General features: G+C 39.7%; 1 protein-coding gene across 1 annotated transcript; it reads right to left on the bottom strand.

Moving 5' to 3' along the window:
* Positions 1-106,636: 106,636 nt before the first annotated feature.
* Positions 106,637-108,133, bottom strand: LOC149957474 (uncharacterized). Its single transcript, XM_090167051.1, has one exon. It carries the CDS (start codon positions 108,131-108,133, stop codon positions 106,637-106,639), a length of 1,497 nt encoding a protein of 498 aa, XP_090023177.1.
* Between the last annotated feature and the right edge of the window lie 36,046 nt (positions 108,134-144,179).

The following is a 144,179-nucleotide window of genomic DNA, read 5'->3' as shown; positions in this document are numbered from 1 at the left end:
TTTCCCATCATACAAATTCCAGTTAGAATCTGGTTTCGCGGATTCCTTTACTAGTTTTGTTATTTCATTGTTTAAACGAGATGGTGGCCAATAACAGGATTTTTCCGACTTGCACCATTCTATAGGAACTGCTTCTACCGTCCCTTCAGAAAAGTTAAATATCACGAACATCTAAAACAAACAAAACAGAAAGCAAAACACTAACTCGAATAGATGGGTTTTAATTGTTTCCCTGTTTTTGGCAGTGTTATATATAGTTTAGAATTTTCCTTTAAGCTGAATACAAAGTTTAAAAAAATATTAGTTATATCCCAACTGAAAATTATAATTATTAATATTAGCAAACTAAATTGAAATTTGTTTTTTTACATATAGCTTTATAAAAAAGGGTTTTTACTTAAAAAATTGAATAGCACCATAATTAACAAATAAGTATTACAATTAGCAAATGTTACCACCGATATTACTAAGAAATCAATATGAAGTGTCATACCTATGGCTATTATGCCACTAAAGAAAAACTAATACAAAACTAAACCCTTTCTATTGCGCTACTAGTACGTAAATTATGAATTTAAAAAGAACTAACAGTCGTGTAGAACCGGAATAACTGTGGCTAGAGAATCTTTCTGGTTTAAGTAAAAAAACCATTTACGCTCAAACATAGTTACAGGGTACGATTTCACTTTGCTGGAAATTCGGGCAACAAACATACCTAAAACAGATGAATTTAAAGGATACTTAAAAATATTGTCATAAAATTTGCATAAATTTCCCACTAACATTATTTCTTTTTCTTTTGTCTGGTAGATATGTTTTACTAAAATCACTTCACCATTCGTTAATTTCACACAATTGTTGGCTAAACGAGTGGTTATAGAATAATGGGAAGTCTCAACTTTCTTAAACGACTGGACACCATTTGGTACTTCTTAACTTTTGTTTGTAAATGGCTGTTTAAGAACTATGCCAGTATTTTTATGATGTTTAGGGTAAATTCTTTGACCTTCATTAAGGCGTTTACATAGTTGCTGTAGAGGCTTATTTGGAGAACGAAGTTTTTTTTTAAAAGTTGTAGATGATTTTCGAAAGGAAAAGCACTGAATGCATCTAAGGGGCCAAACCTTCGTACATCTGCAACTAGATGTGTTAGGGCGTGAACATTAAGACTGACAAATTTTTCCCCATAAAAATCGGGGCAAGATGAAACGTATAATTCTAACAGTTTCTCAGCGTAGTCAGCTAGGATTACGCTTAAGGTAGGGGAAGCTAAAATGTATATTGCACATTGCAACAATCTAAAATGGTCCAAAACATCTATCGCAACTATTCCCTTACATACGACAGGGGCAGTGTAGAGTAGAAATTGTCGATATTCAGTCGCTTTCCATCGATCTATGTGTTTAAGTGATCTAGGTTTTCTTGCAAACTCACTAGGGATATGTCGTGAGCAGTTTTTAAGCCTGGACGATAATTCTGTCATCTGATAGCCACTAAGACGGACAGTTAATTTTCCTTTTTTAACCCAAGCCCTTAAAAACCTCCTTGTTACGCCTAAACACACAAGGTGCATGTAGTCCAAGGGAAATTGAGCTACAATATCCATATCTAGATTTTCAAATGGAGACTTATCACCATGTAAATGATGCTCTTCATCATCTTGATTTCGGAACGTGGTGTTAGTACGAAGAGATACAACTTCATCTGAGCACTTTTCTAAAAAAAAACATATTATGGCCTGACATATAACCTGGAATCGTACATTTGTCACAAGAACGATACCCTGTATGGCCCTTTGTATTTTTTGCATAAGATTTGGCTGGGGTGTCCAAAATAAATGGTCCATCTAAACTACATTTAATAGTCCTTTCCCCATACGAAAATCCATTTTCACTGAGATCAGATAACTCGTTAATAAATGGACCTAGAAACTCAGCAGTAGACCCTGGCTTACTATCACCACAAAATACACCCACTGGGAAAAGATCACCAATAATTCCTGTCTTAAAACTGTACACTACGACCAAAATGGGCCAAAAGTTTTTGTTTGAGCCTTCAAATAATGGGATACCATCAATATTTGTTGCAAAGGAGATGTCATCTGGGTAATCAGAATATAAATCAAAAAAATTTGTTAATCCACTTTGAAGACCAATGTGCCAGTACTCCCCATTTGTAACTTGAGAAATTCCAGTAGTATGCCTCATAGTTTTCAAAAGAGTTCGTGAATCTCTTGGTAACTCGCTATGGCCATGTTTTCTAAAAATTTTAAGTAAGCTGTTTACTTTAACCGTATCAACATTGTGGTTAGTGACCCAATCTCTTAAATCTGTAAGTTCATCATCGGAACTTAAATTAGAAGTGTGACTCAAAAAACTAACAGAGCTATCAGATTCAGAAGACTCAGAGTTATTGAAAGCACTACGGATGTCATTATAACCAGGTACATCTGTATTAATATTGCGTTGTTCCACGCAACCATCACCCTCACCAAAATTAAAATCAGTTTGAGCTTGAACTTCAACAGCTTCAATATTGTCAAATTCGTGGCAAGCCGCAGAATTTTGGTTTACCCTATCTAACACACTTTTCATATAGTTAGCTCGTTTTCTTCTCATATGTCGTTTACTGAGATTAACTACTTTGTTCATAATGCAACACTATTGTATTACATTTAAAAACTAAGAAATGTTAGTATCGCTTGTTTAAACACTAATGAAAATGTACAATTAAGGGAAATCTAAAAATACCTCAAGTAAAAAAGCCACTTTTTGGTGTAATTGAAATCTACATAGATTATTTCGCTCCCTCTTACTCTTAAATATTTCAATTCCCCCCCCCTTCGTTTTCAACACAAGCGAATCCCGTCTCTCCCAACCGCCCGCCATAAATACTGAATTATCCGCCCCCACCACACGAAAGGGATATTTTTTCGATTTATCCTCTACTCTTTTCAGGCGCCCGCAGACTGGTAAGTTTTACAGTCGTTCCTTATTAAGTGAAGTCTAACACAATTAAACTTTAATACTTCTGATATAAAACACTGCCAACTATACTACTAATTCCAATTAGTACTTCGATATTATTGATACATTTTAAGTCACATTACTAATGCAGGCCAATTATTTTGAATTAACACTCAACATAAAAAAATTTCCTTTAAGCCATTAAATTCCTACACCCCTTCCCTCCCCTATCACCACCCAAACGAGTAAAATATTATATATAACTACCAACTTAGCCCCCCCCCCCCCCCCGGGCGACCGCGAAGTAGAAGCTCAAGCCCCTTCGCCTAAAACCGGTTCACGGAGGAACGAAATTCTCGGATCTGGGAACAAAACAAATACACGAGTACGTCACTAGTGTATTTGGCGTTGGCGCCAAATTTAAAATGCTTCCCCAAGGTGGCCTTTTGATTCACCCTGATTCGGAGGAACAAGTCGGGTGCATAAAAGCTGCCACCGCTTTTGGAGATTTTCAATTCACGGTCGAAGACACTTTGGCAGCACAGGATGTAGCCCTTCGGCGCATTATTCATGTTCCGACGGACCTGAGGGAGAAGAAAGGGGGGTTCAGAATGTAGCTCACAATACCACGTGATCAACAAAACTGGCGAGGTTGATTTCTGGTTTCACGATTTTGTAACCACCACCGAGAGCCGGGGTCATTATTTCAACTATTTACACTGGAATATTATTATTATTTTACTTATTTCTAACATTTTATTAGGTACTGTAAGCCACTGCTTGGAGTATACTTTCATAAAGCTTTATACCCAAAAATTTGCCTTTCGTTTGGAGAGAGAACGACTACGAAACCTTTTTTACAAACTTAGATGCAATAAAAGATGAACTAGTTAAATATATTATCGCTAAAGCTGAAACTTTAAAATATGAAAACTCCACAAGGGAGGAAAACCTAAAAGAGGTACATAATATTTTAAATATAATTACGACAATTACGGCTTTTTCGTGGGCTATTTTTAGCGAAATTATCATTTTACCCGGCCATAGGGAAGATTGGTCAGAGGGCCGTTAGGCCGTCTAGCCAGCAGGAGTAGGGCTGACGTCTTTAAAATGCCCGGGCCGGTTTTAGGTCCCAGTCCGAGCCTGCTTTTTACTATTTTAAATCTTAAAAACATTTTTATTTTTAGCTCCAAGCCAAAATTTTCAGGGGAATTGTATCCCACGTTCAACATGAATGTCACATTAGTGCCGGAACATAACCGCAAGAAAGTACCAAGGGGGAGATTTAAAACTACTCTTCATAATCATGGTTTTATTCTATTCGCTGTCGAATTCCGTAAAGACTGGGATTCAGAAAAGCTTCACGAAGAAGTAATAAAACTGTTTCCCAGAAAATTAAACCAAAAGTTGAAAATGTTATTGTAAAACATTTTTGACGGTAAATTTATCACATGATGAAATGGAAAAAGAGGTCTTGCTCGTGATTAATGGGTTGGGAATCTTTACTATAAATGACCAGTTTAAAAAGAGCCAACAGATATGCCTACAAACCGTCTTTAAGTACCCAGTGGCGTGAATAAAGGGTCCTATTCTCCCAATAATGAAATGATTTAATGATTTCAAGTATTGTATGTCAATAACCACATAAATCATAACGTGTCTAAGGACTGACAACGCTCCTGAAAATTGATCTTATTCTTTAGAACTATCAAAAAACGATGATCGAGAAATCGCCGCCGCCAGCATTTTTAACCTATTGAAAGTTGATAAGTTTTAAAAGTGCACACAATGGTAATTTTGGGTAAAATAATGACGAATTATAGAATCGGAAACTATATAAACAATTGATTTATTTCCGAAGCTATAGTTATTTTCAAATTTAAAACCTTAATGCTTTTACATTAGTTTCTATGACCATCAAATTAACCTGTCAGCAAAAGTGACATAATTACCAAAAGTGTGACAATCCCTGCACTGTCGTATGCTTTAGGTTAATGCTCGACTCGAGATCGACCACATAAAAGACTATTTATTGACGCCTTTCTGGATCTTTTTTAGTCTATGGTATTATCGTAGGTAGATGGCGATAGCGTCTCCACAGAACGACGAAAAATAAAAAATACACTAACTTTGACCAGTGCTACTTACAAGGAGAGTACCCGAGGTGTTTATTGCCGATTTCGTTCAAAGTCGGCCGTAATGTAGACCTATATGAGATATGAAATTTCCCAAAAGGAGACGTTGCACTACCCATTCGATTTGCCATGACAACCGAAAATGTTTTTGACCACTTACAACCAAAATAAGATTTTTTCCTTATTTTACCCAAAATTTGTTACAAATTTACCCTAAAAATGTTTCAATTTACCCAAACTTGATGAAACTTACCTAAATGTGGTCCAAATTACACATTTCGTGATTTTCAAATTTTTTCAAAATTTTCGTAGCTACGACCCTGTGAAACCGATAAAATCCCATCTTTTTTAAATGGAGATTTTATTGTTTTAAGTGATCAAAAACATTTTCGGTTGCCATAGCAAATCGAATGGGTAGTGCAACGTCTCCTTTTGGGAAATTTCATATCTCATATAGGTCTCCATTATGCCCGACTTTGAACAAAATCGGCAATAAACAGCTCGGTTACTCTCCTTGTTAGTTCCTCCGTTCCTCACTACGAGGCGTTATTTGTCGGTTTTAACTTCCTTCTCTCCAAAAGGCATACTTTCCCTTCTCTCCTCCCAACTTGTATTTCGCTCGTAACATTCAGTAATAATAGGTCCGATTGGCACACTTTAGGTAATTATGTCACTTTTGCTGTCAGTTATTTTCCCCAACAAAGCGAGTACGAGTGGGTGCGTTTCCTGTTCCGCAACTTCCAATTTCGCAATCGTCTAACGACCGACTATCACTAACCGAAACCATACTTATCAGAATTATGTTACTTGTCCTAGTTCACTTAGAACTAAGAAGGGGGGGGGGGGGTTGGAAGACGTTGCGTTTCAGCTCCGCTGGCTAACTATACCCGAGGGGCAGATCACTAACATGATTATTCAGGCACCCTCAAATGATTACATCGGGATTGAAAGAATTAAATCTCGATTTAAGTGATTAAAATGATTAAATCGTGATTAAATCGATTAAAAGTACTAAAGGGACTTTCAAGTGAGCTCTTTAGTCAATTTTAAATACGTCATACGGTCGCCACTCGTTATTGTTCCCCAAAACGCCGCTTCACTTTCCGCGTAGAGAGGTGGCGCTAGTAATCCGGGAAAATTTGAATTGAGTGATTGCAACATCGATTTACGATTACTGTGTTTATAATTTACTTCTTAAATAAAAATATTCTAGTAAAGCTATTCTATATACATGTATTTAGGCTACAATAACACGTGTTTAGACTCTGGCGTTTCTGGGAATTATAGTATTCGTCACCCGCCAGCGAGGAAGAGAACAAAGAAGAAGAAAATTCATTATTAGCGCTGGCCTCGAGTGAAAAGACACGATTTTGTTTTTTTTTTGATATACACAATGTGGTGTCAGCCCAAAGCCTTAGACACCAACACAAAACAAAGCATTTACGAAGAAAGAGAAGTAAAACACCGTAATAATTTTTAAAAACGCTGAAGTATACGCAAAAGCCCAGACAGCCATTTCATATACGCCGCACGAGAACAACCTTCGGGAAGAACTGAAAATCGAGACACGAGGGTCGAAAACGAAACTAAAACAAAACGGCGACGTAGCCGTACGGGAGAGACGGCAAGACGATCGCCCACGCAGGTGCCCTTTCGTCAGCGGTAGAGAAAAGCTGAAGCACGTGTTTTGATTTTGCCCCCTCCTCTTCGCGAGAATTTACATGTGCTTTTATTAATATTTTATTTTCAATTTAGTTTTTCTTCGAAATAGTCTTTGGTGATACAATTTTGCTTCTTGAAAGGTACGAACGCTGCTTAACTTTATTGTAATAATACAGAGTTACTCCCGGTTCTTCCTACTAATGAGCCTTGACCAAGTGTGCCTTGGTGTAACGTTTTTCGACGTTGGAATATATCTAACCACTCTGCATTGTTTTTTTCCGTTCGTTGAAAGTTAACTGTTATTTATTTATTTTTATAGCGAATGAAAGTAATAAAATGGGAGATAAATTCTCGGATAAATTTGATGTCCAAGTAAATGAAATTTGGGATACAGTCGAAACCGCATTATAGGTTACAATACCTCCATTCATCAAATATGCTATGAAAACCATGGGATTCGACAATAGAATTTCTTTAATGGATCTTAAAGAAAGCGACTTTAATGAAATGGAAGAATTTGCAAGGAAGGGCATGTATGAACTATTGAATGACGATGAAAAACGAAAACTATTTTTCGGATTTTTTTTTGAAAAATCCCTCAAAATTCAATTTTTTTTTCGGGCCATAGAAATCTTTAATTCAAAGTAAGATACTTTTTGAGAAAACCGAACACATTTAATAAAATAACCGAGAAATCTGCCACTACACATCGCCTACGATCCGACGAGACACCTAGTATCATGCCTAACAATACAAGTACAATTGCAGACGAACAAAATCGGCAAAGTCCCACTTTCGCGCTTTACCGTGAAATAAAGAGCATAACAGAAAGACGCCCAAATTTAAAAGAACTAATTGACAAAATATCATTTGATGACGTGTCTTATCGTTTGGAAACAGACTCAAAGCCAGCTGGTTCAGTTTACTGTCCAGGGTGCAAGAAACAAAAAAGCAATATTTTGATGGAAAGCCATGGGTTGTAACAAATTTTATAGCGCAATTAGAAACATTACATCTAAACAATCCTCAAAAAGAAGGACAACTCTCTGTGTCATCGTTTTTAAAGAGGTCCGCCAGTTCTAAAGAAGATTCCACCTCTGATCTACCTTGGGAAAAAATCAGTTCCGTAAACTCGTTGAGTAATAATTTTAGATTTATGCGGATTTAAGTTAATCACCCTCGCTTGTTTAGTTAAGATTAGTTTTTTTATGGGCTATACATGTATGGTTATTTAATTTGCTAACGCTTGGCCGTTCCACTTTAAAGTGAAACAAAAGTGGCGTTGGGAAAAGTAGATAACGTAACGCGATTTAGTTAACATGCAGCCTACTAAGGGCGCAGGTCTCTCGGCAGGTCTAAAATGCTGGAAATAGGGGCTACTGTGACGCATAGGTTGGCAAGACTTTCAGTCTCCAGTATCCGCTGGAAGGGCTGGTTTCTGGTCTCCAGCTCTCCGGCCTCCATTGGAAGATTTGGTCTCCGGTCTCCAGCTCTCCGGCCTCCATTGGAAGATTTGGTCTCCAGTCCTCCAGCTTCCGCTGACGTCTTCTCCTCGGTCTTCTCCCATTGCCACACGCCACTTTCGTTGCCCTTTAAGAGTCACCAATCTAAGCTAAGATTATTTTCCTTTTTAGTTCGGTTCCTATCGAACGGTATCTAAGGACGTTATCTTCTCGGTTATTTCTATTGATGATGAAGAGCCTTCTGAAAACAAAATAACAAGTCAAACCCCAACACTAACTGAGACGAAACCTACAGAGAATATGGATAAAGAATCGCGGGAAGTACAAGGGAGAGTACTAGAGGGCCAATCCTCTCCCAAAATGTAAACTAGGCCCTTGTTAAAGGGATAATGAAAAGCTACACTATCTCGTGGCATGCAGGGCTTGCCTCCACCCTCCTACGCATTGTAACCCGGCCACCTGAATTAAGGGCTTTAAAAGTCACATGATGACTTAGGCCTAAGGTGGTGCCTTGGGTATTAGCCTAGCTGATTATTATTATTATATTATATCTATTCCTACTCCTAAATTAAGTATAAAAATGATACTCACGGTTAAAAAAAAATTGAATTCTATTTTTAATACAAGTTTAACTTTTGCAAAAAAAGGGCCTTGGCCTTTCGTTCCGCTGAGCTCTGTATTTGCGCGAATTCCGAAATATAGCAACCGGCCAATCACAGAGCGTTTCCCCTTTTCAAAGCGCCGGCCAATGAGACGTCGCATTTGGGTCCGAGTCGAGAAGGTATACGGAAAGAAGCATCTCTCGCCAGCTAAGCCTTTTTCTAATATATTTGTCACTTTCTTGGTAATTTTAACTAAGCAGACGCTGATTTTTAGGATTGCTACAGCTTTCAAAAACCAAAAAATATGGAAGAGGAAAATTTAGGTGCCCAGCCATATATGTTCGAGCCGAGGTTAGCCCAAAATCGAAATAGGACTACGACTAGTGAGGGTGAAGAGGAAAATAACGAAGTAAATGTAGATGTGAATAATGAATGTATTGGAAATACAAACTGGTGAGATAAGTTATCTTTGTTTATAGCCTCCTGATTTACTCCTGTATCCAAATTAGGTGCCGATGCAACAACCGTAAGGAAATGCCCACAGCCACAGAAAGTTTGTTGTCAGGAGATTCGAAATATTAGAGAAAAGACAGTTGGGCATGAATGCATCTTGACGAATCGGTAGCTCGTGGTCAATTGTACAGACATAGATGTTCTAGAAAATTTGCCCAACCAAATTTGATGTAAATGATTACAACATTCATGAGTGAGTAATGTTCCTCGCAGAATGTACAGATTTGTAGCATACATAAATTATATTTATGTTGTGCATGGTAAAATGGGAAGAAACAGGAGGACACCAATACCAAGTTGTGTAGTTAATTAAATAAGAGACCTATTTCCAGAAGCATATGACAAATATACTGGAATTAAATATCCCAGATACTTAGATTTTTAATTTGTTTGCTTGTTACTAAAAAAAAATTATTTACTAAACATGCTTGGTTTCAAAGTTTTATTAAATGATATTGTTTAATTTTGGCAATTTTCACACGTTTCATTGAAATCTGCAACGTTTCTTAGCTACAATTTCACTCTTCTCTACTCCATCAGAGTATTTAGAAGCTAACGTAGTAGCTTTACAAGAAGGTGCCATTTAGTCAATGCCTTTTGTATTTGCCAAGGCATTTTCATATGACATTTGCAAAAGTGTTTGGACATATTCTGGAAAAAAAGAAATTATATTTAGTACAAAATATGGTTACAATTTGAACTTACCAAAGAAATCTTTTTTCACTCACCATAGGTGTTTTCTTCCAAAATAACTTTTGCAGTGGCTTCACCAGTTTTACCTTTAGGATAAGCCACGTAAAATTCTTCTTCGCCCTGCTGGTTGATTCTTCTTGCTTTTTGCCCATTTTCATTAAAATGGAGCGCTGATAAATATGTTCTGAGGATCGACAAAAAACTATTACATTAATATTGAAAATGTTCAACAAAAACCATCTTTATGAACTTACCTAGACATCATGGAATCCCAGTGGAAATGAATCCTCTTAGTGCAAAAGAATTTAAGACCGAATGAAACACCTCTAAATAATAAGTTTGGTACTTTTCCGAAAGTTGGACTACTGCAGCAAGAGTGTGTGGAGCGTTGATTATTGGCGCTTTTTTTCATACACAATGGACTCTGTTCCGTTATGTAAATATATTAATATAAGTACACACCTACTGAACTAAATGAGAAAAATATTAATTTTTAACCTCTGTGAATCCAAAAACGTTCTTCTTCAGTAGGAATGTCATCATGGGGACAATTTGGAAATTCTTTACTGTGCCCATGATGTATATTGCAGATATGGTTTGGGAGAGAGGTCCATTTTGCAATACGCCGTTCTTAGGTTTGAGATGAACGAGCAAGTTGCGGATCTTTAGGAGTATTATTACAGTTAAAAACTGCACATTTATATGCTTCTCCAGGCATCTTGTGAAATCTAAGCAAAGGGTTAAAAGTTAGAGAAAATTCTTTATATTGAATTCAATAATACATTTAAAAAAACTTACCAAAAAAGGCTGTTCTTATTCTTCAAATCACTAAATATAAAGTAATATTTAATACTATTAAAGTTTTGTAAACTCTCACTCAATTAAAGTCTGAGATTAATTCCCGAATGTCGAAATTCAATGATTAAATATAAGAAGTAGGGGACTCGGACTCAAATGCGACGTCTCATTGGCCGGCGCTTTGAAAAGGGGAAACGCTCTATGATTGGCCGGGTGCTATATTTCAGAATTCGCGCGAAATACAGAGCTCAGCGGACCGAAAGGCCAAGGCCCTTTTTTGCAAAAGTTAAAATTGTTTTAAAAATAGAACTCAATTTTTTTTTAACCGTGAGTATCATTTTTATACTTAATTTAGGAGTAGGAATAGATATAATATAAGTTACATAAGCTTTTAATTATACCTTTAATGGAAAAACTCCGGGAAAAGCAAAAGTTAGTGACATTTGCAGTTTTCATAGAAACCGCACTCGATTAAAAAGAGACAAAGATATAGATCGCTCGATTAGGCCATAACTCTGGGGTGGCAGAGTGGTTAGCACTTTCACCTCGCAGCAAGAGGAGCCGGGTTCGATCCCAGCTTGTGGCACTGGGTGAAAACTCGGAACAACTCCTTCCGCGTTGAGTTTGCAAGTTCTCTCCCCACTGGTTTAAGGGGTTTTCCCCCGAGTTCTTCGGTTTCCCCTTCCATAAAACTTGTTGACGTTAACGGTAATAGTTAGTGTAGGGAGCTGTTGGCTCGAACGCGTGGCATGCAGGGCTTGCCACCACCCTCCTACGCATTGTAACCCGGCCACCTGAATTAAAGGCTTCAAAAGTCGCTTGACGACTTAGGCCTAAGGTGGTGCCTTGGGTATTAGCCTAGCTGATTATTATTATTATGATTATTTATCAGTTCAGTTATGTTTTTTTTAATAATCATCATAGGAATTTTTATTATGTTACATATGGTGGTATATATAAGAGTTAGTTATAATAATAATCTCTTCAGCCCATTGGCTAATTTTCAAGAAGTTCTCTTTAAACCGCGCGAGATTATTTTTGGATTGTTAGCCCTCCCCTGGTCCCAATAACGCTATGGTTGTTTCACTTGTTCTTTATTGTTCCGATTGAACCGAAACCAAGCTAACAATTTCAAATGTACTAGAAAAAATTACAAATTTAAGCGACTATTTACGTAACAATAGAGTAGTATCAACTCGTAGCTTTGGCTCTGGCCGCCATTTTAGGCGCGTTTTTTTCTCTATAGGAAAAAGCATGGGTGACGTTGCGTGATGTAGCACTGACACTACTCTATATACAACTCTACAATGTGATTGAAAAATTGTAATGCATTTGCTTCCGCAGGTCGTCTACAAAGATGGAATTAATTCAATCTATATGGTTTTACTAAATAAAATCCTATAGGCCAGAGTGACCTTAATAAAAATTAAGTTAAATTAAATGTCGTCGCTGTCCGCGTGTGGGACCCTGTTGCCACGGCTGGACGCAACAGGTCAGTAAAAAAAAACTTGTTTTTCCTTTTGTGAAAAGTGCCAATGTACTTTTATCGAGTTTTTGTCAAGCTGTCAACAAAAGTATTGCACTCGCAAGTGCAATTGCTAACCAAATACTACAATTATGATATAAATTTAATTATGAATTTAAGAAATGCAACCTCTAATTTTAAAGAATTTACATTTAAATAAATAACAATGATAATTTCAAGTTTATACTCTTTTACTAAACCATATAATTTGGTGAATAATTAGTTAAGTCATCGCTCGTTCGTTGCCTGTGCAGAATTTTGAAAAAGAAGTGTAATTTCTTTGAAGCGTCAAGCGTGTAATTTAGGCCTAGAAATTATTCGTAGAAATTATACGAAGTCAAAGTTATGACTGACATATGCCAAACGGAGTACGGGGAGGCAACGTACTTCGATAAGGTTCCCTTGTGAAACTTCACAAGTCATTAGAAAGTATTCACCAAGTTCCAAGGAAAATGAAAATTAACTAATGTTAATTTATCGTCAATTGTTTCGCATTTAAACCATTAACACTTTTCTCAACCGGCCGAGCAGACGTGTATTACTTGCCCTTTTAATTAAATTATAAAATAAAATATATAAAAATTGAAATACGTTAACAAAACAATTAAATGCGATAATTTCTAATAGTAGAAATGTGACAAAATAACGTGTAGTGTATACCTATATATACCCCAGACGGTTTGGAAATGTGGATTAGGGTTTAGGCCAAACGGGCCAAACCCTAATCCACATCCCCAGCATTAGTCAAGGTCAGGGAACAAATCGCTTGGTATCTACCACTCAGGTGTTGTCCAGACATGGAGTCGTCGCGTTAATTTCGACCAAAGAAAGAGGGAGGAAGGAAAGTATTTTTTGCGTGTTTTGGCCGTGTATACACTACATATGCCCCGCGAATGGGTCCACTCTTTGAGGTCGGGGGGGCGCGGGTGCGTAGACAATCTGTCTTCTTCGGGGTTCCAACTCAACAAAACCTCTACCACACAGAAATCAAAACCGCGAAAACCCAGAAAATCGTTTTCATTGAATTGTAAATAGGAATTTTTTGAATTGCAAACGTCTAATAGTGCAATATTAAAGGCCTAGGTTCACCCCTCTTTGCCAAAAAGGGTTCAAACATCCTTTTTACTTCCCCCTCGAAACCCCACCATCGATAGCGACGGGTCAGCTGACTCAGCTCGCTCTCCCGACCTCTTCATGTGGAAGGATTAAGTCCGGCATTGTTAGCGCTGTCAAAATTGTCAGCAGTTACAATGCCCTTGAGAACCGCGAAGTCCGAATGACGAGGTGACCGTCGCTATTAATATGGGGATAGCGAAGGGAAAAGCAAAAAGATGTTTGAACCCTTTTTCGACACAGGGGGATGAAATTATCTGAAACTAGGCCTTTAACATATATTTGATTTATATAATTATGATAAATAAATTATATATTATTAATTATATATGAAATGAAATGAAAAGAAAAGAGTGTTTAATGTGTATTAAAACAATACATGGAGTATCAGCAAGTTAATACACGCTTGTTTCAAATAGAACACATAGAAGGATTATATAAAAGGGTATCGTTCAATATATTTAACAACATTCGAAAACAAAAACAATGAATATTCTGTTAAATTGAAGTAACATAAAAATGAAACAATAGTTATGAAAAATTTAAGTTTTTAAGGTCGGAAATTTTGCAGGAAAATATATCAATCCTGGAAGCATACTTATTAGCTGTTTTTTGAACGGGGTCTAATGAACAAATTTTAGTTTTAAACAAAATGTAATAATAGGTTAGGACAAGGAATTATATTATTAACTAATTTGTACAAAAATGCAAGTTCCACTTGCTTACGAGAATTGTGCAATGTGTTTAAGCCAAAATCTTAAATAATTGTATTTACGAGTGTTTTTAAAAAAGAAGAAATAAAGATTGTCGATAAATTTTCTTTGAATTGATTCAATTTTTAACAAAAGGCAGTCGCTACAACGGTTGTAGCGACTACCTTAGTAGTACAACCACGGTACCACCCCAAACTAAGGAACCAAACATCGCTCTTGAGCGCACAAGGGCCTGAAATAAATAATAAAACAAAATGACGAGAAGCTATTATATTTCTCGCGAGTTTGAGTATTACTCCCGACAAGCGTTTCCAGGAACCTAATGTTTTATGAATTTGACATTTTGACTCTGAAAATACAGGTCTTTGTCAAATATAACACCCAAGTCTTTGGTGCTATCATGTCGAGATAATATTATATATTATTAATTATATATATTAATTATTATTTATTTATTATTTATTATATATTATTAATTTATTATTTATTAGGGATATTTATTATTTATTTTTTATTTATTAGGCCTATTTATTATTTATTATTAATTTATTTGTTCGTATATACCGCCTAGTACCACCCACTTCTGTTTGTTATTCAAATGTACTATTACTACACAAGGTTCTGTAAGGGAAATTCGTATTAACATTTTAGAAAGTGTCATACTTATGGCTATGTTACTTATGATACCTCTGTAGCTAATCACTTTCTACAGCCAAGCGGGTTGTAAAATCTCAAGGATCTGGCTTAATCGAAGGATTTTTTCGTTTTAAAGAACTAGCCGCTTATTTAAAAGAAAGAGGCTTAGACCCAGTTGTATGGATAAGCGAGGACGCCACGAGAATCACTGGTAAAATTGAATATGACCCTAACACTAACCAGCTCGTTGGCTTCACCATGCCTTTGGACGAAACTCGAGGGACACCGGTGCGTTGCTGTTTTCCAGCTTGTACCGCTAGAGAAATTGAAAATCATTTTCTAAAGAATAATCCAGTGGGATCAGCCTACGCAATTTTAGCCCAACCACTAAGTGTAGCAACTGCTCCATATTGCGTTGCAATTTATGGAACTGACAACAGGTTTACGGCTCTAGACATTTTAAACCGGTGGCAGTATATGTTAATTGAAGCGAAGAATTATGGAATCACTATTCTTGGTGCGTCGTCCGATGGTGACTCTAAACTTCTAAAAGCTATGATTACCTCAAGCCGTCTTGTATTACCGTGCACTGAAAAATCAACTATTATTCCAAAAGAATGGAGAACATGGTTCTCGGCTGATTTTGAATCAGGGTTTGGTTTAATATTCGTCCAGGACACAACACATGTCGGAACAAAATTCAGAACCCGTTTACTCAATCCCAACGTTGATTTAGTTATGGGTCCCAAAATTGCGAGTAAAAGCCACCTAAAAATGCTGATTGAGAATTCTAACAAGACAAATCATTTATTGTGCGGGAGAGATATTGACGTAGCTGACAAAATGAACTTCGGCGCTGTTAGTAAAATAACTGATTTACGCGTATTAGATGAGCTGAAGTCAATTCCTGATTCCGAGGCAACAGTAAATTATCTGTCAATCGCGGGTAAAGCAATTAATTCTTTTCTAGACCCAAGTTTAAGTCCTATTGAACGCTTAAGTAACATGTGGTATTCTAAACTCTTTCTTCGCATATGGCGAACGTGGCTTTTAGAAAATGGTTACACCTTGGGAAAGAATTTTATCTCAACCAATCTTTACACTTGCGTAGAGATTAATTCTCACGCTCTTTTGTTTACCATTGTGAGCTTGCGAAATACTGACAGGTGTAAATTGTTCTTGCCGTGGCCTTACAGCAGCCAACCCTGTGAACAGCTTTTTCGCGCTCTTCGAACTATGACCACAACGTTTTCTACGGTGGTAAATTTCTCTATGAAAATGATTATTGAACGAATAAAAAAATTGCAAGTTCTACTCGACGTTTCCCACAGCTTAGGCTTACGAATTTCCACGTGAAAAATCAAAAAGATCACGAGTCCTTGGAATGTTTCCAACGGAGCTTCCTAACAGCGACGAAATTCTTAAAGCTAAACTTCATTCTAACGATAATGCTCTTGAGACGACTGCTAGACTTGGAATGAAGTTAAAAACAAGTGGACTCCTTAATTGTGCCCGTTTCAACTGCACGAAAAATCTGGCACTCGAAGTAGAAATTGCGACCGAATTGTTTAAATAAACAGACGCCTCGTCAGGGCTAGTAGATGAATCGACCGAAAAAAGAGCTACTGAAATAAATTCATATTTATCGCAGGATTTATCATTAGTAGCGTCACTGCCAGGTCAAATAAATGTAACCGACTACACCGAAAAAATAAGAACATTTTCAGACGATCTTAAACCAAGTCCATACGTACCAATAACAGATTCTGAAGGTTGAACTATTACTATAAAGAAAACGACATTATGTTGGCTTTTGTCTAACTCAGATTGCTCCCTTAGCAGTGACCGACTGAAAAGGGTAGCGGCAAAAGAACGGAAAACTGCTTTATTTAAAGCAACCAACCTTCCCCTCGATAAACCTAAAAGAAGAAAGGAAATATCAAACGAAGAGTGGTGTTTGTTTAAGGAAATAAATAATCTAGGACATTTGGTAGGAGTAGTGTTGAAATTTACCTACATGACTGGTAAAGGTAAAGAGAAAAACTATTCCAGAGAATACGCTCCAACAATGGCTCCAAAAAATGGCAAGAAAAGGATTGGTGTTCTTTTTTTCTTAAATAGAGCTAATACCCAAGGCACCACCCTCGACCACATAAGCAAAGTTGCTTGTGCGTGATCAAGTAACAGGTGGCCGGGTTACAATGCGTAGGAGGGTGGTGGCAAGCCCGTCATGCCACGCGAGCCAACAGCTCCCTACACTAACTATTACCGTTAACCTCAGCAAGTTTTTATGGGAAGGGGAAACCGAAGATCTCGGTGGAAACCCCTTTAACCAGTGGGGAGATAACTTAAAAACTCTACGCAGAAGGAGTGGTTCCGGAGTGGTATTCGTGGGATGCCAATGGAATTCTTTCTATCGTGTTTTCAGAGTCGCATGAGTATACTGATATAGATAATTACCTTTATACCATTTCCAAACCTACGATAAGCGAAGCAATCGAAGAAAAATGTGTGTTGAAACTCGATATTGATAGTTTAAATTTTATTAAATTGCAGATCGGTCGTGTTAATACCCGATCGGGAAGTTCCGAGTGAAGTACATGTCAAAGGTCTAGTTTCTTGAACACTGAAACGTCGGCCCCAGTTAAAGAAACTCGAGAAATACGGAATACGGTCAAAAGAGAAGGAAATAATTCCCGATATAATTCTTCAAGAAAGACAGACGAAACGTCCACCAAAGCAATAAGAAAATATTCCAAACCTCAATCCAAAGAGCTACTTGGAAAGACACCAAGTCTAATGGCAACCAACGGATCAGAGAAGAGACAAAAAACCGAGCCAAAAACGTCCAATAAAATACGAAAGGAGACGACCGTTTTCGCGACCTCCGGAAGTACCCCAAAGACTTCAAAACAGACTGCTATTACAAAGACGAGAATGACAACTCGGGCAAATAAAATATCGATTTTCCAATAAACGTTACAAACATTTTTAGCTACAAAATTTGTCATAAAGCTGTGATAAAATTGTATATTTACCGATATTTACCTGAAAAATTATTATTAAACCCTTAGAAAAACACTACTTGTCTTTGTATTTTACCAAATAGTTTAAGTTCATTAATATGAAGATTAGATCGATAATAAATTGATTAAATCGTGATTATTAGGCCACTCTAAAGCTTAGTGATCTGCCCCTCGCTTTTATCGCACATGAACGTTTCTAATTGAAACACGGAAAAATAAAATGTTACAATTTTCAAAGAAAATACACAACCATCACATTATCTAAGTTCCAAAGGTGGAGTCCATGCTGACCGGTGCACCCTTTTTCTTTTGGACCAGAAAAATAAAAGATGTTTCTATTGCCTGAAGTTACGAGTCAATCTCAGGGTTACTGCCCAAAAAATAAGAAACAAACTTAAAACTAGCTTTACACTATTTAAAACCAGAACTAGTAAGAGTCAGAGTAACGAGTTTCAATTGCTTGCCAAAGTAAGGAGATTAAGGAGGAAATGCGAAAGAATAATCATGAAGAAAGGATAAATATAAGATAATGAACAATTTTTTGCTGAACATATTAGAAAGCAATATAGGTGAAACAGGAAGCAATTTTACCCAATCTACTGATAAAGAAATTGGAGATTCTAGGAATAAAAGTAATCAACATTTTCGAGAACTATTTTTGAAAACGCAACTGAAGATGCTGAAAATGAAAAATACAAAAAATAGACGATGGCATCCATTAGTGAACCACTGGTGTCTATTTATGTATGAGAAATCACCTGCATTATATCATGTATTAGAGGAATCGGCAGTAGGGTGGAGTGAAAATGTATGGATAATTATTTTTTTGTTCTTTTTGTAATTACAAAGTGGTAAAAAACTGCCTATGGATGAGTAAATGAAGTATGTTAAATATCATTTAATATATTATAGCGGTTTGAGGTGCCCCTGCACAAAATAATTTTGATAAAAAGTATTATTTCGTCTATTTTTGACAGCCTCAATAAGATGTATAAAAACCTTAATAATCTATTCGAAACGTATTTTTCATGTTGTTTGAAACCGATATTTTTATGTAATAATAAAAAATTGATCAAAATTTAGGGTTTATGGTGCCCCAAAGCCTCTTAAATCAAAAAATAAATCAAGAATTTTGCAATAAAAATGCGATTCATGTTTATGAAATATTTATTAAAAACATGTTACAAAATAGGCAATTAAGTAGAAAATTCGCGTTTAGTATTATAAAAAGGCATCATCTGACGCGATGACAGTCTGGCCCTGACAAAACCGTCACGTTTTTTCTCTCCACATACAGCACCTGAATCTTCAGTTACGAGCTTGATGCAACGCTCCACAGCTTGAGTATGACAAGGAAAGAGCGCTATATTATTTTTCGTTCCAAGACCACTTTCTACCATTTCTATAAGGGTTTTAGTAGATAAACGTTTAGTTAAAGGTGGCTCAGTAACAGTAATCTGATTATCGTGCCAAACAATCATATCAGTATAATGGGGAGCATTGAAATTAAATGATGGAACTTTGAATTTTCGGATTCCTGTGACTTTCTCCGACCTCGCTTTCAGAATACTTTGGCAGACCAGTTGCCGTATCACTTTGTTGTCATCTGCAAGCATGGCTATAAGAAGATTTTATGGATGACCAAAATATCCATTTCTTTGTATAACTGGATCATTATCGTTTAAATAGCGACCACAATTAATCATAAACCACACATGCTATGCTCCATTTAAACACTAAGGATTGCATTTGCTTTTAAACCACGTTCGCCCATAAACTTTCATCACGAAATTGGCTAATATAAGTAGATTATCTTCCGAATTAGACTTAGTGACATATAATGGTAAGATCCTGTTCGCAGTCGTTAGCCACCTGGAATTGTCCAGTGAACTTGGTTCTCTATTTGCCAGGTCAGAAGGGAAAATACCAGTGCTAATGGCAGTCATTATCTCAAGTAGATATTTTTGATCGGCGCACATTTGACACTTATTAACGATTGGGTGCGTTCGGTTACAAAAGAAAAACAATTTCTACTATTTTTATAAAGTTTAGCATTGGGTTTTGCACTAAAGAATATTGACAAGTTTTGGATATTTTTTCAAAACTTTGTACTAACGGGGGTACCTTTAAACCTAGACTAAAAATATTTCCGCTTTTGCTTATTGTGCCTATCACGCAGCTTTTTGCGGGTATGCCATAGTGAAAATATTTAAAAAAAATTTACTCCACCCTAATCGGCAGTCTTGCGCTCTACTTTACATGCAACCAACATCGGTGAGAAAACAGGTTTTGATCCACAAGTATTTAAAGAATTGAAGGAAGACTTAAAAGATTCGTTAATGTGATCATCAGGACTACTTTTCCTAAGGGTTAGACGAAATAAAAATTGAAGAAGATTTGGTTTATAGGCAGGATACTGGTGAAATTGTTGGTTATGTGGATCCTTCGAACGCTAAAGAGAAACTTTCTGAATTAAACCAAGACGTGTACAAAGATAAAACAGTTGCGTCACATGTACTCCAATTTATGTTGAGAGGTGTAACTTCAAGTTTCAAGGAACCCTTCGCTTATTTTCCTACGAGTTCCTTAACAGCGCAATAGCTGAATAAGCAAATTGTTTTCCCCACCGACGAACTTGTTTTACTGTTGGGGTCGACGTCACAAAAACGTCATAGAAACGAGATATGCGTTTTAATTTTTCGAATTTGGCGTCTGCTTCAGGTAGGCAAAGTGTTGGGTGGGTTATGGACTCCATAAATGAAAATATTCCAAGGTATGTTTTAATAAATTCTATATTTTTGTCGTGTAGTTTTAAGGTTTTCTTTACGTAGGACAAGGCATAACGGAAATAATGGCACTATCAATTGGAAGCTACCGCAAGCAGTGGCGTAACGACAACGTTTGGGCCCCCCACAGGATATCAAAGGGGCCCTTTAAAAAAAACTTTTTTATTGGTTATCAAGCGTTAGTACAATTTTCGTAGCAAAAAGTTAATTCTTAAGACGAAAGGGCCCCCTATTTTGTGAAAATGTCATGGGCCCACCCGCGGGTCCTAGTTAAGCCACTGACCGCAAGGCAACTGGACCAAACAAATGCGCTTTTTCCCAAAAACATTTTGTGAGAAATCCATTCGACTACGTTTTACTAGACATAAGGCCACCAAACACTTCCAAAATGGTTATCGGATGTTCAGAGCAAATAAGGTTTCTAAAGTATTACTTAGTATTAGTGACCAACAACCTTGTCTATTATCAGTGTACATAAAATGCAAAGTACAAGCGTCTTTCAAGTTAACTAAAACGTATGACACGGATGTAAAAATTTGTCGGTCCACTGGCGTAATCAAGAAGGGAAATTGCAAGGAGGCGTCTGTATTCATGTTTCAGCTCTGCTTTGGTTTATGTTTGATTGCCTACGTAGAGACTTGAAATTTATACCAGATGAGTTGGCGTGCACAGAAAAAGCTAAAGGTTCTCTCGCAACAAAGTATTTTGAAAAATTAAATTTTATTCGGCACAAACCAGGGAAATCGAGCGAGGCATTGAAAGCAAAATCGGATAGATTAAAAAACTATTCAAGTGATTCAATTAAAACAATATACAATATTGCCATTTATTCTGTCTCTCTTTTTCTCACAAAGTTTGAATAAATCCTTCATGCGCTGATTTTGGTTACCTGTTTCTTCTTCAGAAATGTGATTAGGAGTATTATTCGCAAAATCATCTTCATCACCATCAAAATCCTCGACTTCCCATTCATCATTGTAATCAATGCAGAGGTTATGTGAAACACAACATGGTATAATTAACTTGGACATATGATTAACGCTGTGAAAATCTATTCGAGTTAATTGTCGAAATCTTTGTTTTAAAATGCCAAAAGTATTTTCAATTAAGACCCTGGAAGCACAAAAACGGTAATTGTACAATCTCTGTTTCTCAGTTAGAGGTCTAGAATCTGGGTAAGGTTTAATAATCCACTCTCTTAGGGGATAGGCCGCATCTCCAATTATGTGGTATTTGTTGTCACATATATTAGGAAGTTCTTTGTCAATGAATGAGAGTTTTAAAACTCTAGCATCATGTATTTTGCTAGGTATCCCAGTAAGGACGTCTAGGACACTTCTGTTGGAATCACAAATCCTTTGCGACGTCATGTCATGCCTGTTGGTGTAAATAGACTTAGGTTTGTGTACGGGCGTTCTAATACTTATGAATGATCCATCAATACAGCCTAGCACACCTGGAAACCCAGCAACCTGTAGGCCTATGCGACGCCTCTTTTTATGGTTTCGAGTCAAGTCTCGACTCATTTAGAATTGTACTCGAGTCTGTTTCGAGTCTTAATTTTAACATTTTGAGTACTCGGATTTTTTTTGTCATAATCCTCTTTAAAACTTTGTTCTATTTTATTTTTCCCTTCTCGGGTTGACGGAAATTTTAAGACGTTTGGGGCAATATAAACAAAAAAATTAAGCACTCGTTGCAAAACCCGAAAGAAAGAACTTTCTGCAATGCCAAATCGCGTACACAAGACTTGTTTCCAGTAAACCTTAAAAATATCAAAAATACTCCAAACGTTCGAAACGTATGAAAGGAAAGGCAATATATGGGTTTTAGCAGAAATGGCCTTTCGACCACCATGATTAAAATTATGAGGAAAGAATATTGATTTCTCGAAACGTGCAATAATTAATTCGTAGGTGGTCCTTTTCAAGCGATAATAAAAGCATAATCAGACAAGGCTTACGAAAGAGATAAGATTTAACAAGGTGTAAAAACATAATTGCTTCTTCATCCGAATATTCATTGACGACGTTGCCTATATAATCTACTACCTTTGGTCGTTTTGTTCTAGTTTTTAATAATAGTAAAATTTCATCATCCGAACTATCTGTAGAAGATTCTAGGAACATATAAGCAGCAGCGCGCATTTTGGAGCACTCCGGGAGTGCTCGGAGGTTCCCAATGGAAAACGCTATATCACATGGTTAAAATGCATGCTTTTTCTGATTGGGTATTCGTAACCACTTGTTCGAAAATACTAGAGAATTTTTGGCAATCAAATCTTAGTCTGTAATGAGAAAGTGTCATCTGAATCAGATTACACATTCCTTTTTTGCAGACAGATAGCAGCTTAGTGTGGTCTTTTGCAAAATCCCAAACATACATGAGCCTATTAATCTACTAGTGTGAAATTAATTGAAAGTTTATTTTATTAGTATGAAAGTTCTTCATATAATTATAGGAATGAATTGATATGAAATATTTGACCCCCCCCCGAAAATTTTTAAATAATTTGAAAAATGTTTTAGTATTAATAAATTCTCAAGATAAATTTATATGAATTATTACAATTTATAAAAAAATTAACATCCTGAATGATTGATTGCTTACGTAGAAAATGTTTAATTTGATGTGAGAGAAATCTCTTGATAACCATAAAACAATAATCGAAATGATATCTGCAATCTAATATGAAATAAACTTTCCAAATTTCAAAGAGCGAGAAAAGCTAAAAAATAGAAGGGCTACCGCCATCTATGTTTGAGTATATGAAAAAGATAGACCGAAAACGTGTTGTGCATCACTGACTGTGGCTGGCGGTTTTACTCGTTTTAATTATAGCTAATTTGGAGTAAGTGTTTAACGTTTAAACCATAAAAGTCGATAAAAGTGTTCTAATATTTAACCTTAATCACCCGAAATGGAAAATGTTTAAAGTAAGTAGTAGAATTGTTTTAGCGTAATTTATCGATGATTTTTTGTAAACCAAGTAAAATGTTAATTTAGAATCGAGCTATTTGAAATGCAGTAGATCTCGGGACGTATAAAATTTTATTGTTAGATTGTTGACAATTCTTTGATTAGCATGGATGCGAGTGGCGACGACAGTTTAATACAGGTTATTGCTGAGATCGAGAAATCGCCAGGGAAATCATTAACACCATCAGACTCGTCATCAGAGGACTTTATTTAAGGCTCAGCAATCGACTCGGCAATGGACTTCATGAGTTTCTTCTGTTCACACATCGAGGAGAAAATTGACACGTTTGTTCCTCCTGTAATTCGTCTGGTTCTCAGAAAAAATGGTTTTAAGGATCTCCTAGCCTTAAAGGATTTATGCGAGGAAGAGTTTGAAGCCTTAGAGCGAGACGCTAAAAGTAAATTAATGAGCCGTATAACAACCGACAAAGAAAATCAGTTGTTACTAGAGTATTGTGGAGGACATATTGAATATTTAGTTTGCTCCGAGGACATCGAAGGCAACGTCTTCGCATAAAATCTTACGTTGAGGAAAAAGTAGCAATAAAGTGATAAATACCTTCTCCCCCAACCTTCGATTGCTAGGAAAAAGAATGCGAACAATATTTTACAGGACAAATCTATAGACAAATAGATCCGACTAAAGAAGCCGAATATAATGTGCCGGAAACCTTCGCGAAAACCCTTATCTACAAGCTCCTAGTAGTTGCAAATCCTTACAATGTCAAGATTGCCAATGCTTCGTGTCCAGTTTGCCTGAAAGACTTTCCAGTCTACGGGAACAAAACCAGGTGGAACCCAGCAAATTTCAAACGGAATTTCAATGCAGGAGATCACGAACCCGTGTTCGACTTGGTTTCCGACGATAATATTTCAAAAGTACAGGCGGATTTGAACAAAGGCGACGGAAATCAAATACTACGCACATCAATGCAAGTTGAGCAGTCAGACGTTGTGCCGACTAATGTCATTGATACTGATACTGTAATTAAAACGCCGAAGAAAAACCAACGCACTTTATCAGAAGATTCAACGACCCTCAGCTTCTAGCAGGCCTTCAAATCATCAATATCCGAGTCAATACCAAAGGGGTCACCTACAAAATCGCCCAAGATTGTGAAGTTTCGGGGGAAAGGGTGGATGGAATCTAGGGGTCGTCTATTCCATCCGAACTAAAGACCCATGTACTAAGTGGAGAAACGAAAAATATCAAAGGCTGGGAAGAGCGCAAAGAACGTTTGAAAATGCAGCCATGAAAGAAAATCAGACAATTATGACGAATTTTTATTCAATTATAAATTAGGTGCAATGTTTAGCCCGAGAAAATGAGTCGCTTAAATCTGCTCTTAAAACCGACATGGATAACTATCGCGACGATTCTGATATTCAATCAAGCGAGCTATGTGAGGATGAAATGACGTTTTTAAAATTGTTAATATTGTCGACTAAAGAAAACCATGGTCACACACGACACGGCAAAAGATACGATGAGACGCTACGACTGGTATAACGGGCCAAATACGGTACGACCCAAAGTCAAATCAGCTTGTAGGATTTGTACTTCCCATGAATAAATCTACCGGACTTCCAATAACAATTCTTTTCTCGCAAAATTTGCCTTTCACGTTTCAAACACAAGTAGCCGCTAAATACGCTTATGTAATCATGTCTCAGCCACTGAAAGACCGTGCCACGCCCATTTGCCTTTGCTTATTTGGTTCGGAAAACAAATTTTCACCATAAGATGTTTATCGCAGGTGGAACTATACTGTCGATAAGCTTAAAGATACTGCTATTGAAATATTGGGGGATCTTCAGATGGCGATTCCAGACCCCTAAAAGCGATGAAGTTCATTTCAAAACTTTCAGATAACTTAACGGAGCCACATAACACGATAACTAAAGAAAGGCACAGTTTTTATTGGGCCGACTTTTCTTCGCTGTTCTGTGTTACCCAAGATTCAATACACATCGGTACTAAGCTTCGAAATAGACTTTTAAAAAGAGTCAGTTATTTTAGCCATGGGTAAATACGTTGCAAGTTTGACCCATCTATACATCTTAACGAATGTTGTTGGAAAAGACAAGCATCAAATCAATCAAAAAGACTTATCTTTAGCTGACAGAATGAATTTCCCCGCAGTAGAGAGATTAAGCTATTCACTGACCCCTTGTTTGGACATGGACAAGTCTATCACGGTTTTGGACAGCGTTTACCGTATTTGGTACGCCGTGTTTTTCATGAGAGCTTGGAGGGATTGGTTTGGTAAGAAACACAAATTACACGGTTTCCGACAATTTCATAAGTTCCAATGCCTACGATTCCATCAAACTAAATGCACACGCATTACTTTGGATAATACTGTTGCTTAGTCGACTATTTTTGCCGTAGCTTTTTAGCAGCCAGCCATGTGAGAACAATTTTAGAACAATGCGCTCCATGACTACGGTTGCGAATTTTAGCAGGTTGAACTTTATTAACAGAGAAAAACGAATCATGCTGATGATGAAGATTCGCTCTCAACTCACTGATAATATTAATTTTCCTAGAACGGAACACGTGGAAACTGATTCCGTTAATATTGAGCTTCCGGATGTAGACGAACTAACTATTTGCTAAAGTAAGGCACAAAATGATGTAATAACAGACGCCCAGCTCTTGGGTATCTCGCTTCGAGTAAACGATTTTCTGAACCTAGAAATACCCTCGAAAAACTAAGAATTAGACTCGGAATGCGAAGACGAAGAAAAAGTAGATTCAGATGTAGAAGATTTATCATTACCAAACCAATCGCGATCAGAAAACGACATAACTGAAGAAACATCGGAAGAAACCGAAGAATCTTAAGACCTCTTTCATCGTCCAACGGTGAACTAAACCTAAAATATAGTTCTAATCAATATGAATTGAACGAAACCAGTCCGTTTGTAGTCTTTAAAGATCGAACTGGAAAGAGATTAACTGCTCGTAAATCAACCATTTGCTGGATTCTTAGCAACTCAAATAGTCAATTAAGTAGCGATCGGTTGAGAAGGGTGATTGAAGATACGCGTAAGTAACCGCCAACAGCTCGGACATCCGTAACTAAAGAAAATGAGAGACATATCGAAATATTTATAGGTGATTGGTGCCTATTCCGAAGGAAGCCGCTAAAATCAGCGGGTCACAAAAATTGCCTTGTTGGACAAGTACTCCAATTTTCTTATCTGTCCGGCGCTAAGAAAGGGTATTCTCTAAGCTACGCTCTTACTATTCCACCTACTACAGGTGCTAGAGGAATAGTATTGGTGAACTGACGGATGTTCCAGTTGACGGTCATGGCTACTACGATATTAATTACTACAAGGGCACTTTACCTCAACCAGAGAACTGTGATAATAAGTTAATAATTAAATTGCTAGCGTGTTCCTAACAATAAATCAAAATGTTAAAAGAATGTATATTTTCATTACATTTTATCCGAATTTATCTGTAAAATCTATTTTAAGTTCAAAATTGACAGTTCGTAATGAAATTAACGTTTAATCAAATTCTTTTCTTTTAAAGTCTTTCATAGTTTAATTTTTGGGAATTGAGACATAAAAGTTTAACGCTGGCGAAGACTGGCTTATAATATCCGAATGCCTTAAGTCGCATCGCGTATAATGCGTTTTACAGTGGATCCCAAACAACTTAAGATCATTTACGACGCACCTTGGAACTTAAAATTCCATTGTGTACTCATTGCGTAATCATCTGTACTCATTAATGATTACGTAATCGGGGTACAGGCAAATTTTTACTGTTTTGCCCCTCGTTTCGGGTTTCAAGACAACCTTTCAAGCATTACTGTTTCATTACAATAGGGCTTCTAACTATTATCTGAAAAAGGCAAACTGATTAATATCAGATATATTTCCGATAAACAACCTGATTTATCTGGCTACTTGTACCCATTTTTATCTGACCAGCGGCTATCGGTTTTTTTTTCGGTTTCGGTAACCGACAAGACCACAGATATAGTAAGAAGTTTTTTTTTCTCAGATAAGCGCGTAGATATCGGCCTTCATGTTGTCTACCTTTAGACATCTAGTGAAATGTTTCATATTGTATGGCAACAAAAAATTGGCTTAAATACACCAAGCCAATATAAAGATAAAACTAAAATAAAAGATACAATTTAAAAAGCAGATCAACCCGTGAAAATCATTTAGGTTTGTCAGACAAGCGCAAAGCGTATCCGCGTACTGCCATTGGAGTAACAAAATATGTTATCCGCTAAAGGTATCGGATAAAACAAAAATCCCGTTAATCTTGGAAAGCAACATAGACCAGATCACCGTTAGAAGCCCTACATTACAATAATCTGACCGAAGTGATTCAGTGTCGCAATTTTTTACATATATCTAAATTTAATTTTCCTGAATTTTTTATTTCTACCGCTTCTTTAAATTGTCTTTTAAAATGATGTGGTTCTTTCGTCATAATTTATCCGTTGTCAAAGTCAATCTAATGGACTTTTGTGTCCCAAACGTGTTTTTATATAGCATTATTATGGTTATGAAACAGTAATGCTTGAAAAGGGGTCTTGAAACCCGAAAGTTAGCAAAAAAACTTTAAAGAATATGGTTTTACACTCTTTAAACAACGAACAAATGTAGGTACTAATCCCAAATATTAAAGAACAAAAATATAATAAAATGTGATTAAGGGAAGAAAAATGACAGTTTAGAGTAAATCTCTAACCATAGAGAGTTGTCACTGAGGGGATAGGAAAAATTTGTCGACTGCTTTTACTGCAGTAACGTCAAACCTTCAAAAAGTATACCATAATGGCGGTCGTTTAACGAGTTTTGTAAACGTTGGCATGCAAAATGAGCAAGGCAAAATCGAAAAATGAAGTTTCTAGTAAGGAATATTTGGATTGTGTACCTCAAAAATTTAGAGAAAGGTACTTGGAAAAAGTTCAGTTTATAAATGGAATAGATACTTATTAGTTAAAAAAGAAAGATGTTAGTTTTTGGTGAATATTCTAACCAAGGGTTAGATATGTTATCCATGGTTCACTATCCCGACATTTACAACTACTGGCTGAGTAAGTGTTTGATTTTTATTATATTTTAGGTTTTGCACTCTCAACGACTGAGTGTAACGCGTCTGAAAATTTGGTTTATAGCTAGCACCGATGGTGTTATTCAATCAGCTCATTGCACTTGCATGGCTGGCTAAGATGAGTGCTGCACGTACGTTGCCGCTTTCCTGTTTTATGTTGAATCCGTTTTGAAGAAGTAGTAACTGTGGCGGCGAAAAAAGCGTACTGGAAAGTACCCACTACTAAGGAGGTTAAATATGATCCTCTGATCGAGCTGAAATTGACTTCGGCTAAAGCAAAACAGCGACTACTGGATTAATCACTTGACAATACCAGTATACAATCGAAAACAAATATCAAGAATATATTTGAAATTACACATTCGGATTACGAACATTTTAAAAGGCGAAATAACCGCCTTTTCGAGAAGGACAACAGAGCTGCGATATTCCGTTTACTATACCTGATCACTACCAAAACATCTCGACAAAATATACCCAGTTCATTTACCTAGCAGTAGGGTCTTCGAGCCGGTCCCAGGGAGTATACAGTGGAAGGCCTCCACCCGTCCCGCCCGCACCGCCCGCGAGTACAGTGGTGGTGAACAGCCAAAGGTAGGGTGAACTAGCAAAGTTATGTTTAACGAAAGAGTGACGTAATACTTAGGTGGTGAACGTACAAAGGCAGAGCGGTGTCGGCAGTGAACAGCCAAAGCTACAGTTGAGTGGTGAACGTGTAAAGGCAGCAGCCTTTTGTGTATTAATGGTTGACGCTCATCCCTTTACCCCCTCGTCGAAAAGAAGGGTTATAATCCTGACTGACAGACCCCGCTTCCGTTGGGTGGTGAACTTGTAACGCTATAGAGAGTGGTGCATAAGAAAACGTACAGACTGTACCCCGCTAAAATGAAAGGTTTATAGAAGGTAGCAGCCTTTCTCTGTATTAATGAATTCCTACCGAAAAGAAGGGTTTTAATCCTGATTGACAGTCCCCGCTTTTCGTTGGGTGGAGAACGAGTAAAGATAAGACATCAGAGGTGGTGAACGTGTAAAGCTATAGCGAGTCCCAAAGTGTCTGGAAGAAACCCATTATCCTAACTGGACACCTTAATTTGGAATACGTCACTTTCAGCCAATAGGGAAAAAGAGAGATGCTCCTCAAAAATTGCTCAATATTGTGTTTGGGGTAAACATAGAATTCACCGCCAAAAATCATCCACTGTTTGACGAAACCAATAAAAAGAGACTCGGAAAGTTTAAAGATGAAATGGACGGTACACCTATTGAAGAATTTTGCGGACTGAGACCCAAAATGTACTCTATATTGTCCGCCAAAAGTAAGAAAAAGACTTGCAAGGGTGTGTGTAAACGTGTTGTGCAAAAGCGCGTCCGTCACGCGGAATATCGCGAGTGTCTTCTGAACCGTAAGTTAACTATCGCGGAGATGAAGCGCATAGTGAGTAATAAGCATATTGTGACGACTTTGCTACAAAACAAATTGTGTTTAAACCCGTGCGATGATAAACGTTATATTTTAGACGATGGTATATCAACGCTCGCGCACGGACATTATAAAACGAATCAATAAAATATTTTTATGACAAATTTATTGAGTATTTCTTATACATAAATTCTACAATCATACGATCATTAACATTTTTGTTTTTTGAAAATCTTCGCAATACGTTAAACATTTTTATTCCCTGACACAAATTAATTGCAAAATATATACAGTAACCACCGCAAGCTTTACTAGAATTTCCTTGCAATTGAACAGAATTATACGTGACAGTTAAGCTGTTTTTCTCTATAAAATAGTTAAATTTAAACAAATCAGGGCTGTTCCCGAAATTCTCGAAGAATGTACAATTGAGTGACCTTGAGAGATATATCAAACACCAATGTTCTCCTACCCCATTGGACGTATCAGTGTTCACGATGTAAAGTGAAGGATACGTTTTCACATTCTTGGGAAGTTTGTCGGCAGCAAAGACTCCTCTGAACAAATATTTAGTATACGGGTCATTCTTAAGTATGATTTCAAGTTGTTGCGAGTCCATTATTAACTTTGATCATATAAAACTGCTCTGTTCTTGTCGATCTCGACCAAAGATTGATATTCGGAATAGTAAATCACGCTTACTGTTGACGGCAACGATTCTCCGAATATTAATTCGAGACGAACGCTCCCGTTCTTTACCAGGTTGAAACAGTCAGTTGAACTTCCGTTGAGATCGGGAGTTAGATCGAATACGAATAGTGCGTTTCCATTGGCGAATTCATCACGGTCGATAAAATTTCCTTCGTCTATATTCCATTGACCAGTTTGAAGAAAGAGATTAACGTATGATCGCATAAACAACTTATCTTTGAAATTTGGGTTTAACGGTTTTGCCGGGACACTACTACCATCAAGGTATAGGGCGATTTGAGTTAAAAGGTGACATTTTGTAGTCTCCCAAATACGCATTCTGGTCCACAAATCCGATCACCACCTTACTCGGTATTTGACCATTATATAAGTTGTCTTTGACGCATATTTTGTTGCCTTGGGAAATTGAAAATGAATTACATTCCGTACGGGTGATTGGATATTTCATTGTTGCCAGTTCCAAAGTTTTAGCGTGAGATAACATAATCTCTGGCGTCAATCTAACTTTTCTGACAAACATTGATGCGTGTGTGAAAATGACTTTGCATTTTTCACCGTCTGTGTGTAAACAAAACTCGTTTGAGCTTTTGATAAACTTGAAATTTAGATCTATCAGGTTAGGAATAAGTCGATTTTGTTGACAAATATCGGCTCGTACAACTCCTATCATGCCAATAACACCTTCTTGGGCAAATTTTGCACGTTTCTTAAATCCGTCGTTATTGGAAAATTCGTCAAATTTCCCAGCTTTGTCTTTATAGAATAGAGACGCGGTTAAGAAACTTTCCTTGGCTGGTCCACCATATGTCAAGAGCGTTTGAATCATACTCTTGTAAGTATACTGTTGAGGGCATGACGTAACTGATCTGTCACCCAATGATACGTGAACTTCACCAAAGAGACTATGTAAAAACAAATTTTCCGGACCAACTTTGTCCGCGGGAGTTGTGGTTTTAGATACAGCGTCGTAAATATCGGGTTTTGGTAGAGTTCCATCTGCTTTCACAATTTTCACTTGAACTTGGAAGTAAAGTATTTTTCAAATCAATGTAAGTCTCCGAGTTTCCAGCGATACTAAAGATAATTGCTTGGTTTTCATTTATGTTCGATGTTGGATTATATTCAACCCATTGACTTCCTATTATACCAGTTTGAGTATAAGGTACGTGAAATAAATCAAGTTCCGAGCTAATGCTGTTTTGTGAACTGGGGTGAGCTAGATACATTGTTCAATGATTACGAGAATATATCAGACTGAAGCAGAGAACGTCTTTTCTTCTTCCTGGTTCGAACTGAACTGATGATGGGAGACGTTTTACGTTTCCTTTTACGTCCATTTCCACTAAGTTTACTCACTGCTTCGGCGGCTCTTCTTAAGGTTTCTTTCCCCGCCTCTTTCCCCCGAGATTTTCACGCGTCTTCAATAGACACACCACTCGAGACGTCGGAAGCAATTTTTGCCCCGGTATTTAAAAATTTTCGACCAAGGAATGTGGCACTTTTTTTGAGTTAAGGCACGGCTACTCCACGGTATACCGAATTGATCCGTGTCCAATTTGATTTAAGTAATAGTTATTATAATCGTTTACAGAAACGTGATCCAGATTACGTGGAGACATGTTTCTCCTTTGACCCGCTAACCACAAATGAACAGAAGAAAGATTTTACACCTGATTTTATAGATAAGTCCATGCTCTTCGGGATCTAAAATGAAGAGTGACGTGAACTTTTCCTCGTTCGAAATGTACAGGCTGACCCATTTCACTCATAATATTAATTTCAATGGTTTGAAAATTGTTATGCGCAATAGGCATATAATGTGGTCGTGAAAACTCTTTCTCAACAGTGTCTCCGTCTTTTCCTTGAATACTTATAATATGTAATAATGGAACATCTGAATCTCCAACCGATCGACTTTGTATAATGTCCGAGTATATGAACAGAGAATGTAACCCAGCGTCCATATCACAGCTAAAAGGCGCCGTCATGGAAGTCACTATAGTTACGTCTTTGCCTGGAGTTCTCGTGAATCCTAATATGATGGCGATTTCATGTGGTATGTAAATTTGGTTCATTTCATATAGTTCAACAATTACAATTGTTGTAATATAACTTGACTCTAGAGCTAATATTTCGCCCGTCGTCATCAGTAGTCATGATTTCCAGTAAATCTTCAACTCCGTAATATCCTGGTGGTATTACTATATTAACGAAATCCATTACGTCGTTGAAATTTTCTATGTCAGTGTGTTTTCTCAGTGTCTTAGGTGTTTTAGTCTTTGATTCTTCTAAGGAATCCGGTAGAGAGATAGTTTTCCAAATTCGAACTACACATTCTTCATAGACGTTATTCCACGTTCTAGGATAACTGATTTCAGCAAGTCCAACTTCGTAAGCTCCCTCAAGTTTAATGGGTTCTGGTAAATACGTTCTAAACTTGCTTATAGTATTGTTTTTGAAATAGCGCATAGAAGAGTCGGACGGTAACGTGATATAGAAACTCATAATGTGACGATTTCTTGCACCCAAGAGTCAAAATCTGGACCGTTACCACGCCAACGTACTAGTAGTTCTTTAGTTCCGTCTGGTTTTGTTCTTTTCCTTAGAACTTTTTCGATTTTAAATAAGCAGTTTTCGAGGTCTTTCCCAATTTTCTGTATTTCCTCCTTGTAGAACACACCCGAAATGAGCTCAGTTTTCAAATCCTCCAGCTTATATACCGGAGGGTCTCTTGGTATGCACTGCACTACTTTGAATATTTCCTCGGTATAATTGGCTTTGTAACCCTTTTCGAACGTGGTTTTATTCTTACTCGTGCGAACCAAGTCACCTCTTTCAAAAGGGAACGAGACTGGGGGTAAAAAATTGACTTTCCCGTATAAGTTCTGCCACACTTGTTTCGAATTTTCATTCTTCACTTCAACGGGTTTGCATTTAATAGATTTGTGGTAGTTATTATTGTAAGCTTCCAATAAATCTGGTAAAACGTCGATATATTTGTGCGTATCTTTCTCCGTAAAATATCGGTACATTCGAGACTTCAATGTTCGATTGAATCGTTCTATAATACTAGATTTTACTTCGGAATGCGTTGCGAAAAACTTGATTCCTCTACGTTTTAATTCACTTTGAACTTCTTTGCATAGAAACTCGTTACCATGATCAGTCTGTACAACCTTCGGCTGTCGACCTGATTCTAAAATAGATTTGAATGACTTTACCATAGTTGATCCTTTCTTATCCTTGGTAGCCACAGCGAATGCGTATTTGCTAAATACATCGATACAACATAAGATATATCGGTATCCACTATTGTGATTTTTTATGTCTGCCAGATCTAGTTGCCATTGTTCGTCTATTCCATACACTATCGTCTTGTTTCTTCTGAATTTATGTTTTATCGGCTTGTGTAACGTGTACGTATCTTGTCGTTTTAAAAATTATCTCACATCGTTTATGGTCACTTTAATTCCCTTTGCCCGGGTAGCACGATAAAGACCGCGAATGCCTCCGTAACTACCGGCGTCCTTAACGTTGAAGTATATTTCTTCTAACTTATCCATTCATCGTACAGTTCATTTTCCGTTCGTGATACCAGTACGCGAAATCAAATAGTTCAAAAACGATAATAATAACAAAAACGCCGTAATAACTTTGGGTGATTTTAAGTATGATATCGATAAAGAGGTTATCAACCCAGACGGAGTAGGATCGATGCCACCTTCCATGTTGAGGTATAATTCGTGAATGAAAGAACTGAAACCTGATATATTATTATATTCGTTATTTCAAATTTATCCAACTCAATAATCCATTGCCATACATTGATTCGGGACTTGGAGGTAAATAATCTGAATCATCGTACACCTTCTCTGGTAGATCGTTAGAAATAATAGGTACATTTTCAATAGGGGATTCAAAGGGGAATTTATTTTTTACAAGTGATTTGGGTTCATTTTCCTTGGCCAACAATTCATAAAATTTATCCAATCCAACAATTTCATGTTTCGGTTTGGTTTTGTATCCTTTAACTGATTCGTGTAAAATGTCCATGATATTAGATCTAACTATAGGGCGATCTTTATAAATAAGTTCACCACTGGTAGACCAATCAATTTTACTGTTTCGTTCAATCCACTTGTACAAAGCAATGACGGGTTTTAGATGTGAATCTGATATCGCGATAGCTATTTCCGAATACCAGTCTTTCTTTCTTTTCGGTTCTTCAACGAGTTTCGCTTTCTTAGTTCTTTTGTTACGTTGTAATAAATGGTTGTACAACTCTACTTTTTGTGACTGATTAAGTTTCTGATTATTTAAAACAGTTTTCGTATCCAAGTTTTCATCAAGTTTCCGTTGCGAATTGAGTCGTCGATAAACGTCTTCGGGAACTAAGATCATCTTTCTAGCCATTTTTGATAGCTCTACTTATAGCCGCGCCTGCCGCACTGCTCACAATTGAAAGAAGTGGTGCTAAGAGTAACGGTAAAAATCCTCCCTTCTGTATTAGAATCTTTTTCCGTTTTGCGATTGTAGTGGGTTTAGATATCTTCCGCAAAATATGACAATGTCGCTTCAATCTCTTCTTATGATCATCTGGCAGTTTTACATTACCACGCAGAACATTCCACAATAGCTTTAATCGCGTCGTTATTGGCATATTTGATGGCGGCATTTCTTTGACAAGAATTACACTTAGACAGATATTTTAAAAACTCCTTATGATTATGAATTATCTTCATTTTGGGATAAAAACGGCAGCCTCTTCTCCTGGTATAAGTCCAGTTCGTAGTCTGTGATCATCTGACGTAGTTGGTTTCAAATCCACCCATAAATATCCAAAGTCTCTAGCGATTGCTTGATGAAAGGCGTCGATGACGTATTTACTGTTAGTTGGAGAAATCTGTCTAGCTAAATGAAATATCGCCGATTTGTCACGTGGTGTCTTGAAAATTATCAGATAGTGCGCGTTTAAATTTAACGTTCTAATTTCCTTCCCAGGATAATACAAATTTTGCATGAGTACAAAAACCGACGTGTTTTTATGATGAGAAACTCTTATAAACAAATTCGTGACATCCTTGTTATTTGATATTTCACAAAGTAAATCATCAAGAATAACAAAATTCTTGACATTTGGGTCTAAAATTTTAACGTCTAATAACCCTTCGTGAAATTCAACGGTGGGTGTATCATCTAATACCGAATTAAACAGTTTGGGCTGATATTCCGTATAGCACCATATAATTCTCTCTGGTGGCGGAGAAATACACGTATCTTTATATTTGATTAGACTAGCCACGAAAAAGGATTTTCCTAACTGAGTAGCACCTGCGATGAGCCCGTTAAAAGGATGTTGCAACCTGAAATCCATTTTAAAGAATGACACATTTTCCCTAAATCAAAGTTTTTATTCATAAAAGTTGTTTAGCGTTACAGACTAGCTCTGCCTTTGTACGTTCACCACCTAAGTATTACGTCACTCTTTCGTTAAACATTACTTTGCTAGTTCACCCTACCTTTGGCTGTTCACCACCACTGGACGTGCGGGCGGGACGGCGGGACGGGCGGGGCGGGTGGAGGCCTTCCACTGTATACTCCCTGGGACCGGCTCGAAGACCCTACTCCTAGCTTGTTCGCGTAGAGAAAGAAACGAGAACAAGCAAAAAATTCACTCTGGCAAAGGGTTCGCTCTAGGAGGATAATTGCTTCGAATTTCAAACGAGTTTTTCAACCTAACCCAGCAATTCCATCAGTGTCTTTAATTGAGGCAATATGTTATCCCGCAAGTCGCTGCTTTTTAAGAGAAGTCACAAAATGATGAATTCAAAATGAAAATTTTGCTCGAAACGTATTATATTTTAATTTTTAAGAAGATAAACACCGAAATCTCAATTGTGAGAAATCGGGTATATGGTTTCACGAAAAATATCCCTTTCTAGGGGCATCACCAGATGGGATTATTAACCATTTAATTTAAAAGATAAATCTGTCAAAGAAAACATTAAAACTACAGGCTACGAAAAATGCACGAATACTGTTATCAGATGCAGGCCCAGATATTTGTGTGTGGTCAAGAGTGGATTACCACATTGAACGAATTTTACCGGATGCACCATTTTGGGAAATGGCAGATTCTAAAGCTGAAATTTTTTATATGTGCTCAATATTACCAGAGTAGTTGGGCCATTTCTTCACTAAAAAAGATTAGTGCAGGAGTCAACAACCCAAGTAAGGAATGTGTTACCTGCTTTAATCAGCCCTATAAAGTTATTTTCCCAAATGAATACATATGTAATCATAAATAATTAATTTCTTAACTATGGTATAAATTCTATACTACAATTATTAAGTGAAACTGACGGATACTTTATGGTTTAAAACATTTTTATTATAGTGTTAAAATTTATAAAAATGCTAGCTTTTCGATCGAAACCCCTCTTCAGGCGTCAGGTTTTCAATTATTATAATAAAAATGTTTTAAACCATGAAGTATCCCTCGTGTTTCACTTTATAATTGTAGTATAATAACCCATGTAGTAAACCCCTACTCTAGTGACGTATGCAAATTCCTCTATTCGAATGAATAACACATGTAGTAAATCAAATTTGTCACCTACTCTAGTCAGCAATTTTATGTCATCTACCTCATTAAATATCCCATGTGCTAATTCGAATTTCGTTACTCTTGTCAGCCCTATAAAATCACGTAGCGTATCCCGTTCAGGTTCCCCCTTAACCAATCCTTGCAATAAAATTCTTAGCCCGTGTAAAGACAATTTAGTGAAAAAAAACTAACCAAGTTGACGAAGAATGGTGTTATTGTAGGGGTAAAGATGTTGGTACTGAAATGATTGTTTGCGACAATGAAAACTGTAAAATAATTTGGTTAGTGTATTATGTTACTATGTTTTTCATTGATTCAAAGATAGTGTTTATGGGTAGCATAGCATGATTTGTGAAGAGCTTTTTAATCGTTTACTTTTATCTCAATCATGTATCAAGAGTTTTCCAACTCTGTTGAGCTTTCAAATCAAAACCCAAACACCCGTGTAATTTATATTCATCAAGCTAACGTGTAATTTATATTCAGCAATGCAATCTGTAATTTATAGCGACAAATGCAACGTGTAATTTATAGCGACAAATGCAACGTGTAATTTTTAGCCACAAGACAATATAAATAGAACGGGTACAGTACACAGACATTGTAAATGAAAATAGCCACTAAGGCAATTAATATGAGTATATATTACAAAACTAAAAAAAATTCTAACGCACTTACAAGGAGACTACCCGAGGTGGTTATCACCGATTTTGTTGAAACTCAGGGGTTAGGTAGACCTTATGGTAGTATGAAAATTGCCGAAGGGAAAAGTTGCAATGGGCTTTAGTTTTCCCATGGCAACCGAAAATGATATTGATCTCTTAAAACAAAAAAATCTCGGGATTTTCTCGGTTTCACAGGGTACTCTTACTTACTTAAAAAATTTGAAAAAATTTAATTTTTAAAAATTACCCAAAAAGATATTTTGGGTAAAATTTATCAATTTTGGTAAAATTTTAACATAATTTGGGTAACCGATAAAATCCCATGTTTTTTTAAACGTAGGGATCAAAAACATTTTCGGTTGCAATAGGAAAACTAAAGCCCATTGCAACTTTACCCTTTGGGAATTTTCATATTATCATAAGGTCTACCTAACCCACGAGTTTCAACAAAATCGGTGATAACCACCTCGGGTAGTTTCCTTGTTAATGTAAGTAAGCACATTTATAATCAGTACTTGAATGGTGGGTCTCCAGCCCTGTTCTGGCTGTACTCATTGGTGTAGCGTGCATTTCTTCCACCTGGGGCTAACCCTAAATTTGCCTACCCCCACCCTATTTTCGCAACTAAGCAAAAATAAGGCAAAAATTATGATACTCTGTTGATTGCAAAATGATTCAAGTCGTTAAAAAATTTAAATTTTATTCTGCGTGTTTTTTGCAACGCGAACTCTTTAATGCAATGGTGAATATTAATTTGTACCTCTTGTTCGATTGCCAAGATACGTGGACATTGTAGATCTTAAATATTTTTTTTATCAGAAACCCGGGAACCAAAATGACGGAGGATACGATGTCAGACTTCAAGTAAGGTAGCCAAAGTCCTAACTGAAACCCAGCAAGCTCGTCTGGATAAATTAAACCTGCTTAAAGCTTCGGGCACAAGGAAAATCCTTGAACTCGATACGCTCCTAAAAAAAACAAATACGCCGATGGACGATCTGGAAGACCAATTAAGTAATCTACTCCAGAAAGAAGAAGAACTAATCGACCTCGACGGGAAGGTGCAAAATCTCATCGATGATCCCAACGAATTGATGACAGACAAAGGCGAAGCAATCACCGCGAGGGAAAGCATCACCCTCTACTAATCAAAAACAACGCGGGCCATCCGGAAAGCGAACGGACCAACCGGCTGAATCTACGGTGGATCGACCGTCGTCATGGGAGCCCCAAACCAGTCATCCGTCGCGGGAACTCTGGCATTAAACTTCAGCCGATTCCAGTGAGCGTTTTCAACGGGGATCACACAATCATATCAACAAATTAATGTGTAAACAACCTGTATTAGAATCAAATAATGTAAAAGCGCTAAGTCGTCTTTTGGACACGTGCGAAATAAGTTTAAGATCTTTAAAAACGCTAGGTGTAAATACGGCTGCTATGTCTGTCCAGCATTGTTGAGGTGTCTCCCACAAGATATTCGAACCGAATATTTCATTAAAAATAAGCCGGGTACCAGTAAACACTGGGACGCGGAAGAATTAATAGCATTTTTTAGAGACCAAGTTGAGCGCTGATTTATTGGGTGGAAAGCAGGGAGTAACAAAAAAATTACAACATTAACTCGCACGGCAAACAAAATAATAAATCTAAATGGAAAATTAGAAACGAAAATAGGCAAAACGGGGGCTCTGCTTCCGCGTTGTCAATACAAGCGCAAAAACAATCGCAGTTGCCAAATACGTATGTCGCATATTTTGTGACGAAAGGGGTCATAATAAGAAAATTTAAAAGACCCAGCGGATGACAAAACCGTAGCTACATTTTTTAACGACGTTAAATTAAATGGGGAACGTTATGTTGCCAAATTTCCTTTTAAGGTTAGCCGATAAATTTTACCAGACAATTTCCAAATAGCGGAGAAGAGATTTAAAGGGCTAATTAAAAAATTTGTCAAGGATCCCCAATATTTCTCTCAGTATAAAAAGGTAATCGAAGAACAAATCGAAACAGTGTGACTGAAATAGTTCCCTCGACAATACGTACCACACCAGGGGTTCGAGAAAACGCGGCAACAACTAAACTACGCGTGGTGGTCGACGCGTCCAGCCACTCAACGGGTAAACCTTCCCTTAACGAATGCCTCCGCACAAGGCCCAAATCTGAATCCCGACCTACTACTCCTCATAAAATTTCGCAAACATAACGTGGTCATGGTAAGCGATATTGAAAAGGCTTTCCTCCAGGTAGATTTAGATGAGGGGGTTGGGACTGTATCCGTTTTTTGTGGGTTAAAGAGGAAAACGGGTTAATTAATGAAAACGAATACATTATTTTGAGATCGACTCGTGTTCCATTTGGCGTTAGCTCATCCCCTTACTTACTGGGCTGCACTATAAAATATCACCTGCAACACCAGCAGGGGGGAGACCAGAGGGTCATTGAAAAACTGAACAATGAACTCTATGTCGATGATTTTTTGTCGGGGAGCGAGAACGTACAAGAGAAATACGATATTTCGATAGAATCTGCTCGCGTCTTAAGGGGTGCAGGTATGAAGTTAAGAAAATGGGTAACGAATGTACCTCAGGTTAGAGAACTCTGGAATAACCATTCTCATCCGGGGGAACTCGACTTCTTCGAAAACGTAAAAGAAGAAAAAGAAACCAAAATACTAGAATTAAACTGGGATCCAAATTCAGACACTTTTAATTTTGATCTTGGTAAATTAACCGCTGCCCTTAACGGTTTAAAACGCACTAAAAGACAAGTATTAAGTTTCGTATCCCCAATTTTCGATTCGATAGGCCTATTAGCCCCTTTCACCATCCGCGCAAAAACCCTTTTTCGGGAGTTGTGGAGGTTGGAAAAATTGGGATGGGACTCGGAATTACCAGAAGATTTGGGAAACCTTTTCGAAACGTGGTGCGCGGAATTAAAATAAACAGACACTATTTTAGCGACGTAGACAAAGAGATGGAAGAATTAGAATTGCACACCTCCTGTAACGCTAGCGCAAAAGCCTACGTGACCGCTATGCCACGAGAACCAACAAAATTGTGGTTAGTTTAATAACCGCGAAGTCGCGAGTAGCTCCTCTTAAGGAAAAGGGACTCACTCTTCCCAGGCTCGAATTGATGGGATGTTGTTTAGGGGCTAAATTGACGAATTATGTTAAAGGGACGTTCGGAGAAAAGTTAACGGGTATTTACCTCTGGACGGATTCCACAATAGTGTTGGCATGGGTAACCGACGCTCCGAAAACATGGAGACCCTTCGTATCAAATCGAGCTACTGAAGTCCAAACATTAACAGCCGGAAATAAGTGGTCCCACTGCCCTGGGGTCGATAACCCGGGAGTAAAAGCGTCAAATCTGGCAAATAATAAGTTATGGTTTAATGGGCCTGATTGGTTTGGATAAACAAAAGACCACTGGCTTAACATAATGCCAGAACCTGATCTAGATTTAGTAGCTGACGAAACTCGTTATGTCTGTTAGCGTTGTTAAAAATGTAGGAATTCACAAATTCATAAATTTAAATCGAAGCAATTCCCTAGATAAACTGTTACGCGTAGCATCCTACGTTGTACGATTTGTAAAAGCGGCTAGGAAGTTAGGCAAAACTATCGGCAACATAACTGCCGACGAAATGAAAATCGCGGAATTAAAATTCGTAAAAGATATTCAGGGGGAAGAATACCGCCCCGAATTAAAATCTCTCGAAAGGTGTGGCAAAGTACGGCCGGTAGACAGCTTGCCAGAACAAATGTAAAAAGTTTAAAGTCAAAGAACGTATCAGCGAAAACCCTGTTTTCTCCATTGTAGTATTAGATTTTTTCGGACCTCTATTTATGAAAACTGACAACAATTCAAAAATCATATGTTTTATTAGCTACTTGCGCCGTTTCTCGGGCAGTTCATTTGGAACTAGTTGCATCACTCAGCGCTCAACAAATGCTATTAGCCTTTAGACGTATGATATCACGAAGGGGTGTACCTAGTATAGTCTATTTAGACAATGCCTTAACGTTTAAGAAAGCTGAAAGGGAATTAAAACTAATCTGGGAGAAACTCAATGATGCGGAAATTAAACAATTTTTTGTAAATCGTGGTATAAAATGGAGTTACATCATAGAGCGATCTGCCTGGATAGGTGGATGGTGGGAACGATTGGTGCGCTCAGTTAACACCTCACAAAAGAAATCCTCGGTAAATCATCCCTAAGCTATATAGAGATGAAAACCATTCTCTCTGAAACCGAGGCGATTATCAATTCGCGTCCAATTTCGTATAATTACAATGACCCCAACGAACCCACGCCCGTGCACTCTGTCCAGCGGATCTAATAATTGGCCGAAGACTAACTTCGTTGCCGCCACTAGAATTTAAAGAAAATGTTCCGATAGGTAGGGATCAAATTAAAATTAGAGAAAAGCATCGCGAACAAATTATGCAAAGAATTTGGCGAAAATGGCGGCATAATTACTTGATGGAGCTGAGATTTTAACGAATATTTTTCAATACGTTACCCCTCTTTTAGATTTTGTTAGGGAAACAATTATTTTACGTCCCTTGGTATCCCCATATGGTCGCGTTGAATAGTTTGTAGGAATGGGAAGTAGTTAGCGAAAGGCCAAAAGAGGGATCCAACGTGTTTCCATTGTTACTACTCTGCTAAAAGGAATCTCTATAGATACCCGAAATTGCCCTCCTGTCAACCCAGGCACTGATTTATAGTTTTACGATCATCTTTAGAATCGACGGTGAATAGCGTATAGTGTGCATGCCACGTGTATTTATTATTGAACTCGAACCTTTGCCAGATTGTCTCAACCAAAGCTTACAATTATAGTAGTGCGCCTCGATATTATTGTTTGGTGTAATTGTCACCGAATGTGTGCGCGTCTTGTGATCTCAAGAAATTGATACATATGTGAAACACATGGGCGCTTGAAATAAAGCCCTACGTTGAAATTTGGTGATTGGTCAAATCATATATAGTGTCCCTCCACGTGACAGCCCGTCAAAGTAATTCGATTGGGTAACGAAAAAACCAGGATGGACCCAAAAAGTCACGTGGCCTATACAAAAAAACTAGGAGACAAGAAGTAAAAAAGGAGAGAAGAGGAACCGAAAGTAAAAGATGATCTTAAAACACCGCTCTGGATGACCTTAAGAAAAGGAACATAGTTTTCGCGCCGGTCGCAATCTATGAATGTCTCCAGCCCATTGAGCAGTTATCGCCGGACCATGGTTTTCCTCTGCCCATCACCACCACGACACCTCGTAGACTATAGTAGTAGCCTCATCGTATCTCCAACGTCTCAAGCCTTCAACTCGTCTCTTCAACTCTACGATCTCTCTCTTCGCATCTTCATTTATTTTCAAGTCTCGAGACCAACGATAATCAAGAATAGTGATGAGTACTTTTTCTATGGCGCAATTAGTAGTAGTCTGGCATTGGTCGAGTGCATGTTGCATGTAGTTATTTTGGGGGTCATGTAAATTAATATAGTAGTATTTTATTTGTTAGCGGTATTGTTTGGTTTTTATTTAGTAGTTCGATTCGATATGTTTGTCTAATAGTAAATTTAGTAGTTGATCATTAAATCAGAATCTGGGTATGGTAAAAACTTGTCCTTACTAACCATTTTAATCTAGTAGCATAGGTCAACGCTAGGCACCTATAGGCCTATATATTAGTAGTAGAAAAGCGTTACAATATCATCTCATCATGCCGACCCGAATAAATAAGGTCTTCTTTATTTAAAATGTATTACAATGTAGTAATTGTTTATGACGATAAAATTCCACGTCATATGTGGAAGTTAGGAATTGTTAAAGACGTAATTAAAGGTCGAAACAACAAAATTCGTGCATGCAATGTAAAAAACGCCAAAGGTACAACATTTAGCGAATTTAGAAATTGTCGATTAAGCATTACTTTCTGGTGATAATTAAATTATCACCGGGGGGAGTGTTAAAAATCTGTATAATATTTTATTAATTTAAGTAGTTAATGTTAATCTTAATTTCGTAAATGTTATTTTATGTATAGTAATAAGATAAAATAACTAATTTTGTATAAGTTTAAAGGAAAACATAGAATGTAAAATAGAACTAAAAGCTTTCTAAACTAATCTTTGTAAAATATTAGTATTCAAACTTGAAAATAACCGTTGGAAATAATCCTTTGTAAAACTCATCAAAGAATATATTCATTGTATACGTGTTACTGCATGTCACATGTAACAACAAATCAAGGGATAAGGTCGTTCGCGGCCTAGCCCGCATTTCTTAATGTATTGTAACTTGTTCACTTGGTCTATTTCCCCAACTTTCCATCGCATCGAAGGAGCCCCTGCACTGAGTCATTCAGTCGGTGATATTTAAGAAAAAATAGTTCTCCAGAACCCGTAAAAATATAGAAATCGACAAACCAAAACCCGATTTTCTACAGTCTGTAAGGCACTTATTATCTGAGCACACTGATATACGTCAAGTCCCTCCGTTTGCATATAATTTTGGACATCATTAACTTCACCAACACCGGTTGCCAGAGTCTCCAAAACAAAGAAAGGAAAATGTTTGCATCGCGACTAACAAAGTTCCCGCGTCCGTTCGTGTGTTCAAGCTTTCGTCTATTTCGGTTAGCTTTTCCAGCGTTGTCAAAATTTCTTTTAATGCTTTCGTGTTCAAACTCTTGCCTGTAGCGGCAATCAAAACCTCCCATCGGTGTTTTGAAATAAAAAAGAAAGCATAGCAACGTTCCAAGTTACCGAAGAAAGTCACTGAATTCACCTCCACCGAAGCTGCATACAAGCAAACTAGGTTTAGTGAGTGATTTGAGCAGGCCACAAATTCAGCATTAGGATTGATTTCTTTTATCCGTTGCTGCATACCTGTGTGTCTTCTGGCCATTGTGGCAGCGTTGTCGTAAGCTGGCCCTCTACAATTCATAATGTCAAGCCCATCAGCATTGAGCTAACTTAGTATCATCTCACTAATACCTTTGGCTGTTTTGTTTGGGTTTCTATGAAATCTATAAAAGATTCCTCTACTCGTACTTCCCAATCCTCAATCATCACGTATCGTAATACTTGGCTAGTTTGTTCTTTGTGGGAAATATCCGGGGCACTGACGAATATCATGCAATAATACTTGGCCTTTTGAACCTGACCTATAATTTTTTGACGAACATTATTTCCTAAAATGTCAATAAACTCGTTTTGAATTTCTGGTGACATAAGTAAGCGAAATTTTTTAGCCCATTTTAATTCTTACTCAATGTTCTCTGAGAACAGGATCGTACTTTGCCAGTAGATACACCAGTTCTAAAAAGTTGCCTTTGTTAGCACTGGTGTTATCTTCCCTACGGCCACGTAACGCTAAATTTTGTTTGCCAGGAATCTTATTATATCGAACATTCTGGTTAGAATTTCCTGCCATTTCTCTTGCTACTACTTCTTGCTCTTTTTTATCCATGTTATAGTTTGTCCCTTTTCTAGTCTTGTTTCTAGCTCCTTCCATTTACACAAATTTTCGTTGTGTAAACAACAACAGAAACAAAACAGTGATGCTTTAAAAGGAGAATACGCCATCCAAGTGCGTGAAACTTTTTCGCCATTTGTCAATGTACGCCAAAACCATTCTCGCGTTAGCCGCCTTCTTGACCATACTTTTGGTGTGATAGAGTCAGTGTCTGACTCTTACTTTGACTGAGCCATCCGTGGTACTGTGGGCTCTTCAGCGAAGTCGGTAGTAATGGGCTGAATAACTTCGGGGCCACGCTGTATTAAAAGCAATCGCATGTTTGAATCTATATTTGCAAGCCATTTACCAATATCGTCTCCGATAAATTCCGATCCATACGAGGGGTCGGACATTTGGCCAAATCCCGTACAAAATTTTTAAAAAAATCCACAAATCCAAAATCCAAGAATTTTGCTCTCATAGACTTTGTATGACAAATCCACAATAAAAAATCCAAAATCCCGTACACAAAACAGGCAAATGTCCGACTCCTCGGATCTATAGTTGATGGGGTTTGTTCTGGTGTAGTGCAAACGGTGTAGTAATCCGAAGCTCGTTAATCTGACAAATTCCAAGTATCAATTACAGGTCGTAACTCAATGTCGGGTACTTAATTTACGCCAGATGGCCCTGACGTAAATTCAGGCGTATCCGAAGAAAGTTTCATATACTTTAGTATGGCCCCTTCATTTTTTCTGAGTATTTCCTCCTTAGCTTTTTTCTTATTTCGATACGATGCTCCTCTTTCTTGTACCCTTTTCATATTTAAGTATACTCTAACAATAGTACAAAACCAAATCACGAAAGAAATTATAAAAATAGGTATAATATCGCGAATGATCCGAATGCATTGGGCGCGCGAAATTAAATTAAGTACTTACAGATGGTTAGGTACATAAAATATAATAAATATTTACGCAAACTTATACTTTTCATATTATGAAGTCATAAATCTTTGAGCATTGAAACTGTAACAGTAAACTGAGAAAATTTTAAATTGTAAAGGATTACGTGTAAAATTACAGCATTTAAATTGCTGAAAGTCATTATAGAAACTAAACTAGTAAAACAAGTCATAAATAAAAGAGATTTGCAGTCAATTTAATCAAGAATGTTATTAAAGTTAACAGAAAATTTGGTTGCAGCTATATCCTCTATTTTCACAATAATCGATTATATTCTCTACTTATGCAAGGAGAGCCATGTGTCTTGTCCTTTAGCTTAGAAAAGAGAAGTCATGAATTTTCTTTTATTAAAGAGACTTTCAAGAGATCATCTGGTCAATTTTAAATACGAAATTCAGTTGCCGTTCATTGTGAAGCCAAAGTAACGACTGAGTAACTTATTTCAATTCGACTAGGTCTTTCTTGAAAGTCCCTTTAAAGCTAACATCGAAGCTCCCCAACATGTGTGAATAACAAAGGGGAATTGAATAATGGATTCATAATTATTGATTGCCAGGCTAGCTCGCTCCTTGAATGTCTGTACATCCTGCTCATTACATACTATGTTATGGATTTGAGCTACCATGAAGTCTTAACTCAAGTTCTTGGTTTTTTACAAGAGTTGCTACTGATTGATCGGTCGGAAAACCACAAGTTTCCCCGAAAAATGACATACTTTAAGTTTATTGAAGATTTTTCTCTACAAGAACTTGAATCCTAACATGTGTATAGGCGTTTTGAAGAAGTAAATGGTGTGTTATATCGTAAGCCTTGGGGAGTGCTGCCGAGGAAAGTGTATCTACCTCTGCGCTTCCGGAAAGAAGCTCTCCTGTTATTACATGATCATCCAACATCCGCACATCGGGGACGAGATAAGACGTTAGCCAAGGTACGCAATCGATACTTCTGGCCAAATCTCCGACAAGACGTTCAGCAATACTTTCGTGGCTGTCTTGATAATCAGCAGTATAAAAGCAAAAACCGCAGAACTCCAGGATTTTTGATGTACATGAGGACATCGGGGCCCTGGGACATGGTAGGGGTTGATATATTGGGATCCATACCCAACAGGTTCAGTGATAGTCGTCTTCTTGGACTTTTTCACCAAATTCGTGGAGTTAGTGGAGCGATTCACCGCTTCAAACTAAAGTTGATACTACGTTGGGGATGTCCGCATAGTGTTTTAAGTGACCAAGGACGTCAGTTTGTCTCTACATTATGGGCTGGAACATGCGAACTTCTAAAAGTTAAGATGAAAACTACTAGTGGATATCATCCTCAGAGTAATATAGTAGAACGACTGATCGGAGAAATGATATCAATGTATGTCGGAAACGAGCATCGTCGATGGGACCAATCATTGGAATTTCTCCAGTTTGCCATCAAGTCTACGCCGCAGGATACCACGGGACATTCACCATTTTACTTAAACATGGCACGTGAACCGCGACTGCCCTGGAACTCCTTCGACGAGGACATCGTTCTACCGAAATTCGCCGACACTGATCGCTAATTTTAACAGCTACATGATGACCTTGAGATAACGAAGATCTTTATGCTTCGCGCTCAAAAGCACCAGAAAAAGTATTCTGATCAACGCCGGGAAGATATGGTAATTCCGGTAGGTACGCTATTGTGGCTGGAAACTAATCACCTTTCTTAGGGCACGACGTACCACGCCGCGAAATTATGTCCGAAATGGGAAGGGCCATACAGCGTCATCCGACAAGTCACGCCGCTGGTATACGAACTGGAAGATGCCCTAACAAAACGCAACCGCGTATTGAAACATATCAGTCAATTGAAATTGTATTGGACAAATTTCAATGTATTTATACCTGAGGAATCCGAAGTTGCCGTTGATGAATCAAGACGTTCTTGCTCATCTCAGCTCGAAAAGGATCCGGAATCTCCAAACGAAGAAGGGGCAGCCGATGAGCGGGAAGTTGCTGCGGAACCTCCTCCACGGATTGAAACTGAAGAAGCTACTACTCTAACCGAACGGGAAGAAGACCACGAGATCCATGTCAGAGAAGATCAGCTCTCTTCGACTTCGGACGGTGAATCTGACTCAGAGTCGAAGGCACCTCTGCCCGAAGGCCCGGAGACCACTTCGGTAATAGTGGATAATCCGAAGGGCGTTGAGAGATGGTTGAAGCCCCTGACTCTGGGTTGGATTCGGGAACTGTGTTACCGAAAAACTGTAACTGAGGGAGGTCTCTCATTGGATATTTACTATTATCCTCCGTTGCACCCAAATCGACGACTTCGTTCTAAAAACGAAGTCGATAGATACTTAATCAGATTTTTCATTTACTCGCGAAGTTGTATCAAAGATAATCAAACCCTCTTTGGGGACGGATACGATTAGCCGGAACAAAAAACTGATTATGCTTAAATTAAGTTTTTTTGTCTAGGAATTGTCAGCCACACACGAAATTGTGATTTATTGCCACAAATCTGCAGAAGACCGGCACATGATCGTCCCTGCTCTCTTTGATCTAAGTTTCCCATTCAAAATCATAACAAACACCTTGGCTACGGAGCTGGGTTATACTCAATATACAGCGACTATAGATGAAGACTCGGAAACATTTAACCGAAGAGCGCCAAGATTCCCGAAAAACCTCATTCTTAGAAGAATGGCCAAGTTAAAAATCGAAGTCTCATATAAGACCGTAATCCTCGAAAATGTCATAATAATAAAGGACCAAAGGTGCCTATTTGTATTCGGAGCATGGACGCTCCGAGCAGCACAGCTGCAATATTGTCCTCGTACCGTCTGCCTAGATGGATCCGGCGGCTTACGTCACTATGCTAAACTCGGGGGCCCTCAGCCCACATGCTCCTCATCTATTCCTATGGATTTCCTCTCATGGAGGATCAGCTGTGGTAAAGCATAATGAACTCTCCGAGTTCGACGCCGACGAGCAGTCGAATATTCAGGAAGCAGGAGTAATCACTCCGCCCGTTTCGCCAGACACTTTAATGGTCTCGATAGACCCCCAGCAGATGGACGACCTATACCAGTTCGCGGAACAGAATGATCAATCAATGGAAGATTCATCAAAGGATAAAAAGCTTACGGACAATACCCCGCTTCCTGCCTCGGACCAGCCGCCGAAAAAAGCAAGACGCACTGTGGCCGAACAATTACGCGAATCGGCACACCACAAACTCTTCCAAAACGGTCATTTCAGAACCACTACACCTCACCACAAGTAGTGAATCACCATCAAGCTACAGCGCATTCTTTCAGCACGTATGCGGGGCGTTCAATTGTCATGGTATCAGCGGCAGTAAAACCCTGCCACGTTCCAAGCCACGCACCCCCATACCTTCTTCATCAAACCTTCCACAATCCTTCGAAGACAGCATGACGTGTTATCACTGCCGTCGAAAGGGGCATCGCGTGCGCCATTGCTCCGAAGCACCCAAGAAACGACCGGCTCCATAAAATCTAGTACGCGACCTCATTCTGTCTCCCACCACTCCTAAGATAGGACCGGTATGTTAATTTTTGTGCCCTACTTTTTCCTTTCATAACCGGGGCCCCCCCTTTTTTTCGCGGGGGAGGATGCAACGGTTCGCACGCCCTCCGATAGAGGTCGCTACGTTCCGTGCAGAGTTCAACTACCAGCGGTAGTATGACGTCAGATCAGTGGCACCGATCGCTTTTTTTTTCAATGGGGGCCGAAGTTCACTAATAAACTTGAAATGAGGTTGCTGGCAACCCCATTCTTGCTACTGATGCTTAAAAGTAAACGGCCTTTAACATCGGCGGTTTTACCTATGGGGGGCAAGCGCCCAGTGATATTTCCCAATGTGGGCTTCGGCGTTACTGCGTCAGATGGGGCTATTTATAGAGTGTTGTTCCGAAAGGATTAAAGATTGTCCGAAATCGAGTGAAAGAAAGATGACATTCGCCTACAGTCAGTTTGAGATAGACGGACTGGATTATGTTGTGAGTTGTTAATAAAATTATTCTTTGGTTATTAATAATAAAAGTCAATATTATAAGCAATCCATTTTTTCGTTATTTCGTAAGATAAGCCTAACCAGGAACAGAGTTCGATAGATAATTAATATGTAACCGTTGGTCTCGATTTGCTCGTATTATTATTGAAATAAGAACAGAGCCCGGTTACAGTTGTATTGAAATAGAGCTCTGCGTAACAGATAAATTACCTGACAAAATTTTGATTAATCGTAAATATTTCGATTAACTGTTTACTTGTGGATTTTATCCATGCAAAAAATGATTTATATTTTCGGATAATTGTAGGTTATGGATAAATTAAAATAAGTGGTTAATTTTTATCCAAACGCCGAACTCTGTCAGTAAGTCAGATTAAAAATGAGAACGCCTATTTTCCATCGTCACTAGTCCAGTTTCATAACCAAAAAGTATCCGCAGCCATGTAGCCTATAATCTGAAGTTCATTTACGCCTGGTTTATTTACCAAAATTTCATACTTTGAACACTAAAACCGTTATTAAGTTATTGATAAAATGTTATTTTAAATTCCTTAAATTTAATAGAAATTGTTCTGCATTTCCATAAGTCCTTTGGGAGAGTAAGGGACTAGGAATACTGTTGTCAAACTAGTCGAGCGTGTCACAACATAGGTTAGGCTTAGATGCACTATTCTTAAGTACAGAAGCTGGGCAAGCGTCGTTTAGAATGGTTGAAATTCTTGAATTATTTGAAATTAAACTTATTCCGACATTCTGTGAGCGCATTAAGGTTTCTTTTAACCTCTAGGAGGTAGAAATCCGCTCTTCTCACAGATAAAATTATAAATCTATTAAATTAAATAATAACAGAGAGAATGATAAGCATCCTGCCCAAAATACCGACGACAATGATAATCTACCGACGTCAATCTGCCAGAATTCTAAAAGTAGGAAAAGATAATATTTACGGTGCGGTGGAGTACCGGACGAAACCGAATAAACTATGGTCGTAACTACGGCGTAAAACATTAAAAAATGCTTTAAACTTTAATAACATTACGGAAAAATTATCTAAAAATACGGAGAAAAACAAATTACAAAAAACACTAAGACAGATAGTGATACCAGAGTCTTCATATTTTTCGACCGAGTTTTTCGAAGATCCAATTAATTAACTAAAATTTGACATAGGAAATGTGATTGAAATAATATTATTAATTCTGAAATTAACGTCAATGATACTACAATACGTGTTTAATCAAATATGAATAGGAAATGTGATTGAAATAATATTATTAATTCTGAAATTAACGTCAATATGATACTACAATATGTGTTTAATCAAATATGAAATTTGATTGAAATTAATATTATTTCAATATTATAAGCGTAATGATCAATTAATTTGGAGGGGGGGTGATTATAGCAGACCGAATATTACCGTTTACCAAATTTAAAGATAGGTAGATACATACTAAACATATTTAATCTATTGGCCGGAATTTATTATGATAGTCAGTCTAATTTTACAAATGTAAAAATGCAACTCCTATATAAAAGAAATGTTTAAGGCGGACCACGTTTGAAATTTTAATTTGGATTACTTAAATTATGGCGCGGTCAATCTTATTTAAATTAACGTCAATGATACTTCAATAAGTGTTCCATCCAGTGGCGTAGCCAGGGTAGGCTTAGGGGCACATGTCTCCCCCCGAAACGTATGGTCGTACGTACAAATTTTTTTTTTTACTTTTTTCAATGGCGTGCCCTCCCCCTCCCCTCCCCCCGAAACAAAATCCTGGCTACGCCTCTGGTTCCATCGATTGCTATAAAATTTAGAAATGTACCTCCTACAGCAGAAGGGATACAAAGGTTCAAACCAACGCTAAAATATCGGAATGACGGCGTTTAAGGCGGACCGCGTTCGACCGTTTAAATTGGATTAATTAAATTATGACGCGGTCAATCTTATTTAAATTAACGTCAATGATACTTCAATTAGTTTTCCATCGCTAAAATATAGGGTATAAAATTTTAATTTTAATTTAAATAATTGAGACGAAACAACCGAGTTTAATTTATTCAGAATAATATATATTAAATAGTTACAACAGCGAGTTAGACGTACTAAAACAATGCACAATTGAATTTAACCCTTTTTACAGAACAAGTTTATCATTTAAATATTATACGAAGCAAATTTTAATGAAAGAAATATCTACAGAGGTTATTTGTATTTTTCTCGCTTACGACATACTTGCCGCATCTTTAACGCTTATTTTATTTCAACACTCACCCTTGATGAAGATACCGTAGAATAGCTATATTTGACATCTGGTAGTGGACGACTCGTAGACTTCCTGTTGACGTGGTGACACTTGCCGCATGAAAAAGACTAATACCGTCCAATTTCCAATATCATATAATGACTCGCACACCCAGGAAATCAATGACTGCATTAGGAATCTTAGATGTCCTTATATCCACACCAATAATAAATTAATTAACAAGAAGCTAAAAACTTACCTTTCACAAAGCACTGAAAGCCCCTTGACTTAACGACAGCTCGTATATCAATAAATGACCGTAGACGGAATAGTTAGGGCTCTTTAGAAATAAAACAAACGAACCCAATTGATGAACTGCCTTAAACATCTTAATCAGTCGAGAAAACGTTTAAAATAAATTACGAAGTAATGACGACCGAGTTAAAAACCCAGACCACTATGTAAACAACTCGATATTTTCTTCATAAATGAACTAATACGCTAAACACACAATAGATTAAAAAAAAAGACTTAAAAAACGAAATAAATTACAAAAAACTAACGCTAAAACAAGATTTGACTTTTCATACGTAAAATATTTAGACTTTAACAAGTTCACCAAAATTAAAAAAAAGTTCAATAAACAATATATACAGATATTGTATTCATCCGTTTAGTAAAAAAACCGCCTTATCATAATGCTTTCTTTCCTGTAAAATTTATTCTAAGGAAGTCAATGGCTCGGCGGTGAACTATCCGCATTGTAACAATGCGACCCGAGTTCAACTCCTGATCACGATCAAATTTTACATTAAAATACTAAAATATTTAATTAAGATAAATATAATTTATAAATATTTAATTAAATATAAATTAAATATAAGATAAATATAATTTATAAATATTTAATTAAATATAAGATAAATATAATTTATAAATATATAATTTATAAATATTTAAAATGAAGGACATTTGCCAAAGCGGTTTTCGAAAAGCGTCGGTGGCTTAGTGGTTCGAGTAAATCTCTTGCACGCAGCAGACCCTGGTTCGATTCCCAACCGGCACCAATAAATCGCATATTGATACTAAGACGAATACCGTGAACAATTGGTGGAAACCCTGCCATTGGTCGTTGAGAGGTTGCATAACACTCAGCACTCGGTCCGTCCCAAAAATCAATAAGAAGTTGAAGAAAAACGCCGGTTCAAACACAACAGACTCAACAAACACAAACACCACAGACTCAACACCCACAACCATCATAACACAAACACAACAAACTCAACACCCACAACCGTCATAACACAAACTCAACATTACAATAACGAAATATCCAATCAAACTGAGTTATAACTGTCGCGACGGTGAGCGTTAAAGAAAAAACACCATTCAAACCAAACCCAACCGCAAATTAATCCGTTAACGCTCACCGTTGCACGGTGGTTTTGCCAACCCTTCGACAGTCCTAGCAACTGCGCACGCAGAGATTTCGAGAAACTGCGTACGCAATGATTAACCTTGCACACAGACACGGTGATTGTATAACCCCTCCTAGTGGACTTTGTCCCCTCGGAGAGGAAAAACAAGCCATAGTTATCTAAATATAAGGAGAAAAACATAAATTACAAATAAAACTAAAACCGATGGCGCAACCGGTGCCTTATATTTTTCGATCGCGTTTTCTTAATGTTTCTTTAATTAAAAAAAGAAAAGAAATGTTATTGAAATAAATATTATCATATTTAGATTAACGTCTATGATGCAAAAATTCGTGTTTAATCAAATATCAATAGAGTATTATTTTAATATTATAAGGGTAATTTTCAATTAATTGGGGGGTTGGGTGATTATACCAGAACAAATATTACATTTTACCAAATTTAAAATAAAATTGATAGATACTAAACATAGTTAATCTATTATGATAGTCAGTCTAATTTTAAAAATTCGACCCCTATACAGACAAAACATTGAAGGCGTTTAACATCCTAATTTCTATTAATAAATTATAACGAGGTCAATCTGATTCAAATTAACGTCAGTGATACTATAATAAGTGTTCCATCGATTGCTTTTATCTCTTTGAAAATAAAAACTTTTTTTACTGTGGGGTTTAAAAGTATTTATTTATCCAAAACAATTTTGGGCGTAGTTTTAAAATTATATAATTGTATAAAAATTGTGCAAGTTTCTATAGAATTGTACTTCTTAATTAGCTTAGTTTTCTTTTTTTTTCAGATATTTTTTCTAAAAGTCAAATTTAACCGTGGTTTTAGCGTCGAGGATCGTGGTAATTAATGATACCATAAATCGTTGGTCGGGGGGTGCATTATGAGTGGAGATTCGGCCTCAAGTTGTAGATTTTTCTGTTTGATTGGTGTTCACTGTTTTTGCACTTACTCCTTGTGACGAAGCAAAAGCTCTCTTTTTTGTTCGTTATCCTGATGCTTGTATGTAACTATTCTTTGAAAATATTTGACTTAGTTCTCGAAATACGGAAGGCCACGGCTTAACTGGCAACGTGTTACCTGAGAAGTCCGTCATTTCCAAACGCCACTTGTTAACGTGGGATAGTTCTCCATTGGCCACATATTCTGACTAACGACATACGTCCGCTAAAGTACGTTAGTTCCTTCTCTAGGAAAATAAAAAGTTCTTGGGGGAATGCTCTCTCAAGAAGACGATAGTATGACAGTCTTGAAAGATATTTGGTTGTATTTTTATATTAAAGAATCTAAAAGACGCATTTCATCCGTATCTTTCCTATTAAATGTAACGAAATTATAATCATTATTATATGTTTACTTTTATTATCAGTGGTGTCAGGGACGTCATTTCGGTTGGGCAATGAGGGCATTGTCCCCTCTGAATTTTTATAAACTATAATAGTTCACTATTTCGATTAAAAATTCAAAAACATAAAATTTTACGCGTTTTTCCCCAGACCCCAGGACACTCAAGTGTTTCCCCCTTCCTGAAATTACCTCGTTGACTGGTGTTTTGGTCAAATATTAATTTTTTTCCGCGAAAATGCCAACAGAGTCCGAACGTTTGGGGGCGCTACAAGAGTATCTGCCAGTCCTAGCGCGTAATTCAATATTCAGTTTAAGACGACGCAAAAATTGATTAGTTTGTAATTTACCCTTCAAGTAGTTCATATATGCCTGGACCATTTTGTTTCGCCGTAAATGTTTCTAATATGAAAAATAAGAAATATCGATTATCAAGTTTCCAAGGGAAAAAGAACGGTGAATACGCGTTTTTCACATAGGTTTATTCTTACTTTAACTTTCTTATTGAAATTTCAGTTCCCTATTACGGTTGAATAATGTAAAAAACGAGAAACTGACAAATAAAACAACGGAATACCTACACCATAGGCTTTGCTCCAATCATTTCACATAGGAGCAACAAACACAACACCCCACACAAGGAGAACGCAACCCGTCAAAAGTCGTGGATTTTCTTGTGTACGTTTTTCATTGGTTAGACGCTTTAGAGCCTGCTGCCATCGGAATGGGAAAATTCGGAAATTGTCTTCCCCCCGCCCGTAAAACGTTCAGCGTAAAGGCTCGTCCAATGAAATTCGTACACAACCCTTCGTTAGCGTGTTTAAAGGCTAGCTGCGTTCTCCTTGTGTTTGTTGCTCCTAGATTTCACTGACTATAGTTTTATTAATATTAAAACTAAAAAAAGTCTAATACCATCAGCTGTGCCAACAATATTTTATGAACATAACTCATTTTCCAGTACAGTTAGTGAAGGTAAAGAAAAACATCTAATGGCTCTTAATGTTGTATAAAGAATTTACATAATAACAATGGTAGAAGAACTTCAGATTTAAACACGCAATTGTCATCATTGTCTCAAGACATTCGAACAGAGCACAGTTATAGCTACTTAAAAAGACCCATGTTCAAAATAAAGTTAGCGAATAGGGCGATATAAATGTATTTATCTACAATGCAATTCCTTTTAAATTATTATATCAGTATCGCCAGATGTAGAAGCAGAAGCTGAAGTGGGTTTTACAGAAATAAAGAAGCAAAGCTGTACAAGTTACAGGGATGAAATAAAAAGAGTTAAGAATGCAAAAACACTTAATGAGCAGCAATAAAAAATTCATAGAAAGCAACATCAATTGAAAAGCCTAAAATAAAAACTAGCGAACAGTGCTACAGTTTGTGATGTTTCTCACACCACAAGATTTTTATCTAGTTTTAATTCGGAGTTGAAACTGCGAACGAGAATAAAAAAGGAAGAAAGTACTTAACCATGCTGAAGAAATGGGCGTTTCCCTTTTCTATTATTATTATTATATGAAGATTTTTTTATTGATAAAGGAATAAAAGTTATTTATCATGTATTTTAGACAATTTAACTTACAACCTTATAAGAATTATACGATTAACCTAACTACTTAGATCTCGGACAGTCTTACTCAGCTAGTAAATATATATTTCTAAACATGAATTTATCTAAGAATTTCATTAATTACTTCTGTAATGTTAAAAGAGGGCAAGATAATTAATATTTTACCTAGTGTTGGGTAAATATGGGTTTTTTGCGCGTTTTTGAACATATAAAACCGGTTTTTGAACCATTGGTTTTTTTCTGAGCAGTATTCGTGGGTCAACAAGAATGAGGCGTTTGGGATAATTGTATTCGCGTTACCACAACAAAAGTGTGTCTGCTTTTTATATAGAGATGTAAAATGATTGTCATGAAAGACTAATTTAATGTTGTAAGTCGGAAAATTTTCCGGAAAATGACTGAGGCTTTTTTTCGAATCTAAAAGTAAAACTATAGACTAGTTTAAACTGATAAAAAATGTAACACTATTAATGTTCTGTAGTATGTTTACTGATATTAGACATTTTATATCGATAAAATATTAAAAAGCCTTAAAAAGTAATTTGTGTTTAATTTTTTTATTTTTCCGGAAAATTAACCACTCTAGACGAATTTCTGCAACTTAATAATGGAGAGGAGCTTAAACTATCTACCCATATTTTTAGATACCCAAATGGATTCTTAATGTAGAATGCATCAAGAGAGTTGAAAGTGGTAGGAATTAAGCAAACTAGCTACGGTGGGATATGGCAACTTCAAACGTATTTTACAAAACCTTAAATAAGGAAAGTTATTTAAACACCTAATCCCACCGTTTCCAGTGATGGGCGCGCTCCTATCTTGTGATACTTTGAAGGAAATCGTTGCTTAAAAAGAGATAAAATTGATATGATCGCTAGGCCTAATAGAATGGGTGAGATCCGAAAATTAATTTGTATTTAGCCGGGAAAAAAATGAATTAGATACTTTTTTGTGAGTGGGCGTTTCTGGAAAAGATATTAGATGAGCTCTTTTTTTTCGTTCTTGGTCGTGAAGAGCTAGGGCTAGACATAGCCTTAACAGCTCTGAGAGTCCAAATTGGGAAGTCGCGGGAAAATAGAAACATAATTAAATTACACAAATCTATAGGAGACTTGAGGGCACAATAATGTTTAAATTTTAAGTTTAGCTTTAAAAAGATGAATAGCCCTTGTAAAAACCTTTGCTTAAAATCCCAGCTAGTGAAAACTCTTATTGCATCCTCATTTTATGCCCCCTGTTTAATTTTTAGGTCTACGAATGTTTGCCAATATACCATTATTTTCCCTTTCTTTTCTTCAAAATGTACCACACCAGCACCAACAATATCCTGCCCTTTTATATTATTTGGCCTACTCGACCCTTTCTAAACGACGGGGGTCAACTGCGGGGACGTGGCGTCCAAAGCTTTCCTCTCAGTCGACCTTCCATCACCAAAAGTTACCCCCCCCCCCCCTTAAGGTATAAATACTCAATGCACGACCGTTTTGGTCAGATTTTTCATGTACTCTCTCTCTTGGATTTGAACGTTTAAGGAGGTTTCCTTTAATAAAGATATTTTTAGACTTTTACTTCGTCTTTACTTAAATAACTTAGTAGCCCTAACGGGGCGAGGCAATAATACGGCCCTCTGACGTTTTTTCAGTCGGCGTCAGAGAATTAAACAAATAGCTCTCCCAATCCCGGTAGATAACAAAACGAAATTCTACAGCCCTCAAGGAAGCAATTTCCTCGGGAAGAGCATTCCAAAGAGGAATAACTCTGCGAAAAAATTAATTTTGAAGGGTTTCTTTGTTGGAGGTTCTAAGAAAAACTTTACGGGAGTGACCACGATTGCCAGTATTACCATTCGCGGAAGTAAAATTGGTTGGTTTTAGTCACATAAAATTTTAAAGAGCCATGTTAAGTCTAGATAAAGTCTACGAGATTGAAGGGGGACCCAATTAATTTTAGCCAACCGTTCAGCACGATGTAATTTACGAAGGGAATAGGGAACACGGGAAGCGCAAGCTCGAACATTTTCGATTAACTGATCATCTTGAGACAGATAGGGGCTCCAAACTTGAATAGAAAATTCTAAGAGAGGGCGGACGTAACAGTCAAAGAGGCGACTAAGCATAGCAGGGCTGATTCCATCCATAAAAATTAGCTTTAAAGGTGGAAAGGAGACCAGAGTCACGACCACAAACCTTAGTAATGTATGTGCGAAAAGAGAGGTTATTCGAAACTTGAACACCCAGGTCTCAACACTCATTAACTCTTTGAATATTACGGTTAAAGAGGTTATTTGGGGATGGAATTCTCGTATTACATTTCTCTCGTTCGATAGAGATTTATAGTCATTGAAAATGAGCCCATTGGTTTGAGACCAGAGTTCGAACGTCAGATTGAAGGGTGATGATGTCAGCGAAACATTTTATCACACGGAACACTTTGAGGTCATCAGCGAGAAGTCGGAAGTCAGATTTGATGTTGAGGGGAATGTCGTTCATGTACAAGACGAACAATAAAGACCCTAAGACACTCCCCTGGGGGACGCCACTCATAGAATTCCCGACACGCACCTGTTGAGAGCGGAAGAGAAGATAATTCTTCAGCCACGTGAGAAAATTTTTCCGGATATTAAAAGTGGACTCGAGTTTTGCGAGGAGACGATGATGGGGACCGAGTCAAAAGCTTTAGCTATATCAAGGTAAATCGCATCGACACGTTGGCTATTATTAAAGTCATCCAGTAAAATAGCCATAGTAGATAACAGATTCGATTCGACTGATTTTCCGTGTAGAAATCCATGTTAAAATTCACTGAGAAAGGGATTGGCATGGGAAAGTAACGCAGATCTAATACATTTTTACAGAACATTGCAAATAGAAAAGAGAGGCTAATTGGCCGATAGTTTGAGAACTTGGCGGACGTCACGAAAAGACGGAGTGTAGTTAGGAATGCATGCGTAGGGCGGCAGTTTTTGGGAGTTTCAGCAGATCGTACTGGTTAGTATTAAAGTTCCTAGCGCGTGTGTTATTAAGGTAGTTGGCCATCTGAAGATCCGAGTCAGTTTTCTCACCGTTGGCAAGTTTAATATTTAGACGCGAAGATGGTACACGAATTTGTTTCTTTACAAAGTGATAGAAGGCTCTGGGGGTCTTTTTGATGCTATTGAACTGCCGTTGGTGAGACTTTGCTTTAGCTCGAGAAATCAAGACTTTGACAAGTTTCACTTGATCCTTGTAAGCTGGTTGGAGATGATTGATCGATAAGAGCGAATTGCGTGTTGGAGACGTTTCCAGAGGCGTTCCTTTTTCTTTTGGTTGGAAGGGGGACCCAAGCTTCCAAGAGCGGCGGCTTTTCGGTTTGTTGGAGCTATAAAGTGCACTGCAGCGGCCACATATTTGAGGAGAATATCCTTAAAGAATTGCCAGGCTTCCTCCATATGATGATCTAGGATACGAGACCCGTCTTCCTTGGCAAACTGGGCATTTAGGGAGACAAAATAAGCATGAGAATAGTCAAAGTGATGCTCAAAATTCAAGGAAGGCTGAACAGCAGTTTCACTCGAGGATGTTGGGTATAGAATTTGTAGGATGATATGGTCGCTACGGCCAAGAGGCGGGAACTCAGTGATTGAAGGTTGTACATTAGCTTGTGTTAAGACCAGATCTAAAATGTTATAGCTAATATTGTGATTGCGAAAAACGAGTTGGGATGATTACGTGTTGCCGGAGAAATTGATGTTGGAAAGCGTTGAAAAATAGTTCGTGAACGGCAGCAGCTATAGGTCGAAGAGTATGGGCGGGCCAGTCAATTTGCGGAAGATTATAGTCTCCAAGTAAAATCAGTTCCATGTGTTGTTTAGTGCGTACAATTTCAGAAATGTTCCAGATTAGTTTAGCGTTAGAGGTAGACACAGGATAATAAAAGCCAGGTTGGGCTTTATTTTGATCCAGACGGATTCATCAAATCAGTTAACCGGGACCGTTTCGTGGAAAATAAGTCCATCACGAATGTAGACTAGAACACCACCACCTCCTTGACCAACGCGATCACGCCTGATAAACTGAAAACCCGGAGGGTTGAAATTAGCGTTGCCATGAGAGTCATGACATAATGGTTACATAAGAGGTAGTGTGGCTAGCAACGTGCAAAGGAGCTCTAAATGATGATGACGAGGAGCCATTTAGTTTTTTGAAGCAGGAAAGTGAGGGATTGCCGCTGAGCCGGTGAAGGGAACTGGACTAGAAGGCACGCTGATGGAATCAGAGGAGATGTCACTAAGGAGGTTACCAGAGGCGACATCACTTGAGAGATTGACCAGGGTATGTGCGAGTGGTTTCACGCTAACGGCTCGAGATTCAACTGGAGTTTGGGTGATTGAATTCTCATGGTTGATTGAATACTCTTGGGTTTTGGCAGTGTTGGAATTTGCGTGACGTTTTATAATTGTTCCACTGCGAATGGAATAGAGATGAGTGGGGTTTTTTGTTCTTTTAATTTGGATGAAATATTGCCTATGACTAACAGATTTGAAACAAAATTTAATGGAGCGGGTCTTCCCTTCTAAGAACCGACCAACTCTATCAATTTTTATATTGCGGCACTGCGAGTAGCTAAAGTCGAGCTCTTGTAGAACACCATAGGAATCATGAATATCACGCTCAAGATTATTGTCATAAGGTACATTGACGATAGCATTACGCTTGCGTGCATTAATCTCAAGCTGTCTTCGATACAGGCTTTAACTGAATTATTGTCACCCCGGAGACTTTCCCTGGGAGACTTGACAGCGGTATTTGAATCAGGAGACACAGATAAGGGTTCACTGTACGAGGGCTGAGATGAGGTTGCGAGCTTATCGGAGTGATCGTGAAGATTTTTATCGAGGGTCGCGATTGAAGTAGTGTGGCTGACAGTGGTACTGCGGATAAATTGGCAGAGAGAACCGATAATTCAGTTTTTATTGAATTTAGTGCGGTATTGTCAGACACTTGTAGGACCGAGAAACGAGTGACCTTTTAAGATAACTCGGATAGCGTACGTAGGAACTTGGGTCCAGTTGCGAGGCACTTTGGGCATAGAAACAAGAAATTCTTGCATTGGGTTGAGGAATTAAGTTAAGAAATATTGTCAGAAACATTGGCACAACTGGTATTACACCAGTGATTGCAGAGATCACACCTAAAGGTTTTATCACCCTTCTCCACATAAATATCACAAGTCGGGCACAAATGGTATAGCTGGCAGTTTGGATTTTTTAGGTTTTTCAGCAGCTGTTGATGTAGAAATAGTTCCATTATCAATAGTAAAGTTGTTAGATGGAATAGTCTTGACGTGGGTTTTTGGAGGGCGGCCGCCCTTATTTTAGTTGGAGGTTCAAGGCTTAGGTTTGAATTGGAGTTCGCGCCCGATTCAGTAACTTCCGAATCAAGCGATAACGAACGGTGCCGAGGCTTAATTGACTTCGCAGCCAGGGGAGGGCTGGCCGGGCGCCGACGGTCAGAGGGGAGCCAAAGAGGTACCCAAAGTATTAAAACGGATATTGTATTATATGGAACACTCATTATTGTTGAATTGTGAATGTGGCATTTTCAGCCATTCGGTAGTCAGTTTTACGGGCGTTTGAAGAAAGATAAAATATATCGTTTTTTTTTAAACTACAATAATTGTTCCGGGTTTTCTAGGAAGCTTATTTTTGATTCACCATTTAGTTATTTTTAAAAGTTCTCGAACATGACTGAAGGCTTAAATTAGCGATATTTGTCAATTTTACGGACAGTTTTCTGAGAGAATGATATAATATAGAAGGTTAAAATTGATTTTATTTTGTTCAATATAATAACAATTATCTCTTTGTCATACTTCGTAATTTAAGTCTGACCGGGCGAAGGGGGGGGGGGAGCCTGATATTGGGTATATAATGGGTAGACGGGGGGGCGCAAATTTGAGAGTTTTGCCCTGGGCGCCAAATATCCTCGCTACGCCACTGTTCGCAGCAGGGGAATCGTGAAAATACTCATGCTCACGTTAGGTTGAGACTAGAGAGCTGCAACGGAGCGGAAATTATTCCGTTCCCGCGGACTCCGTTCCGTTCCGCGGCGCTGGAACGGAATCGGAGCGGGATTGGAGCAAATTTCCTAAAAATCGTTGTAACGGAACGGGATCGGAGTAAAATTTTCCAAAACCTTTGTAATGGAACGGGATAGGTGGAAATTTCCGAAAAAAAAGTCGTATTTTGAAGCATGGACACTGTTTTCATTTCTCTCTAGGCTGCTGATTGGGTCTCCCACTTTTCCAGACAGTGAGATCATAATTCCCCTTCTTCACCGGCTCGTGGGAAACAACTGCAACTGAAGCCTTTTTCTCTACGACTACGTTGCGTACATCAATACGCAGTATCGCAAAAGGTACCAAGGCCGTTTAGCGAAAAGGGGGAATAAATTGGCGGGGTGACCCGGCTTGCGGTAAAGTTTTAGTTTTACATTCAATTCAATAGAAATAATAATTGTTTCTGTAAATTTCTGTATTCCGGAAAATAAAATAATTTTTCCTCATTTTTCAAGACTATAGACTCTGAAACGCGCCTTCCCAATCGACCGCCATTACCTTACAGTCTACGGGGAGGGTGATGAGAAACCGGTTTTGGGGGGATGAAATTTCTGCGGTAGAGGGCTTGCTTGTTGGTTGTCTGTACGATAATGGCGGCGCCCAGTAAACGTTTCTAAAAAGAGTGTATACTGAGGGAAAGCAAAATATAAAACGGGAGCGGAAATAAATATTAAGTAATATTGACGATAAATGAAACGTAGCGGAAACGGACCGAAATGATAGGCGACAAACGGAGCGGAAATGGACGGAAATAATGGGATAGAAATAAACCGGAGCAGAAACGGACGTAAATATTGGGCTAGAAATAAACCGGAGCGGAAACGGAACGAAATAACGGACGATAAACAAAGCGGACCGGAAACGGATTCATGTACCATACCGGGAAACAAAACGGAGCGGAAACGGTATGGTATTTTCGCTGCTCTGCAGCTCTCTAGTTGAGACGGTGAAATAACAGTTAGGGATGATGAATTGTCATTAGTCTCAGGAACTTTAACTTTAGGGACATCTAAATTGCCGAAATTTAAAACAGCAGAAGAAATTCAAGAAGCCGTACCGACGGTTGCAGCCGCCATCTTTTTATTATCTAGTATCGCCATCTTTGGGCTGAAATGATACTTGGAAATATTTCCGTTTTGTTTTGTATTTGTGTTTATGATTCAGAATGAAACTCTTTACCGCCATCTAGACCTGGAAATACACTTTGTATGAAATGAAAGAGATTTGCGTTTCTTTAGAGAGGAAACTATTTAACGCCACCTAAATCTAGCGATATGTTTGAGCGGTGAACTTTTTTTATTGGATACTGAAATATAGTTGAAACTTTAAAATAGATCTCATGAAATTCATGATAGAGCGGAAACAAAGAAATGGGGGTGGGAAAGAAGAGACGCGTTATTTTACTACCCCGACTTCGCCCACAAACGGGTGTAAAAGGGGATTGAAAAAGGATGAAACGCGGCTCTAAACAGTTATTCTCTGGAAATTATAAAACTTTTACTTACGTATAAAATCGTGTATTTTAGACCTATCCTATATTCTCATGTAATTTCATATTATGTCCTATAAAATCCTATAATTTTTAGCTGGTTTAGGTTTCCGACTCACTTTTGTTAATTAATGGCTTCAAAAGTAGCTTGATTACTTAGGCCTAAGTAGGTGCCTTGGGTTAATTTAGTTTTGGTCTAAAAGCTGAAATGGTGGGTATAAAGCGAGGGATCAAATTTTTCTCACGATTTCTAGTGAGAAACAGTATCCCATTAAAAAAGTTTCGTTTAATGTAGCCCTAAATGAAATAGTAAATCTTTAAAATTATTCCGATATTTACTTTTATTGTACAATGAAAATTATCATAAAAACAAGTGGTCGTGTAGCCTATTTAGTAAATAGAATTATGCGTGTAAATACGTCGCCGCGAGGGTATAAAGCACGTAATTAAGCCTGCTACATGATCTACATATCAAAATGTAAAGGTAATGAGACTAGTGTAAAAAATTTTATTTTGAAATCCGATTAAAAAATTTGAGTGAAAATATCACATCCGACATCATCCGAGTCATCTGACCAATTAGATTTTCCAGGAGCTCGCACGGAAAATTAATAAAATTCAAGCGCCGTCGTTTTCGTCTATTGAGTATGATTCTTAATGCCTACATTTGTCATTAAACCCGTGAATTTGGGGAAAAAAAGGCTTGTCGAAAATAAATATTATATTAATAACTACGGTTTCCTGAAGATATTTCTATAAAAATTAAAACTATTTTTTATCAGAAAATGTACTAAATTAGTAATTAAATATGGTAATCTAGAAATAAATTAAAAACAAATTATAAAATGCTTAGCGTATAATGCGTATTACGCGTGAAGAACTAATAACAAGACCAAGACCTAAAGGGCGATTCCCATTTTCACTCTTTGAGGGAAAGTTGAGGGGCTAACCACTTCCTTAAATTCTGTACAATGGTTACAGCCTTTGGCAGTGCTAAATCTGTAATCGATTACGTAATCACTTTAGTACAGTCAAAGCTACGGGTTTGTACACAGATTACGGATAGTGGTCAGCCCCTCGGGGAAAGTAGTCGAATGAATACGCTCCAGTAAGTTCAGTAACGAGGCTACGGCCGTACCCTATCCTATTAACTTCCAACCGGGAATCCAAGAGTGACTCATTATAGGGGAAGGGGATAAATTGCACTTTGACCAGGTTTAATTTTTTCCGACAAAATAGCTAATCACCGTCAAACTCAGTTGTCTAATTGCTAAGCTCCCGGCCCGTGGCTTCCAATTTCTGGATCTTTCAAATATTTTAGTTTTATTTGATAATTTTGGATCATGGCGTCGAATATGTTTCATAAAAATAAAACGAAATAGAAACTACTACAATTAGAGGTTAAATTAGGTTAATCAGTGACCGAAAGTTCAGTGGCAGTGGCGGTGGTGTCAGCATGAGCCTGTGAAGCGGGTCACCAACGCACATTCAAAGTTTCAAGAAGAAATTGTCGAACCAGATCATGCATCTGAGATATTGGCAGCCGAGGAAGAAAAACTATGTGGTGGATTTAAAGAAATATGGAATGAAGAAATTTTTTTACTCGGAAATATGATTAAGCTTAAAGCAATCTTTCGGATGAATTCGATGATTCTGAAGAAGACCGCGAAGTGGTACAACTGAGTCAAGTTTCGGAAGGGTCGAATCAAAAATCTGTGATTTTGCTCAGGTCACGGTGTCATCAAGTGGTAACATCAGTAAGAAAACCATCGTGGACTCTGAGTCTTCCAGTTTCCCATTCACAGTAAGCTATTCAAGTCAAGAAAGCGCTCAAAATCAAAATCCAATAGAGAAAAGGAAAAAGTCGTTGTCTTAAAAGAGTTCGCTAATAACTTCCATTCCACAGAGCTTGGCAAAAGGTTTCAAGGATATTTTTATTACAGAGGAAATATTTTAGATGAAAGTGACAACAGTTGCGACACAATATCGAAACTAATATTGAAATGCAAGTATTGTCAGAATGATTACCAATCTAGTGCCAAAAATGCAGTCAGCACCTTCAGGCGTAATATTAAGGTAGTTTAATTTCCTTTAACTGTCTATAAATACTCTTATTATATGAATTTTTGGATTTCAGTTGCAACATCCAGATGCTAAATGGGTTGATCGGAAACGGAATGCGTATGATTCTGGTCTAGTTTCAATTAAGAATTACATTACGCCTAAAGTACCAAAATTGAGCTAACATGATGTACTTCAAAAGCGGTACAGAAAGGCCATTTTGGATTTGATTGGATAAGACAATATGTCACTGAATAAGTGCCCTTCAAACTGCTAATAAATCTCCTCAATCCTTCAATCAACGCTCTATCAAGAACAACTAGTCGAGATTTGGAATATGAATTCAAACCCAGAATTTTTCCTTTGTTGTTGAACAATTCTTTGTATGGAATTGAAGACGGTAGAATTCATCTGACTTAAGATATATGGAGTTCGCGTGCGAGACAAGGACTATTGGGTGTGCGAGCTCATTTCATAATTTAACTCTTACCAAAAAAATCATCGGTTTTACTATTTTCAATGAAAAAGACAGTGGAGATAATATCAAAACTAAAGTACAAGATATTCTGGAAGCCGTAGGTCTGACACAATCCCGAGTGAGTAATTTTGTATTTAAATAAGTTAAAAAAGAGCGAAACCGATCTACTGTTGGGTAAATCTGGCATTTTAACCTTTTTACTATAGCCTATTGACATGAGTTTTGCGTTTCTTAAATGTCAAAGATCTAATTCCGAGTATCGCATTTAATATTTTAAAATTTGTTAGGGTTTAGTAATTCTTTATAATTTTTCACAAGGACTTTCTACCACCCCTCAATTTTACTATTAGAATTGTAGATGTATATAATATTACAAATTTATATCTTATAGATCGGAAAAGATAATGCATCAAACATAACGAAGGCATTTGAGTTTGATGACCCTAATGAGGACAACTTTCTAGCCGCCTTTGACGAAAACGCCTTTTCTGATGATGATTTAGAATTCCATAATAGTGAAAGCAATGAAGATTGTATGTCCTCACTCCTCACGTTTATGGCCTCATTTTTTGTAATGAGAATAAATATTTTACACCCAGTTCTTGAAGAGTTTGAGTCAGATTTTTCAAATCTTGCATGGGATAGGACCAGATGCACGGCTCATACATTGCAGTTGGCTGTGAAAACAGCTCAGAACTGTGATAATCGAGCAGATGACTTTGTCAAATATGTTACGAAGGTCAATATTTTTTTTTGGAAGTCGCCAAAATATACAGGTAGGCTGAGGTAACTTATATTTTTATTTTGAATTTTCTATTTATGCTTAAAATAATTTAGGCTAAAATGGATTTAAAACTGCCAGTTAACACCCGATGGAACTCTATTCTTTTTGCGCCGGAGTGATTTCAAAATGTAAAGAACTTGTAATTAAATTTTATTATTTATCTTTTGCAAATTATTTAGTTAAAAAAATTAAAAGACAACAAAAGTTTCACAATTTTTTTTAACTAAACCAAAGTAAAGGCCCATTCTGGCGTTAGATAGATTAGTTTAATCAATTAAAACTACAAAAGTACACTACTTCAATTTTTTTTTCTTTGCCGCACAGCAAATCATGGTAAGAGCGCTATCAGAGCGAAAAATGTCCGTTCAACCTCCAAAGAACATTAACAAGTAAGCCATTACAACTTTCTGCACTATCATTTAAATGATTTACATTATTTATGTATTAGGACTTTAGTGGGGGATCTGGTTAATATTCTGAAGCCTCTTCAATTGGCTTCATTCCAATAATATAATATTTTTAATTCACAAAATTGAAATGCTTTCAACACAATATCATCAGTATTTCAAGCAATCGTTCCTCAACGAATTGAAAAAAAGATTTGAAAAGGAACTGAAGAATGAGTCGTACATCATAGCCACTATTTTGCATCCCAGGCAGAAGGCTGCAATTTTTATTGTAAGAGATTTGTTTCACCAAAATTTTATAAACATTTCCTTATTTAGCTGAGTACGAGTTACCATAAGTAATGAAAATTTAATTACAAGCTTAGGTGATGTGGAGCGCTTATTTAGTATCGCTGGATATTTACAAAGAGCAAGGAGAGCCAGATTATCTTCAAAGAAGTTGGAACAAATAATAGTTTTTCGAGAACACAGATTAGGAGAATTGGGGAAAAAAGATGCCTCATAAATTTTTAAAACATTAATATTGTATAGTTTCCTACTTTCCGCATTGCATAATTAAATGGTGGTAGAAGATGAGTTTTACAGTTTAATTATAATCAAAAATCCGTAACGTTGGTGAAAATGTCAAAGAACATTTTTGGATTACAAATGAACTGTAAAATTGCATTCCTAAAACTATTAAGGGAACACCGTTTAATTCTATGGTGATGAAACTTTACTCAACAATGCCAAAACTATGATGCACTTCATGTGACTAGTGATACTTAAGTTCCTAAGCATTGAATTCATTAAGTGATATTCTGTTCATATCGTTTCTTGGTTTTTATTCCTTGAAATAGTTTTAAAAATTATTTGATTTCATTATGAAAATTCATAATTCGCCTTCCGTCATGTTCGAAAAATGCGAGGGGCTGATCACTCCGCGTAATCGGTGTACAGAGCCGTACCTTTGACTGTACTTATGGGATTACGCATAATTTTGAAATCCCTGCCTTTGGCAGTGCTAATCTAAGCGTAATCCGGTGTACAGATTTTCTAAGAGTGGTTAGCCCCTCGGAAAAATGAAACGAAATTAAAAATTGCGAATATACTAATGTGATAAAAGATATAAAAAAAATAATTGAACAAGTCTGTCACACTGATTTGAAATTGAAAGGTACTACTATACAATAAAATTATATTTAAATTATACCTTAAGGTTTTCTACATTGGAAAAAGATACTTGAAATATTCAGTTCAATTTGAAAGATTCTTGAAAGAGCGTTAAAATATTTTACCGCAAAATTCTCGAAAATAATATAATTTTAAATGAATACACGAGGAGGCGTTAGAACGTATAATCTCAAAAGGTATAAAATAAAAGTTCTTAAGTATAAAGGTATAAGGTATAAAAATGTAAAATTACAGAACGTATAAAAATAATCATAAAATATATTATATTAATAACATTTTTTCATAAAATATAAAAGAATAGGCATAAGTTATAAAAAATATACTCTATACTATAAAATGAACTGCGAGGGCAACATTAATCATTAATTCGAAGATGTATGTTATAGAAGGGAAACGAATACGGTCTCGGATTTACATTTTTAACGATTATGCGTATAGAAAAAATTCCGAGCGAAACAGCAAATTGTATTTAAATTGTCGGCGCGTCGGTACTTGCGGTGTATGTTAAATCTTGGAAAATAGAACATTTCGATTAACTAAAAGCCACAATCACGCTGATGATATAGAAGAAATCGCCAGAATTAAATTTCTTCCTGAAGCCGAAGAGGTATCCTCTGGAAATTTGGAAACTTCTCTACGTCCAGTATATAATACAGTTGCTAAAAGGTAAGCAAATCCCTCCGTACTTTTAATGTTTCGTAAATTTCTTATTATTAAAAGACATCCGAGTGTAATGGACGTAGGATTCGGAAATTTGGAGTCAACTCTAAACCGTCTTCGACGAGGAAGCAGACCAACTTTGTCCAATTTTACCGGAAACGCCTACTGATTTGGCCAATAAAATTATAAATAATCCGTACTATGGAAAAACGAAGAGTGGTCAATAGTTCTTACCTGCTCTATGTATAAAAATTGAAATATTTAAAAAAAGTAGAAGAAAAAAATTAAAAGATAAAATGTCTACCGTTATCTATGAATTAAAGATAGAAAATATAGTATAGAACAAGTTTTGTGGGTCACACTGATTTCACATTGTAAGATACATGAAAGAGCGTTGAAATATTTTACCGCAAAATTCTCGAAAATAATTCTCCGCCATCTATGTAAAACGTTTGAAATTATATAAAAAAAATAGTAGAAGAAAAAATTTAAAGATAGAATATATAGATAGAAAAAGTTTTGTGCATCACTGACCGTTTCAGTTTCCTAAGTCTACAAAATTTGAAATGAATTAAATTTCGCCAACGTGGTTTTTATCTGTAACTCCGTACAAATAAAGTAACACCAAAACCCCTCACTCTAAGAATCTTAGGCGAATATTTATCCCGTCCGGGCCATCCTTGACCGTAGCTGCAGGCGACATTCCAAGGCGGTGACGTTAACAGCGGGAAATGTAGTGACCCAAGGTATACACTCTTTTTTGCGGTCTTTACGACCCCTCTTTTTGGCCGCCCACTAGTCGGCCATTACTTGGAACCAAAGGTGGGGGGTCTAGGCTCGGGTCTTTGGTCCCAGGACATTTTGAATGGGGGTTAAGGGTGGTAAACTTAATATGAACGCCCCCCTAAAAATTCCCAAAAAAAGAGTGTATGGGCAGTAAACCTTGGCCCGAGAAAATCACGACTGAAAAATCGCTTTGTTTTGGTGAAATAAAAACTGGGACACCCTTAGCGAGCGACAAGGACGCCGCTAGGGTACCCTCGGGTCGAAAGCTCAACCTATGAATGAGTTCGTTTTAATTAATTTTTAATGTTTTACAAACCAATTGTAAAAAATTGAAATAAAACAAGTTTTAAATCCATTTGTTTCCTCCGTTCAAAATTTTTCCATGGATCGTAAAAAAATCTTTCAACATTTAGCACTTAGGTTGCCGGCGATAAAGTAATTAATATAAAAAATATAATCCACCATGTAATCGAAGTTTTTAGCTTCTACTAAGGTGGCACTCTTTCTGCGGGTAGTGTTTGCCATATCCCTTAGCATCAGCATTCAAAGTCATCGACAGCCAATACCATTAACTTGCTCGATTTCGTATAAAAACTTCTAAAATGTCTGTATTTTTATGTTGAATTAATCGTAAGAGGTAATTATAATCTAAGTTCCACGATTTTCCACCTGTTTTCTTATTTAAAATCCGTGTGTTTGAAGTATAGATTGCAAACCTGGCGCCATCTATAGTTCAAACCAGGTACTTATATAGTTCAAGGTATAAGAAGACCAATATATCTTATCAATCTCCCCCCCCCTTTCTTTATGTTTTATTATCGTTATGTCAACACAAGGGACAGTATATAAAGCTGTTGACAACGAGAATAAATTATTTAGTTTTGAAGAAGACTTCAGATTCTAGCTGACGGCCGCGCGGGACCGACAAAAGTAGAGCCCGGGTATCAAGTTAAGTTGACAGTCGATGCTGAATTGTGTGTGTAAAATATAAAATAGAATCGTGAGTTGTGACAATCAGCGTTGTGTTGGTGCGCGGACAGGACGACCAGAAGAATACTACCCTGAAGACCATAAATGTAAGACGGTTCAATTTAATTATTTAGCCATTAAGTTCCTTGACCTTGAAGATCAAAAGTATTGATAAATTCTAAGTGTTGTCATAATTAAAGTTAAAATCATTGTTCGCGAGCCAGGTTTATTTCAGGGGCTTAGGTTAAGGAAATACGATAATGAAAAAACGATAGTTAAGAATAAAAAAGATTATGGCCATAAGAAAGGTAAATGTCCGGGCGCCGATCGCTTTTTTCCCCAATGGGGGCCAAAGCTCACTAATAAACTTGGAATGAGGCTGCTGGCAACACTTTCTTGCTACGGATGCTTAAAAGTGAACGGCAAAGCCCCCATTGATTTTTCCCAATGGCGGCCCCGCCGTCCCCATGGGATCGGCGCCCCTGACCTCAACCCCAGTCATATAGGTTAGTTCTTGTGCTTGTAATCTAAGGTCTGAACTCCAAAATAAAATCTATATTTCATTGAACTTTGACTGTGTTAATTTTCACTCAATTCCTACAATTCATCAGCACGGTTATGCCAAACAATATAAATTTCAATATTAACGGTGGACGAGTGAGTCTCGTTTAATTTATTTGCGCGGGAGCGGCGAATTCGAAAGAAATTGTAGATCTATAACCAAAACTCGCGTATTAAGAAAGAGATTTTTCATATACCCGGAACGAGATTTTTCATATACCGGGAACGAGATTTTTCATTAATTCAGAACGAGATTTACCTTTAGTTTTTCGGCTTATGCGATCGTGAGTTTCCCTTCAACGACAAAGCTCGTAATGATGGCTTAGGCGGCATCTTTCCGTTGACGGACCCGGCGTTGATTATTTCGGTACGTTACCTTTAGTTCTTCGGCTTACGCGATCGTGAGTTTCCCTTCAACGACGAAGCTCGTAACGGTGGCTTAGGCGGCATCTTTCCGTTGACGGACCCTGCGTTGATTATTTCGGTACGTTACCTTTAGTTTTTCGGCTTACGCGATCGTGAGTTTCCCTTCAACGACGAAGCTCGTAATGATGCTTAGACGGCATCTTTCCGTTGACGGACCCGGCGTTGATTATTTCGGTACGTTACCTTTAGTTCTTCGGCTTACGCGATCGTGAGTTTCCTTTCAACGACGAAGCTCGTAATGGTGGCTTAGGCGGCATCTTTCCGTTGACGGACCCGGCGTTGATTATTTCGGTACGTTACCTTTAGTTTTTCGGCTTACGCGATCGTGAGTTTCCCTTCAACGACGAAGCTCGTAATGAGGGCTTGGGCGGCATCTTTCCGTTGACGGACCCGGCGTTGATTATTTCGGTACGTTACCTTTAGTTCTTCGGCTTACGCGATCGTGAGTTTCCTTTCAACGACGAAGCTCGTAATGGTGGCTTAGGCGGCATCTTTCCGTTGACGGACCCGGCGTTGATTATTTCGGTACGTTACCTTTAGTTCTTCGGCTTACGCGATCGTGAGTTTCCTTTCAACGACGAAGCTCGTAATGGTGGCTTAGGCGGCATCTTTCCGTTGACGGACCCGGCGTTGATTATTTCGGTACGTTACCTTTAGTTTTTCGGCTTACGCGATCGTGAGTTTCCCTTCAACGACGAAGCTCGTAATGAGGGCTTGGGCGGCATCTTTCCGTTGACGGACCCGGCGTTGATTATTTCGGTACGTTACCTTTAGTTCTTCGGCTTACGCGATCGTGAGTTTCCTTTCAACGACGAAGCTCGTAATGGTGGCTTAGGCGGCATCTTTCCGTTGACGGACCCGGCGTTGATTATTTCGGTACGTTACCTTTAGTTCTTCGGCTTACGCGATCGTGAGTTTCCTTTCAACGACGAAGCTCGTAATGGTGGCTTAGGCGGCATCTTTCCGTTGACGGACCCGGCGTTGATTATTTCGGTACGTTACCTTTAGTTTTTCGGCTTACGCGATCGTGAGTTTCCCTTCAACGACGAAGCTCGTAATGGTGGCTTAGGCGGCATCTTTCCGTTGACGGACCCGGCGTTGATTATTTCGGTACGTTACCTTTAGTTTTTCGGCTTACGCGATCGTGAGTTTCCCTTCAACGACGAAGCTCGTAATGATGGCTTAGGCGGCATCTTTCCGTTGACGGACCCGGCGTTGATTATTTCTGTACGTTACCTTTAGTTCTTCGGCTTACGCGATCGTGAGTTTCCTTTCAACGACGAAGCTCGTAATGGTGGCTTAGGCGGCATCTTTCCGTTGACGGACCCGGCGTTGATTATTTCGGTACGTTACCTTTAGTTTTTCGGCTTACGCGATCGTGAGTTTCCCTTCAACGACGAAGCTCGTAATGAGGGCTTGGGCGGCATCTTTCCGTTGACGGACCCGGCGTTGATTATTTCGGTACGTTACCTTTAGTTCTTCGGCTTACGCGATCGTGAGTTTCCTTTCAACGACGAAGCTCGTAATGGTGGCTTAGGCGGCATCTTTCCGTTGACGGACCCGGCGTTGATTATTTCGATACGTTACCTTTAGTTTTTCGGCTTACGCGATCGTGAGTTTCCCTTCAACGACGAAGCTCGTAATGAGGGCTTGGGCGGCATCTTTCCGTTGACGGACCCGGCGTTGATTATTTCGGTACGTTACCTTTAGTTTTTCGGCTTACGCGATCGTGAGTTTCCCTTCAACGACGAAGCTCGTAATGAGGGCTTGGGCGGCATCTTTCCGTTGACGGACCCGGCGTTGATTATTTCGGTACGTTACCTTTAGTTCTTCGGCTTACGCGATCGTGAGTTTCCTTTCAACGACGAAGCTCGTAATGGTGGCTTAGGCGGCATCTTTCCGTTGACGGACCCGGCGTTGATTATTTCGGTACGTTACCTTTAGTTCTTCGGCTTACGCGATCGTGAGTTTCCTTTCAACGACGAAGCTCGTAATGGTGGCTTAGGCGGCATCTTTCCGTTGACGGACCCGGCGTTGATTATTTCGGTACGTTACCTTTAGTTTTTCGGCTTACGCGATCGTGAGTTTCCCTTCAACGACGAAGCTCGTAATGAGGGCTTGGGCGGCATCTTTCCGTTGACGGACCCGGCGTTGATTATTTCGGTACGTTACCTTTAGTTCTTCGGCTTACGCGATCGTGAGTTTCCTTTCAACGACGAAGCTCGTAATGGTGGCTTAGGCGGCATCTTTCCGTTGACGGACCCGGCGTTGATTATTTCGGTACGTTACCTTTAGTTCTTCGGCTTACGCGATCGTGAGTTTCCTTTCAACGACGAAGCTCGTAATGGTGGCTTAGGCGGCATCTTTCCGTTGACGGACCCGGCGTTGATTATTTCGGTACGTTACCTTTAGTTTTTCGGCTTACGCGATCGTGAGTTTCCCTTCAACGACGAAGCTCGTAATGGTGGCTTAGGCGGCATCTTTCCGTTGACGGACCCGGCGTTGATTATTTCGGTACGTTACCTTTAGTTTTTCGGCTTACGCGATCGTGAGTTTCCCTTCAACGACGAAGCTCGTAATGATGGCTTAGGCGGCATCTTTCCGTTGACGGACCCGGCGTTGATTATTTCGGTACGTTACCTTTAGTTCTTCGGCTTACGCGATCGTGAGTTTCCTTTCAACGACGAAGCTCGTAATGGTGGCTTAGGCGGCATCTTTCCGTTGACGGACCCGGCGTTGATTATTTCGGTACGTTACCTTTAGTTTTTCGGCTTACGCGATCGTGAGTTTCCCTTCAACGACGAAGCTCGTAATGAGGGCTTGGGCGGCATCTTTCCGTTGACGGACCCGGCGTTGATTATTTCGGTACGTTACCTTTAGTTCTTCGGCTTACGCGATCGTGAGTTTCCTTTCAACGACGAAGCTCGTAATGGTGGCTTAGGCGGCATCTTTCCGTTGACGGACCCGGCGTTGATTATTTCGGTACGTTACCTTTAGTTCTTCGGCTTACGCGATCGTGAGTTTCCTTTCAACGACGAAGCTCGTAATGGTGGCTTAGGCGGCATCTTTCCGTTGACGGACCCGGCGTTGATTATTTCGGTACGTTACCTTTAGTTCTTCGGCTTACGCGATCGTGAGTTTCCTTTCAACGACGAAGCTCGTAATGGTGGCTTAGGCGGCATCTTTCCGTTGACGGACCCGGCGTTGATTATTTCGGTACGTTACCTTTAGTTTTTCGGCTTACGCGATCGTGAGTTTCCCTTCAACGACGAAGCTCGTAATGAGGGCTTGGGCGGCATCTTTCCGTTGACGGACCCGGCGTTGATTATTTCGGTACGTTACCTTTAGTTCTTCGGCTTACGCGATCGTGAGTTTCCTTTCAACGACGAAGCTCGTAATGGTGGCTTAGGCGGCATCTTTCCGTTGACGGACCCGGCGTTGATTATTTCGGTACGTTACCTTTAGTTCTTCGGCTTACGCGATCGTGAGTTTCCTTTCAACGACGAAGCTCGTAATGGTGGCTTAGGCGGCATCTTTCCGTTGACGGACCCGGCGTTGATTATTTCGGTACGTTACCTTTAGTTTTTCGGCTTACGCGATCGTGAGTTTCCCTTCAACGACGAAGCTCGTAATGGTGGCTTAGGCGGCATCTTTCCGTTGACGGACCCGGCGTTGATTATTTCGGTACGTTACCTTTAGTTTTTCGGCTTACGCGATCGTGAGTTTCCCTTCAACGACGAAGCTCGTAATGATGGCTTAGGCGGCATCTTTCCGTTGACGGACCCGGCGTTGATTATTTCTGTACGTTACCTTTAGTTCTTCGGCTTACGCGATCGTGAGTTTCCTTTCAACGACGAAGCTCGTAATGGTGGCTTAGGCGGCATCTTTCCGTTGACGGACCCGGCGTTGATTATTTCGGTACGTTACCTTTAGTTTTTCGGCTTACGCGATCGTGAGTTTCCCTTCAACGACGAAGCTCGTAATGAGGGCTTGGGCGGCATCTTTCCGTTGACGGACCCGGCGTTGATTATTTCGGTACGTTACCTTTAGTTCTTCGGCTTACGCGATCGTGAGTTTCCTTTCAACGACGAAGCTCGTAATGGTGGCTTAGGCGGCATCTTTCCGTTGACGGACCCGGCGTTGATTATTTCGATACGTTACCTTTAGTTTTTCGGCTTACGCGATCGTGAGTTTCCCTTCAACGACGAAGCTCGTAATGAGGGCTTGGGCGGCATCTTTCCGTTGACGGACCCGGCGTTGATTATTTCGGTACGTTACCTTTAGTTTTTCGGCTTACGCGATCGTGAGTTTCCCTTCAACGACGAAGCTCGTAATGAGGGCTTGGGCGGCATCTTTCCGTTGACGGACCCGGCGTTGATTATTTCGGTACGTTACCTTTAGTTCTTCGGCTTACGCGATCGTGAGTTTCCTTTCAACGACGAAGCTCGTAATGGTGGCTTAGGCGGCATCTTTCCGTTGACGGACCCGGCGTTGATTATTTCGGTACGTTACCTTTAGTTCTTCGGCTTACGCGATCGTGAGTTTCCTTTCAACGACGAAGCTCGTAATGGTGGCTTAGGCGGCATCTTTCCGTTGACGGACCCGGCGTTGATTATTTCGGTACGTTACCTTTAGTTTTTCGGCTTACGCGATCGTGAGTTTCCCTTCAACGACGAAGCTCGTAATGAGGGCTTGGGCGGCATCTTTCCGTTGACGGACCCGGCGTTGATTATTTCGGTACGTTACCTTTAGTTCTTCGGCTTACGCGATCGTGAGTTTCCTTTCAACGACGAAGCTCGTAATGGTGGCTTAGGCGGCATCTTTCCGTTGACGGACCCGGCGTTGATTATTTCGGTACGTTACCTTTAGTTCTTCGGCTTACGCGATCGTGAGTTTCCTTTCAACGACGAAGCTCGTAATGGTGGCTTAGGCGGCATCTTTCCGTTGACGGACCCGGCGTTGATTATTTCGGTACGTTACCTTTAGTTTTTCGGCTTACGCGATCGTGAGTTTCCCTTCAACGACGAAGCTCGTAATGAGGGCTTGGGCGGCATCTTTCCGTTGACGGACCCGGCGTTGATTATTTCGGTACGTTACCTTTAGTTCTTCGGCTTACGCGATCGTGAGTTTCCTTTCAACGACGAAGCTCGTAATGGTGGCTTAGGCGGCATCTTTCCGTTGACGGACCCGGCGTTGATTATTTCGGTACGTTACCTTTAGTTCTTCGGCTTACGCGATCGTGAGTTTCCTTTCAACGACGAAGCTCGTAATGGTGGCTTAGGCGGCATCTTTCCGTTGACGGACCCGGCGTTGATTATTTCGGTACGTTACCTTTAGTTTTTCGGCTTACGCGATCGTGAGTTTCCCTTCAACGACGAAGCTCGTAATGGTGGCTTAGGCGGCATCTTTCCGTTGACGGACCCGGCGTTGATTATTTCGGTACGTTACCTTTAGTTTTTCGGCTTACGCGATCGTGAGTTTCCCTTCAACGACGAAGCTCGTAATGATGGCTTAGGCGGCATCTTTCCGTTGACGGACCCGGCGTTGATTATTTCTGTACGTTACCTTTAGTTCTTCGGCTTACGCGATCGTGAGTTTCCTTTCAACGACGAAGCTCGTAATGGTGGCTTAGGCGGCATCTTTCCGTTGACGGACCCGGCGTTGATTATTTCGGTACGTTACCTTTAGTTTTTCGGCTTACGCGATCGTGAGTTTCCCTTCAACGACGAAGCTCGTAATGAGGGCTTGGGCGGCATCTTTCCGTTGACGGACCCGGCGTTGATTATTTCGGTACGTTACCTTTAGTTCTTCGGCTTACGCGATCGTGAGTTTCCTTTCAACGACGAAGCTCGTAATGGTGGCTTAGGCGGCATCTTTCCGTTGACGGACCCGGCGTTGATTATTTCGATACGTTACCTTTAGTTTTTCGGCTTACGCGATCGTGAGTTTCCCTTCAACGACGAAGCTCGTAATGAGGGCTTGGGCGGCATCTTTCCGTTGACGGACCCGGCGTTGATTATTTCGGTACGTTACCTTTAGTTTTTCGGCTTACGCGATCGTGAGTTTCCCTTCAACGACGAAGCTCGTAATGAGGGCTTGGGCGGCATCTTTCCGTTGACGGACCCGGCGTTGATTATTTCGGTACGTTACCTTTAGTTCTTCGGCTTACGCGATCGTGAGTTTCCTTTCAACGACGAAGCTCGTAATGGTGGCTTAGGCGGCATCTTTCCGTTGACGGACCCGGCGTTGATTATTTCGGTACGTTACCTTTAGTTCTTCGGCTTACGCGATCGTGAGTTTCCTTTCAACGACGAAGCTCGTAATGGTGGCTTAGGCGGCATCTTTCCGTTGACGGACCCGGCGTTGATTATTTCGGTACGTTACCTTTAGTTCTTCGGCTTACGCGATCGTGAGTTTCCTTTCAACGACGAAGCTCGTAATGGTGGCTTAGGCGGCATCTTTCCGTTGACGGACCCGGCGTTGATTATTTCGGTACGTTACCTTTAGTTTTTCGGCTTACGCGATCGTGAGTTTCCCTTCAACGACGAAGCTCGTAATGATGGCTTAGGCGGCATCTTTCCGTTGACGGACCCGGCGTTGATTATTTCTGTACGTTACCTTTAGTTCTTCGGCTTACGCGATCGTGAGTTTCCTTTCAACGACGAAGCTCGTAATGGTGGCTTAGGCGGCATCTTTCCGTTGACGGACCCGGCGTTGATTATTTCGGTACGTTACCTTTAGTTTTTCGGCTTACGCGATCGTGAGTTTCCCTTCAACGACGAAGCTCGTAATGAGGGCTTGGGCGGCATCTTTCCGTTGACGGACCCGGCGTTGATTATTTCGGTACGTTACCTTTAGTTCTTCGGCTTACGCGATCGTGAGTTTCCTTTCAACGACGAAGCTCGTAATGGTGGCTTAGGCGGCATCTTTCCGTTGACGGACCCGGCGTTGATTATTTCGATACGTTACCTTTAGTTTTTCGGCTTACGCGATCGTGAGTTTCCCTTCAACGACGAAGCTCGTAATGAGGGCTTGGGCGGCATCTTTCCGTTGACGGACCCGGCGTTGATTATTTCGGTACGTTACCTTTAGTTTTTCGGCTTACGCGATCGTGAGTTTCCCTTCAACGACGAAGCTCGTAATGAGGGCTTGGGCGGCATCTTTCCGTTGACGGACCCGGCGTTGATTATTTCGGTACGTTACCTTTAGTTCTTCGGCTTACGCGATCGTGAGTTTCCTTTCAACGACGAAGCTCGTAATGGTGGCTTAGGCGGCATCTTTCCGTTGACGGACCCGGCGTTGATTATTTCGGTACGTTACCTTTAGTTCTTCGGCTTACGCGATCGTGAGTTTCCTTTCAACGACGAAGCTCGTAATGGTGGCTTAGGCGGCATCTTTCCGTTGACGGACCCGGCGTTGATTATTTCGGTACGTTACCTTTAGTTTTTCGGCTTACGCGATCGTGAGTTTCCCTTCAACGACGAAGCTCGTAATGAGGGCTTGGGCGGCATCTTTCCGTTGACGGACCCGGCGTTGATTATTTCGGTACGTTACCTTTAGTTCTTCGGCTTACGCGATCGTGAGTTTCCTTTCAACGACGAAGCTCGTAATGGTGGCTTAGGCGGCATCTTTCCGTTGACGGACCCGGCGTTGATTATTTCGGTACGTTACCTTTAGTTCTTCGGCTTACGCGATCGTGAGTTTCCTTTCAACGACGAAGCTCGTAATGGTGGCTTAGGCGGCATCTTTCCGTTGACGGACCCGGCGTTGATTATTTCGGTACGTTACCTTTAGTTTTTCGGCTTACGCGATCGTGAGTTTCCCTTCAACGACGAAGCTCGTAATGAGGGCTTGGGCGGCATCTTTCCGTTGACGGACCCGGCGTTGATTATTTCGGTACGTTACCTTTAGTTCTTCGGCTTACGCGATCGTGAGTTTCCTTTCAACGACGAAGCTCGTAATGGTGGCTTAGGCGGCATCTTTCCGTTGACGGACCCGGCGTTGATTATTTCGGTACGTTACCTTTAGTTCTTCGGCTTACGCGATCGTGAGTTTCCTTTCAACGACGAAGCTCGTAATGGTGGCTTAGGCGGCATCTTTCCGTTGACGGACCCGGCGTTGATTATTTCGGTACGTTACCTTTAGTTTTTCGGCTTACGCGATCGTGAGTTTCCCTTCAACGACGAAGCTCGTAATGGTGGCTTAGGCGGCATCTTTCCGTTGACGGACCCGGCGTTGATTATTTCGGTACGTTACCTTTAGTTTTTCGGCTTACGCGATCGTGAGTTTCCCTTCAACGACGAAGCTCGTAATGATGGCTTAGGCGGCATCTTTCCGTTGACGGACCCGGCGTTGATTATTTCTGTACGTTACCTTTAGTTCTTCGGCTTACGCGATCGTGAGTTTCCTTTCAACGACGAAGCTCGTAATGGTGGCTTAGGCGGCATCTTTCCGTTGACGGACCCGGCGTTGATTATTTCGGTACGTTACCTTTAGTTTTTCGGCTTACGCGATCGTGAGTTTCCCTTCAACGACGAAGCTCGTAATGAGGGCTTGGGCGGCATCTTTCCGTTGACGGACCCGGCGTTGATTATTTCGGTACGTTACCTTTAGTTCTTCGGCTTACGCGATCGTGAGTTTCCTTTCAACGACGAAGCTCGTAATGGTGGCTTAGGCGGCATCTTTCCGTTGACGGACCCGGCGTTGATTATTTCGATACGTTACCTTTAGTTTTTCGGCTTACGCGATCGTGAGTTTCCCTTCAACGACGAAGCTCGTAATGAGGGCTTGGGCGGCATCTTTCCGTTGACGGACCCGGCGTTGATTATTTCGGTACGTTACCTTTAGTTTTTCGGCTTACGCGATCGTGAGTTTCCCTTCAACGACGAAGCTCGTAATGAGGGCTTGGGCGGCATCTTTCCGTTGACGGACCCGGCGTTGATTATTTCGGTACGTTACCTTTAGTTCTTCGGCTTACGCGATCGTGAGTTTCCTTTCAACGACGAAGCTCGTAATGGTGGCTTAGGCGGCATCTTTCCGTTGACGGACCCGGCGTTGATTATTTCGGTACGTTACCTTTAGTTCTTCGGCTTACGCGATCGTGAGTTTCCTTTCAACGACGAAGCTCGTAATGGTGGCTTAGGCGGCATCTTTCCGTTGACGGACCCGGCGTTGATTATTTCGGTACGTTACCTTTAGTTTTTCGGCTTACGCGATCGTGAGTTTCCCTTCAACGACGAAGCTCGTAATGAGGGCTTGGGCGGCATCTTTCCGTTGACGGACCCGGCGTTGATTATTTCGGTACGTTACCTTTAGTTCTTCGGCTTACGCGATCGTGAGTTTCCTTTCAACGACGAAGCTCGTAATGGTGGCTTAGGCGGCATCTTTCCGTTGACGGACCCGGCGTTGATTATTTCGGTACGTTACCTTTAGTTCTTCGGCTTACGCGATCGTGAGTTTCCTTTCAACGACGAAGCTCGTAATGGTGGCTTAGGCGGCATCTTTCCGTTGACGGACCCGGCGTTGATTATTTCGGTACGTTACCTTTAGTTTTTCGGCTTACGCGATCGTGAGTTTCCCTTCAACGACGAAGCTCGTAATGGTGGCTTAGGCGGCATCTTTCCGTTGACGGACCCGGCGTTGATTATTTCGGTACGTTACCTTTAGTTTTTCGGCTTACGCGATCGTGAGTTTCCCTTCAACGACGAAGCTCGTAATGATGGCTTAGGCGGCATCTTTCCGTTGACGGACCCGGCGTTGATTATTTCGGTACGTTACCTTTAGTTCTTCGGCTTACGCGATCGTGAGTTTCCTTTCAACGACGAAGCTCGTAATGGTGGCTTAGGCGGCATCTTTCCGTTGACGGACCCGGCGTTGATTATTTCGGTACGTTACCTTTAGTTTTTCGGCTTACGCGATCGTGAGTTTCCCTTCAACGACGAAGCTCGTAATGAGGGCTTGGGCGGCATCTTTCCGTTGACGGACCCGGCGTTGATTATTTCGGTACGTTACCTTTAGTTCTTCGGCTTACGCGATCGTGAGTTTCCTTTCAACGACGAAGCTCGTAATGGTGGCTTAGGCGGCATCTTTCCGTTGACGGACCCGGCGTTGATTATTTCGGTACGTTACCTTTAGTTCTTCGGCTTACGCGATCGTGAGTTTCCTTTCAACGACGAAGCTCGTAATGGTGGCTTAGGCGGCATCTTTCCGTTGACGGACCCGGCGTTGATTATTTCGGTACGTTACCTTTAGTTCTTCGGCTTACGCGATCGTGAGTTTCCTTTCAACGACGAAGCTCGTAATGGTGGCTTAGGCGGCATCTTTCCGTTGACGGACCCGGCGTTGATTATTTCGGTACGTTACCTTTAGTTTTTCGGCTTACGCGATCGTGAGTTTCCCTTCAACGACGAAGCTCGTAATGAGGGCTTGGGCGGCATCTTTCCGTTGACGGACCCGGCGTTGATTATTTCGGTACGTTACCTTTAGTTCTTCGGCTTACGCGATCGTGAGTTTCCTTTCAACGACGAAGCTCGTAATGGTGGCTTAGGCGGCATCTTTCCGTTGACGGACCCGGCGTTGATTATTTCGGTACGTTACCTTTAGTTTTTCGGCTTACGCGATCGTGAGTTTCCCTTCAACGACGAAGCTCGTAATGAGGGCTTGGGCGGCATCTTTCCGTTGACGGACCCGGCGTTGATTATTTCGGTACGTTACCTTTAGTTCTTCGGCTTACGCGATCGTGAGTTTCCTTTCAACGACGAAGCTCGTAATGGTGGCTTAGGCGGCATCTTTCCGTTGACGGACCCGGCGTTGATTATTTCGGTACGTTACCTTTAGTTTTTCGGCTTACGCGATCGTGAGTTTCCCTTCAACGACGAAGCTCGTAATGAGGGCTTGGGCGGCATCTTTCCGTTGACGGACCCGGCGTTGATTATTTCGGTACGTTACCTTTAGTTCTTCGGCTTACGCGATCGTGAGTTTCCTTTCAACGACGAAGCTCGTAATGGTGGCTTAGGCGGCATCTTTCCGTTGACGGACCCGGCGTTGATTATTTCGGTACGTTACCTTTAGTTCTTCGGCTTACGCGATCGTGAGTTTCCTTTCAACGACGAAGCTCGTAATGGTGGCTTAGGCGGCATCTTTCCGTTGACGGACCCGGCGTTGATTATTTCGGTACGTTACCTTTAGTTTTTCGGCTTACGCGATCGTGAGTTTCCTTTCAACGACGAAGCTCGTAATGGTGGCTTAGGCGGCATCTTTCCGTTGACGGACCCGGCGTTGATTATTTCGGTACGTTACCTTTAGTTCTTCGGCTTACGCGATCGTGAGTTTCCTTTCAACGACGAAGCTCGTAATGGTGGCTTAGGCGGCATCTTTCCGTTGACGGACCCGGCGTTGATTATTTCGGTACGTTACCTTTAGTTTTTCGGCTTACGCGATCGTGAGTTTCCCTTCAACGACGAAGCTCGTAATGGTGGCTTAGGCGGCATCTTTCCGTTGACGGACCCGGCGTTGATTATTTCGGTACGTTACCTTTAGTTTTTCGGCTTACGCGATCGTGAGTTTCCCTTCAACGACGAAGCTCGTAATGATGGCTTAGGCGGCATCTTTCCGTTGACGGACCCGGCGTTGATTATTTCGGTACGTTACCTTTAGTTCTTCGGCTTACGCGATCGTGAGTTTCCTTTCAACGACGAAGCTCGTAATGGTGGCTTAGGCGGCATCTTTCCGTTGACGGACCCGGCGTTGATTATTTCGGTACGTTACCTTTAGTTCTTCGGCTTACGCGATCGTGAGTTTCCTTTCAACGACGAAGCTCGTAATGGTGGCTTAGGCGGCATCTTTCCGTTGACGGACCCGGCGTTGATTATTTCGGTACGTTACCTTTAGTTTTTCGGCTTACGCGATCGTGAGTTTCCCTTCAACGACGAAGCTCGTAATGGTGGCTTAGGCGGCATCTTTCCGTTGACGGACCCGGCGTTGATTATTTCGGTACGTTACCTTTAGTTTTTCGGCTTACGCGATCGTGAGTTTCCCTTCAACGACGAAGCTCGTAATGGTGGCTTAGGCGGCATCTTTCCGTTGACGGACCCGGCGTTGATTATTTCGGTACGTTACCTTTAGTTCTTCGGCTTACGCGATCGTGAGTTTCCTTTCAACGACGAAGCTCGTAATGGTGGCTTAGGCGGCATCTTTCCGTTGACGGACCCGGCGTTGATTATTTCGGTACGTTACCTTTAGTTCTTCGGCTTACGCGATCGTGAGTTTCCTTTCAACGACGAAGCTCGTAATGGTGGCTTAGGCGGCATCTTTCCGTTGACGGACCCGGCGTTGATTATTTCGGTACGTTACCTTTAGTTTTTCGGCTTACGCGATCGTGAGTTTCCCTTCAACGACGAAGCTCGTAATGGTGGCTTAGGCGGCATCTTTCCGTTGACGGACCCGGCGTTGATTATTTCGGTACGTTACCTTTAGTTTTTCGGCTTACGCGATCGTGAGTTTCCCTTCAACGACGAAGCTCGTAATGATGGCTTAGGCGGCATCTTTCCGTTGACGGACCCGGCGTTGATTATTTCGGTACGTTACCTTTAGTTCTTCGGCTTACGCGATCGTGAGTTTCCTTTCAACGACGAAGCTCGTAATGGTGGCTTAGGCGGCATCTTTCCGTTGACGGACCCGGCGTTGATTATTTCGGTACGTTACCTTTAGTTCTTCGGCTTACGCGATCGTGAGTTTCCTTTCAACGACGAAGCTCGTAATGGTGGCTTAGGCGGCATCTTTCCGTTGACGGACCCGGCGTTGATTATTTCGGTACGTTACCTTTAGTTTTTCGGCTTACGCGATCGTGAGTTTCCCTTCAACGACGAAGCTCGTAATGAGGGCTTGGGCGGCATCTTTCCGTTGACGGACCCGGCGTTGATTATTTCGGTACGTTACCTTTAGTTCTTCGGCTTACGCGATCGTGAGTTTCCTTTCAACGACGAAGCTCGTAATGGTGGCTTAGGCGGCATCTTTCCGTTGACGGACCCGGCGTTGATTATTTCGGTACGTTACCTTTAGTTTTTCGGCTTACGCGATCGTGAGTTTCCCTTCAACGACGAAGCTCGTAATCAGGGCTTAGGCGGCATCTTTCCGTTGACGGACCCGGCGTTGATTATTTCGGTACGTTACCTTTAGTTTTTCGGCTTACGCGATCGTGAGTTTCCCTTCAACGACGAAGCTCGTAATGAGGGCTTGGGCGGCATCTTTCCGTTGACGGACCCGGCGTTGATTATTTCGGTACGTTACCTTTAGTTCTTCGGCTTACGCGATCGTGAGTTTCCTTTCAACGACGAAGCTCGTAATGGTGGCTTAGGCGGCATCTTTCCGTTGACGGACCCGGCGTTGATTATTTCGGTACGTTACCTTTAGTTCTTCGGCTTACGCGATCGTGAGTTTCCTTTCAACGACGAAGCTCGTAATGGTGGCTTAGGCGGCATCTTTCCGTTGACGGACCCGGCGTTGATTATTTCGGTACGTTACCTTTAGTTCTTCGGCTTACGCGATCGTGAGTTTCCTTTCAACGACGAAGCTCGTAATGGTGGCTTAGGCGGCATCTTTCCGTTGACGGACCCGGCGTTGATTATTTCGGTACGTTACCTTTAGTTTTTCGGCTTACGCGATCGTGAGTTTCCCTTCAACGACGAAGCTCGTAATGAGGGCTTGGGCGGCATCTTTCCGTTGACGGACCCGGCGTTGATTATTTCGGTACGTTACCTTTAGTTCTTCGGCTTACGCGATCGTGAGTTTCCTTTCAACGACGAAGCTCGTAATGGTGGCTTAGGCGGCATCTTTCCGTTGACGGACCCGGCGTTGATTATTTCGGTACGTTACCTTTAGTTTTTCGGCTTACGCGATCGTGAGTTTCCCTTCAACGACGAAGCTCGTAATGAGGGCTTGGGCGGCATCTTTCCGTTGACGGACCCGGCGTTGATTATTTCGGTACGTTACCTTTAGTTCTTCGGCTTACGCGATCGTGAGTTTCCTTTCAACGACGAAGCTCGTAATGGTGGCTTAGGCGGCATCTTTCCGTTGACGGACCCGGCGTTGATTATTTCGGTACGTTACCTTTAGTTTTTCGGCTTACGCGATCGTGAGTTTCCCTTCAACGACGAAGCTCGTAATGAGGGCTTGGGCGGCATCTTTCCGTTGACGGACCCGGCGTTGATTATTTCGGTACGTTACCTTTAGTTCTTCGGCTTACGCGATCGTGAGTTTCCTTTCAACGACGAAGCTCGTAATGGTGGCTTAGGCGGCATCTTTCCGTTGACGGACCCGGCGTTGATTATTTCGGTACGTTACCTTTAGTTCTTCGGCTTACGCGATCGTGAGTTTCCTTTCAACGACGAAGCTCGTAATGGTGGCTTAGGCGGCATCTTTCCGTTGACGGACCCGGCGTTGATTATTTCGGTACGTTACCTTTAGTTTTTCGGCTTACGCGATCGTGAGTTTCCTTTCAACGACGAAGCTCGTAATGGTGGCTTAGGCGGCATCTTTCCGTTGACGGACCCGGCGTTGATTATTTCGGTACGTTACCTTTAGTTCTTCGGCTTACGCGATCGTGAGTTTCCTTTCAACGACGAAGCTCGTAATGGTGGCTTAGGCGGCATCTTTCCGTTGACGGACCCGGCGTTGATTATTTCGGTACGTTACCTTTAGTTTTTCGGCTTACTCGATCGTGAGTTTCCCTTCAACGACGAAGCTCGTAATGGTGGCTTAGGCGGCATCTTTCCGTTGACGGACCCGGCGTTGATTATTTCGGTACGTTACCTTTAGTTTTTCGGCTTACGCGATCGTGAGTTTCCCTTCAACGACGAAGCTCGTAATGATGGCTTAGGCGGCATCTTTCCGTTGACGGACCCGGCGTTGATTATTTCGGTACGTTACCTTTAGTTCTTCGGCTTACGCGATCGTGAGTTTCCTTTCAACGACGAAGCTCGTAATGGTGGCTTAGGCGGCATCTTTCCGTTGACGGACCCGGCGTTGATTATTTCGGTACGTTACCTTTAGTTCTTCGGCTTACGCGATCGTGAGTTTCCTTTCAACGACGAAGCTCGTAATGGTGGCTTAGGCGGCATCTTTCCGTTGACGGACCCGGCGTTGATTATTTCGGTACGTTACCTTTAGTTTTTCGGCTTACGCGATCGTGAGTTTCCCTTCAACGACGAAGCTCGTAATGGTGGCTTAGGCGGCATCTTTCCGTTGACGGACCCGGCGTTGATTATTTCGGTACGTTACCTTTAGTTTTTCGGCTTACGCGATCGTGAGTTTCCCTTCAACGACGAAGCTCGTAATGGTGGCTTAGGCGGCATCTTTCCGTTGACGGACCCGGCGTTGATTATTTCGGTACGTTACCTTTAGTTCTTCGGCTTACGCGATCGTGAGTTTCCTTTCAACGACGAAGCTCGTAATGGTGGCTTAGGCGGCATCTTTCCGTTGACGGACCCGGCGTTGATTATTTCGGTACGTTACCTTTAGTTCTTCGGCTTACGCGATCGTGAGTTTCCTTTCAACGACGAAGCTCGTAATGGTGGCTTAGGCGGCATCTTTCCGTTGACGGACCCGGCGTTGATTATTTCGGTACGTTACCTTTAGTTTTTCGGCTTACGCGATCGTGAGTTTCCCTTCAACGACGAAGCTCGTAATGGTGGCTTAGGCGGCATCTTTCCGTTGACGGACCCGGCGTTGATTATTTCGGTACGTTACCTTTAGTTTTTCGGCTTACGCGATCGTGAGTTTCCCTTCAACGACGAAGCTCGTAATGATGGCTTAGGCGGCATCTTTCCGTTGACGGACCCGGCGTTGATTATTTCGGTACGTTACCTTTAGTTCTTCGGCTTACGCGATCGTGAGTTTCCTTTCAACGACGAAGCTCGTAATGGTGGCTTAGGCGGCATCTTTCCGTTGACGGACCCGGCGTTGATTATTTCGGTACGTTACCTTTAGTTCTTCGGCTTACGCGATCGTGAGTTTCCTTTCAACGACGAAGCTCGTAATGGTGGCTTAGGCGGCATCTTTCCGTTGACGGACCCGGCGTTGATTATTTCGGTACGTTACCTTTAGTTTTTCGGCTTACGCGATCGTGAGTTTCCCTTCAACGACGAAGCTCGTAATGAGGGCTTGGGCGGCATCTTTCCGTTGACGGACCCGGCGTTGATTATTTCGGTACGTTACCTTTAGTTCTTCGGCTTACGCGATCGTGAGTTTCCTTTCAACGACGAAGCTCGTAATGGTGGCTTAGGCGGCATCTTTCCGTTGACGGACCCGGCGTTGATTATTTCGGTACGTTACCTTTAGTTTTTCGGCTTACGCGATCGTGAGTTTCCCTTCAACGACGAAGCTCGTAATCAGGGCTTAGGCGGCATCTTTCCGTTGACGGACCCGGCGTTGATTATTTCGGTACGTTACCTTTAGTTCTTCGGCTTACGCGATCGTGAGTTTCCTTTCAACGACGAAGCTCGTAATGGTGGCTTAGGCGGCATCTTTCCGTTGACGGACCCGGCGTTGATTATTTCGGTACGTTACCTTTAGTTTTTCGGCTTACGCGATCGTGAGTTTCCCTTCAACGACGAAGCTCGTAATGAGGGCTTGGGCGGCATCTTTCCGTTGACGGACCCGGCGTTGATTATTTCGGTACGTTACCTTTAGTTCTTCGGCTTACGCGATCGTGAGTTTCCTTTCAACGACGAAGCTCGTAATGGTGGCTTAGGCGGCATCTTTCCGTTGACGGACCCGGCGTTGATTATTTCGGTACGTTACCTTTAGTTTTTCGGCTTACGCGATCGTGAGTTTCCCTTCAACGACGAAGCTCGTAATGATGGCTTAGGCGGCATCTTTCCGTTGACGGACCCGGCGTTGATTATTTCGGTACGTTACCTTTAGTTTTTCGGCTTACGCGATCGTGAGTTTCCCTTCAACGACGAAGCTCGTAATCAGGGCTTAGGCGGCATCTTTCCGTTGACGGACCCGGCGTTGATTATTTCGGTACGTTACCTTTAGTTCTTCGGCTTACGCGATCGTGAGTTTCCTTTCAACGACGAAGCTCGTAATGGTGGCTTAGGCGGCATCTTTCCGTTGACGGACCCGGCGTTGATTATTTCGGTACGTTACCTTTAGTTTTTCGGCTTACGCGATCGTGAGTTTCCCTTCAACGACGAAGCTCGTAATGATGGCTTTGGCGGCATCTTTCCGTTGACGGACCCGGCGTTGATTATTTCGGTACGTTACCTTTAATTTTTCGGCTTACGCGATCGTGAGTTTCCCTTCAACGACGAAGCTCGTAATGAGGGCTTAGCCGGCATCTTTCCGTTGACGGACCCGGCGTTGATTATTTCGGTACGTTACCTTTAGTTTTTCGGCTTACGCGATCGTGAGTTTCCCTTCAACGACGAAGCTCGTAATGATGGCTTAGGTGGTATCTTTCCGTTGACGGACCCGGCGTTAATTCTTTCGGTACGTTACCTTTAGTTTTTCGGCTTATGCAATCTGAGTTTCCCCCCAGTAAGTCGGTTATCCCCGGGTTTCCAACAACGACCCGACTCAGGGTTTTTTAGTCGGGTTTTCCAAATCCCAAAAAAATAGAATAAACGCCCAATTCGCACTACTTGGTACGTTTCACGTGGGGGGGGGGACGTGAATTCATCCCGGCAAATGAGCTCCGAACTAGGGAGAACGATAGTTGGAGTAACTGAGACGGGAGAGAGGAAACGAGCTTCTAGGACCTCCGTTTCTCTGAGCGGGTTAACTTGCGTCTTCAACTTTTCCGGTGCAGACAATGAACGAAGAGCGGATCTTCGTTTCCATATGTAATGTAGCGAGTCGCTTTTGTTCCAATAAATGATTTTTAATTGGAATTATGTGATTAAATAACATTTGTGTTTTCTTAACAAAATTGTATAAAATTTAAATTTTAATTATTTGATTAAATAACATTTGTGTTTAAGTAACAAAATTAGATAGAATTTGAACTGAGGGAAATAACCTTGTGCGAACGGCGGTTGTACCTCTTACTTGAGCAACGGACGGGAATAAAACAAAGAATGTGAACGGAAATCCGTCTCACTGGGCGGGGTGAACTCACCCCCTATGTGAAACGGATCAAGTAGTTCGAATGTTTAGCTTCACTCAAAACGGGGAAGGAGGGGGCAAGCCAGCTTGTTCTCTCAGCGACTTCTCTAGTTCGAAATTACAAAGTTCGCGTCGTTTTGGGCTTTACTTTTACTTTTAAATAGTCGGCCGTTGAAGTGACTACTCTCGTCCCGGCGTCCGCGACTCCGCCCGTTTGCGGTTACGGTTATAGGCTGTTGCTTCAATTTCGCTGTCAAAGTCAGTTACGCGACTTTTCTTTCCATTTTGAAAACCAGACTCTACCTAACGACCAAACAAAACTGCAAAATGTATACATTGTAGAAAGACCGTTTTATTGTCCCATTCCAGATCTGACAGGTTGTTGTGATTATTTTGGAAATGATAACGTCTTAGATATTTTACAAAATAAATAAAGATGTGCTACTTTTGAATGAGTTTGTCACTTTTGTAGTTAGAAAACGCTTAAAAATAAAAATTCCAAAAAACCCCGCACCGACTGAATAACGTGGAAACTGAATAACGTGCATCCTGATTTACGTGGAAAAGTTAGTAAAACCTGAATAATGTGGAAACTGAAAAGCGTGGAAAAGATTCCTCTTGGCGTTGCTAGAAGTCGCCACTCACTGAATTTTGAAGGCGTCGTTCTCCATATAAACAAGTTGGTCGAATCGAAACCATAATTTCACTTGCTGATTTCTTCAGTGTTACATTAAATATTTATTCCTCTTTTTTCTCGACTTTTTAAGAGGCTGTTATTTTCTAAGATGATGTTCGCGGTGGTGGTGATCACTTCACGCCTTATTCTCCGACTTCGGTCAGGAAGGGGCTGATAACTGGGCGTCGACTCAGGCTACCGGAGAGGGTTCAGGCAAACTGGCCGCCTTGAAGGATTGGGTAGCCTGCTGTGGGGCGGTGGGTCTCCGTATGAGGCGCAGAGGTCCTGTTTCCCGGCCTTTTGAGGCTACAACGGGTGTCCGGTGCCAACTGTGCCGGGTAACGTGGGCCTCTGTGTACCTGCCGTTCCCCTTTGTAGCTCTTTCTGTAGGGTATGGTTCTCTACATACGTGGGTAGTGTGTTGGCTGGAGTTGCTAACGCATTCCCACTGCTGTGTGCGAAGTGAGGGGTGGGTCGTCCCATTGTTGCACCTTTTGGTGGGTTGAGTGGCTTGCGTCGAAAGTGAGACCGTCAGCGGTAGGGTTCTCTACCTGCCTTGGCTTCTCTGTCACCTGTCCGGGCTGTGAACGCGGGCGTAAGGTATTACGATGATACACTATTAAAAAAAATTGTTCGAATTTGAACAAACCGCCGTTCAGAAGGTTGTCCCTGTAACCGAACGCTTGGAATGCTTTATCGTTATCCAATACAGAGAGTACATAAAGTTATTGCTTTCAGCATTAGAGCTCATGTCTCCTGCCGGCAGTTCATAATGTTAAATTAATAAAAGTAACCTAACCTAACCCATTGCCCACTGAAAAGGAAAACCAGGCCTGAAACCAGATTATATGAATTTAGTTCCAACCTCAACTACAACCATCTTATTAAGCTTAAAACATCTATCACGAAAGTGATATGCGTAAAATAAATAAAACCTTTTCATAGCGCAAAAGATATTACATTCTATTCTCAAGTGAAGGGCCGGGAACTAGTAACACCGATTTTATAATTTATTTCTATGCTGAAAACGTCAAACCAAATTGCAGTATATTACGAAATATTTTCTTTAAATTTTAATTCCAGAACTTGGGAAATTACATTTCCGAACGAATTTCGTCTACCTTGCCAATCAAATAAAAATATACTTAGAAAAACGGTGCGTGTCCTATAAATTCGGACCTTTCACAACCCTTTTTCGTTTTCCACTTCGTTAGGACACGGAGGTTATTTATATCGTTATTTGTGTTATGTTTCTCTTCAATAGGTGGGGTAGTTTCTGAGAAACAGCGTTACAGACCTAACTCCAGCGTTTGAGTCGCTAGTGAAGGAGCTACGCTCCAACAATGAAATTGAAACTTCGGTTAATTTCCAAACACACTCACCCTGTAAATAAATTACTACGAGTAATAGTTTAATCATTCAGTACACTAACTTAAAACAACATAATAATGTACGAAAAAACTACCTATAAAAAAGTGCACTCTAAACCACTCATTTATTACTTTATGGAAGTTATATTTGTTTGTTACTTTTGGCCATATGACGTTTTCCGCAAAATAGTGTCACACTTATTTGTTACTTTTGGTCATACATGAAAGTGTCACTCTGATATGTTAATACATGTACCTGAAACCAATACAAAGAAATCCATATAGGATTGTGTGTAAGACCTGTTCTAAGGGGAACGATCTCCTAGCTATTGGAACGAATCTATTCTATTGTGTAGTTTTCAAGCCTTCCTCCAGAGGGCGAAAGAGCTTTCGTCCTTATTGGAACGAAATAAAATATCTTGAACACACCGTTCTCGGTTACATACCTTTAGAACGCTATCGTTCATTTTTGAACAGCCTGTTCTAAGTTGAACGTCTTCTGAACGAATTTTTTTAACAGTGTAGACCTCCGGCGGCTGCGGTTAGACGGAACGGCTAGCTGCGGCTGCGGCGGTTTGGATCACCTGTATATAATTTTCTGACCACGTCCCAGCAAACACAAACACGTCCTATGGACATCCGATAGACGTCACACTCGGATCTTGCCTTCGTCCGTAGGACATCCCACAATCCGGGGTTGACGTCGGTTGGACGTTAAAGGACGTCCAAATGTCCGGTTTGTCTATAGCCGTAGTACGTCCCGGGGACGAGTTTTCGGACGTCCAACGGCGATTACGGCGGTCGTACCCTGGATGTCTTACTATAAAACCTAGAGATGTCTTTAGGCCTTTAATTTGGTTCAATCAAGGCTCAATAGGGATGAAACTAGGACGTTCATTGGATATCGTATTCTGAACAAATAATTTAAAAAGCCAAGCTAGATATTAAAATTTTATTCAAAACATTAAAATACAAGATAATGGAAAAATCCAGCAACAAGTGTACAATTTGATTGTAATAACACGAACTCTGCAAGTATTAGCAGTTAACATATAAATTATAAAACTTATATAGTTATTTAATTTTTATAAAACAAAATAAATTTCGAACTAAACTATTAAAAAATTAAATAACCTTCCTTACACAAATGTAAAAAAAAAACAATAAAATTAATTTTTAAATCAGAAGCAAAATAAAACTAAGCCATTTAATACTATTCCTTAAAAAAATTAAGACTATCGAATGAAAAATGTACTCTAGAAATTACTATTTCTCGAAGATTAATTTTATATCTATCCAAATCTTACTTTTGGAATTACAATTTAACTATATAAATTATCACAATATAAAATAAAGCTTTAGGCGAACCGTTCAGTGAGAGTAATGAATAATAAACTTAAAAAGTTAAATTGAAACATGTACAGGTCCAAAATGAACTTTAAAAACAGCGAACCTTCCCTAACATTCGGAGAATTCAACGCAAATCTTACTTTTGGAATTACAATTTAACTATATAAATTATTACAGTATAAAATAAAGCTTTAGGCGAACCACTCAGTGAGAGTAATGAATAATAAACTTAAAAAGGTAAATTGAAACATGTACAGGTCCAAAATGAACTTTAAAAACAGCGAACCTTCCCTAACATTCGGAGAATTCAACGCAAATCTTACTTTTGGAATTACAGTATAAAATAAAGCTTTCGGCGAACCACTCAGTGAGAGTAATGAATAATAAACTTAAAAAGTTAAATTGAAACATGTACAGGTCCAAAATGAACTTTAAAAACAGCGAACCTTCCCTAACATTCGGAGAATTCAACGCAAATCTTACTTTTGGAATTCCAAATGCAATATATTGCAACGGGTCGGCCGACACCGACAGATGTCGCCCGCCTCGTTGCAGTCTCTCTCCCTTTCATATTTTTTCCGACACGGAAAACAAACGTACTTTGGTCACGTGTGACAAATTAGTTTTTTTACTTTTGTTCTTCAATATAAAAACCTGAGTCCGGCCGATCTAAAGAGAGAGAGGACAATTTTTCCCTGCCTTTTTTAAATCCAACAGGATTCATTTTCTCGAGCTCTCGACTTTCAATAATTATCTCTAACGTTAAAAGGGAAAATGATAAAAAGCGAACAATTAGAATTAGATGGCCTGGACTACATTGTAAGTTTTTTTTTGTTTAATTTTTTGTTAATTGCCACGAATAAAAATAATTATTCCATTCAATCCATTGTCATTGCTTGGGGTAGGCCTAACAATAGATTTTACGGGTCTAAACTATAACTGTAACCGTTGGCTTCGTTTATCCGTTTAAATATTTGTAAATAAGGGTAGAAGCCGGTTACAATATACAATATAACAAAATGAAATAAAGCTTTAGGCGAACCACTCAGTGAGAGTAATGAATAATAAATTTAAAAAGTTAAATTGAAACATGTACAGGTCCAAAATAAACTTTTAAAACAGCGAACCTTCCCTAACATTCGGAGAATTCAACGCAAATCTTACTTTTGGAATTACAATTTAACTATATAAATTATTACAGTATAAAATAAAGCTTTCGGCGAACCACTCAGTGAGAGTAATGAATAATAAACTTAAAAAGTTAAATTGAAACATGTACAGGTCCAAAATGAACTTTAAAAACAGCGAACCTTCCCTAACATTCGGAGAATTCAACGCAAATCTTACTTTTGGAATTCCAAATTCAATATATAAAATATAACAGTATGAAATAAAGCTTTATGCGAACCGTTCAGTGAGAGTAATGAATAATAAACTTAAAAAGTTAAATTGAAACATGTACAGGTCCAAAATGAATAGACTTTGATCAAACATATTTTCTTCCTACCTCTGTAAAAGACACATGAAAAAACTCGAGTTAAAATCATTAAAAAAATCAAACAGTTTTTAAATAAAATACTTACTCTTATGATATATTAAATTAAGAAAATAATAATATAAAAAAATATAAAAATTAAGAACAGATAAAATTAATTAAATAATTAAGTAGTTTTGATTTAACACGTAATTTCATTAATTCACGTTAAATAAACTCGTAAATTTAAATAATAATATTCTTAATAAAATTAATATTTTGTGGTTCATTAATCATTATCAGCTCAAATACAAATACAGGTGAAAAAAAATTAATTTATTGCTGATAAAAGCACCTCTAGATAGCATTGATGGACCATGGACTAATTAATTAGTCCATGGATGGACGAAATCTTTCGGACGAATAGTGAAGATCCATGCGACGTCGATTGGGCTGAATATCCGATGTCGCTAAATTGGTTCTACGAGGACTAAAATGGGGCGTCCGTTATTCGTCCCGTAGGACAAATTTTGGCCGGACCATGCTGGGACGTCCCAGGGACGATTTGTGTTTGCTGGGATGGCTGCAGCTGAACGAACGGCTGGCGTCGGCTGCGACTAGACAGAACGGGGGGCTGCGGCTGGACGGGAACGGCTGCCGGCGTCAGAACTCGTTGTAGAAGCGTCTTATTAGACTTGGAGTCGGACTCGTTCTCCCTCCCAAATATTTTTTTTTTTATAAATCTGATTAGGAATTTGAGAAAGTTCGAGGTCGGAAGCTATAGCGTCGTGGCTGGACGGGAACGGTGGGCGGCGGTTATAAAACAGCCTTTAATTAAATATGTTGTTGGATCGCTGTCGAAGTTGTGTTATTAATAATCGCTTGATGCATTTTAGGTGTTTCCCAATTTCGACGAAAGTTTGTAAACGCGATAACTTCTCAACCGTTGGTTGTAGAGGGAAATTTTTTTCACTCTCTAAATATGAATCGACCATTGTTAATTCAAAAACGCGCTATAGAACCAATATTTAAAAAGTTATCAAAAATGAGTTTTGACGGTACATGCCAAAACTACAAATTTTTGGCGGACGAAACCGATAAATAACGAAAGATATTGGAAAATAAATAATAGTTGCAATTGGTTTCATCGATCTATCTATTATAGTTTTCTAACAGAATTAAGGCAAATTAAAGAGTTTTATAGTGTACGAAAAAACGTTGTTTGAGTGATTTTTATTAATATTAAAAAGAGGGCAAAAATTTCACCTGCTGGAGGCTTTTTAAACTGAGTGTACAGCGTCAGAACTCGTACTAATTTTATATTTTCTTGTATACTTTTGCCATTTGTGTTTATATCATATACTCTTGACCCTCACCAACGATTAAAATATATAAATACCCTGACTTATAGAAAATAATGCTCTTGACCATCTTGTTGTCGCGTATAAGGAGCAATGTTAAGCACATTAGTAATAATTAATTATATGTTATTCGAATGTTCAATACGTCAGACTTGAAGTTTCAACCCCTAATAGATAAAAACTAGCCCATATGGTTTAAGAGTAATTAAAATTAACCTTTAACCCCATTTAAATTTCGAGCAATACATAATAAATTTAATTTATGCAGATCATAGAATCAATTAAAAACAGAATCTTAATATTTAGATATTAAAAAATTTCTTAAGTGTTTATAGTGTTATTTTATAATATACAATATTTTTTTCATTAGGCAGTTATTCACAGTTTCCTTCACATGGTTTCAAACAAGTGAAACAAATCCAGTCTTAACAATTCTTGCACTTTAATCCTTCATCGTTCTTTTTCCTCGTACTCTGAAGTAAATCACATACAGCGCATTGTTTTCCACGCTTAGATTTAACAGTTTGTAACATAATTTACAATATATAACATTTTTATTTAAACTCTTTCGGCTTGTTGCGTTTCCTTTCGGAATATTGGGTTTTTCCTGATTTATAAACCTTTCCACGCTTTCAATGGTATTGCTCCCGTGGTGCAATACGCGCTTGGCATCCGCTGGACGCTGGGGTTTTCGGGATATTTCGAGCGTGGTGCAATACGCACGACAACTTGGTCTCGGAGAGAGGAAAGCGGAGAGACCGAGTGGACGAGGGAAGCGAACGAGAGGTCAAGGAATGTTTTTTCGCGAGACCGTGAAAAGTGAGTCGGGTCATCGACCGTCCGCGTATGGGCTTCCTCGGCCAAGTCTGGTGCGCGACAGAAATGTGCGCGTTTTCAAGCCATCCATCGAGGGACTAAAGAAGTCATTTGTTTTAGGACTGTTAATAGTTTATAAGTATTGTTTTATATATTTTAGTGTTTTAATTTCATTTAATAAAACCTGGCCAAATCAAATGTTTGTACGATCCAATAATTTTTATTACATTTCAACTTGTAGACACTTAGTTTAAATTTTTCCGAGAAGAACCTTAACTTACATATCTAATTTTAAAAGTGTCTCAAGTTTTCTTTTTCTCCGGCCTTAATATTTTTACACTTCCTTTTCTCGGGCAAACGTCTCTATTTGAAGTTTTTATTATTCAAAATACTTCATACATTAAGCACTTGTTAGATGTTGTCGAGTTTTCTTGACTTTCCGTGCCCAAGTTTTATTAAATTCAATTCGTTTTAGATATGTTATAAAAGGGAATATAAATAACCAATACATATTCTTAAAGAATTAATAAATACTAAGATAATTTTATACGGACTCCATCTAAATCAGTGGGAATTTTAATTTTTCAACAGCCCTTTCCGGGCCGCTACCCAGGCTGAAACGAAGAAGAGATCCAAATACTTGGCGCTTGAGTAACGCTGTATGTTTAAAGCAGTGGCCATCGAAACTCTTGGCTCCTTCGGTTTGGAACTGACCAACTCTATAGGTCGTAGGATTCGATCCGTCACTCAGTTTCCTACTTAATCCAGCGCTTCGCCATCGCTGCTCAACAAGGTAATGCCGCTTCGATACTGCACACCTTCCCACCGGGAACTTCCCTGAATGACTATTAGGTCCATCTTCAGTTTTTATTTGTTTTTAAAAAATTGTAAAATTGGCAATAGTTCATTATAAATAAATTACACCAAGTGACAATTAAAACTCCCAAAATAATTACTACTTGGACTTTAAAAGCTAGGGAAGCACTGATTCTATGATCTGTATATATTATATTTAATTATTATGTGTCGCTCGAAATTCATTTAGGTTAATTTGAATTTTAATTACTATTAAACAACGTGGGCTAGTTTTTATCTATGATATAAACACTATTACCAAAAGTATACAAAAAATAATTACAACGAGTTTGTCGCCGTCGAACGTCCCTGTCTTGACGCCGCCAGCCGGTCCCGTCCAGCCGCCACCGCCGCCAACCGTTCCCGTCCAGCCACGGCGCTATAACATCCAACCTCGAACTTTCCTCAAATTCCTGATTAGATTTATAAAAAAAATATTTGGGAGGGAGAACGAATCCAACTCCGAGTCTAATAAGCCGCTTCTACAACAAGTTCTGACGCCACAAGCCGCAACCACAGTCAGCCGTTCCATCCAGTCACAGCTGCCGCCAGCCGTTCCGTTAAGCCGCAGCCGTATAGCTAGCCTCTCCGTTCAGCCGCAGCCGTAGCTAGCCTTTCCGTCCAGTCGCAACCGCTGCCAACCGTTCCCGTCCAGCCGCAACTGCAGGCTTCCTTTCTGTCCAGTCGCAGCCGCCGCCAGCCGTTCGTCCAGCTGCAGCCATGTGGTCAGAATTTATATACAGGTGCTCCAAGCTGCCGCCAGCCGCAGCCGTTCCCGTCCAGCCGCAGCCGTTCCCGTCCAGCCGCAGAATTGTGGTCGGAATTTATATACCGGTGATCCAAACCACCGCAGCTGCAGCGAGCCGTTCCGTCTATCCGCAGCCGCCGGAGGTCTATCATCATAATATCTTACGCCAGCGTCCACAGCCCGGACAGGTGACAGAACAGCCAAGGCAGGTAGAGAACCCTACCGCTGACGGTCTCACTTTCGACGCAAGCCACCCAACCCAGCAAAAGGTGCAACAATGGGACGACCAACCCCTCACTTCGCACACAGCAGTGGGAATGCGTTAGCAACTCCAGCCAACACAATACCCACGTATGTAGAGAACCATACCCTACAGAAAGAGCTACAAAGGGGAACGGCAGGTACACAGAGGCCCACGTTACCCGGCACAGTTGGCACCGGACACCCGTTGTAGCCTCAAAAGGCCGGGAAACAGGACCTCTGCGCCTCATACGGAGACCCACCGCCCCACAGCAGGCTACCCAATCCTTCAAGGCGGCCAGTTTGCCTGAACCCTCTCCGGTAGCCTAAGCGGACGCCCAGTTATCAGCCCCTTCCTGATCGAAGTCGGAGGATGAGGCGTGAAGTGATCACCACCACCGCGAACATCATCTTAGAAAATAACAGCCTCTTCGAAATTCGAGAAAAAAGAGGAAGAAATATTTAATGCTACACTGAAGAAATCAGCATGTTGTCAGAATTTATAGCCCGGTGTACCGGTAAGAAAAGAACCACACCACCGGAGGCCTATCATCAGAATGCCCTACGCCAGCGTCCACAAGCCCGGACAGGTGACAAAACCAGCATGGGTAGCAGAACCCCACTACTGATGGTCGCACCCTCGACGCAAGCCGCTCAACCCAGCAGAAGGTGCAACAATGGGACGACCAGCCCGCCACTTCGCACACAGCAGAGGGATAGAGAACGGATGCTCTGGCAACTCCGGCCGACACCCCACCTACAAAGGCAGGGAGCAAAGCCCGTTGGAGAGAGCTCCTAAAGGGGAACGGCGGGCACACAGCAGCCCGCATAACCCGGCACAGCTGGCACCGGAGATCCCGGTGGGAGCCCAAAAGGCCGGGAGATGGGTCCGCCGTGCCCTCATACGGAGGCCCGCAGCCTCACAGCAGGCTACTCAATCCGCCGAGGCGGCCAGTTTGCCCGGCCCCTCTCCATTAGCCTGGGCCGAAGCCCAGTATCCAGCCCACACCTGACCAAAGTCGGAGGTTGGAGATAGGACCCTTTGGACGGAGCTAACATCTCCCAGTGCGCCACCGCCCTTACGGGTTACAAGAGCCGGACCCCGACTCCCCGGTAAAGCCACCAGTTATTGCACACTCCGACCCCTTGAGGGCCTGAAGAAATCAGCAAGTGAAATTATATCTACGATTCGACCAACTTGTTTATATGGAGAACGACGCCTTCAAAATTCAGTTAGTGGCGACTTCTAGCAACGCCAAAAGGAATCTTTTCCACGCTATTCAGATTCCACGCTTTTCAGTTTCCACATTATTCAGGTTTTACTAACTTTTCCACGTAAATCAGGATGCACGTTATTCAGTCGGTCCGGGGTCGGTACGGGGTTTTTTGGAATTTTTATTTTTAAGCGTTTTCTAACTACAAAAGTGACAAACTCATTCAAAAGTAGCACATCTTTATTTATTTTGTAAAATATCTAAGACGTTATCATTTCCAAAATAATCACAACAACCTGTCAGATCTGGAATGGGACAATAAAACGGTCTTTCTACAATGTATACATTTTGCAGTTTTGTTTGGTCGTTAGGTAGAGTCTGGTTTTCAAAATGAAAAGAAAAGTCGCTTAACTGACTTTGACAGCGAAATTGAAGCAACAGCCTATAACCGTAACCGCAAACGGGCGGAGTCGCGGACGCCGGGACGAGAGTAGTCACTTCAACGGCCGACTATTTAAAAGTAAAAGAAAAACCCAAAACGACGCGAACTTTGTAATTTCGAACTAGAGAAGTCGCTAAGAGAACAAGCTGGCTTGCCCCCTCCTTCCCCGTTTTGAGTGAAGCTAAACATTCGAACTACTTGATCCGTTTCACATAGGGGGTGAGTTCACCCCGCCCAGTGAGACGGATTTCCGTTCACATTCTTTGTTTTATTCCCGTCCGTTGCTCAAGTAAGAGGTACAACCGCCGTTCGCACAAGGTTATTCCCCTCAGTTCAAATTCTATCTAATTTTGTTACCAAAACACAAATGTTATTTAATCAAATAATTCCAATTAAAAATCATTTATTGGAACAAAAGCGACTCGCTACATTACATATGGAAACGAAGATCCGCTCTTCGTTCATTGTCTGCACCGGAAAAGTTGAAGACGCAAGTTAACCCGCTCAGAGAAACGGACGTCCTAGAAGCTCGTTTCCTCTCTCCGTCTCAGTTACTCGAACTATCGTTCTCCCTAGTTCGGAGCTCATTTGCCGGGATGAATTCACGCCCCCCCTACGTGAAACGGACCAAGTAGTGCGAATTGGGCGTTTATTCTATTTTTTGTGGGATTTGGAAAACCCGACAAAAAAACCCTGAGTCGGGTCGGGGTTGGAAACCCGGGGATAAGATGCCGCCTAAGCCATCATTACGAGCTTTGTCGTTGAAGGGAAACTCACGATCGCGTAAGCCGAAAAACTAAAGGTAACGTACCGAAATAATCAACGCCGGATCCGTCAACGGAAAGATGCCTCCTAAGCCATCATTACGAGCTTCGTCGTTGAAGGGAAACTCACGATCGCGTAAGCCGAAAAACTAAAGGTAACGTACGGAAAGATGCTGCCTAAGCCATCATTACGATCTTTGTCGTTGAAGGGAAACTCACGATCGCATAAGCCGAAAAACTAAAGGTAAATCTCGTTCTGAATAAATGAAAAATCTCGTTCTGGGTATATGAAAAATCTCGTTCTGGGTATATGAAAATTTCGTTCCGGATAAATGAAAAATTTCGTTCTGGATAAATGAAAAATCTCGTTCTGGGTATATGAAAAATTTCGTTCCGGATAAATGAAAAATTTCGTTCTGGGTATTAGAAAAATCTCGTTCTGGGTATATGAAAAATTTCGTTCTGGATAAATGAAAAATCTCGTCCTGGATACGCGAGTCTCGTTCTGGATTAATGAAAAATCTCGTTCTTAATACGCGAGTTTTGGTTATAAAAGTGCATACTTAGTTCATTTAGTTTTTTCCGGTTTGGCGCCCCATATAGATCCCTCCTACAACGTCGGCACGATTTTCCCTAAATTTTCGACCAAAACTGAAACGTCGTTATAAGAGTTATTGAAGACCTCAGTCCACTTTCCTATGGCGAAATTTTATGAAGCCAAGTGCAGGAGAATCCATAGTCGGTTAGCTAAAACATTAAGACTTTATTTTCAACTAAGTACTTTCCATGCGTAAGATTGAGTTTTGTGAATCCCTGGCGGGATTATTCTTACGGTCAACAAATATTGTCTGGCAGTACTACATTAATATTAATGTATCAGCGTTGGTGTACAGTACAGAAATAGCCATACGGCTTTGTTGCTACTGTCAACTTCAGCGAGAAACGTATTAGAATCCCGTCATTTAACGAATGTTAGTCGACTGTAGATATGAAGCTTCGTACTGAAAAGAGTTAGTGTTCCATTATTGACATGGGAAGCCAACTGATCAGCTCGTTGCCAGCAGGGCCGGATTAAGGGGCGGGGGGCAGAGGGGGCATTTGCCTTCGGGCGCCATCCAAATAGGGGCGCTGAAGAAATCTTGTTATACCCATAGCGAATTCGGAAAACACAAAAACATCTTAAAATAAAATTTACCCGTTTGAAATTTGAATAATGGCATTTTTACACACTTTATTTTGGCGCGAGTTAGTCTTTTTAAAAGTTAGTTTTAGTGACTGAGAGGGAAGAACGTAGCCCCGTTTTGATTTTAGGCTGGCATAACAGCAACAAGCAAACTCGCTTTGAGGCGATAATGTTCCGACACCCAGCACCATCCACGGCAATCGTGTCTCTCCTTGGATTATACTTCCTTACTGTTAGTGACGACATCTGGGAATAGTCTACTCGTCGCTGTAAATGTTAGCCCTTGTATTTATTTATTAATTTATTTATTAATTAATATTTATTTATTTATTTATTTAGAAAGGAACTTTGCCAACCAAGCCGAATCCGGCTTATGCGCAGGCATTGACAGAAAGAAACAGTATAGTAAATTACCAATAAAGTAACAAAATAAAAAAGAAAATACATACAACTATATAAAAAATGAAATAATTTAAAAAAAAATTACATGTACGTTAGACATACAGGCTAAGGATGGGATGCGAGGTGGTCTGTTACAGCAGTTCTAAATTTATGATAGTCGTTTATTGCAACAATATCCTGCCGGAGCTTATTCCAATCGTTAATTACTGAGTGGGCAAAACAATTAAGGCGTAAAGCCGTGTTGGCACGAGGTTTCTTAAGTTTAAGGGAATGATCTCTAGTGCGGTTATCTGTGTCTAGCGAAAAATAATCAGAGAAACCTAGATCTAATTTGTTGTTAAAAAAATTATGGAGCAGACACAGATTATTAAGTTTGTGACGCGCTGAAACAGGTTGTAATTTAAGGGCTTGTTTATAAATGTTATAATATAGACAGTAATTGTTGGTTATTTGGATTTGCAAATGTAAGTAAACTTTAAATCATAATTTAAAAAGGTTTATTTAATTCCGAGCTCAACCTAAACTTTTTAATGTAATTTTTAAATATATCGCATGTTAAATGGGCATTCAATATTTGGAAGTAGCTAACATCTGCCCCTATACTAGTTTTGGGTGATGTAGGGTACGCGACGATTGTATTAATAGTTCCAAACTAAACTAAGGCTTTTTAAATGGAAAACAGGATATGTAAATACAGAGCAGCTACTAAAGAGCGAGAAATGGCTTTTTACAATAGAAAACAGGGTAATTAAATACGGAATAACTACAGAAGAAACAAATTTTTTATATCAATAAAAAACAGGGAATGTGCATTCGGAGAAGCTACAAAGAGACAAAGATGGCTGGTTTCTATGGAAAACAAGGTAATTAATTACGAATCAGCTACAAAAGAACCAGAAATTGCTAACCTAACCTAACCTAATCTAACCTAATGGTAGAATAGAAAAAAAACTGGAGAAAAAACAAAAATGACAAATGGAAAACATTTTATAAGATAATAAGAAACTAAAATCTTAGTTTAGTCTACAATCGTCGCGTACCCTACGTCACCCACAACTAGTATTGGGACAGATATAAACTACAGTCCAATATTAGGAAATTGTTAAGTTAACTATGGTTATTGGACATTAAGATCTGTAACAAGTAATACAGTTTGAGTGAGTCAACAGACAACAGTCAGATAATGGGCCCCTAAGTGGTATACACAAAATATATATCAATGTATTTTTATTGTAAAAAATAGATGATCTTTAGTATACAAATAATTATTTTTAGGTAATAATGAGAGACATTCTACGGTTTTCTACCTTTGCCTTTAAACCGAATTCTTTCGACTACTAGAATCGATTTTCTCTAAGCTTACTGAAATATTTAGAGCAAAAACACGAGTACCACCAAAGGTCTAGAGAGTGAGGAGTAAAAACGCGAACAAGTAAAGAGACCAAGAAGTGGGGGAGAAAACTAAGCTTTAATGGGGAAAAATATGCGGTACTTCGGCCGATAGGCCTTCAAGGCGAAAAACTTTATAACGACTAACCGACAATTTGAAAATGTTTAAAAATATTATTAAAAACGCGAGACGATAACATGCGACAACAAAAGGAGAATACAAACACGCGACCAAAAAGGGGGGGAGACTAGAAAAGCTAAAAAAGCTAAAAATGACCCATAAAAGGGGAATGTTCGCAAAAAGTTTGATGAACAATTAAAGGGGGGGAAAAAGACGAAAGGAAAACGAGAAGCGAGGGAACCAAACATCAAATGCTTGCGAACAAACCCCTAACCGACAACCAAAAAACCGTCCACGTTCGAAACAGACGACAATCGAGCAATGTCGAACGCGGGCGGGAAAAACACGAAGTCGGGATGACCGCAAAACACACACAACAATACCCCCTAAAAACGAACCACAATGGCTAAAAACTAATTTAATGTTTAACCCCGACGGAAACTCTGTGGCTAAATTAAAAATGAGGCGATTTTCTTCAGTGCGGCGGCCTTTCGTGGGGAGATTAGTAGTTTTCATGACGCGGATTGAAACGTCATTGATGTTGTGAACGTGATTAAAATGTTGGGTGACGTGGTTCTTTGCTGGCGTCTTTCTAATGTCGTAGAGATGCTCCCTGAACCTGTCAGCGAGCCGCCTTTCCGTCTCGCCGATGTAGAGCATCGAGCAGACTTTACAGCTAAGAGCGTAAACGAGATTGGACGTCGATTCGATGAATTTGCGGATGATACGTCAAGACGACAGAAGGCCTCTCAGTGGCGGGCTTCTTGGGGTGAACGGCAAGAGCATCATCGCGTGTAACAGCAGAGGCCTTGGTAAGAGCAAGCTGTAGAACCTTGGTAGAGTAACCTCTTGCCGAAAAACAATCGCGCATTTCGATGGCCTTGTTGTTGAAGTCATTATCTGAAGAGCAAATTCTGCGTAAGCGAAGAAACTGGGAAAACGGAATTGAATTAGTGGTGTGCCGAGGATGGGAAGATGTCGGCAAAAGGTATGAACGAGAGTCAGTTGGCTTGCGATATAACGAGGTGGACACGCCATCACCGGAAACCGAAATTCACAAATCCAAGAAGTTGATAGATGTCTCGGAGACTTCGACCGTGAACTCCAGAGCAGGATGCATGGCGCAAAAGGATGCGAGGAAGGTTTCAAGGTCAATACGACTGCAAGAGGCGAACTGGGCAACGTCATCGATGAAACGACCATGTAAATCCGGAGTAGGGCCAGCGTAACCTGAAAAGAATTGCTCCTCAACCCAGCCAACGAACAAATACGCGTAACTTGGTCCCATCTTAGTGCCCATAGCAACACCGCTAACCTGTCTGTAGAACTTGCCGTCAAAAGAGAAAGCGTTCAGCGTCAACACCAGTTCAGCGAGACGAACAAGGGTATCGGTGGGAGGGTACTTGTCGGTCCGTTTGTTCAAAAAGTGTTGGAGGGCACGAAGACCATCAGCGTGAGGAATCACCGTATACAAAGATTTAATATCCATAGAAATTAACCACCTTTTAGTACCTGTAAAGGAGAAACAAGAGAAACGGCGGAGAGCATCACTTGTGTCTTTAATGTAACTTGGAAGAGAGGTCACAAGCGACTGCATTTCACTATCCAAGAAACTCGAAATGTACTCCGTAGGACAGGAACAGGCGGAGACAATTGGACGACCCGGGTTGTGAGGTTTGTGGATTTTAGGTAGTAGATAGAAGTGAGATGTCCGGTGGTTGTCAACGATAAGGCATCTCGCCATGGGTGGAAGATCTGTAGCCTCGATCATTTCATTGATCTCAGAAATAATCTGTTTTTGATACTCGGATGTTGGATCAACTAGAAGCTCTTCGTAGAAATCGGTGTCGGAAAGTTGACGGAGGGCCTCGGCAACATAAAGATCCTTCTTCCAAACAACAATAGCACCCCCCTTATCAGCAGGTTTAATCACAATATCACCCCTACCTTGAAGAGAACGGAGAGCAACACGTTCGGCATTCGTCAAATTAGAAGTCTTAGTTTTGCGGAACTGAAGATTGGCAATCTCGTTCTTGCAGGCAGCAATAAACACATCAAGAGTTTTATGCTTCCCTTGAGGATTGAAGACTTTCTCTTTGGGATTGTGGATCTGCTGAAAGATAGTGAGGGGAGCTTTGGGTTTAGATGGCTGGTCGGAGAAATGAGACCGAAGGCGCAGACGACGGTAGAAATCCTCGAGATCATGAAGCAACTGGAAGCGATCCGGCAAAGTTTTCTCTGGAACGAAGGATAAACCCTTCGAGAGAACCGTCCTTTCATGGGTGGTAAGAGTCAAATCCGGTGGAATAGTCACGACGAGACGCTCAACCGGCACTGCAGCGGCTGGGGGCCTAAGGGTGGTAGTTTTACGGGCCTTAGTCTCAGAAATAGAATTGAATAAAATAGAATTGTAATATCGAATGGCCTGAATTATAGTCCAATAGAGATCGTTGTTAGGTCCACAAAGGCGTCTCAAACCCGCCTTCTGTGAAAAGAGAGCGCTACGAAGATCAGTTTTCTTCTGTTGTAAGCAGCGCAGGTACGAACGCATCAAACGTCTGGAGGCCACTCTCAATATGTTGGTAGATTGAAAATAGAAGTTCCGTTCATCGTCCAGTCCATGGAAAAATAGTCTAAAACCATTGGGGACAACATAAGCATCCAGGCAGGAACGAAGGAACGTAATATGAGACGCCGTCTTGGTAGAAGTAGTGGTCAGGCGGAAAACTTCAATGCTGGCACCGAAGATAGCAGGCGGAACTGAAGGAAAACCAGGCGGCGGACCAAGAGTATCCCGGCAATAATCTGATATGTCGTGGATGAAATCAACGCGGAGGGAGTTAGATAAACGACTGATACAGGGCATAGTGGTGGAGAAATATATTAAACAGCTAGAGCAAAAACACGAGAACCACCAAAGGTCTAGAGAGTGAGGAGTAAAAACGCGAACAAGTAAAGAGACCAAGAAGTGGGGGAGAAAACTAAGCTTTAATGGGGAAAAATATGCGGTACTTCGGCCGATAGGCTTTCAAGGCGAAAAACTTTATAACGACTAACCGACAATTTGAAAATGTTTAAAAATATTATTATATAACATGCGACAACAAAAGGAGAATACAAACACGCGACAAAAAGGGGGGGAGACTAGAAAAGCTAAAAAGGACTGTCATAAAAGGGGAATGTTCGCAATAAGTTTGATGAACAATTAAAGGGGGGGAAAAAGACGAAAGGAAAACGAGAGGCGAGGGAACCAAACATCAAATGCTTGCGAACAAACCCCTACCCGACAACCAAAAAACCGTCCACGTTCGAACCACCCTAGCTAAAAACTAATTTAATGTTTAACCCTGACGGAAACTCTGTGGCTAAATTAAAAATGAGGCGATTTTCTTCAGTGCGGCGGCCTTTCGTGGGGAGATTAGTAGTTTTCATGACGCGGATGGAAACGTCATTGATGTTGTGAACGTGATTAAAATGTTGGGTGACGTGGTTCTTTGCTGGCGTCTTTCTAATGTCGTAGAGATGCTCCCTGAACCTGTCAGCGAGCCGCCTTTCCGTCTCGCCGATGTAGAGCATCGAGCAGACTTTACAGCTAAGAGCGTAAACGAGATTGGACGTCGTGCAGGTGAAAGACCCTTTGATCTGGAAATCTCGCTTCGGACCACGCACCAGTAGATCACCAGACACAAAAGCGCAAGTGTTTTTGTTACCGCCGTGATAATAACGTGCGATCTATCCTTGTTTCTAGCTCCTTGCCGGGACATGACGCCAGCGTGACTTACGAGGGTACCCAAAAGTGCAATCGCTCACGGTGTAAAAATTAAATGAACACTATTCAATTTGATCGTTTATTTTAATTATTTTAGCACCGATTCGATCTTTTTTTAAAAGCTATACTTTCGCTTCCAATCGATTGATTTTACTTAATTTTAATGTGAAAATGTTGAGCTTCAGATTTTATTTGAGCGCTATTATTTATATTCAATAAAAACAAATATTTTGTTTACAAATTCTGAAAACGATTTTTTTGGAAATTTGTTAGTAGTATCCGAAAATTAATATATCTATAACTATATTTATCCATATCCTTATCTATTTATTACTGTATCTATCTATTTATTTATTATTTTATTTATCAATATAAGAATTTATTAGGTGTAAATTTTAATTTATTCTTAAGGTGAAATTTTAATTTATTCTTAAGGTGAAATTTTAATTTATTCTTAAGGTGAAATTTTAACCCTTGATCATAAGGTGTATGCTTATATCTATTTGTTGCAGTGTCTAGTGGTTGTTTGGGTCCAAAATTTTAATTAATAAAAAAAAATTGTGAGAGAGATAATGACTAAGCACCAATGTTAGGAATTTGCTTATTTGCCAATAACCCTCGTCATTATAGTTGACGATTGTGATGAATACATTTGTTTTAGCGGGAGCTCTTGTTTTTGTCTACCATGATGTATTGTGCCATCCCTTAAGTGCATGAAGGGAGAACTGTCACCACCCTAAATTTGGTTAAAAACTATTTAATTGATAAATGGCGTTCGAAAATGGTTATACAAAAATTTCATGTTAATATTGCCAGTATTTGATTTATTATTAGCAACGAAATTTCGGGTTTTATCCCCCCCCCCATCCGACTCGAGAATCTCAGAACCGATCGGTTGCTACCAACGGCGCCATCTCGTGAACGAAATATTTTTTCCCCGGTTTTATCGTTTTTCGGTCGGAACTGTCGTCTGCTACGACATTCTCCTTGGCTTTTTAACCTAGTTAAATTGGTAGATAGTAGTTAATCGTGTTATTAATACGCCTTAAACGCCGCCCTTTCTAAAATTTTTGCCGCTTCATTCTTTTGGCGCTGCACGTACGTTCAAGCATGATTTCTGAAATTTTTTAAGCAGTTTGATGTAGGTTGCGGATAAAGTAGCGTAACGTTTTTAATACTTTTCTGATAAATATAAAATTTCAGGGACATAATTATTAATATATTTTCTATCTTTCTGTAAAAAAACCTCACCAATATTGGAAAAATTATGATTTCTGTTAATTGGAAAACCGGCTTTCCTCTCTAAGAAAGAACGAAATGTCTTTAAGGGAGGAACTAGTCGTTTCTTTTTAATTCATGTTCGAAAAATTTCAATAATTCTAAACGCATTCGCAGTAAGTGGGTCCAGGGGACGGCAATTTGCAATTCGCAGTTTTTCCTTTTGAGCATATTTTACAACTGTCTAAATATAAGTATGATCCACGATTTTGTCACTAATCGAGTGAAATTTGGCACATATTAACATATGAAATCAATGAAATGTGGAAAAATATTTTATGTTAAAGTATATTTAACATTTGAATTAATAATGAAAATTCTTCTACAGAGGGCCCCCAATCTCAGCTTTCGCACTAGTCCCAGCTAAACACCAAGTCAGTCCTTGTTTCAGCTAAACACCGAGTCCGTCCTATTCCCAGCTAAACACCGAGTCCGTCCTATTCCCAGCTAAACACCGAGTCAGTCCTATTCCCAGATTAACACCGAGTCAGTCCTATTCCCAGCTTAACACCGAGTTAGTCCTATTCCGAGCTAAACACCGAGTCAGTCCTTGTCCCAGCTAAACACCGAGTCAGTCCTAGTCTCACTGATTATCATCGTCGGCACCCGCAGGAACTTTCGTATTTTATAAACACACTACGGACCTTTAATTTCGCCATTTATCATACGCGTTATTGGGTGATTGCGCACTTCTGCATTTGGAATTGATGACTGTTGGTTTATATTTGACACGGAGCTTGCACCAGAGTCGATGTTTGATGTAGTCAAAGTTTCCTCATTGGGTTCCATAATAAACGATCGTAATACGACGCTCAAGCCTGTAGACGTACTATTAGTCATGGTTTTTGTAAATCCTAACACTAGTGCTATCAACTGACACTACTCGAAAAAAGGTGAAATTCTACATAGAAATTGACTCGTTTCTTCGGCGCAATGTGCAGCTTTCATTGGCGGTCATTTCACTGCTTGAAAACGAGTTTTGCATTTTAAATGTATATAAAATAAATAGCTTGCCTGCTGATAAACCACAAACGCCAATTAAAGTAGTTTAAGTTCGTAATTGAACAAATTTAGAAGATGTTCGACCCAAATAAGAGATAATCCTTGGTTGTTCTACGTGGAATAAATCGATTCCTAAAGTCAGTAAGTGGAAATTTTCTCATCTCCATGTTGCGAAAACTTACTTCCGCTATATTATTACGTCGTCTTTCCTTAAGCCTTAGAGAGAGAGGCGATTGACTTTGAAAATCAAAATAGTGTCGTGTACGACATCAGAAAAGAAACGATAGTAAATGCGCACGCCACTTTTGGAATCACATAATCATACTAGTGCAGTCCATCCACTTTATACAGTCGATGCAATACCATCAACGATAAAATATTCACGAGCGAAAGCTATCGCCGTCGCTATTGGGGCTTGGCAGTCAGAGGCCTAACTACCTTCTATGGTACGCAATAACGCGAATTAGAAGGTTTAAATTAAATATAACCTAGTAATGGTTATTATTCGCATAACTGTCACGCTTGTATTGTTTTGTGTGTCCTCCATGATAGTACAGCTGCGCATTTACAACGCTAGGATTTAAGCATTTTCTATGCTAATATAGCAAACACTATAGGTAATAGGCACTACCTTGGTAGAGCGGTGCTTCAAAGCCACTCCTACAATCGTTTCGATCACCAATTGTTACGGCTTCATAGCAAGAAAAATCCTTTGCTTCCTTACACTACCAATTGCTTAATGGGGTTCAGACCATTTTTGAAACACGCACCATTTTATGGATTATTTAAATTTCTCACAAAGGGATTTTAGTATTCACGAAACATTTATTTTTAAATGAATCATTTGATTCGTTTTATTTAAACATGTTAAAATTGGCTGTTCAAATATATCTAGTAACATCGGAACCGCTCAGACCATCAATCTCCGATAAAGCCAATCTTCATCAATAGACTTTAACTGAAATTATTCACCAAAAAATTAAACCGTCAAAACGAAAGGTTTTTAAATTAAAAACGCGTGAATCTCGATGATATCGTCCTTTTTTTTGTCGCACGTGTAATTATTTATTGTTATCATAAAATCGAATCACTCGAGCTAAGCTATATTTATCTTCCAATATTCTTAGCCAATAAGATTATCCCTTCCAAATTTATTCAATGAACCGTTCAAATCAATTTCTCTTAAGATCTAATAATCAGCCCTTTTAGCGTACCAAGAGCCGTGAAGCGGTCAACGTGAGATTTAAATTAATAGCTGAATTTCCGTCTCTTAAGCGCGGAGCAGATAACAAGCTTCTCGTGCTGGTCGCTGCGTGACTCTTTGTAAGCTGAAAGACTCGACATGTGTCAGATTTATAGCCCGGTGTACCCGGTAAGATTTGAACAACACCACCGGAGGTCTGCCATCATTATGCCCTACGCCAGCGTCCACAGACCCGGACAGGCGGCAAAACCAGCATGGGTAGCAGAACCCCACTACTGATGGTCGCGCCCTTGACGCAAGCCACTCAACCCAGCAGAAGGTGCAGCAATGGGTCGACCAGCCCCCACTTCGCACACAGCAGCGGGAATAAGAGCGGATGCTCTGGCAACGCCAGCCGACACCCAACCTAGAAAGGTAGGGAACCAAGCCCATTGGAAGGAGCGCCTAAAGGGGAACGGCGGGCACACGGCAGCCCGCATAACCCGGCACAGCTGGCACCAGATATCCTGGTGGAACTCCAAAAGGCCGGGAGACGGGTCCGCCGTGCCCTCATACGGAGGCCCGCAGCCCCACAGCAGGCAACTCAATCCGCCGAGACGGCCAGTTTGCCCGGCCCCTCTCCGTTAGCCTGGGCCGAAGCCCAGTTACCAGCCCACACCGGACCGAAGTCGGAGGTGGAGATAGGACCATTTGGATGGAGCTCAGTGCGCCACCGCCCGTGACGGGTTACAAGAGCCGGACCCCGACTCCCCGGTAAAGCCACCAGTTATTGCACACTCCGACCCCTCGTGGGCCAAGCTTAAAGGCTAAAGTAATATCAAACCAGGCACCGTGGCCATCCCTTTTAGCAAACTAAGCTGGAACAGGAACGAAGTGTAAAATGACAGCGGCAGCAACTCATTGAAGTGCATTGTCCCATCACTCTCCTCTAAGTTTAATCAAACTTTGAAATGTAGTTTGCTCCGTTTTCAATTCCTAGTTAATTCAGATACATTCTCTTTTCATTTGATTATTTGGGGACCATTAAAGGCAGTAGTTGTCACATCTTAGAATGATTTGAAAAACATCTTTTAAAGATAAATGCCGCAAGAATAAGGATATTGGCAGGGTATACAAGTCGTCATATCTTTCAAAAAGGTTGAAAATAAATATATATTTAGTTCGGACTGAATGCTATAACACTTTGCTTGCTTGCAGAATGAAGCAGTATCTTTTGTTATTTGTACTTTTTTTAACAATGCTTTCATAGCTTATGAAAATTATTTTATTATGTTTTGGTAAAACGTGAAAACCAAAATCTTGGATTTCAGAAACAATCTCCTACGTCATCGTTAAACCAAAAAAAAAGCTTGTTTGCGTCACTTGAAGGCTTTTGATTAGTTAAAACTCTGAATTTGGTAACAGCGGAAATAACCTATTCATTTGACAGTATGTTAGAAGTCGTAGTTGTCAATAAACGAATTACTTATTTACTGAGAATTGAGATATGGATATAAGTTTGCATCTGTCGAGGAACAATTAAGGGTTGGCTGAAGTTCGAAATTAAAAGATTAATTTTAGGTAGATTTTTTAGAGCTCTCATAGCTTGGGCTCCGAGTACTTCCTGGGGCGTGTATAAGGCTCGAATCTGAAGAGGTTTATGCCTCTGAATCCTTTCCGGAAACGCTTATGCTCTGGGGAATTATTTGGGTTCTCAAAAGAGCGGCTCAGTATCTTAACCCGGTTGCACTTGTTCAATTGCCCACATTTACTAAAGATCGCCCATTTCGCATCCCAAATTTCCATTATTTCCTACGCGTAGATATTAGACCTTATTATACTTTTATATTATTTTATAAAATTGTTGAGTTAACATACGGCGAACAAGACTACCATTAAATGTACAATAAATTTCAGACCAAAAAATTAATGCGTATTTGTGTTTTTATCAATACCGCATAAAGTTGTCAAATATAATTATTGAACGTACTTATTGAAAGGTTTCTTTTTTCAATAAACTATAAAACGTTGCTCTTCAATCAGCTAACAATCGTATTAGACTTTTACTGCTATAAATATTTAAATTATATTTACGTTTATTTCGCAGGATAAAAACGATTAAGCTAGGCAAATACCCAAGTACCATTACCCAAGTCTTCTGGTAAAATTTATATAGGTAAAAAATTATGGCTTCAAATTTGGGTACGACTGATCTTTTAATAATCCGCTTATATCACTTGGTTTACATCTTACACTTTGGTGATATCGGCAATTTGACCTTAATTTATCTGTTGAAAGACGATCCAATAATTAAATTCTTTGACACAAGGTATCAAGAACTGAGGTTCAAAGCACCATTTTTCAGTGGGTTGTTGGTTCAAATGATATGGCAGTTCAATCCACGCACGTTCGAACACTCATGTTACCATGGGTCAACAGATCATAATGAAATTTTACACACTACAAATAGTGATCATGGCACCACCAAATACGAAATAATAGCCAAAAATTCGTACTCCTAATGGTTACCTAATGTTAATACCGGTTTTCCAGATGAACGGAATAGCTTAAAATTTTCAGATTTAAGGCAGTCGTTAGAGCAGTTTTCAGAAATACTAATGAAAATTTTCTACTATTAATGGTTTTTATTTAATTTAGGGCATCTTTTAAATTTTGAACGCGTGGGTGGTCGCGCTTGACGAATAACCCTGAAAAAAAGAAAACTATTATTTTGTTTTGAATATTGTTGAGCATTGTCAAGACATATTTTGGGAATTTGCAGAATGGTAGTTGTATGTCGTGTGAAAGACTTCCGTGCATTTTCTTTTACTGGGCTGGGTAAAATGCACAAAAGTATGTTGGAACAAAACATTCATCTTTTGGTGACGGCCATGAAACTACTATTTCATCTTTATCACATTTCATAAAACTCAGTAGAAAATCGTTTTCTTCTTATATTTTGCTTACGACTAAGGCTACATACCAGTCATTATCATATTCCGCAGCTACATAATCACCAACTGAAATGTCTTGAAATAAAAGTTTACCTTGGTTTAACTGTGGATTGTCTACTTCAGCGAGTGTAACTTTTGTACTAAATAGATCTGAAGAAAGCCTGTACATATTTCGAAAGAGGGACAAATTTATGATGGCTTCGAGAGCCGGCGATTGTGCTAGCTTTTGATAAACGTTCTTCCAGAGCTGTTATATGGAACTTAACATCGTCTTTTGAAACGAATAGGAATTAAATTCCAGCAACATTTCTAGCCGACCATTCATAAAATTGCAAAGGAGTTACAATTAGGTCTTCTTCACAGTTTTGTAGCGATGCTCGAGAAACCAAACGTTTCGCGGTTAAACCAATGCCGTCGCAAGGACTCTTACCACGCGAAGTGTTGAAGGAATTCCACTCTGTGGTCAGACCAAAGTCCAAATTGCGATGACATAAATTTAGGAGATTTTTACAATTTTTATATTGCGAAGCAGCGCCGTCGCTAAAGTAGTGCAAATGTGTGACGTGTGGTAGTATATCCTTAAGGTACGAAATCATAAACTTCATAAAACAGTGATCAGTTTCGGCACTGTGGTTCATTTCATCGCTAAATTTGACATGAAGTCTGAAAGAGATTCGTGTATATCAAGTAATCTCGTTCGACCTTCTTTATGAATCCACTGTTTGTATCGAACGTTATCATCAAGATCAATTTCCATTTCATCAAATAAAGAATTAACGTTTTTTTGAAACTTAATTCTGAGGGACACTGATCACAGCGGTGTAATATGCATTGTCGATTTTCTGTCGAGCATACAAATTCCTGCATAATTGTTTTATAGTTTTTTTTCGATGGTAGCGCCAATTTCATACGTTTTAGGTTCTGATGTATTTCGAAAATACAAACATTGTGCACACGTCCCTGACATTTAATAGTATAAGTCGTTTTTGTTTGTGAATTTTTTGACCACCGATATGTACAGTTGTATATTCCTTTTTTCCTGGGTAAACTCTGGATACTTCATCACTTTCAAAAGACGATCTGACAGCTTCTTCAGTTTCTTGTGGTAAAGTATTTCGTATTCTCTTTTCTATGTCTGGAAGCATTCCCAAATCATTTTTCAACTTTTTCGCTTTCCTCGCTAAATATTTTGAGACATCAAACTCTTCGCAAATCTTCGTAATTGTCCATGACTTGGGAAGTTTAGTCAAAAGTTTGCATTTTTCAAGTCTTGATGAAGATGCAACTTTATTTTTTAAATCTGATATAAACTCTACTTCAAAACTTGAGCGTGCACTATCCTGGCATAAATTATCCGTTGAAATATTCACCACCTTCGTAACTTTGCTGGCTAATCCATCTGTTGCCTGCTTAATTTTTATCTTTGCATACGCCACACGTTGATGACTTCGAATGGCGTGTAGCTTCATTGGGGATGCTTCAAGATACTCTAAACACGAATTAATATTGTCCAATTTCGTCTGTTCACAGAGAAATTCGAAACTAGACACGTTTGTGGCCTCATCATGTCGTGCTTTCAATGTTTTAACACAGTTTTTGCATATTTTTTGACCAGGAGCAATATGCTTTTCACTAAAGACACTGAACTGTTTGGCATCCTCAATTGATAGGAACACGAGATGACCTGTACAAATTGTTTAATTAGATCAATTTTAGAGGAAATATTTATGCACATTCCAAGTACTCACTTATAACAGATTTCTTGTGTACATTTAACGGATCACAACATTTTTGTTAAATAAAGAAAATTTCGTAATTAGCCTAGCAAAATGATGGTCACATATATCATTCAATGATACTTCGGTGGTAATGCCACTCCGCGCCAAAATTAGAGTCCGAGTTTCATCATATAAACTCCTTATTTTTGATAAACCACGAGTATTACATACGGTTATTTTGCGACAGTCTTGTTGATTTCCATGACCGACAGAACACTTTTCAAAAATGTTTTCCATTTCCTATTTACTAACTGGTCAGTCCTGAATTGCACTACTTCCTAAAATAAAAAAGAAAAGGCGCCGAAATTACTCTATCGCTGACATTGAACTAGCATAATACGAAGCAGACAACAATTACACAAACTGAAGGGCTGAACCTAAGAATAGATATCAACTAGAAGAAACTTAAAAAATGATTTTAATGTTTCTATTGAAAAACGTGTTTCTGTGAATAAACGACTTTTCGCGTATATTTGGACTTACAACCAAAATACTCCAAACAAACCATACACAAGCTAAGTATTAGGGCTATTATAAAATCTAACAAAATGTCAATTTGAAAATGGATCTTTTTCAGGGTTATTCGTCAAGCGCGACCCCCCACGCGTTCAAAATTTAAAAGATGCCCTAAATTAAATAAAAACCCTTAATAGTAGAAAATTTGCATTAGTTTTTCTGAAATAAGCTCTAACAACTGCCTTAAATCTGAAAATTTTAAGCTATTCCGTTCATCTGGAAAACCGGTATTAACATAAACCCTTAGGGGTACGAATTTCGTTGAGACAACAACCTTAAAACGTGGGGTATTTTTAAACTCGTATATTTTGAAAACCTTTAAATATTTTTGGCTAATATATCGTATTTGGTGGTGCCATGATCACTTTTTGTAGTGTGTAAAATTTCATTATGATCGGTTGACCCATGGTAACATGAGTGTTCGAACCTGCGTGGAATGACCCCAACCTTTTATGAAAAAAATATCCGCTCCCAGATAAAATGCAAATTATGGCTTTATTTTCCTAGGAACAGAATTATATCGTCTTGCTTCGGAAAACCTTTGAACTAATTCAAGTTGGGTTATTTTTTAAATCCTTCAGAGTTAAGCCTAGTACGTACAATACAATATGGTATAAAGAATGAAGGAATTGTCATTTCAAAATATGAGAAACCAATGTGGAATCTGGGGTACCAAGTGGCAACTTTAAATAGCGGGATTGTTATACTTAAAAGACCAAACGTCCTGTTTTGAACGGGACTGTCTGTTGTGCGAGTTACTAGCGGGGGTAAGCCTTCGGGGCTTAACTAATTAACTAAAATTAAAAGGTACGCTTAATTTCTAATTGTTTGTCGTTTTAAGTCGGATGAAATAACTTTAGACAACACAGGATTGCCTGCTCAAACTTGTTTATTCTATTAACTTCTGGTTGAACTATTTCTCTAACTGGAGAAATTCTCTCTTCTGGGTTAAAATGTAACTGAGGAGAAAGTGAACCTTTCCCCTCCTATTTTTTGTTCTCAATTCTTAGAACTTTTACTTTTATGGTTTTGACCTTGGGGTACCGAGCACCGATCGATTTTCCCCGCCTTTAACGCTAATAGGCTTCAATCGGTGCGCGGGCGCTGTCGTGACAAAGAGAGAACGCATCCCCTTCTTCAATTCCACGACAGCTTTCCGAAACTTGCGTTTAAGTGCTCATAAATCGCAAGTTTCCGAAGCATTATAAAACCCCCTTGAAAACCAATATCCGGGGGAAAAGATGCTTCGCAAGGTCATTTGGCGGGTTATCATAACAAAATGAAATATTTACACTGATAATTAATTTCGAGATATATACAAAGCAATATAGTATTTACAAAACAATAATGTTATTTTACACTGTCCCTTTTTCCCGGGGAAAGCTTACTCAAAAACCTGAAATGAAATTCGTAGAAATAAGTCAATTCTTCACTAAGATATTACGTCATGAAAAAAGCAAGATGGTAGTAAGTGGCCTTAGGTTTCTTTTTAAATTAGTTGTGAAAAGGCTTTCCTAAAAATTGTAATGTTTGTATGACTGCTAAATATAAACATTTTTCTTAATTTGGGATCCGCGTTGCTATCATCTTTAATGTCACGTGCAGCACGGAGAATAGTGTGGTGATCGGTCAACTGTCAGGATATAACATTTGAAATACCTGAATTACTAGACGTGCGTTTTGATAATCATTACCGTAGTTTAACTCTTTTATCTTGGACTGCTTTTCACGGCTATCGAGGCAGACTTAATTACTAAACAACGTTGAGAAAATGATTTCAATTTCGGTGACTCCGCACTTAAAATACTAAAATGTAAACCTCAATTTTAAACAAAGTGCAAATCCAAACAAAAAATTCAGTTGGCCTAATTTAGACATTTTTGTAGACTTCTTACAAGCTTGTTTTTAATTTTGTTAAGTTAGAAGAAACCACCTATGGACTGTGAGAAGGATGATAAAATACGCGAAAAAGTAGATTAGTCCATAATTAAAAGGGATAATATAGCTAAATCCTAAACAAATTTGAAGAAATTAAAAAAATTTACTAATAACTCGTACCAATAGGTCTTCGAGCAAAAAACGCGAAACTCGGATCAAATAGATCTTCGAGTAATTATCTAAATTAAAAATAAATACAATAGCCAGAAATTCCAACGGTAGACCGGTTTCTTTCTATTTGGAACTCATCAGTACCGTGCGGGAAATCTGGTTGGCGACTGTCAAATCTAAAGGAGAAACTAAGCCTTAACATTAAAAATTTCAAAACGCGTTGCATATAGCAACGGAAAGCCGAAAAGGGGGGAGTGTGGTGGAGAATAGTATATACGATAAATTAAGTTAGAAGAAACCAGCTATCAAATTTGTTTAGGATTTAGCTATATTATCCCTTTTAATTATGGACTAATCTACTTTTTCGCGTATTTTATCATTTAATTTTGTTACACTTTCGGAATTTGTTTTTATCTCAACATTAATAACCTATAAACAAAATTAAATTACTTTAAAAAACGTTCCTTTTTAGCAGTCATACAAACATTTTAATTATGATAAGCCTTTCCACAACTAATTTAAAAATAAACCTTTCCACCTACATGTACTACGAACCTGTTTTTTTTCTCAACCTAATATATCAGTGAAGAATTGACTTATTTCGACCAAAAAAATTCGAGTTAAGGTTTTTTAGTATGCTGTGCAACTTGTGAATTGACAGTTTCCATCTACCATCTATCGTTAAAAAAATTAAAATTCCAAACCGTGAAAAATGTCACTATTTCCCTGAAATTCCTAAATAACAACGTCCTTCCGCGATAGTAAACATTCGGAAATTTTAACATTTCTAGGTAATATAGTTTTTAGCAAAACGCACGGAGCGATCAAATTAAAACAGGCTGTAGAAAGCAATAATTAAGGTGCCTTAACTAAGATATTACTTATTATAACCCTGTTGAAAGTCTCTCTTAAAGAGCCACAGAGATGTTTTAAAAATTCTGGATGAATATATAAAAGCCCCCGACTTCCTTACCTCCTGGTCGCATATGCTTTCAGGTGAATTCTGGGATTTGTCTAACAATATTTGCTCTTGGAACAAGATCAAATCAAAGGCCATCCCACAATATATTTGAAGATCTATCATATATTCTAAAGGCAATAGAGCCCCAGGAAAGTCTGGGGGATGGGGGGGGGGGGGGGGCATTTTCCTCTTTTCTGTTTTGCATATTAAGTTGTCAGAAGTATTTTAGTCTGCCATGGCAAAACGGAAGCCCAGCGTAACATTTCCCTTCAGATTTTTCATATGACATCCTAATATCAATGAATTAATTCCTCGTTTCACTTTAACCAGAAATGTTATGTATTTTTAAATGTTACCTTTAATACGTAAACGTCCCTGTTGGATCTCTTATCGAATACCGGATGCAGATTGGGATAGCGGGAAAAATCGAAAATATCCCGGATGAAGTCTTCTTTCAAATTGGTCATCGTTGCAGTGAGAGACGAGGACGGAAACTGGGCCACCAGGAACACTCCGAAGCTCCAGAACGAAAGCAAAATTCTCAAGGAAGCCGTCTCTGGTAGCTTTGAAGAGGTACCTACGCGCACAACTAAACATATACGCTACAAATATCGTTCTACATAATTAATTGACCAATAAAACCCTAGAGAACGACTATTTTTTTCAAACATTAGTTTCGCAATCAACTAAACCCTCGTTTACACTTGGCCTTGATATCGTTACAGAGCGTTTCGAACGAGTTATGTGAAGAAGGGAAAATGTATTTATACCAATTGAAACCGTTTTGTACCGCTTACGTGTGAACGTAGCCTAATAGTAAATGGAAATTACTTTAAATTCCAGCGCATATTTTTTAAAAACTACATAAGTTGCGAAATTTTTAGAGTTTTATTTTTATTTTTATTTACATTACAATTTTAAGAAAAATTCCAAAATGTTCTCACATTTAGAAAAACATATTTTGGTGGAAAAATGCTAGAAGAAATATCGAATATGTACAAAAAGACCAATTTTGCACCGAGATACGAGGTGATGAAAAAACAAGCTGGTCATAGTAGGCTAAGTTTTTAGAGTTTTTTGTACGTAAGAAAAGTCTTAAATGGTTAATTGTTTGTAAACAAAAGAAAATTTTTACTCATCCAATAATTAACTGGGGTCTCCATTTACGTTTAATAGATAGGCTACTTAAAAAACATTTCCTTTTGCTTGTTTTGCAAAGTCAGTTTTAAATTGGTTTTTAAAGCGAAATCTTTCTGTTTGAGAACCATTCTCTAACCATTTTGATTCTTTACAATTATGGCACTATTTTGGTGAAGAGCACGCTCTTATGGAATAGTTTTATTACGGTGATGCCGATTGTTTAGCTTTTAGAGTCAGTGATCTGTTAAGTATCCGCTATCCTCATCGGAGACCAAGCCACCACACCGTTTTTGGAGCTAGTAGAGACTTCAACGACAACTGAGACGTCAATCCCAGGTTTCGTGGAGCAGGTCGTCAAAACCTCAATATGGCATAAATTGTTCAGCGTATTCTCAAGCAAGAGTTAGAGTCACCAGTGACGATCTTGGTGTGTTAAGGTACTAGGTGTCGAACACTCTTCGTAATCACCACTTCCATCCGTTTCAATCCAACCACTACCAAGCCCTGCACAAATGAGATTCGGAACGTTGATATGATCCCTGTAATTGACTAATGATCATGTCTGATGAAAACCCAAATTTCCTTAATCAACTTCTGGTGCCCGACGAATGTTCCTTTGCGAGAGATGGACCTTTCAACAGAAAAAAAAAGAAGTTTGAATGCTTACAATCCTTACTGGGGATTCCCCCACCATCACCAACAGCAATTTAGACGAAATGTTTTGGCAGTTGTGGTCGTAAATCGAGTTATCGAACCATTTTCCCCCAAAACATCGTAATGGATAAAATTACTTTGAACTTTTGCAGACCGATGTGGCAGGCACGCTCGTCGACGTTCCGCTCTGCCACTTACAGACGACTATAGTACCAAGATGACGGTGCGCCACCCCATCAAAACCCCACAGTGTCGTGGAGCATCTGAACAACGAGTTCCCTCAGCTTTGGATTGGTCGAAACGGTCCCGTAAAATGGCCGCCGAGGTCTCCTGACCTAACGCCGATTACCCTTTTCTTGTGGGGTTCATCGAAAATTAACTAGGCCTACAACAAATGATTTTAGCCTTTGAATTTTCACTCCTGATATTATTGCACGCTCGATTCGAGAGAATTCCGTTAGTGCCGAAACCTGTATCGTGGCTAACAAAGATCATAAAACCTAACTTGTTAAATTTGTGCATTTATATGAAAAAATATATCCTTTTGTTTAAAAAAATAACCATTTGAGCCATTTCTTACAATTACGTACCAAACTCTAAAAAACCATTTCCTCCTATGACGAGCTGGATTTTCATCACCTCTTATTCCCGCGAAAAATTTAATTATTTAAATGAAACCCCCTTTATTGTATATTTGTGATATTTATCTCATTGAAGAATTTTATAAATAAAACCGTGAAAACATTTTCAGATTCTTTTGAAAATTTGGCTGTTAAGCGTTCCCATATTTTAATAATGCCTTAAAAATTTTGTTACTCTAGATCTTGTAGTTTTTGAGTAAAATGCCCAGTCGGAGAAATTCTAATTTACAAATAGATAATTATAAAATAATAATAATAATCAGCTAGGCTAATACCCAAAGCACCACCTTAGGCCCAAGTCATCTAGCGTTTTATAATGCGTTTAAACAGGTGGCCGTGTTACAATGCGTAGGAGGGTGGTGGCAAGCCCTTCAAGCCACGCGAGCCAACAGCTCCCTTCACAATGAATAAGTCAATATTTTTAACTTTACTACCTTTTAAAAAGCAAAATCCAGTATCTGTCCAAAATATTCTGGGTAATGATGTAATATTATCTTAGGACTCCAGTCTAATGTTTAAATTCACGTACGTATTGGAATAAAAAACAACGTTTTTCTGTACACTATAAAAACTTTTTAATAATGATAAAAGGTTAAACGTAACATGTTTCGGTCTATGGCGAGTACGCCGCCGTTGTCAAACGTTAGAGCAAATCTGAAGCTCCAACTTAAACCGCGCATCATCGAGGAATTCAGGGTGAATATAATGCGAAGGGATATACAATTGTATTATTAATATAGGGTATATGGAGATAGAGGAAATACACAAATTATATTAATATTTATCAAAAACTATGAACATAGTGTACGGAACTCCACAGAATTTGCTAACAAACTAGTACAGTTTAAGTTGAAATCTGAAGATCAACTGATATCTCTAGATGTTGTCTCATTATTTACAAGCATCCCAGTAAATCAAGCATTAAAAGCCCTTGAGACTACTCTCGTGAAAAACAATTTTTCACCAATAATGATTGTGGATTTCCTTAATCTAACCAAAATGTGCGTCGGGTCACTACATTTCATTTTTGATGGCCTTTACTATAAACAAATCCAAGGCTTAGCGATGGGGTCCCCCCTATCTCCTATCCTATGTGAAATCTTCATGATGGAATTGGAAGTGAATTTCTTCAATACACTCTATATAAACCTACGATTATGGCTGAGATATGTTGACGACACTTTCGTTATTTGGTCGGGCAATCAAATTGATTTTGAAAAATTCCTAGATGACCTCAATAATTTCAACCCTTATATAGAATTTACAGTAGAATATGGCAGGAACAATAGAAAATCCATCCCGTTTTTAGACACGGAAGCAACAATAATTGACAACAAAATATCATTAGCAGTGTTCAGGAAACCCTTCTCGATATGCGTTCCACCTCATTACACCTCGGCACACCCTAGAAGCCAGAAGACTTCCACGTTCTACTCTTTCGTCTTCAGGGCATATAATATATGAAAATCTAACGATACCATCAACAGAGAACTTGAATACTTAAAACAAATCGCGGTCGATAGAGGGTTTAACCCGGACATCATCGATAGAGCGAAAAATAAATACCAAAATAAACAGAGGTTAAGTAACTACTACTACTTTCTCTGAAGAAATGACCCTCCCCTACCATCCGGGTTACTCTTCAGCCATAAGTAACGTTATCACCAGGGAAACAGACTGGGGAATAGCATTCAAGCCACAGAATAAGACCAGTAGTTGGCTCACGAATCTAAAGGACCAACGGGAAACGCTGGATTTCCCGGGTGTCTATAAAATCACGTGTGATTGTTCAAAATGCTACGTAGGTCAAACTCAACGACGCCTAGCGACGAGAATCGATGAACATGTCAAGGATGTGATTCACCAAAAAACTTACAAATCGGCTTTGGCATCACAATTTAGAGAAAATCCAGTCACGTTATAAACTTCGACGAAGATGTGAAACTCATCTACAAATCAAAAATTGAAGAGACTTTGAACTTAGTCGAATCATACCACATTACCTTAAATAAGAATATAATACTTAACAGAGACCAAGGTCCCCGCCCGGACATTTTTAAACATTGGAGTTCTATACTCTATTAAACAATATTAATATAATTTGTGTATTTCCTCTATCTCCATATACCCTTTATTAATAATACAATTGTATATACCTTCGCATTATATTCACCCTGAATTCCTCGATGATGCGCGGTTTAAGTTGGAGCTTCAGATTTGCTCTAACGTTTGACAACGGCGGCGTACCCGCCATAGACCGAAACATGTAACGTTTAACCTTTTATCATTATTAAAAAGTTTTTATAGTGTACAGAAAAACGTTGTTTTTTATTCCAATACATACGTGAATGATGTAATACTTGTATAATTCAAAAAATTACGAAACCATCTTTCCAAAGTGAAATAAAGTGTCGAGTAGATTATAATAAAGAAAACTAGAAGAACCAAAACTTGAAAGATAATTTAAGGAGGTATTTAAATCAAACTTTTTGAATTAAAACGGGTGTGAAAGCGAGCGCAGAAATTAATCTTCATTTAAAAAATTTAAAAAGAGCTGTTAATAAATAATACTTTGTATTGAGAAAATGTAACTGACACCTTGAAATTGTAATGATGAATTGTATGCTGTCTCATTACCATCTGATTTATTTGTATGGTTGTGTGAACAATTTTTCTAATTAAATGTTTTTAGCTAATTTCGTGATACCTGATGATTAACCGATTCAAGGCGGTGGGGATAGTTAGCTAAAATAATACCTGCTTTGATAATATTAAATTGAAATGGAATAGCCCTTTGAAAATAAGAGCCAGTTATTTTAAAGAAAAGGGATGGTAAGTTCGACTGTATGTCTGAGACTTTGCATTTAAACCACGTGGGATATTGTTGAACCCTTTAGCTTTCAAAAAACTTCCAAATTCCAGTTTGTAAATAATTCTTTAAGTTACCTCCTGATTTATTTTAATGAATTTAGCGAGGGAGTCAACTTCGTAGCTTCTTTGGCCAACCAGAAATTGATTAGTGACGGAACCCAAAACCCCGGTGAAATCCATCAACACTCACTTTATTCATACTTTACCTCTTGTTATATTCTTACTTGGTCTTGTTATATTCATACTTGGTCGTGCTTTATTCATACCTGGTCTTACTATATCTGTACTTGGTCTCGTTATATCTATACTTTGCCTCTCTCATACATCGAGGTCTCTCATACTTCAAATCTCTCTCTCTACTCTTACTTGGTCTTTCGCTATTCATACATCGCACCTCTCTCTCCTTCCATACTTTTCTTAGCTTTATACTTTTCTTACTTCATACCGTCAAGCTATCAAATTCGAAAGACGGCTGTCTCGAACTTTGTACCGCGCGGTTTTGACGCCGAATTGATTTGGCCAAGTTAAGTGAGAACTTGACCAACTGAAAAACTATTCTGTACCACAATTTTCCGCCGTACAGGGTGTTTTGAAATTAAATTTGAAGAATGAGAATCTACCGGAGATGACTTATGAAAGAAATCGAAAATAAAATTCCCCACTTTTCAAAAGTCAAGTAAAATGATTTTGCAACCATTTTGCAAGTAAGAGGCGAATATAAGCGAGGGGTTGGTCACTCCGCAAACTCGGTGTACACTGTCGTACCGCTGACTGTGCTATTAAGAATTCGTGAACTCTTTTAAATCCGTACCTTAACAGTACTAAGTTCGCGAGAATGACTTAGTAATAAAAAGGCACCACCTTAGGCCTAAGTCATCATGTGACTTTTGAAGCTATTACCCCTCGAATATAAGGGGAGTAGAGCATTCGTTTAATTTCGTAAGTTCATCGGGAAATTTGACTCAACGAATCGTGCTCGCTATTCAATGGGGCAATACACTCTTTTTCGCGCCTTTATTTTACCCCTCTTACTTGCCTCCTGCTCGTCGCCCATAGCTTCTGCCCTCGGCGGTGAGTCTAGCATCCACTCTTTGGGTGTCCGTAATGAAGGATGGGGCTGAAAGGGGGAAAACCAAACATGGACGCGCCCAGAAAATACCGCGAAAAAGAGTGTATACTATGCCGCGTCGGTGCTGAACACTTTCCCACCCGGCACCTCCCTTGGGGAATATCTCTATGGCTTCTAAAGTCTCATTTTTTGTAATATTTAATGTCTTTGAATAAATTAATCTCAAACATTTGCGCAGCGCTCAAAAACATAAATTTTTACTATTTTATTTTTTTAAAATTATTTGGCATTCCCATCAAATTTTCACCCGTGAGCGTTGTAACTTTTGCAGTGTTTCATGTAGCGTTCACTCGCAGTGTTTCCCCCTCTTAAAATGCCCTAAATTAAGAATGAGAAATTGGCCTTACGTTATTAACTAAGATTAAATAATCAAAGGACAAGGTAGCTTTAAAGAATTGGAATTAAATAATTATAGCAAAAATAAAACAAAAAACTATATCCTTACAAAAAGCTTTTATCTTCCGTAGCCTTACCTTTGGTTTGTATGAAATTTCTTTAGCTCACAATATTACTTATAGCATAAGTCCCATAATACTGAACGATATACAAAATGTCTTCATTTGATCGGCCCAGGCATTCTTCTCAAAAACTATACCTTCTAGAAATGTGATGAATTTTCAGTATGTACTAACTCGCTGGAGATCGTTGTTATTTGTGAATTTTCGAAAAATCGTGAAAATTTTCATGGTTTTAAAATTTGTAGTTTTTGAACGCTAGGCGGTAGACGAAAAGTTTCAATGAGTAAGTTGTAGAACATACTCGAAAACATTTAATGAAGTTAGTATGGTCAAAATCGAACAATTTTTCACTGAAATAATAGGCCATGAAAAATAACAAGTTGGTACTACCCAAATGTTTTTACGCTTCATGTTATTTTAATGATTGTCTGTGAAAAATGAACATGTTCTGATTCGTTTAAAATGTGGGTTCGTTTTAGTATTTAAAGTGCCACCACTTTGTTTGAAAAACATTATCTCTACGTAATCCGGTAAAAAAGTATGACTCGTTATACTCGTGAACAGCGGTCCAGGATGGTTGAGTTATAGTACGGTGATGGTCATCGAATCGCACGTTTAACAAGTCGGTTGTTTCAAATGTTATATCCTGACAGTCATCCAAATCACCACACTAAACTCCGAGCTGTTCCTGACTTCGAAGGAGACGGCAATGTGAAGCCCAGATTCCGCGGACCTGGACGTCATAACACTAATATGGAAGACACAGTCATCGCCTTATTTGTCGCTTAGCCCCGAACAAGTATAAGAATGGCATGCTCCAATTTGGATTTGTGAAAATATTATGTGTGGAGTGTCCTTAACCACCATTAATTTCACCCATTTCGTGCAACGCTCCACCAAGCACTTCACGATGGTGATCAGTGCCTTAGGTTGGATTTTGGTAACTGGTTCAGTACCATGGCGGATACCAAAGAAGATTTCCTCCGTTTGATCCTGGCGTCCGACGAGTGTTCCTTTGGAAGGGACGGCCCATTTAACCGCCCGAATAACCATATGTGGAGCGATGTAAATCCGCACTAGGGATTTCTACATCACAATCAAGTTCAATTCCGCTTAAACGTCTGGGCAGGTGTACTAGAGAATCGTGTCATTAAGCCATTTTTTCTTCAAAATCGGCTTAATGGGGTGATCTACTTGGCGTTTCTACGAAATGAAGTAGTAGAAGCATTGGAAGATGTTCCTTTAGTCAACCTGCAACGCCTTTGGTTCTTGCATGACGGTGAACCTCCTCACCAGGAATGACATGTGGTGCAATACCTCAACACCGAGTTCCCTGAGCGTTGGATTGGGAAGATAGGTCAAGTGCGATGACCTCCTAGGTCCCCAGATTTGACACCGCTGGACTTTTACCTATGGGGATTCATCAAGGAGGAAGTATACAAGACGCCAATCACTAACGAAGACGACTTGCGCCAGATAATCATTGCAGCGTTCCAACTCGTTACTACAGATATGGTCCGTGGTTCGTTCCAGAATATGCTTCATCGTGTACGGATTTGTATAGCAGCGGACGGTGGCATTATTGAACCGTATTTGTAAAATACTTCCTGTAATTCCTTATTATAATAATTGCACTTGTTCTAACACTTAATTTGTAAAAGTAAAACAATGAATTGGCTCAAAACATGTTCAATTTCCACAGAAAATCATTACAATAAGATGAGGCGTAAAAACATTTGGGTAGTAGCAACTTGTTATTTTTCATGACCTATTATTTCAGTGACAAAATTTACGATTTAGACGATACCAACTCCATTAAAGGTTTTCGAGTATGCTCTAAAACTTACTCATTGAAACTTTTCGTCTACCACCTAGCGTTCAAAAATTACAAATTCTGAAACCGAGGGAGTACATAATGAAAATTGCACATTTCTAGAAGGTATAGTTTTTGAGAAAAATGCCTGGGCCGATCAAATGAAGACACCCTGTATGATAATCTATGACATAGTAATCGAAAGTTTTGGAAGAGGACACTATTCACTTCTCAAACTTTTCGCTGGTAAATGTCGGTTAGTTTTAATGGCGATAGTAACTATCGTAAACACGTTGAAGTTTCAAATTTAAAAATATGTACTTTGAAACTGAAGCTAATGTTTATGTACTATGCCACTTAGGGTGATGCCACTTTGTACGTTAGTAGGTAATGAAGGCAAAACAGTAGTGGTAACCTATTCTAGGAAAACTAACCCAATTCTTAACAACTATGACATCAATTCTAAAATTCTACAACGGGAGAAATTAACCAAAGATCTAGGATTTTACTTTGATAACAAATTGCTTTATACAAACCATGTTGAACAACTCATTTTAAAATACCGAAAGTAGTTAGGAGTTTGTTTTAGACTATCGCGACATTTAAACTCTGGCCCATGTGGTTCAACACTTTTTAATTCTTTAGTAATGTCCTCTATTCAGTACTGCTCGATAATTTATAGTAATACCTGTAGGGTTTTCAATCCAGCTGGATTTTTGCTGGACCGACATCAATCCAGCTGGATCCAACGCGGATCCAGCAATTTATATATTTTTCAAAAAACAAAAGAATTTTATCAAAAATGCACAACAAGTTAGAAAGCCAAAGTTTTCCATGGAGAACTAACCGGAGTTTTTTTTTGAAAGGCGATGCTAGCGTTACCTGGCTGTCGTACTGTACTAAATAGCGTGAAAATTTTAAACTCATCCTGTTATTCCACCATGGTATGCCGATGATATTTTTTATTTGCAATTAGTAGACGTGGCAGTCATTGGATCAGCTGTAAAAGATCGGTGTTCCTAAAAAGCCACCTTTTTGGATTTTTGTCCAGGTCAGTGGAAAAACCGGCAAATAGTGGCTAATAAAGAAAATATGCCCTTTGAAAAGAGAATAAGTTGAAAATCTAATTATTAGTTATCAATAATACACTTTTGGACTAGCCCAAATTCTGGCGACTTTGTATAGATATTTGTATTTTATAGCCCAAAATGCAAAAACTTTAATGTTGAAATCTTAATAAAAGTAAAAAATATATTTCCACTAAATACATTTTTGGCCAGGCCGGTATTTACCTCTATTTGCCACATTATTTTCCACCTGGCATTTACCACCTTGGAACCCTAGAATCCACCTGTTAAAAATATAACTCCTGCTCGTTTCCTGTTCGCAACTGTACTTTTAATTATATCAATTAATTTTGATTTAATCTATAAATAACAAAAATCTTGCTGAATAAATAGTATGTATAATAAATAACATAGAATAAATTACGTTAATCAGTTCATGAAAACGTAAAGAATGACGGACTTTTCCCAAAGTTGTTTGTATAAATATCGTTGCAACATAATTTACCGTAACCCTAAGCACTCGGCCCGTCCCAAAAGTAAAAAAATTGGAGTTGGAGAGAAGAAGCCCCTTACATACAGAACACACACAACATTCGCCCATGTTTGAACACAAAAACACAGTAAACAAAACATGACAATAACACGAATTCAAATACAAACGTTCAAAAGCTGGTTTACACTAACAAGTGAGTCAAAACCGTCGTTACGGTGGGCGTTAACGTTAAAAGAATATATCAGATCATATCCTCGGGAACTCTGTTAAAGTAAAGTCTTATTAGAAGTAGGAGTTATAAAATATTAGTCTTGAAGTATTTTAAAGGATTAAATCAATCACGTTTGGATAATTGGTAACGCACGTGGGTTGGTGGTATCTATCTACACCAACTAGTTAAGGAGATTCTTTTTCACATCTTGGAAGAATAAGGCAGACAATTACAAATAAACCAGACTATTGTTAATACTGGCAACTAGCTACATTTTATTAAATATTAAACCACATACATTAATACAAGAGGCCTTTTTAAACTTTTCTGGAAGTACAATCTCAAGAAAAAAATGGTATTGATGGTCTTGTCTCACGCAGGGCCGTAGCCCACCTATAGAAACGGCAATGTTCACTTAAAATTTGTGCCATTCGCGGCTAGCGAATCGCGATTCACGTGCCAATTATTTAAAAATTAATTACTTGCGAATCCGCATCGCTGGATACAGACCGAAAAATGCGCTGGATCCAGCAGACCGAAAAATGCGCTGGATCCAGCTGGATTGTTGGATGAGGGATCCAGCAATTGCAATCTCTAAATACCTGCAACACAAATATTCTTAAATTAGAAAAAGTGTTGAAAAAATTTACTTACCTGTATAAAGTCCACTTTCCTGGAAACAAAAAACATTTACCTATTAGCACAGTCAAGATAACCCTGATCAAATCGGATATTAAATTTTTACACTGTATAATTACAAATAAAATCGACTGTACCGAGATTTTAAACTTTTTATCTTTTAATTGTAGTGCTCATAATTCTCGAATAAGAAATTTATTTTATCCTCGCTCAAATACACCTTTGGCAATGAAACGAATGATGTTTACTTTTAACAAATATGGTCTAGACAATAATATTTTTAGTGAAAACAAGATAAGTAACAAATCAGTGAAAATTTTAAATATTATGTAAACTAGGGAATACTATCAAACTTAAAAATTGAAGTTTTAAGGCTTCTTAGATCACTTAACTTGTTGCTCTAATCTTTGTTTAAATTTGTATATTTTAATGATGGCTTTGTAATTTTATGGTTTTACAAATTTTAATCTATTCTAAAGTTAACAAATGGGGGTCTATCGAGAGAGACATTTTTACTCGTATTGGGGAATTGTTACAATTAAATAATTTCTAGTGATTGTAAGCGATTGGAAAAGAATTTGAAATGACGAAGCTACATAAACAATTAATAACTAATTTAATACCGGTTTACGGTAGATAATGTATCAAAATGCTGTGTAACAACTTGCTGGTTAATTTGTAACTGTTTTGTTGCACATTAAACAATATTCTATTCTATTATATTCTATTCTATTCTATTCTACTACTTAGATCGATTTCACTAGGTACTATGCCATTTAGGGAGATGTCACTAGGTACTTTGCTATTTAGGGCGATGCCAAGTTGTAATATTCTACTTCGGGCGATGTAACTAGGGTATGTTCCCATTTAACCTAATTTTACCTTCTCCCAAAGTTATCAGTTCTCCCAAAAACATGGTGTCCCATTTGTCCCAATTCCAGTTCTCCGAACCGGAGTTCATTTAACCCAAAAATATGTATTCCCATTTTTCACAATGATCAAGTTTCCCAAAAAAATTGATTAATATTTCTCCCAACGATCAATATTCCCAAAAATATGGATTCCCCTTTCTCCCAATCATTATTTTCCAAATATATGGTAATTGCGCGGTTAGGTTAGGTTAGATTAGGTTAGTAGGCATATCCTAATTGTAGTAATATAAAGAATTACTTGGACTTATTTCATGTAATATATACCAAGTGTAATTTCCAAAAATATGGATTCCCCTTTCTCCCAATCATTATTTTCCAAATATATGGTAATTGCGCGGTTAGGTTAGGTTAGGTTAGATTAGGTTAGTAGGCATATCCTAATTGTAGTAATATAAAGAATTACTTGGACTTATTCCAGTTCCTCGCTATTCCGAGTACCCACTATTCTCGTTACTGGTTATTCCGATAACCCACTATTTCGGTTACCGACTATTCCGTAATGAAACATTGGGCCATTAAATGCATTACTGGCTATTCCGATTACGCGCTATTCCAGTTCCTCGCTATTCCGAGTACCCACTATTCTCGTTACTGGTTATTCCGAGTTCTACTATTCCGGTTACCGACTATTCCGTAATGAAACATTGGGCCATTAAATGCATTACTGTCTACTCCGATTACGCGCTATTCCAGTTCCTCGCTATTCCGAGTACCCACTATTCTCGTTACTGGTTATTCCGATAACCCACTATTCCGGTTACCGACTATTCCGTAATGAAACATTGGGCCATTAAATGAATTACTGGCTATTCCGATTACGCGCTATTCCAGTTCCTCGCTATTTCGAGTACCCACTATTCTCGTTACTGGTTATTCCGATAACCCACTATTCCGGTTACCGACTATTCCGTAATGAAACATTGGGCCATTAAATGCATTACTGGCTATTCCGATTACACGCTATTCCAGTTCCTCGCTATTCCGAGTACCCACTATTCTCGTTACTGGTTATTCCGAGTAGCTACTATTCCGGTTACCGACTATTCCGTAATGAAACATTGGGCCATTAAATGCATTACTGGCTATTCCGATTACACGCTATTCCAGTTCCTCGCTATTCCGAGTACCCACTATTCTCGTTACTGGTTATTCCGATAACCCACTATTCCGGTTACCGACTATTCCGTAATGAAACAATGGGCCATTAAATGCATTACTGGTTATTCTGATTACACGCTATTCCAGTTCCTCGCTATTCCGAGCACCCACTATTCTCGTTACTGGTTATTCCGATAACCCACTATTCCGGTTACCGACTATTCCGTAATGAAACATTGGGCCATTAAATGCATTACTGGCTATTCCGATTACACGCTATTCCAGTTCCTCGCTATTCCGAGTACCCACTATTCTCGTTACTGGTTATTCCGATAACCCACTATTCCGGTTACCGACTATTCCGTAATGAAACATTGGGCTATTAAATGAGTTACTGGCTATTCCGATTACGCGCTATTCCAGTTCCTCGCTATTCCGAGTACCCACTATTCTCGTTACTGGTTATTCCGATAACCCACTATTCCGGTTACCGACTATTCCGTAATGAAACATTGGGCCATTAAATGCATTACTGGCTATTCCGATTACGCGCTATTCCAGTTCCTCGCTATTCCGAGTACCCACTATTCTCGTTACTGGTTATTCCGAGTACCTACTATTCCGGTTACCGACTATTCCGTAATGAAACATTGGGCCATTAAATGCATTACTGTCTACTCCGATTACGGGCTATTCCAGTTCCTCGCTATTCCGAGTACCCACTATTCTCGTTACTGGTTATTCCGATAACCCACTATTCCGGTTACCGACTATTCCGTAATGAAACATTGGGCCATTAAATGAATTACTGGCTATTCCGATTACGCGCTATTCCAGTTCCTCGCTATTCCGAGTACCCACTATTCTCGTTACTGGTTATTCCAATAACCCACTATTCCGGTTACCGACTATTCCGTAATGAAACATTGGGCCATTAAATGCATTACTGGCTATTCCGATTACACGCTATTCCAGTTCCTCGCTATTCCGAGTACCCACTATTCTCGTTACTGGTTATTCCGAGTACCTACTATTCCGGTTACCGACTATTCCGTTATGAAACATTGGGCCATTAAATGCATTACTGGCTATTCCGATTACACGCTATTCCAGTTCCTCGCTATTCCGAGTACCCACTATTCTCGTTACTGGTTATTCCGATAACCCACTATTCCGGTTACCGACTATTCCGTAATGAAACATTGGGCCATTAAATGCATTACTGGCTATTCCGATTACACGCTATTCCAGTTCCTCGCTATTCCGAGTACCCACTATTCTCGTTACTGGTTATTCCGATAACCCACTATTCCGGTTACCGACTATTCCGTAATGAAACATTGGGCCATTAAATGAATTACTGGCTATTCCGATTACGCGCTATTCCAGTTCCTCGCTATTCCGAGTACCCACTATTCTCGTTACTGGTTATTCCGATAACCCACTATTCCTGTTACCGACTATTCCGTAATGAAACATTGGGCCATTAAATGCATTACTGGCTATTCCGATTACACGCTATTCCAGTTCCTCGCTATTCCGAGTACCCACTATTCTCGTTACTGGTTATTCCGATAACCCACTATTCCGGTTACCGACTATTCCGTAATGAAACATTGAGCCATTAAATGCATTACTGGTTATTCTGATTACACGCTATTCCAGTTCCTCGCTATTCCGAGTACCCACTATTCTCGTTACTGGTTATTCCGATAACCCACTATTCCGGTTACTGACTATTCCGTAATGAAACATTGGGCCATTAAATGCATTACTGGCTATTCCGATTACACGCTATTCCAGTGCCTCGCTATTCCGAGTACCCACTATTCTCGTTACTGGTTATTCCGAGTACCAACTATTCCGGTTACCGACTATTGCGTAATGAAACATTGGGCCATTAAATGCATTACTGTCTACTCCGATTACGCGCTATTCCAGTTCCTCGCTATTCTGAGTACCCACTATTCTCGTTACTGGTTATTCCAATAACCCACTATTCTGGTTACCGACTATTCCGTAATGAAACATTGGGCCATTATATGCATTACTGGCTATTCCGATTACACGCTATTCCAGGGCCTCGCTATTCCGAGTACCCACTATTATCGTTACTGGTTATTCCGATAACCCACTATTCCGGTTACCGACTATTCCGTTATGAAACATTGGGCCATTAAATGCATTACTGGCTATTCCGGTTACGCGCTATTCCAGTTCCTCGCTATTCCGAGTACCCACTATTATCGTTACTGGTTATTCCGATAACCCACTATTCCGGTTACCGACTATTCCGTAATGAAACATTGGGCCATTAAATGCATTACTGTCTACTCCGATTACGCGCTATTCCAGTTCCTCGCTATTCCGAGTACCCACTATTCTCGTTACTGGTTATTCCGATAACCCACTATTCCGGTTACCGACTATTCCGTAATTAAACATTGGGCCATTAAATGCATTACTGGCTATTCCGATTACGCGCTATAGCAGTTCCTCGCTATTCCGAGTACCCACTATTTTCGTTACTGGTTATTCCGATAACCCACTATTCCGGTTACCGACTATTCCGTAATGAAACATTGGGCCATTAAATGCATTACTGGCTATTCCGATTACACGCTATTCCAGTTCCTCGCTATTCCGAGTACCCACTATTCTCGTTACTGGTTATTCCGAGTAGCTACTATTCCGGTTACCGACTATTCCGTAATGAAACATTGGGCCATTAAATGCATTACTGGCTATTCCGATTACACGCTATTCCAGTTCCTCGCTATTCCGAGTACCCACTATTCTCGTTACTGGTTATTCCGATAACCCACTATTCCGGTTACCGACTATTCCGTAATGAAACAATGGGCCATTAAATGCATTACTGGTTATACTGATTACACGCTATTCCAGTTCCTCGCTATTCCGAGCACCCACTATTCTCGTTACTGGTTATTCCGATAACCCACTATTCCGGTTACCGACTATTCCGTAATGAAACATTGGGCCAATAAATGCATTACTGGCTATTCCGATTACGCGCTATTCTAGTTCCTCGCTATTCCGAGTACCCACTATTCTCGTTACTGGTTATTCCGATAACCCACTATTTCGGTTACCGACTATTCCGTAATGAAACATTGGGCCATTAAATGCATTACTGGCTATTCCGATTACGCGCTATTCCAGTTCCTCGCTATTCCGAGTACCCACTATTCTCGTTACTGGTTATTCCGAGTTCTACTATTCCGGTTACCGACTATTCCGTAATGAAACATTGGGCCATTAAATGCATTACTGTCTACTCCGATTACGCGCTATTCCAGTTCCTCGCTATTCCGAGTACCCACTATTCTCGTTACTGGTTATTCCGATAACCCATTATTCCGGTTACCGACTATTCCGTAATGAAACATTGGGCCATTAAATGAATTACTGGCTATTCCGATTACGCGCTATTCCAGTTCCTCGCTATTTCGAGTACCCACTATTCTCGTTACTGGTTATTCCGATAACCCACTATTCCGGTTACCGACTATTCCGTAATGAAACATTGGGCCATTAAATGCATTACTGGCTATTCCGATTACACGCTATTCCAGTTCCTCGCTATTCCGAGTACCCACTATTCTCGTTACTGGTTATTCCGAGTAGCTACTATTCCGGTTACCGACTATTCCGTAATGAAACATTGGGCCATTAAATGCATTACTGGCTATTCCGATTACACGCTATTCCAGTTCCTCGCTATTCCGAGTACCCACTATTCTCGTTACTGGTTATTCCGATAACCCACTATTCCGGTTACCGACTATTCCGTAATGAAACAATGGGCCATTAAATGCATTACTGGCTATTCCGATTACACGCTATTCCAGTTCTTCGCTATTCCGAGTACCCACTATTCTCGTTACTGGTTATTCCGATAACCCACTATTCCGGTTACCGACTATTCCGTAATGAAACAATGGGCCATTAAATGCATTACTGGTTATTCTGATTACACGCTATTCCAGTTCCTCGCTATTCCGAGCACCCACTATTCTCGTTACTGGTTATTCCGATAACCCACTATTCCGGTTACCGACTATTCCGTAATGAAACATTGGGCCATTAAATGCATTACTGGCTATTCCGATTACACGCTATTCCAGTTCCTCGCTATTCCGAGTACCCACTATTCTCGTTACTGGTTATTCCGATAACCCACTATTCCGGTTACCGACTATTCCGTAATGAAACATTGGGCTATTAAATGCATTACTGGCTATTCCGATTACGCGCTATTCCAGTTCCTCGCTATTCCGAGTACCCACTATTCTCGTTACTGGTTATTCCGATAACCCACTATTCCGGTTACCGACTATTCCGTAATGAAACATTGGGCCATTAAATGCATTACTGGCTATTCCGATTACGCGCTATTCCAGTTCCTCGCTATTCCGAGTACCCACTATTCTCGTTACTGGTTATTCCGAGTACCTACTATTCCGGTTACCGACTATTCCGTAATGAAACATTGGGCCATTAAATGCACTACTGTCTACTCCGATTACGGGCTATTCCAGTTCCTCGCTATTCCGAGTACCCACTATTCTCGTTACTGGTTATTCCGATAACCCACTATTCCGGTTACCGACTATTCCGTAATGAAACATTGGGCCATTAAATGAATTACTGGCTATTCCGATTACGCGCTATTCCAGTTCCTCGCTATTCCGAGTACCCACTATTCTCGTTACTGGTTATTCCAATAACCCACTATTCCGGTTACCGACTATTCCGTAATGAAACATTGGGCCATTAAATGCATTACTGGCTATTCCGATTACGCGCTATTCCAGTTCCTCGCTATTCCGAGTACCCACTATTCTCGTTACTGGTTATTCCGAGTACCTACTATTCCGGTTACCGACTATTCCGTAATGAAACATTGGGCCATTAAATGCACTACTGTCTACTCCGATTACGGGCTATTCCAGTTCCTCGCTATTCCGAGTACCCACTATTCTCGTTACTGGTTATTCCGATAACCCACTATTCCGGTTACCGACTATTCCGTAATGAAACATTGGGCCATTAAATGAATTACTGGCTATTCCGATTACGCGCTATTCCAGTTCCTCGCTATTCCGAGTACCCACTATTCTCGTTACTGGTTATTCCAATAACCCACTATTCCGGTTACCGACTATTCCGTAATGAAACATTGGGCCATTAAATGCATTACTGGCTATTCCGATTACACGCTATTCCAGTTCCTCGCTATTCCGAGTACCCACTATTCTCGTTACTGGTTATTCCGAGTACCTACTATTCCGGTTACCGACTATTCCGTTATGAAACATTGGGCCATTAAATGCATTACTGGCTATTCCGATTACACGCTATTCCAGTTCCTCGCTATTCCGAGTACCCACTATTCTCGTTACTGGTTATTCCGATAACCCACTATTCCGGTTACCGACTATTCCGTAATGAAACATTGGGCCATTAAATGCATTACTGGCTATTCCGATTACACGCTATTCCAGTTCCTCGCTATTCCGAGTACCCACTATTCTCGTTACTGGTTATTCCGATAACCCACTATTCCGGTTACCGACTATTCCGTAATGAAACATTGGGCCATTAAATGAATTACTGGCTATTCCGATTACGCGCTATTCCAGTTCCTCGCTATTCCGAGTACCCACTATTCTCGTTACTGGTTATTCCGATAACCCACTATTCCTGTTACCGACTATTCCGTAATGAAACATTGGGCCATTAAATGCATTACTGGCTATTCCGATTACACGCTATTCCAGTTCCTCGCTATTCCGAGTACCCACTATTCTCGTTACTGGTTATTCCGATAACCCACTATTCCGGTTACCGACTATTCCGTAATGAAACATTGGGCCATTATATGCATTACTGGCTATTCCGATTACACGCTATTCCAGGGCCTCGCTATTCCGAGTACCCACTATTATCGTTACTGGTTATTCCGATAACCCACTATTATCGTTACTGGTTATTCCGATAACCCACTATTCCGGTTACCGACTATTCCGTAATGAAACATTGGGCCATTAAATGAATTACTGGCTATTCCGATTACGCGCTATTCCAGTTCCTCGCTATTCCGAGTACCCACTATTCTCGTTACTGGTTATTCCAATAACCCACTATTCCGGTTACCGACTATTCCGTAATGAAACATTGGGCCATTAAATGCATTACTGGCTATTCCGATTACACGCTATTCCAGTTCCTCGCTATTCCGAGTACCCACTATTCTCGTTACTGGTTATTCCGATAACCCATTATTCCTGTTACCGACTATTCCGTAATGAAACATTGGGCCATTAAATGCATTACTGGCTATTCCGATTACACGCTATTCCAGTTCCTCGCTATTCCGAGTACCCACTATTCTCGTTACTGGTTATTCCGATAACCCACTATTCCGGTTACCGACTATTCCGTAATGAAACATTGGGCCATTATATGCATTACTGGCTATTCCGATTACACGCTATTCCAGGGCCTCGCTATTCCGAGTACCCACTATTATCGTTACTGGTTATTCCGATAACCCACTATTATCGTTACTGGTTATTCCGATAACCCACTATTCCGGTTACCGACTATTCCGTAATGAAACATTGGGCCATTAAATGAATTACTGGCTATTCCGATTACGCGCTATTCCAGTTCCTCGCTATTCCGAGTACCCACTATTCTCGTTACTGGTTATTCCGAGTACCTACTATTCCGGTTACCGACTATTCCGTAATGAAACATTGGGCCATTAAATGCACTACTGTCTACTCCGATTACGGGCTATTCCAGTTCCTCGCTATTCCGAGTACCCACTATTCTCGTTACTGGTTATTCCGATAACCCACTATTCCGGTTACCGACTATTCCGTAATGAAACATTGGGCCATTAAATGAATTACTGGCTATTCCGATTACGCGCTATTCCAGTTCCTCGCTATTCCGAGTACCCACTATTCTCGTTACTGGTTATTCCAATAACCCACTATTCCGGTTACCGACTATTCCGTAATGAAACATTGGGCCATTAAATGCATTACTGGCTATTCCGATTACACGCTATTCCAGTTCCTCGCTATTCCGAGTACCCACTATTCTCGTTACTGGTTATTCCGAGTACCTACTATTCCGGTTACCGACTATTCCGTTATGAAACATTGGGCCATTAAATGCATTACTGGCTATTCCGATTACACGCTATTCCAGTTCCTCGCTATTCCGAGTACCCACTATTCTCGTTACTGGTTATTCCGATAACCCACTATTCCGGTTACCGACTATTCCGTAATGAAACATTGGGCCATTAAATGCATTACTGGCTATTCCGATTACACGCTATTCCAGTTCCTCGCTATTCCGAGTACCCACTATTCTCGTTACTGGTTATTCCGATAACCCACTATTCCGGTTACCGACTATTCCGTAATGAAACATTGGGCCATTAAATGAATTACTGGCTATTCCGATTACGCGCTATTCCAGTTCCTCGCTATTCCGAGTACCCACTATTCTCGTTACTGGTTATTCCGATAACCCACTATTCCTGTTACCGACTATTCCGTAATGAAACATTGGGCCATTAAATGCATTACTGGCTATTCCGATTACACGCTATTCCAGTTCCTCGCTATTCCGAGTACCCACTATTCTCGTTACTGGTTATTCCGATAACCCACTATTCCGGTTACCGACTATTCCGTAATGAAACATTGGGCCATTATATGCATTACTGGCTATTCCGATTACACGCTATTCCAGGGCCTCGCTATTCCGAGTACCCACTATTATCGTTACTGGTTATTCCGATAACCCACTATTATCGTTACTGGTTATTCCGATAACCCACTATTCCGGTTACCGACTATTCCGTAATGAAACATTGGGCCATTAAATGAATTACTGGCTATTCCGATTACGCGCTATTCCAGTTCCTCGCTATTCCGAGTACCCACTATTCTCGTTACTGGTTATTCCAATAACCCACTATTCCGGTTACCGACTATTCCGTAATGAAACATTGGGCCATTAAATGCATTACTGGCTATTCCGATTACACGCTATTCCAGTTCCTCGCTATTCCGAGTACCCACTATTCTCGTTACTGGTTATTCCGATAACCCATTATTCCTGTTACCGACTATTCCGTAATGAAACATTGGGCCATTAAATGCATTACTGGCTATTCCGATTACACGCTATTCCAGTTCCTCGCTATTCCGAGTACCCACTATTCTCGTTACTGGTTATTCCGATAACCCACTATTCCGGTTACCGACTATTCCGTAATGAAACATTGGGCCATTATATGCATTACTGGCTATTCCGATTACACGCTATTCCAGGGCCTCGCTATTCCGAGTACCCACTATTATCGTTACTGGTTATTCCGATAACCCACTATTATCGTTACTGGTTATTCCGATAACCCACTATTCCGGTTACCGACTATTCCGTAATGAAACATTGGGCCATTAAATGAATTACTGGCTATTCCGATTACGCGCTATTCCAGTTCCTCGCTATTCCGAGTACCCACTATTCTCGTTACTGGTTATTCCAATAACCCACTATTCCGGTTACCGACTATTCCGTAATGAAACATTGGGCCATTAAATGCATTACTGGCTATTCCGATTACACGCTATTCCAGTTCCTCGCTATTCCGAGTACCCACTATTCTCGTTACTGGTTATTCCGATAACCCATTATTCCTGTTACCGACTATTCCGTAATGAAACATTGGGCCATTAAATGCATTACTGGCTATTCCGATTACACGCTATTCCAGTTCCTCGCTATTCCGAGTACCCACTATTCTCGTTACTGGTTATTCCGATAACCCACTATTCCGGTTACCGACTATTCCGTAATGAAACATTGGGCCATTATATGCATTACTGGCTATTCCGATTACACGCTATTCCAGGGCCTCGCTATTCCGAGTACCCACTAATATCGTTACTGGTTATTCCGATAACCCACTATTCCGGTTACCGACTATTCCGTAATGAAACATTGGGCCATTAAATGAATTACTGGCTATTCCGATTACGCGCTATTCCAGTTCCTCGCTATTCCGAGTACCCACTATTCTCGTTACTGGTTATTCCAATAACCCACTATTCCGGTTACCGACTATTCCGTAATGAAACATTGGGCCATTAAATGCATTACTGGCTATTCCGATTACACGCTATTCCAGTTCCTCGCTATTCCGAGTACCCACTATTCTCGTTACTGGTTATTCCGATAACCCACTATTCCGGTTACCGACTATTCCGTAATGAAACATTGGGCCATTAAATGAATTACTGGCTATTCCGATTACGCGCTATTCCAGTTCCTCGCTATTCCGAGTACCCACTATTCTCGTTACTGGTTATTCCAATAACCCACTATTCCGGTTACCGACTATTCCGTAATGAAACATTGGGCCATTAAATGCATTACTGGCTATTCCGATTACACGCTATTCCAGTTCCTCGCTATTCCGAGTACCCACTATTCTCGTTACTGGTTATTCCGATAACCCACTATTCCGGTTACCGACTATTCCGTAATGAAACATTGGGCCATTATATGCATTACTGGCTATTCCAATTACACGCTTTTCCAGGGCCTCGCTATTCCGAGTACCCACTATTCTCGTTACTGGTTATTCCGAGTACCTACTATTCCGGTTACCGACTATTCCGTAATGAAACATTGGGCCATTAAATGCATTACTGTCTACTCCGATTACGGGCTATTCCAGTTCCTCGCTATTCCGAGTACCCACTATTCTCGTTACTGGTTATTCCGATAACCCACTATTCCGGTTACCGACTATTCCGTATTGAAACATTGGGCCATTAAATGCATTACTGGCTATTCCGATTACGCGCTATTCCAATTCCTCGCTATTCCGAGTACCCACTAT

Source organism: Leiobunum rupestre, chromosome 2, assembly GCF_980474605.1.
Source record: "Leiobunum rupestre chromosome 2, qqLeiRupe1.1.hap1, whole genome shotgun sequence".
NCBI lineage: Eukaryota > Metazoa > Arthropoda > Arachnida > Opiliones > Sclerosomatidae > Leiobunum > Leiobunum rupestre.
Note: the sequence above shows the minus strand (reverse complement) of the source record. Positions and strands in the feature narration are given on the sequence as shown.

Excerpts from the sequence above, each read along its gene's own strand:
- LOC149957474 (XM_090167051.1), bottom strand. The coding sequence starts at position 108,133 with ATGCGTTCGTACCTGCGCTGCTTACAACAGAAGAAAACTGATCTTCGT.